Source organism: Momordica charantia (assembly GCF_013281855.1).
Source record: "Momordica charantia cultivar OHB3-1 chromosome 5 unlocalized genomic scaffold, Mcharantia_2.0 BLBB01000005.1, whole genome shotgun sequence".
Taxonomy (NCBI): domain Eukaryota; kingdom Viridiplantae; phylum Streptophyta; class Magnoliopsida; order Cucurbitales; family Cucurbitaceae; genus Momordica; species Momordica charantia.
The window spans coordinates 1,123,891-1,235,924 of record NW_028275163.1 but is presented as its reverse complement, the minus strand read 5'-3'; the positions used below and the strand labels follow the sequence as shown (position 1 = coordinate 1,235,924).

General features: G+C 34.4%; 14 protein-coding genes, 1 long non-coding RNA gene, 4 other non-coding genes and 3 pseudogenes across 29 annotated transcripts; 12 read left to right on the top strand and 10 right to left on the bottom strand.

The window, feature by feature from the left end:
• Nucleotides 1–364: 364 nt before the first annotated feature.
• Nucleotides 365–2,712, bottom strand: LOC111016133 (cyclin-dependent kinase inhibitor 3). Its single transcript, XM_022291433.2, has 3 exons — nucleotides 2,011–2,712; nucleotides 997–1,194; nucleotides 365–858 (listed from the first exon to the last, which is right to left on the bottom strand). Exons 1-3 carry the CDS (start codon nucleotides 2,511–2,513, stop codon nucleotides 789–791), a joined length of 771 nt encoding a protein of 256 aa, XP_022147125.2. The 5' UTR covers nucleotides 2,514–2,712; the 3' UTR covers nucleotides 365–788.
• A 6,937-nt stretch (nucleotides 2,713–9,649) lies between these two features.
• Nucleotides 9,650–19,688, bottom strand: LUH (LEUNIG-like protein). 3 transcript variants are annotated; one of them, XM_088124478.1, is made up of 19 exons: nucleotides 19,530–19,688; nucleotides 19,155–19,426; nucleotides 18,945–19,042; nucleotides 18,544–18,653; nucleotides 18,140–18,420; nucleotides 17,980–18,049; nucleotides 17,777–17,891; nucleotides 17,011–17,060; nucleotides 16,654–16,926; nucleotides 16,462–16,533; nucleotides 16,040–16,264; nucleotides 15,417–15,558; nucleotides 15,214–15,323; nucleotides 14,443–14,592; nucleotides 14,115–14,270; nucleotides 13,887–14,003; nucleotides 11,572–11,769; nucleotides 10,965–11,136; nucleotides 9,650–9,947 (listed from the first exon to the last, which is right to left on the bottom strand). In XM_088124478.1, exons 2-18 carry the CDS (start codon nucleotides 19,184–19,186, stop codon nucleotides 10,993–10,995), a joined length of 2,343 nt encoding a protein of 780 aa, XP_087980604.1. In that variant the 5' UTR covers nucleotides 19,187–19,426; nucleotides 19,530–19,688; the 3' UTR covers nucleotides 9,650–9,947; nucleotides 10,965–10,992. The 3 variants fall into 3 exon arrangements, with proteins under 3 accessions (XP_087980604.1, XP_022146957.1, XP_022146956.1); XM_022291265.2 differs by having other exon boundaries at nucleotides 9,650–9,930; XM_022291264.2 differs by lacking the exon at nucleotides 9,650–9,947 and having other exon boundaries at nucleotides 10,578–11,136.
• Nucleotides 19,689–25,146: 5,458 nt separating this feature from the next.
• LOC111016147 (uncharacterized) lies at nucleotides 25,147–27,022 on the top strand. Its single transcript, XM_022291456.2, has 2 exons — nucleotides 25,147–26,312; nucleotides 26,806–27,022. The coding sequence occupies exon 1, from the start codon at nucleotides 25,299–25,301 to the stop codon at nucleotides 26,211–26,213; it is 915 nt and encodes a 304-aa protein (XP_022147148.2). The 5' UTR covers nucleotides 25,147–25,298; the 3' UTR covers nucleotides 26,214–26,312; nucleotides 26,806–27,022.
• A 2,101-nt stretch (nucleotides 27,023–29,123) lies between these two features.
• PMP (putative type 1 membrane protein) lies at nucleotides 29,124–33,281 on the top strand. The gene is made up of 11 exons (XM_022291372.2): nucleotides 29,124–29,333; nucleotides 29,464–29,547; nucleotides 30,179–30,274; nucleotides 30,375–30,450; nucleotides 30,550–30,645; nucleotides 30,727–30,800; nucleotides 30,875–30,982; nucleotides 31,070–31,207; nucleotides 31,621–31,726; nucleotides 31,968–32,173; nucleotides 32,800–33,281. The coding sequence occupies exons 1-11, from the start codon at nucleotides 29,274–29,276 to the stop codon at nucleotides 32,866–32,868; spliced, it is 1,113 nt and encodes a 370-aa protein (XP_022147064.1). The 5' UTR covers nucleotides 29,124–29,273; the 3' UTR covers nucleotides 32,869–33,281.
• A 1,291-nt stretch (nucleotides 33,282–34,572) lies between these two features.
• On the top strand, nucleotides 34,573–37,820 carry PTAC5 (plastid transcriptionally active 5). Its single transcript, XM_022291236.2, has 6 exons — nucleotides 34,573–35,316; nucleotides 35,935–36,030; nucleotides 36,158–36,292; nucleotides 36,555–36,801; nucleotides 37,497–37,534; nucleotides 37,617–37,820. Exons 1-6 carry the CDS (start codon nucleotides 34,720–34,722, stop codon nucleotides 37,710–37,712), a joined length of 1,209 nt encoding a protein of 402 aa, XP_022146928.1. The 5' UTR covers nucleotides 34,573–34,719; the 3' UTR covers nucleotides 37,713–37,820.
• Nucleotides 37,821–38,864: 1,044 nt separating this feature from the next.
• Nucleotides 38,865–47,985, bottom strand: LOC111016013 (glutathione-disulfide reductase). Of its 2 annotated transcripts, none has more exons than XM_022291238.2 (17): nucleotides 47,829–47,985; nucleotides 47,092–47,257; nucleotides 46,811–46,875; nucleotides 46,634–46,703; nucleotides 46,317–46,388; nucleotides 45,240–45,443; nucleotides 44,181–44,254; nucleotides 44,019–44,102; nucleotides 43,572–43,659; nucleotides 43,386–43,467; nucleotides 42,283–42,356; nucleotides 41,286–41,393; nucleotides 41,095–41,159; nucleotides 40,577–40,690; nucleotides 39,848–39,947; nucleotides 39,679–39,732; nucleotides 38,865–39,316 (listed from the first exon to the last, which is right to left on the bottom strand). In XM_022291238.2, the coding sequence occupies exons 2-17, from the start codon at nucleotides 47,230–47,232 to the stop codon at nucleotides 39,221–39,223; spliced, it is 1,491 nt and encodes a 496-aa protein (XP_022146930.1). In that variant the 5' UTR covers nucleotides 47,233–47,257; nucleotides 47,829–47,985; the 3' UTR covers nucleotides 38,865–39,220. The 2 variants fall into 2 exon arrangements, with proteins under 2 accessions (XP_022146930.1, XP_022146929.1); XM_022291237.2 differs by lacking the exon at nucleotides 47,829–47,985 and adding an exon at nucleotides 47,633–47,650.
• A 2,554-nt stretch (nucleotides 47,986–50,539) lies between these two features.
• TRNAM-CAU (transfer RNA methionine (anticodon CAU)) lies at nucleotides 50,540–50,625 on the bottom strand. Its single transcript is given in 2 exon segments — nucleotides 50,540–50,575; nucleotides 50,588–50,625. It is a non-coding gene; the product is annotated as a tRNA-Met (tRNA).
• A 556-nt stretch (nucleotides 50,626–51,181) lies between these two features.
• On the top strand, nucleotides 51,182–52,214 carry LOC111016148 (F-box protein PP2-B13-like; annotated as a pseudogene).
• Nucleotides 52,215–53,163: 949 nt separating this feature from the next.
• TRNAM-CAU (transfer RNA methionine (anticodon CAU)) lies at nucleotides 53,164–53,247 on the bottom strand. The gene is given in 2 exon segments: nucleotides 53,164–53,199; nucleotides 53,210–53,247. It is a non-coding gene; the product is annotated as a tRNA-Met (tRNA).
• A 984-nt stretch (nucleotides 53,248–54,231) lies between these two features.
• On the top strand, nucleotides 54,232–56,215 carry LOC111015997 (putative F-box protein PP2-B12). The gene is made up of 3 exons (XM_088123651.1): nucleotides 54,232–54,610; nucleotides 54,696–54,814; nucleotides 55,555–56,215. Exons 1-3 carry the CDS (start codon nucleotides 54,248–54,250, stop codon nucleotides 55,958–55,960), a joined length of 888 nt encoding a protein of 295 aa, XP_087979777.1. The 5' UTR covers nucleotides 54,232–54,247; the 3' UTR covers nucleotides 55,961–56,215.
• Nucleotides 56,216–57,297: 1,082 nt separating this feature from the next.
• Nucleotides 57,298–57,381, bottom strand: TRNAM-CAU (transfer RNA methionine (anticodon CAU)). The gene is given in 2 exon segments: nucleotides 57,298–57,333; nucleotides 57,344–57,381. It is a non-coding gene; the product is annotated as a tRNA-Met (tRNA).
• A 1,315-nt stretch (nucleotides 57,382–58,696) lies between these two features.
• On the top strand, nucleotides 58,697–62,509 carry LOC111016123 (uncharacterized). 5 transcript variants are annotated; one of them, XM_022291414.2, is made up of 8 exons: nucleotides 58,697–58,935; nucleotides 60,143–60,399; nucleotides 60,519–60,601; nucleotides 60,771–60,857; nucleotides 61,058–61,206; nucleotides 61,332–61,463; nucleotides 61,553–61,770; nucleotides 62,169–62,509. In XM_022291414.2, exons 2-7 carry the CDS (start codon nucleotides 60,240–60,242, stop codon nucleotides 61,740–61,742), a joined length of 801 nt encoding a protein of 266 aa, XP_022147106.1. In that variant the 5' UTR covers nucleotides 58,697–58,935; nucleotides 60,143–60,239; the 3' UTR covers nucleotides 61,743–61,770; nucleotides 62,169–62,509. The 5 variants fall into 5 exon arrangements, with proteins under 5 accessions (XP_022147106.1, XP_022147105.1, XP_022147104.1 ...); XM_022291413.2 differs by having other exon boundaries at nucleotides 62,165–62,509; XM_022291412.2 differs by lacking the exon at nucleotides 62,169–62,509 and adding an exon at nucleotides 59,128–59,182 and having other exon boundaries at nucleotides 61,553–62,002.
• On the top strand, nucleotides 59,516–59,605 carry LOC148211126 (small nucleolar RNA SNORD96 family). Its single transcript, XR_015791140.1, has one exon. It is a non-coding gene; the product is annotated as a small nucleolar RNA SNORD96 family (small nucleolar RNA).
• A 1,330-nt stretch (nucleotides 62,510–63,839) lies between the features above and the next one.
• LOC111016083 (uncharacterized) lies at nucleotides 63,840–65,315 on the top strand (annotated as a pseudogene).
• A 524-nt stretch (nucleotides 65,316–65,839) lies between these two features.
• LOC111016149 (patatin-like protein 2) lies at nucleotides 65,840–67,771 on the bottom strand (annotated as a pseudogene). The gene is made up of 5 exons (XR_015790794.1): nucleotides 67,676–67,771; nucleotides 67,394–67,576; nucleotides 67,151–67,318; nucleotides 66,540–66,701; nucleotides 65,840–66,444 (listed from the first exon to the last, which is right to left on the bottom strand). The product of XR_015790794.1 is annotated as a patatin-like protein 2 (transcript).
• An 804-nt stretch (nucleotides 67,772–68,575) lies between these two features.
• On the top strand, nucleotides 68,576–74,595 carry CSLD1 (cellulose synthase-like D1). The gene is made up of 6 exons (XM_088124622.1): nucleotides 68,576–69,317; nucleotides 70,483–70,912; nucleotides 71,068–71,448; nucleotides 71,974–72,349; nucleotides 72,632–73,034; nucleotides 73,139–74,595. Exons 1-6 carry the CDS (start codon nucleotides 68,704–68,706, stop codon nucleotides 74,085–74,087), a joined length of 3,153 nt encoding a protein of 1,050 aa, XP_087980748.1. The 5' UTR covers nucleotides 68,576–68,703; the 3' UTR covers nucleotides 74,088–74,595.
• A 163-nt stretch (nucleotides 74,596–74,758) lies between these two features.
• Nucleotides 74,759–84,966, bottom strand: CTF18 (P-loop containing nucleoside triphosphate hydrolases superfamily protein). Its single transcript, XM_022291294.2, has 23 exons — nucleotides 84,306–84,966; nucleotides 84,054–84,115; nucleotides 83,482–83,619; nucleotides 83,071–83,346; nucleotides 82,201–82,287; nucleotides 81,750–81,851; nucleotides 81,574–81,639; nucleotides 80,744–80,842; nucleotides 80,603–80,664; nucleotides 79,625–79,669; nucleotides 79,249–79,322; nucleotides 79,036–79,103; nucleotides 78,874–78,942; nucleotides 78,675–78,775; nucleotides 78,512–78,593; nucleotides 78,349–78,427; nucleotides 78,148–78,235; nucleotides 77,913–78,066; nucleotides 76,973–77,164; nucleotides 76,825–76,884; nucleotides 76,346–76,650; nucleotides 75,702–75,807; nucleotides 74,759–75,000 (listed from the first exon to the last, which is right to left on the bottom strand). Exons 1-23 carry the CDS (start codon nucleotides 84,856–84,858, stop codon nucleotides 74,947–74,949), a joined length of 2,922 nt encoding a protein of 973 aa, XP_022146986.1. The 5' UTR covers nucleotides 84,859–84,966; the 3' UTR covers nucleotides 74,759–74,946.
• A 2,696-nt stretch (nucleotides 84,967–87,662) lies between these two features.
• Nucleotides 87,663–91,299, top strand: VAMP726 (vesicle-associated membrane protein 726). The gene is made up of 6 exons (XM_022291197.2): nucleotides 87,663–87,817; nucleotides 88,015–88,217; nucleotides 89,130–89,271; nucleotides 89,554–89,674; nucleotides 90,246–90,308; nucleotides 90,792–91,299. The coding sequence occupies exons 2-6, from the start codon at nucleotides 88,028–88,030 to the stop codon at nucleotides 90,933–90,935; spliced, it is 660 nt and encodes a 219-aa protein (XP_022146889.1). The 5' UTR covers nucleotides 87,663–87,817; nucleotides 88,015–88,027; the 3' UTR covers nucleotides 90,936–91,299.
• A 769-nt stretch (nucleotides 91,300–92,068) lies between these two features.
• Nucleotides 92,069–95,231, bottom strand: LOC111015977 (Tetratricopeptide repeat (TPR)-like superfamily protein). The gene is made up of 4 exons (XM_022291191.2): nucleotides 94,937–95,231; nucleotides 94,014–94,226; nucleotides 93,338–93,493; nucleotides 92,069–92,877 (listed from the first exon to the last, which is right to left on the bottom strand). Exons 1-4 carry the CDS (start codon nucleotides 95,039–95,041, stop codon nucleotides 92,464–92,466), a joined length of 888 nt encoding a protein of 295 aa, XP_022146883.1. The 5' UTR covers nucleotides 95,042–95,231; the 3' UTR covers nucleotides 92,069–92,463.
• On the top strand, nucleotides 92,717–93,593 carry LOC148211125 (uncharacterized). Its single transcript, XR_015791083.1, has 2 exons — nucleotides 92,717–92,856; nucleotides 93,307–93,593. It is a non-coding gene; the product is annotated as an uncharacterized LOC148211125 (long non-coding RNA).
• Nucleotides 95,232–96,848: 1,617 nt separating the features above from the next.
• On the bottom strand, nucleotides 96,849–102,052 carry LOC111016040 (Ankyrin repeat family protein). Of its 3 annotated transcripts, none has more exons than XM_022291285.2 (3): nucleotides 101,901–102,051; nucleotides 99,303–101,414; nucleotides 96,849–97,621 (listed from the first exon to the last, which is right to left on the bottom strand). In XM_022291285.2, the coding sequence occupies exons 2-3, from the start codon at nucleotides 100,908–100,910 to the stop codon at nucleotides 97,274–97,276; spliced, it is 1,956 nt and encodes a 651-aa protein (XP_022146977.1). In that variant the 5' UTR covers nucleotides 100,911–101,414; nucleotides 101,901–102,051; the 3' UTR covers nucleotides 96,849–97,273. The 3 variants fall into 3 exon arrangements, with proteins under 3 accessions (XP_022146977.1, XP_087980291.1, XP_087980292.1); XM_088124166.1 differs by lacking the exon at nucleotides 96,849–97,621 and adding an exon at nucleotides 97,628–99,196 and having other exon boundaries at nucleotides 101,901–102,052; XM_088124165.1 differs by lacking the exon at nucleotides 101,901–102,051 and having other exon boundaries at nucleotides 99,303–101,884.
• Nucleotides 102,053–105,791: 3,739 nt separating this feature from the next.
• LOC111016052 (dehydratase family) lies at nucleotides 105,792–111,531 on the top strand. Its single transcript, XM_022291305.2, has 14 exons — nucleotides 105,792–106,473; nucleotides 107,091–107,162; nucleotides 107,689–107,736; nucleotides 108,148–108,302; nucleotides 108,399–108,593; nucleotides 108,681–108,792; nucleotides 108,947–109,016; nucleotides 109,105–109,163; nucleotides 109,313–109,436; nucleotides 109,887–109,957; nucleotides 110,390–110,491; nucleotides 110,591–110,671; nucleotides 110,943–111,101; nucleotides 111,193–111,531. The coding sequence occupies exons 1-14, from the start codon at nucleotides 105,907–105,909 to the stop codon at nucleotides 111,241–111,243; spliced, it is 1,866 nt and encodes a 621-aa protein (XP_022146997.1). The 5' UTR covers nucleotides 105,792–105,906; the 3' UTR covers nucleotides 111,244–111,531.
• The last annotated feature ends 503 nt before the right edge of the window (nucleotides 111,532–112,034 follow it).

Here is a 112,034-nt window from a genome sequence, read left to right as displayed (position 1 = left end):
CAGAAACAAACATTTGGAAGCAGGAAGTAATGATGGATTAGATAAGATTCTTTCCCATACGCCATTACAGAAAAAATAAAAGAAAAAGGGCCCCACCACAAGAAAGGAACGAAAACCACAAATGAGACTTACAGGGGTTGCGAAATAGTAGGCTCTGATTCTTCTGAACAGTGTCGCTTCAGCCCCCCTCCCCCTTAGAGATGAGCTCACAGTGATGCTTATCCTTAATTTAATGAAGTGTGGGTGTGGCGTGACTTGTCTTGCATGGACAGAGAGATCTGTGGGATGGGCCACCCTCTACTATGACCAGAACTGCAACACAAAGTTAATCAAGGAACTACAGACCAAAAACTGCAACAAGATATGGGAAAGAGATGGTTAATTTTTATTCCATCAGAGGGTTTTTTCACTGTTTCCATCGCTACAAGTATAGGGAGGAAAATACAGTACAAATGGGAAGGAAAAGAGGGAAAAAAAAAATTTCTAAGTAAATTTCTGTACCCCACGCATCCACCTAATTACCCAAAAGCCTAAATCCTACACCAACCCACACACCCCTCTTCCCTTCCCTTCCTTCCACCATGAGCATCTGTTAGACAGAAGGCTTCGAGTTCTATTTGCTGTGTAATTCAAATTCTTGTTATGTTACAGACCATTAGTACAGCCTACTTCTTTACAAGTAAAAGGGTGACAGAAACTAAGATCTGACTATCTACCAATTATAAGCACGACATAACCTGAGAACATTGAGAAGAATAGTTCCTGATAGATTGAATGAATGTCGTCTATTAATTGTCCAATTTCTCCCATTCGTATCGACCGGGAAGTGGCTTGTCTGTGATCGGGTCAAAGTTGTACCTGCAGTTAACCGGATAATGTAATACTTCTGATGTTATGTTAATGCTCACTGGCTCTGCTAATAATGCTTTCAGCAGAGCAACTTTAGAAAGGCTTGACAAGACTGCTGAATATGAAGATTATAATTGTATCGCTTACTTCTCAATGAATTTTCTCTGCTGCTCTCCTTCGGCGCAGTTGAAGAAATCATCCACTTCTCGTGCGGTTGGTACATCCGTTGCAGAGGAGTTCTGCAGCTGTATCCTATCATCAGTTGTACTGGACGCCTTCGTAGAAGAACTGGGTGTTCGTATGCTCTCGGGATTCCTTATCAAACTGCAAGGGGTGGATTCTCTACTGCTCCCCAGTAAAATAGAAGTAAAACAAACACTCATTAGAATTGGATTATAAACAAAAACTACAGACCAATTCGCATACTGTAAACAAGCAAGAGGATGGAGGCATTTCTGAGAAATAAATCACAATGTAGCATATCAATTCATTCAATACATCACATGGGAACAAAAGGATGTGCAGAATGAACAGATTCCAGTTCCTTCAATTTGAACAGTGCACAATCAAATGGTTAAGGTTAAAATTTTCAGAGGAATCTTCACGTGATTCAGTAGAGCCCCACGCTGGATTGGCCAAAAGATACAAAAAGATAGCAATTATGGAGTCAGATGAACGAAGAAACAGGAGAATAAAGGTAAAGCAATTCAAAAAGCACAGTTCTACTTCTACAAAAGTAGTCTTACAGCTAGAGATAGATAGTGAAACTTTCATACATAAAAAGACTATAGAAACCAATATTAAACGCGATTACAGAAATGTGATAAAGACAAAGGCCCTTCTCAATTAATGCACAAGACAAAAAGATTTGAAACTACTGATAAAAAGAAGAGAGAAAAAAGGAAATGAAGTATGGAATTTTCAGTTTTTCGTGCCAACGAGGATAATGGTACCAAGAAGAAAGAAATTGCACTTCAAATATGAACTCCCACTGTCAGAATAACCTAAAATTAAGCTTGGAAATACTCTCTGAATTTCCTTGGACCAGATTAATTTACTCGTAGGAGATTGCAGTGTGTTGTGGAATTGAAAAAGAGTTTTGAAATCTTGTCTTGAAATGTGATGATGAACAGAGAGGAAGCGAAGAAGAGAGAAGCCTACCTGATTCTGCTTTCAAATTCCAAAAGATTTTCCCCAAACGAAGCTTCTTCCTGAGTAGCAATGTCGTGAACAATTCCATTTTCATGAACCTCGCTCTGGTTGGCGACCATTTCCCTGGCCGGCTCCTCATTCAGTTCGCCGTCGACGGGGCGGCGAGAGACCGAGTCGATAGAACCGGCGGCGACGGAGCGAAGCCCCAACGTGGAGGTGGCTCTGGAATCGGCGTTGACTCTCCGGCGACGCGCATTGCCAGTCCTGTGCGCCAATTTCTGCTTCCTGGAGTCGCTCGCAAGGGCGATGCCGGGCGACTTGTGGAGGCGGCGGCTGCGGAGCTGGAGATAGGAGGTAGCGGGCGGCGGCGAAGGGGAATTGGAAATGCTGTGAAGGGTGTGCTGGAGGGCTAGGGTTTTGGCCCGAGTGCGAACGCCAATGTAGGAGGAGTGGGAGGAATCCATGAGAGTGATTTGGCGAGGGGAGTTGGATTTCCTGATGTACTTGCCCATGGGAAGCTCTACGTGAACAAGCTCTCTTTCATGGAGGACGACGCCACAGAAACAGAGTGGCAGAGGAGAGAGAAACAGAGAAAATGGAGGAGAGAGAAACACAAGAAGAAGAAGAAGAAGAAGAAGACGTAATTTATGCAGAGAGAGAGAGAGGGAGAAGAATAAAGAAAACAGGTAGGGTTGGGGTTTTCAGGGTCGCTGTACTTCCATTTTCCATTTTCTCTCTCTTTTTTTTCTTTTATAATTAAGAGTAAAATAATAATAATATAAAAATAAAAATAAAATTTCCTTTTTACTTTTATGAAATTTAAAATTTTAAGCTTTGTTTTATGTTTTCTATTAGAATTAAGCTCCTGAGCACTGCTTTGTCCTTTTTCTTGCCTTGATATCAATTTTTTAAAAATGTTTTCAGAGCCTAAGGTAAATTTTAAAAAATATATATTTTAAAAACTTATTTTTATTTTTAAAATTTGGTAAAGAATTCAAAGCTTGGTAAGAAAGATAGGTGAAGACATACCAAAGAAATTGCGAAAAAATATGTATAATTTTCTTAAAAAAAGAAAATTGAAAGCAAAATCGATATTAAATGGGACCTAAAATTTTTCATTCACCCGAAGCTTAATATAACTTTTGAAAGAGTTAGGTTATTTTAGCCAGAAATTTGGATACCGATTTTAGTTTATAACGGTAAAAAAATACTTTTAGGAGGAGTGTTGCTAGTAATTTCATAACTTTTTTTCTTCCAAAATCCAACCCAATATCAGCAAATTTGAAATTTGTTAAATTTAAAAAATTTATTTGGGGACTAACAAATGAATCATAAAAATTCTCGGAATGATCTCGAGATGGAAGCGGGAGCGGAGAGCCCAACTTGAAGGTCTTTGGTAGGCTTCCATTGGGTAAGTAATAATAAACCAGGACTAACTCAGTATCTTCACAGCTGGCCTTTCGCCTCTGAAAGCGTCCTTCCTTCTCAATGACACGTTCAGGGCCGATCCATTGTCAACCAGAACCATTGGCACCCCTTTCCCTGTAGTGATCTGAAGCACCCTGAGTAATAAAATCAAGATCGACCCCCTGCACCCAACCTAGTTTTGGGGCTCAAGTCGAGTCTCCTCGGAAGGGACGGGCCGGGTGCTTGTGGGCCCCCTCTGCAGCAAGTGCTTGTTGGACCCCCGTTTCCCGAAAGGGGGCCGGGCTGTGTTTCCCCAGCGGCCGGCCAGTGGCGGCAGAAAACGAACTCGGGTGGGCTCCGCGCGGTTCGCGTTTTCTTGTGTTGAGAGCTTCTCATTCTCTTATAGAAGCCCGCGTCCACGCCGGGGACGGGTAAAGCCCTCCGAAGCAGCAGGGAGCACTGAGCACTGTAGTTGAAAATGTTCAAACAGACAGACTACGAAATAACTTGAATCTAACTAGAAAATCCAAAAGTCAAAATAAAGTTTGGGTTCAAATCGATCTAAAAAATATTCAACTCAACTAACCAGATGATAAGAGGTTATCAATTCACCAACTGGTATCTTCTTACCAATAATTAGTCAACGTTTGTTGTATCATCAGATTTCACATCCTGATATCTCTTTTTCTGTTCATGGTCTTAGCTAGTTTCTTCAATACCCCTATATGGGTTATTTGGCTACTCCGCATAACTCACAATAAGGTACTCATGCTTCTTCACATTTTCAACTCAAAGCATTTGTTCTTGATTGGGGTGCTTGTCTAGACACTTATCATTCTGTTTCTGGATTTTGTGTTTTTTTTTTATGATTCCCTTGGTTTCTTGAAAGTCTTAGAAGCAGGCTATCATTTCTCGATCTTCTATGGAAGTCGAGTACTGTGCTCTTACTATTGTCTTGAGTGAATTGATTTGGATTGCTCATCTTCTTATTGATTTATATATTGACTCCCCCCTTCTTGCGTTGGTTTATTGCGATAATCAAGCTACAATGTTTATAGCTTCGAATCATACTTTTCACAAGTATACTAAAGATATCGAGGTCAATTTTCATTTTGTTCGTGATCATAGTACCGTGAGTTTTTTAAACTTCTTCCTATTTGATCTTCTTCACAGCTTACTGACATCTTTACAAAAGTTTTGAACTCTTTTTTGTGCAAGACGAGCGTTTGTAACTTACGCCTTCCATCTTGAGGGGAGTGTTTTTTTTAAGTACTTATTAGGTGTACTCAAGTGAAGTTAGTTTGACATTTGAGTTGGTATATTTCTTATTATTAATCAGTTTAGTTAGTTAGCTCATTTAGTTAAACTGCCCTCTTAATAAAAACCACTCTTCTCTCTCTCATGATGTAATAAATTTTATGATTTAATTGGATGAAATGTTTTAATATTAAAATTGATGTACTAAAGTTACTAAGTTTATATATATAAAGTTTTACTCTAGTTTTGTATACAATATATTCGTTCTATTTCAATTCTTATATCTACAATCGTTGCATATTAGATGCTCGATTGCATGAATTGAAGTTTTGTGCGAAAGATAAAAAAGGCAAGACACATGGTTAAAACGTTGACTCAAATATATGCTATGTGTTACAAGAATTCCAATTTATTTCATCCTAATAACCAAGATAAAATGTATTAATTGACATGATTTTAAAGTGCTTGCTGAGAAATAAAAGTTTTTTTTTTAAATAGTCATGTTTTATTAAAATTAAGAGTCATGTAATTTGTTTTGAATTGAAATATTTTAATAAAGAGAAGAGGTTCGAAATATTACCAAGATTAATGCACAACTTTCTCCAACTCGAGAGGAAAATAGCGAAGGTAAAAAATCATTTCGAAACTATAAGAAAATTTGTTGTGTTTTAGTTTTGAACTTTATTAAAAAAAAATTAAACTTTAATTTGGTAGTAGTGATCTTTCATATATATAACTTCAAACTCGTCTAATAAAATATTACCTAAAACTTATGTATGAATAAGTTATAGCTAAGTTGTTAAGACGTCACTTATTTATTTGAATTTGAAGTGGAAGCAAGAATATTGGTTAAATATACAGTAAATTAAAATAGAATTAATCTAAAATTTAGGTTTAAATACTATTTTAGTCTTTGTATTTTTGACTTTTGTTCATTTTGTCATCTGTACTTTCGGAACATCCATTTTAGTCTCTATACTTTCAATTTATTTATTTTAGTCACTGTAATTTCGAAATGTTCATTTTAGTTTATACTTTTTAAAAATGACAATTTTGATCTTTCATTTTCATTTTCATCTCATTTATTTCAATCCAAATAATAGGACACTTAACTCACTTTTTTTTTAATATAGTCATAAATTTGTATTAAATAATTTTTATGGTGTATAAAATTCATGTTCAAATTTTATAAATAGGATCCACATGGTCCTAAACCAAAACAGACATTTGAAAAAGAGTTGAAAGCATAGAAACTAAAATAAAAATAGAATAACCAAAATAGTATTTAGACCTAAAATTTACATAAAAATTTTTAATTAATACAAAAAAGTGTAAATTTCAATTACCAAAATAAAATAAAATTCATACCATTTATATAACAAACAATAGTATTTTGAAAACTAAATACCCAACTCTAAGCCTTTTTTTTTACGGTACCCTAGAATGGAAATGTCATCATGTGGACGGAAACTTAATACCCAACTCTAAGCAATATTTTAGATAGATAATGGTATAATATTTGAAAACTTTGATTTAACACTAAAAAAGGGTAAGTTATAGATATATTATCGTCTCTAGTTGAACCTTTTTCTAAAGAGGGCTATTCAACGTATAAATATGCTTCAAACTATCTTATAAGATCAAATCCACCCTTTCACATTTGAAATTCTGACCATATATTTGGCATGCTTAAGGAAAGATCATCAATAGTTGAATTGGTTAAAACTTAAAATAACTTCCGTAGAAGTTTGATTCTCCATCCCACCCATTGTTAATACTGAAAAACAAGATCATTGAATAACTCATTTTTAGAGTCATGCTTTAGAGATCATGATCAATTTGTAAATTAGACCCTCATTTGAATCTATCAACTAAATTGTGCATCACAAACACCAAAAGTTATGTCTCGGCTCATCGTTAATTACAATAATCTAAAACCCTTTTATCATCCGCCCTTGATTTGACACTCTAACCTCGATAAAACATCATATGATGTTAACTTGATTCTTTCACAACACTTTCTCCTAGGCAAATGAACTAAAGCTCAATTATAATGATACGATGCCTCAAACATTCATTAATGGTAATGTTTACACATATAATCTCAAAATGTGCATAAACAATTAATGATTTACCGTATAAATTTGAGCATAATTCATCAAAAACAATAATTTTTTTAGAAGTTCGAATATTCAAATCCTGACCCCAAATCTGTTATATTCTTAAAAATAATTACTATAAGATTCAAAATAGCATTAACAAGGGCGGAATCCGAAAAGTTCCATAGGGAGTGATATAGTTTTCAATTTTGAAAATTGAACTGGGCCACAAAATAAAGAGAGAACTTTTAAACATTTTTTAAAATATAAATTTCTCCCTAGCATTTAGAAAAGAAAAAGAAATAAAATAAAAATGAAGTTATATGTTGAAGTTTGGAGGTTTTTAATTTATTCGAATTGAAGACAAAGGGTTACGCTTTGCCAAACACATGATGGGACACCCGTGTCTTTTACCAAAAAGACACCCCCTTTCCCACTCTTTAAAAAAGTCTATTTTAAAGTATATTAATTAATTAATTAAAGTAAAAGGGAGAAGAAAATAGGGACTTTTCCGGTTTGGAGGAGGGCGGTGGTCCTTATTAAGGGCAGAGGCAGAAAGCTATGAAATGCCGTTGAAAACTCAGACCTTCTTTTTTTTTTTTTTTTTTTTTTTTTTTTTGCAAAAAATCACCATTTTTTAATTCATATTACCTCTCATTGAACTGAAATAAAATTTAAATTTTAGTTTTTGCTTTTAGAGATGGGAGAACAATGAAGCTAGATGAATTCTAGACTTTCATGGAGCAGTAATGTTACTATTCTTATATATCATACTTCAACTGGTTTTATATATTGATCAAAATGTTGTAAATTCAAATCTTCATTTACACACTTCATTTATTATTATTATTTTCATATTTTCGAGATTTTTTTAGTACATATTTACAAGATTTAAACATGTGTGCGTTTGATAATGATTTTTTGTTTTTTTTCTTATTTATTTCTAAGCGTCACTAGAATTGTATACCTTGTTTAAAAGCAGGAAGTTTTAGTCTCTTGTTTTTCCTTTCTAATTTTACGATTAAGCTTAGCTTTTTCAACATGTAAGATGAATAATATTTTGAAATTATCATTTTAAATACCGTATTAAAAAAATCTTTAGTAAAAGTGTACAAATTTTATTTTATTATGAAACTTAATAGAACGTTGAAAAGGATTTCTAAATGCATTTCTATTTCTTTATAAGAAAAATAACCAAAAAAAAAAAGAAGAGTTTACCAGACATATTTCCTACGTATATTTTCTAAGAAAACAGTAAATAAATATCTCCCCCTTCAATTTTGGTCAAGGTAAAGAATCAAATACTCCAAAATTAGTTAAAGAATTAAACAGCGACATTTTATTTAAATTTTTATTTTAAAAGGTATATTATATATATATATATATAATTTGGAAAAAATTAATTAAATTTGTTCCTAAAATTCCAAAAAAGTGTGAGAAATATTAACCCCCACCCTCCACGGTCTCTGTTTGTGCACCACGACAGACTTTTATCATAGAAAACCACTGCTTCCACTGCCTGTTCTGTTGTGATAAAACACAGAGAGAAAATTATAAAAAATAATAATAAAAATAAATAAATAAAAATACAGAGAGAGAGAGATAGAGAAATAAAAAGGAAGTGGATGTGGATTGTGGACGAGGATATGCCCTTTTTTATTCCAAAAATTAATTGAAAAAAAAAACTGTTTTTTATAATTGAAAATGAATCATGAATGAATGAGGAAGTGGGTTCAGAAAATTCTTGTTACTCTTCGCCATTGGCCATTCGGAAACCATAAAAAAAATTATTTATAAATTTAAAAGTTAACTTTCGAGATTAAATTTGACTTGTCAAGTTAAGAATTGGATTTAATTTCTCTAATTTTAATTAAAATTATCTAATTCCAAATTTATTAGGAAATCAAATAACTTACCCAGCAAAGGTATTATTGACAAAATTGGATATAATCTCGTTGATAACTATTTAGTTTTTTTTTTGAAATGTAAGCTTAAAAACATTATTTTTATCCATGTGTTTCTTTGTGTTGTTATCATTTCTAAAATTGTTGATGCAGAAATTTGGCATCTTGAAATCTCGCCAAACTCGTACCAATTTTCTATGAGATCGACGAGATCTGCAAAACAAAATAACACTAAAGACCGATGTAACTTTTGCTATATAGGCTCCGATGCTTAAGTCAGAATCGGAGGGTATTGTGAACATAGCAAAGAGTAGACTTGCCACAGAGGCTCCATTATGAGTATTTACTTCTATAAATCCTAGGGCCATCAAGGGATTTTCTCATCCATAACAAAAATTATTTTCAAAATTTAAGTCAAATTTTGAAAACTAAAAAAGAAACAGTAACTTTTAAAAAACTTGTTTTTTTTTATGAAATTTGGTTATATATGTTCAAAGAGAGTGAAAAACATGCTAAAGAAATCATATATAAATTTCTAAAATCATTAAAAAACAAAAAACAAAACAAAACAAAACGTATATTTCCACTCCATTGCAACTTGCAAGAGCATGAGCTACTTTGTTCTTGTATCTCTTGATGTAATTCTTCGCCACAATTCCCTTCTCTTCCGCGATTAGGTAAACTTTGCTTCTTCAACCGCCCAGACGATTTCATAAATATCACTACTAATTATTAATTATTTAAAATATAATTTTCATATATTTTAAACAAGATTGTCGAAATTTCGAATTATAAATATTTTGACGAAAGAATAAATGGAAAGTGGGAAGAGAACAAAGACAGAAGACAAGTAGATTCAGAGTATGCGACCATGCAACCTCCACATTATCCGCCAGTTTGCAGCTAATTTATTCAATTTGTACTTTTCTTCTATTTTTATTTCTTTCCTTTTTAATATTTAAAAAAACAGAGAGAGAGAGAGAGAGAGAAAAATAGAGGGCCCCACGCGCATTAACGTTCTCGGATCTGTCTTGCTTTGGTAGCAGTCAGCAAATTTTGAGAAATAAAAAGAAATTAAGAGGAGAAAAAACATTTACACCTTCTTTCTTCCTCCTCAATGATTTGCCTGACTACAATGATGGAGTCGTGTGTCAGAATTTGATTGGTCCACGTGGCACAGAACAGGAACCGCACATGCAACCGTATCGTCCCCTCCATGTGCGCGAAGATTGAGTGAAGGAATTTTTTATTGTTCCGTATTGCTGTCACGTATATTCGTCTACATCGTTAATTAATTTCTTTAATAAATTCAACATCAATATTGATTATTAATGGTATGATTAAATATATTAGCAATAATGATCTGAAAAAAAAATTGTTTACTTATTTGCCACCAAATTATTGCCGAGAAAACTGACTTGATAATCCAACTAAAATTGAGGTTTATATTAAATATTACGTCAATTCTCAAACTATTATACTTATTTCTATTATTTTCTTTTCATAAACTTTCAAACGGCCTCCTTAAATTTTGAAATATCTTGATTACCAATACATTTTAAATAAAGAATAATTTTAATACCAAAAGCAAACATAACTCGACGGTAATTGATATAACCGACGACTGACCTACTACTACATGAATGAACAAAGACGTTCCACGTTAAGTTTTGACTAAATAATTTATGAAAATTTAATTACAAGGATAAAGGAAATTGTATGTAAATATTCAGACAATAAAACAAAAACAATTACAAGTTTAGGGAGTAAAATAAAATAAATTTAAAGATCAATATAGTATTTAGACCCAAAATAGACCAATTTAAGAAAGAAAATAGAATCAAAGCATGGTAGTAATAATTTTTTTAATGAGTAATAACAACAACAAAATAGGGTTTAAGGAATCTAATAACAAAATTATTAACTTTAAATTAATAATAATGAGGTGGTAAATAGTTTTTAACAGTTCAAATTAAGCTCTGTATTAAAACGGCGTAGTTAAGAGAATGTTCAGTGTTTCTAATAACCTATAAGCCAACATGAGCCACACGGGAACTTTGACCACAACCATCACACAGCTTATTACCCACCAAGACTCTAAATAATGAAGAAAAATGGAAGGTAAATTTTAAATAACACAAAGAACTCTTCATCTTCATCTTCTTCTTCTTCTTTTTCCATTTTTTTTTCGACTTTTGTACTTTTTCTATTAAAATTCCATTTTCAGCCTTTTAGCTGCAGATTTGAGGAAAATGGAAAAAGGCCACTAGACTTGTGTAATCAGAATTTGACTCACCTAATAACGCCAGAGAAGTTGTGTGTTCTTATTTCCATATCTTGACAGATTTGTCGTGGCTCGCAGAGGCGACCATTCCTGTCACTGGTGATTGAGCCAACGATGAAATCATGCCCTCGTGAGCAGGCATTGTCATACACTTGTTCTCAGCCATGTTCCACAGCTCCAACGACTGCAATTTTTTAGATTGAATCGGGTTACAAACATGTATCTTTAAACAAATACAGCACCAATGTCGAAGGACTCCCGAAATCAACTTCAACATCGTTTACCAAAAAAGATAAAACATTATCCTAGTATTAATACAGAACTCACGCCATCAATCTGTTGTGTGGGAGCTACTTTTTGAACTAGAAAACTGCTTTTCAGAATAAAAACTTGTGAAAAACGTATTTGGTAATTATTTTTTAAAAGTTCTTCTCTTGTTTTCATCGGAACTGAAATGGTTCTTCCTACAAAAATCACAGGCTTGAAAATAAGAAGAACATTAATCTCCCAGGGAGATAGGCTCTTAACGCTGTGGTGGTATAATTGGAAATGAAGAACACAGTAGAGCTAAAGCTAAGGTAACGAGGAAATAATGCATAATTTTAAGGGAAAGTATAACCTGGTAGCCCCCGATAACCAAAAGTGAGGAATAGCTTGGGTGAAAAACGCAAGAATGGAACATATTTCCGCTGGAACTGAGCTCGTGAATCAATTCTCCCGAGGCGATCGACCATACTCGGACAGATTCCTGACTAACAGATGCTAAATAATCTCCATTTGTATCCCAACAAACAGAATGTACATCTGTTGAGTGACCCTGAAAAGTGATGAAAATTGTTCTCCCATCAGCCACCTGAATGTGCTTGTAATTAAGTGAGAACTTATCTATTACTAAAATCAATAAATTAGGAAAATTAACATTTTTCTAACTTTTTCGTATTTGTATTAAGATTCATAAATTGATGAGTAGCTCTAATTTCTTTGGGGAACTTGGTTTTTTTGTAATATAACTGTTATGACAATTTGAATAATTTAAACATTATAATGGTTCATTTCTACGGAACTATGGTCACAGTGTCCAATTAGCCATAATTAGAGTCAGTCGTCACCTGATTCACTCACTTATCAAAAAGATGGACCAAAGAAGCACAAAATCCAAGCGCCAAACAGGTACTAGGAAATGTAATCCTCCCTCTTTATCCCTTTTATTTTTTATGGCTGACTATCATGGTAGATTTCTTCAGAACCCGATTTGAGATCGTTTGAAGGTTACTTGGAAAAATTATTCAATTTGGCCATCACATTGCAGTTACACTGCTCTATTTCAAACTTGCCTACCTACTTATCCACTTTAGGAGTCCCAGCGAGATTGCTTCCTCCATGGAGAAATATATGAGGAACCTTTCATGGAGTAGCATGAAACCTAAAGTAGGATTCCACATTGGTTGCTTCTAGCTAGGTAAGACTAACCATCATCTCAAGGAGATCGGGTCTTGGGAACTTAGTAATAAGAATAAAGCCTCCTTACTAAGTGACTTCAACGATTTGCTAACAAAGAAGATTTCCTTCGAGAACGGTGACGGCAGCTAAGTTTGTTGTCCTTGAAAGGCGATTGGTGGTCTCTACCTAATACTACCGTGAAATCTAGAAGGTCGTGGAGAGACATTCTTAAGCTTAAAAATGTCTTGAAGTAGGTCCTTAGGCTAAACTTTGGGAGCAAAGATGGAAGGGAAATAGATCTCTTTCTCAACTACCTTCTTCCTAAGACTTTATGTTATATATCTAATAGCAAAAATGTATTAATTATTCAAGTTAGGTACCCCTTCAAATGCTTCTTGGGACATCATTAAACAGTGATTAAGAGACTTGACATTGGATTTATCTTGTGGATTCTCTCGTTGATTTTTCTTCCAACCACCAAGACAGTAGATGGGACTGGACTTGAGATAGTTCTAGGAATTTCAAAGTCAAATCCCTCCCAAGATATTAGCATATAAGTAACCTTACTAGATCCAAATTTATGCAAATAGGTTTGGGAATATAGACATCCCAAGAAAGTAAAAATCTACATTTGAACGCCTCCTGGGAAGCACTAATACACATGATAAAATTCAAATGATAACCCCCAACATTGCTCTCAATTCAAGCTACTTCTTAATGTACGAAAAAGAGAAAATCACAAACCATCCTTTCATCCATTGTACTATGGATTAGTTACCAGTTGCAACTCCATCTAACGAACTCTTTTGGATTGATTTCCCTGATTTATAGAGATATCTGAAACCTTATCCACTTCTTCCTTGGTGGTCACCCTTGTAAAAACAAAGCTAAACCTCTTGGAATGGTTTTTTTTTCCTTTCCTTGTGGCCTTTTTTGAACGAAAGAACCACTGATTTTTTGGAAGAAACTTCTCCCTTTGCTTTAAGGGATTTTATATTTTTTTGTGGCAGCCTCTTCGTGAAAACTTAGACCTTTTTATAATTATACTTTGACTACTCTCTGTACTAGTTGGCAATCCCTTTTATAATTTTTTTTAGGAAAGGACATTTTCTCTCTACTTATAATTTTCATTTTATTGATGAATATGCCTCCTATCCCACTAAAAATCTACCATAATATCTTTTGAATTTGAGATATTTTCAATTCATTATTTAGTGATAATTTTTACAAAATGAACTCTTTAAATATTTCTGATCATAATAACCAATCATAATTTCGAAACAGAAAGTTGACACATGAATGCATTTACTAACCAGTATTATACTTGCATAGTTGCATCAATTAAAAATCAAAAAGATTATTTCCTATTATATTAAAAATTTTATATGCTAATAGATAGACAAATATGCAGAACATAACTTAGAATTACAACCACAGAAAAAAGAACACTACACCACATCAATAATTTTTCTGGAAATTTGCTTGACTTTTTACCTTTAATGAGAGTGTTAGCCTGTCTGACTCGAAATCAAAGATCGAAACAATGTTCTCTGATGCTGCAGCCAGAAGTTGCCCTATTCTTGGCTGAAATCTTACCTGAGTTGAGCCACCCTGGTTCACAAAACGTACTTGGATTTAGACTAGAAAATTAACAAACAAAATAGCCCCAGTAGACTGGGAATTTGAAACAACGAAATAAATGAAAGGAGTCATAGGACTAGCCTTTGAGACATGGGTAGTAGAGCCCTGACTGACGTGCCAGTAGCGAATCTCATTGTTCGCATCGCAAGAGCAAAAAAGTTCACTCTTCTTAGGGTGGAAATCTAGAGATGCCACATGCGAGGTATGTCCAGCATATGCGTGTAAGCAATAAGTTGGCTGCAAGAATAGATCATATATATGGCTGTGATTTTCAATCTTTAGACCAACACAATCATTTATAATGAGCAAGGGAAAGGGACTCAATGATGGATCAATTCAAATAACAGAACCAAATAACTGATGACAAATGTTACATTTTGAGGTAGTGAAGTTAACAGAATAAACTTACTTGTGCCGCATCCCAAAGTCGAACAGTTGTATCAAAGGAAGATGTTGCTAGCTGAGTTGAATTGGGTCTGAAACGAACATCCGTAATGATAAGAGTGTGTTCCTCTGGTGTGCTTTCAGTTTGCAATGTCTCCATGTTCCAGATAACAACCTAATAAAATAATAATAATGAAAATAAATATCAACAAGCAGACATAACGAACATTTATTTGGTTTGATATAACAAATATTTATTTGTTCTAGCACACATATATGAACCTATTGCATGTGCTGATGACAGAATAATTTTCCCAGGTTTACTAGTACGCGATCCCAAATTGTGTACGTGGCTAAAAACGCCAATGAATCTAGAGTATCTAAATCTTACTTTTACAAGTAATTGACCCTTTGAAAGTCAATCTGAATTTATTTTTGCTAGTCTTTCTTTTTTCAAGGACTTTCTATTTGAATTGAAGTACAAGGAAACTACCTTCTGCATGCCTTAAAAGGAATTGACAGAGAATTGCACAGCACTACTATGAAAGATTTTAAGCATCACTATTGCTGTCTCTGTAAGATGATGCATAAACTTCACATAAATCAATGCCAGAAAGGCACACGGTCAGGAAAAATAAAGTGAAAGAGATGATCGCATTAAGCTAATAAAAAATGAAAACTTGGAGTTCACATCAACTCTTATAAAGAGGTAATTGTGAAGGAGTTCACATTTCTTTTAAGGAATCCAGAACAGCATCTGCAGTAAAGAACACGAAAGAAATACAATGATTGATACCCTTTTGTCATGACCGGCACTTGCCAATAACTTTCCATCCGAAGAGAAATGACAGCACACAACTTTGCTGTTGCTTTTACGCATGGAACCAACTTCATTAAAAGAAGAACCTAAAAATGGGGTGGGGACACAAAACCAATGGTATAGTCTATCAGAACCATGACGTCCATGACCACTGTTTGAATGAAGCAATCATGGATTACCCTTTGAATTTTCTGCAGCATGCTCAGAAGGGTTCCGCTTCAACGTGCCAAACAAATCCCTTCCATCCCCATCATCATGTGAGAGAAAGGATTCCACATTATCATCTAAGGAACCAATATCTCCAAGATGTTCCATGTCTTCCTGAAATGGGAAATAATAAAATATTATAGTAAACGGACTAATCAAGCATATTAACAGTAGCTATTGACAAAATAAAGGATATTTTATGTCAGGTTAGGAAGTTGTAGGCAAAAATGAAACAAGGAACATACAAGAATACTTGACCATTGCACCAGAAAAAACTTAACCATAGCTATCACACATGCATTTTTAATATGAAAGTTGGTGTTATTCATTGGAATCTAATTTCTGGAATCCAGACAACTGGAAAGAAAGAGAGCTAAACAAATTATGATCCAAGTATCAATCTGAAAATATATATGTATGTGTATACAGTAACTTCACTGGTCATCATGGATTTAACCAAGATTTTCTTGTTTGAGAAGTATTCTATACAAGACTGATGCACAAGTTATAGTATAAGCAAACTTTTAAACCACAGCACTGGTTATACCATCATCTCTTTGTTTATGCAGATATTATATTATTCAAGTTCCTTTACCAGCTGGTTTGTGGATGATGCAAGACCGCCTGTTCCATCCGTGCCATATATCATTAAACTACTCTTTGAGATGCTATTAACATTCTGCAGATTAGGGGCGATAACAGCTCCATCGCCAGGGGTGTGAGTTGATGGAGTTGATGGTTGAGAGTTAGGTCCAATGGTATTCCCTGTTCCAGTACTGTTAGCAGCTCCAGAAGATGAAGGCCCTTTCCTTTTTCGGTTCTGTGACCCACATTCAACAAACGATTATTAGCTTGCCAATACATAGAAAGAAAGTTTCTGGTTGGTGAAATCTTTTAAAGAATGCTGTTAACAGTACTCAGTTATGTTAGTAACTGTAAGATTCGGATTCAGTTCCTTGAACTTGTGGAGTGTAAGCAAAAGGAAATAAGTTGTAGTGACATAAGAATAAGCAAAACCTGTTGTACTTGCTGAGGATGTAAGCCATCCTGCTGTTGGGAAGAAGACTGTTGCATTTGTGGAATATTCATCTGCAAAGTGCGCCTTTTAACAGTTTAACTATCTTTGCTATAAAAGGTACCTCAGCATAACCCAAGAAAGAAAATATTCAGATCTGAGATGACCTGTGCACTTCCAGAAGGAAAACTTACCTTCGATGAAGTCGACTGCATGGGTGAGCCAATTGATCCATCATTCGTAATTGGTTGACCATCTTTTGCAGTTAAGTTATTCCTTGGTAATCCTCTAAATCTTTGAGGATCCATGTCATTGTACATAGGCGAACTACTAAGATTTCCTTGTGCTTGGACCTGGGCCAAAAGTTGCTGCTGCTGCTGCTGCGGTAAGAGCTGAAATTGACTTGCATTCTGAAGGAAAGGTTTCTGAACCTGTGCGCCTAAACCTGGCCTTATTTGCTCAAGACCCTACTCAGGAAAAGACCATAAATGAGAACTTCAAAGCATACTCGGATGCCCTTAATCTAAAGAAGGGGGAGAAAATTAACTTACAGCTAAAGGCCACCCCTTCAATGGGAGACCGTTGACTCCAGGGTTCAAGCCTGGAAAATGAACACAAGTTTTTCAAGATATGGAGAATGGACCTCAAAAACAAAACGGTTGAAAGCATTCCAAGTAAATAGTCTCCATTAACTAAGTGAAGTAAATGGAACGACACTGTTCACGCTGAGTATCTAATTTTAAGCCAACTCTTAATGCATTAAAACAGGCAGGTAGTTTCAGCAGGAGCTATTAAACACTAATTAACCAAACAGAGCAAAAAAAAAAAATCAAATAAAACAATGTAAAATCATACTCTTTTAATGTAATTAAAAACAAAAGCAACAGGTCAGAGCAAATTGTGACACACTTCCCCAATTTATTAAATAATGAAAAATTACAATCGCAAGGAAAAACATATGTTATCAGAAATATCGCAAGGAAAAACATATGTTATCATAAATATTCTATATTAAATCAAATTAGAGGGAATAGAACTGCTACAAACATCAGATTACTCTGATTGTACCGAATTTTTTGAGAAGTTTCTAGATCTTCAAATATTCTTCCTACAGGTCTTCACCATGAATGATTTCTTGAGAGTTGAGATATATTTTTCTAGGAGTTCACTTGAGAGTTGAGATAATTTAAGTCAAGATTCAATAACTAGTTAAGTGTCAATGCCGACATAAAGAATGTTGGTGTCTTAAATAGTTGAATTTATAGAAGCCATGATGGCGGAAAAAACTGTAGCATTTTATTTAGGAAGGATACAAACCTGCGTTTCCTAATCCACCAGGTTTTGATTGCATTAACCCTGGCCCATAAACTGAAGATGGATCCATAGGCAAGGACCTTTGAGTACCACCAATATTGACCTCTGATTTGATATCCTACAAATATGAGATTTTAGATAAACCCTGCAGCTATATGCAAAGAAAGAATCAAATAGGAGTAAAAGATGCTAAGAAAACCAATTACCGTGGGCTGCTGACCTCGTGCCTGGATCTGCTGCAATGCTGCATTCACGCTTCCAGAGTTTCCTAGCTGTCTGTGTGATTAGTGGAACCAAGAAGGATGCATTATCTTCTTATTACGTTAAAGAAAACGAACATAAAAAATAGAATAAAAAGAAACTTACCCTGGATGATTTGCATTTGGTTTGATAAGGGCCACCCTTGCATCAAGAAGTGGTTGGGACGTCTCTGAATCTATTGCATTAGGGTTTTTCATGCGTTCCTCGTACATTCTTGCTGCCAGTGCACTAGCTGTTGGTTGCCCGAGCATTCCTTCAGAATTAACGGCATTCAGTGAACCACCAAGCGAAGGGTGACTAGCATCCCTCCTTTGTAACTGTGCTTGACGCATAAGTTGCAGTTGTTGCATCTGCAGCTGTTGTTCCTTCGTTTTAATTTGTTGTGCCTGCACAAAATGACATGGGCAACAAAGGATGGAGACCAATTCAACTTATCATCTGTTCAGTTCACTAGACTATTTCTTCCAATTATAGTTCTAAACAATAATAAGTTGAAAAAAAAAAATCACCTCTATATATGCTGCAGCGGCTTCAGAATGTTTCTCGTTCGTCCTTGCTATAAATATGTCCCAGAATACAGACCACCATTCGAACAAAAATCCTCCAGGAGCATCAATTGCTGCACATCATCATATGCAAGGACTAATATCGTCAATGCATCATTTTCTACACAATCGCTACGCAGACTGTGAATAACATAATCCGGTAATCTAAGTCCAATATGAAGACTCTCATTTACACTCAACTCAAGTCTATCTAGTAATCTTCTTGATCACGCTTAAAGCACTAGAACGTATGATGAAATATAAGCATTCTAAAAAGATGAAATAAAATCTGAGTGGAACCAGACAGATTCCTATTCTACAAGAAATTTATTGAATAAGAATTGACAGATCATTTGAAGTATTACCTACTGGATCCGGGGCAACCTTTCCTTCGTTCATGAAGGACTTAGCCGTGGCATGTAATTTTTTCTTCACCAAGTAATCATAAATGTACACATCGAGCCTGGAAAATCAACAACAATTTATGACAAGTGTGATTAAAGGAAATTCTAACAAGAGATTGTAACCGAAGCATCCAATGATGAATGAAAGGAAATTTCAAGAGAAATATCTACATCTTATCTGCTTCCCAGTTACTCTGCGCCATCTTCTTGCTCGAAACCAAACGTACTGCTTAAGAAACCGACAGAAATCCTAAAATACACCGTAATTATAACCTAATCTGCACAATTAAGACAAGATACTCTGCAGCCTGTTGAATTTGGCTCTGCACTGACACGAATCAGCCTCGTAAAACACCAAAGAGACGGATCAACGCCCGCATTACCAGTCTTCGAAATCCTGGAAGTAGGATCTTTCTTGATCAAATCTTTCGTCCTCAATTTCACTACCACGTAGGAAAAGATTCAATTCAACAAGCGCGAAACTTTTTCACTGTCTGAAACGAAGCCTTACATGATTCAATCACTCAAAACAGTTGAAATTCTCACCTAAATTCGAGGAATTTGTAATTCAGCGTCGATTAACGAGCTTTAGGGCTAGTGATCAGAGATTTTACCAGGTTCGAACTGCTCGAAGTTGAACAAACATTACGCTAGTTGTTTGAGCCTTCGAGGACTTCAAAAGCTGAGTTCAGGTTCCGAACCTCACTCCGTTCCTGAGCCTCCGACCCGAACTTGAACTGCTCCGTTCATACACGTAGTTATCTTTTTGCCCTTTTGGCCTGTAAACCGGCACGGAAAGTTAGTGTTCTTGTGTTGGGAGAATCAGGGCTGTTGGATTGTACACGTGGATTTTGATGATGAAGTAGGAGTTGACCAGGTCGTGAATCAGAAGAAAAGAGGGTCGCCAAGTCCACCAAATAAAAGAGACATTACAATGGGATATTTGATAAGTGGTTTTAATTAATCCCAAAATTTTAGATATTTCCATTTCCTACTGTCCTCCTTGGAAATCCTTAAGGCTCGTTTGTAATAATTTTATTTTTAAATTTTTAAAAATTATGTTTATTTGCAAACAACTTAGAGGTATGTTTTAAAACTTTTTTAAAATGCATTTGAAGTTGAATTTTAAAAATAAAATTAAGTCGTTGAAAAATGTTTTATTAATTTAATAATATTTTAAAGGTGAGTGTACTTCATCTTCTTCCTTCTTCCTCTTTCCTTCGTCTTTCTCCTTCTTTTCTTCCCTTCTTTGACGCCTCCTCATTTTCATCGCTCGCCAACCACCTCCTCGTCGCCGCTTGCTTGTTGGTTCACCTCCATGCCCACCGTTTGATATCTAAAAACTTCATCTTCAATGGGAGGGAACCTGAGAAGCAAACTTTCTCTTCTACGAGAGACTTTCCTCTAAAAGGAAGTCTTAGATTTGGAAGGATGAATGGTAGCAGAGGGCGAGGGGCAGCAAAAAGCGGTCGGCAAGCGAGCAATGACGACGAGTGAGTTGCAACGAGGTGTGGCCGACCGTCAAAATTTGTCAGAGAAAGAGTAAATAAAGAGAACAAGGGAGTAGATTACGTGGATCGAAATCACAACAATTTGATTGGAGGTACATGTTAATTACCGTTCAGCTATCTCGCTTTAACAGATAATAAAGAAGTAGATGAAGTTTAATGATTGCCGTTAGAAACATATATATTATTTAAGTTAATAAAATTTACCAAATCAATCATTACGTAAGCAACTTGACAACCAAATTATCTTAAAGTTAGTCAATTTAAAAGTCAAAACATTTTACAACGATTTTTGGTCAAATAAGTGACCAATTGAGTTAAGTTCAGGTTGGCAATCTGATCCTAACTTAGTAACCAAAACACACATCATTTCTCTGATATTGAAGATTCATATCACCTAGTAACTTATCAAGTTACTACAATTAAACATAATTTGAACTTAATATAATTGATGACGTGACATTCTAAATGAATCAACTGCAAATGAAAATTGTGTAGATAAATCATTTTGATACACTATAAAAAAGAACAGAAAAGTTTGCCATTATTGCATTTAAAAAGAACGAGGATCTATATAAACCATCACTGTTTTATTAAATTGACTTCATAAAATGAACAACAATGAGCAATCTTTCTCAAAATCATATCCTCACTCATATTTATTTTTAATTGAGATATCGTAACAGTACTCTAACTAAAATTAAAAAATATATATTTCATTTATAAATAGATACATTGACAATAGAATGATAGAATATCTCTAGAATATCTCTAAGAGTATATTTTAGTCTCATGCATTTTATAATATTGTAAATGGATTAGTTGAATACAACCTAAACATAATTTTCAAAAAGTCGTTTGATTCGAATTCTCACATCTACATATTTAATAATTAATAAAAAAAAAAATTCAACCATTTAACATAATGCATTATAAAAATTTGATACCACCACGAGTCCATATAAGAAAACGTGTTAAAAAAAATCACCTCAATTTTAATTTTCAAGAAAACAGACCAACTACAAATGGACCAAAATCAAAATATTATTATATCATTTGTTAAAGGGAGAAATTTGACACTACACATCCACTTGAGATTTAGACTAAATATTTTGATTAACAAGAGAATGTGGTCAATTTAATAAGATGCTTATTTTCACCTCAAACATTGTTCATGTTCGTCAATGCATTTTGTAACTAAGCAAAAATAAGAGAAATTAAAGAAAATAAAATTTTTGATTGGATGTGCTACCAATTGATTTGGCACAGATTAAAAAATAAAATAAAAAATTAGAAAAGTGATTTGGCAAATGGAGGAAATTTGCCGACGTGAAATGATCAAGGTGGTGGGATCCGTGTGGGTTGGGAAATCGGTTCGGATACAGAGCAAGAGGTACGGGTAAACTCAGAACCGTTGGATATTCGGCGAAGACGGGAAGAATGCCCTATGACTCGGTATCCGAAATGTATGCCACGTGCCTGCATCTTTCCTTATATTAATATTAACAATAAATATACTTCAACTTGGTTTCTAGTTTTTTTCTTTTCTTTTCTTCATTTTTTTTTGTTGTACAACTGGTTTTTAGTTTTTTAAAACCATAATCTTTGTCATTGATATATAAATTTAATTGTTCTTTGGTATTTAGAGTTTCAAAAACATATTTAGTTGCCGTTTGAGCTTAGTTTTTAATTGGGTATAAAATTTTGAATTTAATTTCTAAGAACTGTTTCATAATTGTTAATTTCCTCATTTCTCATTTTCTAAAATTTTTTTGTTGTTCGTGTTTTCATTATTTTTATATAAAAACATTATTTTATTATTTTTAACTTATAAGAAAATTTGGAATGCGTATTAATTTTCATAAAAACTTTTACTTATTTTTTTAAATTTTAGAGAGGACAAAAATAGTAAAAATTAAATGAGAACCAAAAAATAAATTATAGATATAAGAGCCCGTGCTAACATTTCCATTAATTTTTTTGTTTTTAGTTTTATTAAGACACCTAAGCATTTAGCAACTATGTATGTTGTATGCTTCTTATTTCTTAAATAATCATGATACAGTGAGTACAATATGTAGGGGTGGGAATAGAACTTACAACTTTTTGGTTAAACATATATATCAATTATGAGCTATGCTTGTTTTGGTTCTTAGTATATACATACAACTAAAAGAGAATCCAGCTTTGTTTAATTGAATATCCGGTCTAATAATAGAGGGGATGTCCATATCTTTTAGTTCAAATATATTATTTTATTCTTAGGGTGTGTTTAAGAGTGATGGTAGAATGAATGATTTTGGAAAAAGAGATTTAAGAACCATTGATTTTCGATCAATTTCAAGTGATTTTATGTTTTCCTAAAATTATCTTTTTAATTTGCTAAAATTTGGACAATTTTGCTATTCTAATACCCACCTCATCTATCGATTGTAGCTCTAATGGGAAAATTCTCTCGTAATATGAAAATTTCCAATCTAATGTGTGCCAGTGTGTAAAGTATAACTATTATTATATAAATAAAAAGATACATATTGTAACGCCTCAGAATTCGGATTCTGAATCCTAGTCCAAATTCTAGATCTATAGTATTACAAATGGTATAAGAATGACCTCTCTCGGTACAATGTGGTTTGAGGACGAACTAAGCGGAAGCTAATGAGCATGTGACGTCCGAGTATAGAGGAGTACTTAGATGAACTGATACCACGTACGAATGTGAAGGATACTAAGATCATGGAAAATATGGTTAAGAAATGTTTAAAAGAATTGATAATTACTATGATCTATACTAATAATGTGCACATTATTTTTGGCGGCTTAATCGTAAGAACTGACTTGAACAATCTAGTGGTTCAATTGTAAGCAATATTGGGTTGGGTAACCCCTAGTTGATTTATTAAGAAACAGGTGCGATGTAAGGGAATGCCGGAGAAATCTAAAATTATATATTCTCTCATTTCTAATGGTTCATTTCTTATGTGAATTCCAATGGTTTATTCTCTCTTATTGATTACTTTTCTTTTCCTTTGTGAAATATCTCTCGTACTAATTACTAAATGCTACTATTTAATTTTTTTTCCCTCCACTTATATGTGAACTTACCTACAAAATTGTCAAAGAAAATGTCGAGATTTAAATTTCATATAAACATTGATAAATTTCATAAACTAAAATAGTATTTAAACTTAATAAAAAAAAATACCATAAATTTTGGAAAAATGGTGTGGAGGAGGGAGAGAAGGCGTGGGGAATGTAAAGGGAAGGATGAGTAGTAGTTTTAACTGCAAAGTTGTAAGATGGTGGGAGGACAGTGTTTGGTTGCGCCATTAATAGCAAACCCAACAGCCTCCCTATTAAATGATATCACATTATAAGCCTTATTAGCCACTAGAAGTGCTTTTTTTCAATTGCAGCTTTTTCTTTAACCACTTTTGCCCAATTCAAAAACCCAGCTACCTGAAGCTCGAAAGGCTACCTTTTTTTCTCCCGCTTTCTCTCTCGATACGTGAAATTAATTAATTAATAATTGCTTAACAGACCCAAAAGTCAAAACCCTAATTGATGGTAAAACACATTGGGAAACAACTATAATGGCTTCATTTTTTTTTTGTGGCTTAATATTTTATTAATAAACTAACAAATTAAGCCCATGCTTGCCGGAAGGATATGAATTATCATTCATTTAAATTATCAAAATGTAGGAATGAAATTAAAGGAGGGACCTAGTCAAATTTGATAATTTCATTTCAATCTCATTCCTCCACGTCCTTATCAATCTCATTCCTATTACGGTTCTACATATTTATCGTAACTTCTAACCTTTCTTATTAACGAGACCCATAATTCTTTTAATTAATTATTTTATATTTTTATTTATTTCATTTTCATTTATACTACTAATAATTTTTTCTAATAAAAAATTATATCAATTTTATTGGTTGGTGTGATATTATTATTAGTTTTTTAATTTTGTTATGTTATTATTAATTAATATCAATAAACTTTTTAAAATATAATAATATTTTATATTAAATGATAGTTGTTTACTAAAAAGCATCTTAGTTGATGCAGTTTCATTTTAATTATTAATTAATATTAAATAAATTGTTATATAAAATTATTTACATATAAAATAAAATTTATTATTATTTCAATTAACAAAAATTAGAATACAATAATGTATTTGCAATTAGCAAGAAATAAAAAAAATGGTATACTAGTAATTTTTATACATCTTATTTCAGTTCTGATTTAATAAACAACGTCAAAGAAATTATTATTTTTAATTTCAATTCTGAAAAAATGTATGGTTAAAATATAGTATTCTCATTCCAATTATTTTATTATGATTTGAAATAGTCGGATTACATTTACCGAACTAAAAAAAAATACACACATATATAAATTTTGCCTTTTCTATTGTTGGTCGCCCCATGTTATTTTATTACTTTGAAAATTTTCCTACCTTATTATTATTTGGAACGTGCATAGAAATTTGGAGACAGCCACATTGAAATTTTTTTGGTTTTGATTGGCTAGTGTTTTTATTCCTTAAGGGCGATTGGCCCCGGGACGGTTGAGAGAATAAATTGCTTTTGCCAGTGGTAGTTGAGTCGCATTAACTCGCGCCCAAAAGCTTTGGATGATGATCCACTCAGATTGTGGACCTCCTTTAATTTAATTTACCTCTCATGTTTTTTTATTTTTAAAAAAATATTTTGTTCTCAATATAAATCACATTCCCCTCTGATCTGCTTTCGTTGCGCTGCGTGATCCTGATCAAAGAGATCTCAGATAGCTACCAATGGCGCATTTTTCTCTGCGTGCGGTGGCTTTTCCATTCTGTGTGCTGCTTATTGCCACTGCCGCCGCCGCCGGCTTGGCCGGAGCTGACAATGTAGTGGAAGACGACAAGCATTTGTTTCATCGCCCACTTGGTTTGTTTAAGGGTAAAGGGTTTCGCGGAGGGGGTATCGGCGGCGGCATTGGCGGTGGCGGGGGTCTTGGAGGTGGTGCTGGTGGAGGGTTTGGCGGCGGCGGAGGTGGTGGTTTGGGTGGCGGCGGAGGGCTCGGAGGAGGAGGTGGTTTGGGTGGCGGCGGAGGGCTCGGCGGAGGCGGTGGTTTGGGTGGCGGCGGAGGGCTCGGCGGAGGCGGTGGTTTGGGCGGTGGAGGAGGCTTAGGGCATGGAATCTATAAAAGGGGTTTTAAGCATGGAAGATTAGGAGGAGGTGGTCTTGGAGGAGGAATTGGTGGCGGCGGCGGATTGGGTGGTGGTGGAGGACTTGGAGGAGGAGGTGGTTTAGGCGGCGGGGGAGGCTTAGGGCATGATATTTACAAGAGGGGTTTTAAGCACGGGAGATTTGGCGGCGGTGGAGGTCTTGGAGGAGGAGGTGGTCTTGGTGGCGGCGGAGGTCTTGGCGGAGGTGTCGGACTTGGAGGCGGTGGCGGACTCGGAGGCGGTAGCGGAGGCGGTCTAGGTGGAGGAGCTGGCGGTGGACTTGGCGGAGGGGCTGGCGGCGGGTACGGAGGAGGAGCCGGGGGAGGCTTCGGTGGCGGTGGTGGTGCAGGTGGAGGCGGTGGATTTGGCGGTGGAATTGGAGGAGGAGGAGGTGCCGGAGGAGGATTTGGAGCCGGTGGAGGTGGCGGTGGAGGCTTTGGTGGGGGTGGAGGATTTGGCGGCGGTGCCGGAATTGGAGGCGGCGGCGGCGGCCACCATTAAATGCAATTTTCAAATATATATTAACGTCCGATCTGAATTCTGAAATCTAATATATGTCTATCCAACTATGTACTGTTTATTACTATTTCATGTGGGAGAGTGAAATCTGTGGTATCTAATAAGTTTTTCTACTCAACTTCGTTCAATTGGTTTTCTATCTTTTCCATCCCACCCTATATTTATCTATATTTATTTAATTTTAAAATTTGAATTTTTTTTGCCATGAAAATTTCATTTCACTTGATTATTTAGACGAATTAACTAGGTACAGCATTGATAGCCTCTACTCGTGTCCTAGCTCGTCTGAGAGCTAGATTTGCCTCGATTATTTGTCTCTTGCTCTGAGCTTTCCTCACTAGCTTCCGCTATTTCAAGAGTTTGCTGAGCTTATTGTGGATCAATGTCACTAGCCTTCTCCGCATCATTTACTAAAATAGTGACCTCATTATTGCCTATTCTAGCAAAACCACCCATCAGAGTCATCGTTAACCATTCGTCATTAACAGTAAGCGTATTCTAAAAATACCTATATCTAAACCTGTGGCAATAGGTGCGTGATTTGGTAATACACCAATTTGTCCACTATTCGTAGCTAAAATTTTAAATTATGTCATTTCAAATGTAATTTGGAAAATTAAATGGTGATCGGAAAATTGCTCGGAGAATGGCCGTTTATCTTTGTCCGTCAGAGAGCGTATGGTGCGTTTTGGTGAGGTAACAAATCTCGACCGAGTCTTCTTCATGCATGCAGAGTGCGTCGCCAGTTCTGTAAAGTGTCGTTATTAATTATTAATATTATTGCTACGTGATATCTCTTACTCTCTTTTTTACGTCATTAATTTAAATTATCCTGTATTTTTTTTTCTTGTATTGCGTCGTTTGGTAGTCGTTTTACTTTACCTGTCTACGAAGCTAAACGAAATAATTTCTATTTTGTGTCAATATTTGAGATGAGGATTTGAATTCACAAAATCAATTGTAGGGATGAATGGTGAAAAAAAAAACAATAAACATTGAAGCTATAAAAATAGAATTTAAATGAAAATGTTAACATGAGACTAGTTTAATTGGTTACTTACCTTTTCAAATTAAAAATTGAAGTTGGAAATTTTCTATCGTCTTTTTTTATACCAACATAAATTTAAAAAGAGAGATATGGAATACTGGACGAGGGAGAAAAGTTGGAGGAACAAACTATTTTATTAGTATTTTTTTAAATGAATATTTCGTTGTTGATGAGTCGGAAATATTTATATAAATTACTCGATTTTAGAATTTGTATTAAAAAGTATATAAATTTTAAAGCTATTACATTATCATACTTTTAATTGTGTGTCTAATAGTTATTGATTTATTCAATACTTTTTAAAATCTACGAATCTATTAGACACACAGATTAATTGAATGTTTATGTTCTATTAGACACAATTTTATTTTCATGTCTAATAGATTTATTAATTTAAAAAAAATGTTGAATGAATTTGAGATTTGTAACACCCTATACTTATTAGGCACAAAGTTAAAAAGTATAAGAATTTGTTATACACAAATCTTAATGTTCGAGGATTAAACTTACAGTTTAACTTCTACATGTTGCTAATTTGGATGCATAGGATGGATCAATTCATTGCATATTACATCAAATAAGGTAGATTTTTCATTTTCAATTCAACCATGGTAGGGGTGACTAGTGAGGATCAAATCACCAACCTTCAAAATCGTCCAATTTTATTTAGGTTGTTTTTTTTAATAATAATAACAAAATTCATGTTTATAATTAAATTGGATTTTTTTTTTTTTATTTTAGTTAATGGAGATGTGAATTTGAAGATCTCTCAACTAATGGATATTTGCTGATGTTGAGATAAGTTTAATTTCAACTTATTGTTATTGCAATATAATTTTACAAAATAATAACCACCGCTCATTGATTAAATATATATATGTTTTCTTTTAATTTATAAATGCTGTAAATGAGAAGGATCATTGATGTAAACAGAATTTAAAAATGTAAAAGCATGCTTTAATTTATCTATTTATACAAAATGGAAGAAGAACAAAGTGAGCAGTGTATATCAAGGCTATAGAGTCTCAAAAATAAAAAGTAAAAAAAAAAATAAAAAATCAAGCCTATAGAATATTGAAAGTTGGACGCTTTTTTCCTTTGTAGAATATTTAAAAATTCCAAAGTGAAACACACCTCAATTGTGATAGTTACGGAATAAAAGAATCGAGTCGTAGGTAGTTTCATATTGTTATATATAGCGGTATTATTTTCTTTCTATGCAAATCTCGACTAATCTTACTGATGAAATACATCGCTTTAATTATCTTAACCCTTTAGACCAATAATCTATTTATGATAATTGTGGTAATAGGTATTTTGGACAATTTTTTTTGTATATATAGTTAAAAAAATCTATTTAACCAAAATTTAGCAAAGTGTATTAATCATACTCACCATTGTTTTGCAATCTTCACACTTCTCATGCCTATCAAATTGAATGATAAAACATATATATTTGGTACGAAATTGATATAATTTTAGGCAAAAAGAATAATAAGATTTTTTTATGGGTAAATTTTAGCAGAATTATTTAATGATTAATGGGGTAGATTAATTAATTTAATTTTCATTAAATTAGTGAATTTTTTAGGTAAATTAACACGAGAATAAAAACTATAACTATTATCTAAGTTTAACGCAAACTGGCCTTATAAAAAAAACGTTGCTGAAATCAAAAGTTTAGACCCAACAGATTAATATTTTATTTAAAAAAGGACAAAGATAGTAAAAAGTAATTAGCCAAAAATGATTTTATTATGCTTTATTAACTAATAAACTTTTTTTTTTTTTGGAGAAATTTAATAAACAAGTTACAAGATGGAATTTGGGCTGATTCATTCGATGATTGTTTCGTGAAGTTAGAACGACCCCGAGAGAATCCAAGCCCACGACTCGGCCCGACGCAACCCACGATCGTTCAGGTGTAGACTTCGCTCGGCGATTGCTGATTCCTCTTGTTCTCCGAAGGCTGCAGGGTTCAGAATCTCTCCAAGATGGAATTTCGCAGTTCCTACATATTCTTCAGCCTGTTAATCATCCTGCCTCTGGCTAGGGTTCGTTCTATCTGTTAATTTCAATGTTTCTGTTTGATTCTAAATCCAAGGGGATTAATACTGCGTTGTTGCCGCGGGATCTGAAAATTATTCAATTTGACATGTTTTACCTCTTTCTGCTTTGATCCAGTGCGAGGATACTGGTACGGTACTGTTCGTTGATAGCTCGTCGCATCAATATCTTCGATCTCATTCGCCCGATGATGGCTTCGAGGTAATTTAGTTTCTTCTGTATTTTCCTTGCCCCGGCTTGATCGGTTCGGTCAATTGTCTGTGAATAGGCTCGATTTGTGAGCTCGAATTATTTTGATTTTGATTTTTTTTTAAATGTCTGTGTTTGTGCATTTCGTATTCTGGCGGATTGAAGAAATTGAATCTGGAACTACTTATTTTTTAACTTAGTTGAGTTGGTCTTTCTTAAATCTTAACAATATATTCTGGAATTCACGGGCCCATTTCTCTAATAAGTTGCATTAGCTAGCATCTATTTATATTTGAGATATAACTGTTAACGGATTGAAGAAAACCTATGCGTCAACATTTCGTGATGTTGAAATTGAAAAGGACCTTGAAGGGTTTTTTTACGGCAATGGTCTGACGACATTGTTAACTCTTCTAATTTCAACCTATCGAGTTATCGACCATTGTTGAGCAATTTTAAATATTTGGTCATGTTGTATTACTATGTTATGCCGGTTTCTAGTTACCTATATTCTGAGCGGGAAATATTAATGTAATTGTAAGTGCATGGGAATTTATCATTAGTGCTTACATAATCTGTTATTTTTAGTGTATAAATATTGTACAATCTTTTCATATTATGCCTGTATATTTGATTTCCACAGCTTAGTTCAATGTCACTACCAGAAATTGGTGCTGCTATATCAGTCTTGCTTGGTTTTGTGCCACCTTCAACACTTTCAGCTTCTGGTTCATCTAAGGTTCTTAGTTGTTTGATAAGTTCTGCAAAAGTTTTCCTCGTAAATTTGACATATCTCTGAGGCCTAAAAGTTTTGATCATGTTATTTATGTTTTTTGCAGCTGAATGGCATTTTGATGCCAAATCCGCTTGATAGGCCTCGTGCAGTTTTAATGCTTGAAATTAAAGGAGAATATGGTATCTGCAGTACTTTTGAAAATAAAATTGAAAATATTATTCTTGTTTGCATGTTTTCTAAAGGTGTAAACATTATTTTTTCCCTTCTGATACATGTAGGTCCTGAAATTGTAAATCTAAAAAGTGGCATATCCAGCAATGTCCTTACGAGCAAGGTTCATGTAGGTTCTGAGAGTGCTGACATCCAACTTCCTGGTACATTTTTCTTCCAAAATCATTACTGGGTTAATATTTTCAGCTTCCCATTAGTCCCTTTCTAATGCTAGTTATTAGCAGATGAAGATGAAGTCTCTGTTGTTCCTTTGAATGAACCATTGACAGATTATACCGATGAAGATATTAGAGAATTTGTAAGTCATGATATTTATTGTATGCTTATGCCTATATTTTTAACAATTTCTAATTTGTTTAAATATCTATCTAGGCATCTTTTATTGGTGGATCATACATTGCCGATGAATCAAAAACCTTGAACGGAGAGTTGACTGTGCCCTTGACTGATGCCATTAAGATAAATCTTTATTTGTCTAAGGTTTTCTCCCTCTGTTCAGAATATTACTTGGTTATTTTTATACTTGTCCTATTCATGTGTTCATTGGTGCATTATGCACGATTGCAGATAGAGGACAGAGAATTTATAGGTAATCTTTTGTGTCTCTTTCACAATAGTAGAAGGGCTGTACACATTCATGAGGATTTGTCACAAAATGTGCGAAGTCCAGCTGAACTCATCAGTGGTTCTTTCAATAGCATCAAGGTACGCTGTTTTTCTTGATTTTGATGTTTTTTTCCCATGACATTATTCAATTTACATTCCTAACTTGCAATATTCATTTAGCCTCGTTTTAGTTGTACTGTGCAGTTAAAAACTTAAATATTAGTATATTTGTAGAGACCTGACGAGGTTATTAGTACTAATGTACTATGGTTTCTAGTGCTACCAACTATAGTACTTATGGATCATAGGTGGTGTGGGCTTGAGAGCCTGAAACCGTGTGATTCTGCCGCCTTATTTAGAAATAAATTTTTGCAGCAAAATAACATATATTGAATGTGGTTATGTGTTTTGATTTTCCTATTCCCCAATGCTATCACTTTTTTTTTTTGTTTCTTTTCTTAAAAAATATAGATTTCATTTAGTTTAATCAATATTTACCAATGGGTTAGCAGGCATTGAAAGATCAAGATGATTCTGAAGGAGATGCTGATCACAGATCAAGACTATTTATTGTTACTTTGTCCAAGATATTCCACCTACTCCAAGAAGCATATGATGGTAAGTGGTTGGTTGCTTTGGTTTGAGGAGTGCATCACTTGTTCATGATTAAGCTCCCAGTTTTTGTCCTGGAGAGTGACAAATTTTATGTAACCAGTAACCTGATATATAAATGTATCACCTTTATGACATTCTTGCTCAAAATTATTGTCAATTACAACACCCCCTTTTATTTTGGAACAAGTGATTTAGGTTTTTTGGAAATTAGTGTTTACATAAACACCTGTAATTTAATTTGCAGGTCAAATTGTTGGAGTCATTCTCTTTTCTGAATCATCACCACAAAAGGCAGAGAAAGGATTAAATGTGGTGTTTACCCCTCGGCTAGCTCCACGTTGGTTGGTGGAAGACGTCAAACTTAACACGACTATTCAAGAAGTAATATTGGTTAGGACAACCCTTGCCTGGATCACAGGAATCATCCTTTTGATTGCTACTCTCATGGGGGTAAAAATTTTCACCTCTATTCTATTTTGCTGCTCTAGTTTAGTCTTTAAAATAAACATCTTATGCTGACTCGTTATTTTATGCTTTTTTTCTATAATAGATTCCTGTTTTGTGGCCTTAGAAATATGACTGACTGGTTATTAGGGTTATTGAACTCAATTAAATAGCAGTTGGTATTGATTTTTTTGGTGCTTTTGAAGAGTAATCCATATCAATATTTGGGAAACCTGTGGAAAATACTCATTACTGAGGAAGTAATGTAATGGATTTTTGCCGCCAAAAAAAAATGTAATGGATTTTTGAGCCAAGGACTTGAGTAAAAACAAAATTTAACAAGCTGGGCCAAACTCGCCACCTTGCCACTTTTTTGTGCATAAATGAGTAATGACATTATACATAATGAAGCATCTTTCTCTTATGGAAGTGTGCTGTTGACATTCATCGTTTCCGTTGTGTACTCTGAATCTTATTTTGGCTAATTTTTTGTTCTAAAAAAATATTTTCACCTACTGTTCATAAAATGTGAGTCTGTGACAACATAAGAATATTGATGGTTGCTACATTTTGTTTCATGGTAATATTATCGACCCCTCAATTAACGTTGACGTTCTGTCCTTCCACTGCAGTCGTGCTGCCTTCTAAGGATGCCACTCACAAGGGACACCCTCCTCTATTCTAACGTGAAATTGGACTAAGATTGATTGAAGCATCCAACTGCATAGACGCGCGAAACGACTTGTGTCCTTCGTCGAAGCATTTCGGCACGAGATTTGTGTAAGTGCCCTTTCAACAATGTTCTTGTCTACATTTTGGTGTAGAAAACCTTGGTATTATTAATGGTAGCAATGGTATTGTATGCGCCCTACAGGATAATGATGGATATATATTGGATGCATAACAAGATGGGTTGTTGTATAATAAAGTTATTTTTGAAATGAGATTAATTTTATGTATATTATCAAAAGTCACCACTCACAGGGGTCGATACGCATCTGTTGACGACGTGGAAGATTGCGAGAGGTGGTGATGCAATTATTCAACTTTGTTGTACTTTATTTTTGGTGAACATGAGTTTTCCCAAGGTTCAAAATAAATTCCATTTTTAGAATCTTTGATCTAGTTGAATTCCATAAACTTGGTTGTTCTACTTATGTTCAAAAGATTGAGTTTCTGCAATATTGATCTGAAGTTGGTGGCATTTTTCTGGTGGAGATAGTTTTCTGCGTTAAAATCTTCTGCTACAATCTATTGTCACTATTTGGCGTTTCGTGAGAATGTGGTTTTAGGTTCAACATAGGGCAGAGCCAAGCAAGGACCAAGGGAGGAATTGGCCCTCTTGGTTTGTCTTAGATTACAAAAGCTAGATGTTTGAATATTGTTTTGGTCCTGACGTATTTTAAAAATGTATATTTTCGTCATTGCACTTCAATTCTAGTTCACCTTAATCTCTATATTTTTTAAACGTTTGCTTTGATTTTTATACTTATAAATAAGGGATATTCTAATGGATATTCTAGTCCTTATTTGCAAAAGTTTAACAAAATTTTTATATATAATTAAAGCTTTTTTACAAATTTATGGTTACATTTTATGAAATTTAGCGAGTAAAGTGTCATTTTAAAAGTGAGTCAACAAGAATGAAAATTTAGAAAATACATTGACCAAACAAAATAAATAAAATATACTTATTCAAAAGTATTATGACTAAAATAGTATTCAAATCAAATATATTCAATAAAATGTAAAATGTTGAACTTTTCTTTTGATGTGCCTCTCTAAAATATTATATATACGTAAAATTAAATAGAAAGGACTCGTAATTTTAATTGATTGTACTTTTGATTTGTATGTCCGAACAATTAAAATTGAGCTAAAAGTAAAACCACACGAGAATTTAAAGTTTTAAGCTGATGCACTAGCATAGCTTCATAAAAAATCTATACTTAATTGTTACATTGTACCTAATTTACTTTTTGCTCATACAACTCGATGGAGTAGGACAAAGGACCTTCGAAATATGAAAATATATGAAAATTGTTAATTTAAACTTAGTTCAATTAATTAAGACATCTATTTCCGATTAAAAAGATCAAGAGTTCAAGTATCCACCCCACATGTACCGTATTAAAAAGATATAAAAAAAAAATTCACAATCTCTGGATTAAAAATATATATCAATTACTACTTAACTATGTTTTGAATAAAATATTCTATGTTTTGTTTAATTAAATACAAGGTCATATCAAGCATCTTATTACACCTGGAAATAATTTGTTCGTTCAGCTTTTACCGAATTAAAAAAAAAAAAGAAAAAAGAAAAAAAGCCGCAGAGCGGAGGGATCGTGTGCTGGGCCTATGACTTTGCCAGGGTCGGGTGATGTTGGATTTCCCGCCACCTGCTTCACGCAAAACGTGTGGTTTTAAATTCTCAGCCTGAAATTTTGCATATCGGAAAATATCTTCTCTCTCTCTTCTACCAATTCGCCGTTCCTCCGTTTCTCCCCACTCGTCGATGTTGTTATCTTCAATTTCTCTGCCGTTCTTCAATGTCTTCCTCCATTACTCTTCCTCTCAATCCTTCTCTTCATCTCAGATCACAGCCGCTCTTCCCCTTCACTCTCCAAATCTTCCCCTCTCCCAAGATTTCATCTCGTTCTTTTGCCAATTCCGTCGCCTGTCACTCTCTCAATCCTGCTGGCAACGACCGCGAGGAGGTGCGATGGCTTCGGGAGGAGCAGCGGTGGCTTCGCGAAGAGGAACGGTGGATCCGAGAAGAGCAGCGCTGGACCAGAGAACGCGAGTCGCTTCTGCAGGGAATTGCTGAGCTTAAGCTGCAAATTCAAGCGCTAGAACGCCGAAACTCCATACAAGGAGGAGCGGTTTCGGTGTCGGAGACTATAGCGAATATCGCCGGTCTGTTACAGGCGTTGAAGGACAAGAATCTGATCGCCGAGAGCGGGCCGACCGCGAGTCACATATTGTTGGACGAGAGCAGTCGGGAAGAAGACGTGGAGATAGAGAAGAAGGAAATTGTTGAAGAAGTTGCTAGGTTTTCCGATGGAATTAAAGCAGAGAAAGAGGTGAAGAGTGAGAGGAAGTCTTTGAGAAATGGATCGGAAGGAGCGGAGGTCCTAGCGATGCAGGTCTGCTCGCCATACGCATTTCTTCTATCAAATATTAGAAGGCGAGTTTTAAGTTCATGCTGCTTTTGTTTTCCTATAATTTTGTGCCTTGGATAGAATTGGATCGAATTTTATAACCTTATGCCAGCGGTGTGGTAGATCAAACTGATTATGCACAACGCTGAGCAATTGAAGCCTACTGCCCTAGAAGAATAGTTTTAAGATAAAGAATAAAATAGAATGAAGCCAATGAATAGTATTGGCTTATTAAATATATTCTGGATTCAACTCTGTGATTGATGTTGACTGTCGAGATTTGTGTTTAGTTTTGTGAAATCCAGTTTAAATGAATCTCTATCTTCTTCACTTTTTTGGTATGCGAGTCTCGCTTTTAGCTAGTTGAGATTGGCTTATGAAATATATTCTGGATTCAACTCTGTGATTGATGTTGACTGTCGAGATTTGTGTTTAGTTTTGTGAAATCCAGTTTAAATGAATCTCTATCTTCTTCACTTTTTTGGTATGCGAGTCTCGTTTTCCTGCTTTTAGCTAGTTGAGATTCTTTAATTTCTTTTATTATGAAGATCATTGAACATCATGCTTCCGGATGGTTTTGTTTTGTCTCTACCAAAATGTCAGGAAGCATTGCTAAGGTTAGGATTTTACTCTGGTGAGGAAGACATGGAATTTTCAAGTTTCTCCAGTGGAACTGAACGTGCCGTTAAAACTTGGCAAGTAAGATTATTCTGGCGTTGGCAGTAGTATATCATTCTTTACTAATTGGATGACATTAATATAGATTGAGTACATATTGTTTCAATCGGTGATACTGTATTGTATGGTGCATATTTTTATTTGGTAGGCCGCCTCAGGTTTTCCTGAAGATGGTATAATGACTGCAGAGCTCCTTGAGATTTTATTCAAGGGGAAATTAACTGAGAGTACTGGATCAGATGCCAAAACAGATCAACAAGGGAATATCCCAACAGATCAGAAAGTAAGTGTGTTTAGAAATTAATTTCAAACTGCAAATTTTTATGTCTTTCTGGATAGACGTATTCGGTGTTCTACTGTCCTCTATTTACTTAATGGCAAAATCTTTTGTGGGATTTATATGAAGAATGCATTTGAGACTTGAGAGCTACGGTCATAGAACTTCTTATTTCTGAATAGTTGGATGTCAGCATTATGAATTATGTTCTTCTAATTCTTCACATTTCATAGATGTTTAGAGATGAGTGATTTTCCCCTCTTTTCAGGAAGCTGAGAATGGAGCTATTGTTAATTCAAAAACTGAAATTTCAGAGATTCAGAAGACAGTAGTAAAAGAAGGCGGCGGCGCAAATTTAGAGTTGTCCCAACAGCGAGTTTTTCTCATTGGTGAGAACCGATGGGAGGATCCCTCTCGACTTCGTAGTTCAAATGGAAAAGCTTCTGATGGGAAGACTAAAGGCGTACTTAACAAGTGTCGTACTTGCCGTGGGGAGGGTCGTCTGTTATGCACAGGTACATGATTATCATTCATAGTCAAAAAGCAACACTGCATTTTTCTCGAACTCGTTTGATAACTATTTTGTCTTTCATTTTTCTATTTTGTAAAAATCTAAGGTTAGAATTATTTTTTCACCTACATGCTCCTTCGTTTATCATATGTTTTCATAGAAATTTTCAAAATCTAAATCAAACTTTAAAACCAAGAAAAAAGTAGTTTTTTTTTTCTATATTTTTTAAATTTAGCAAAGAATTCAAATATGTTTTGGAAACGAGTGGAGAAGTTATTAATGACATAGTGCAAAAATAAACGTAATTAAAAAAAAAAAAAGCGCCTAAAACCGGTACTTGAGTTATCCAATACCATGATTCGTAGTTTAAGAATGTCTTTGGAACTACCTCCAAATTAATCCTATTTGAACTTTTTTATTCTTATAACCACCGATCAGGGCGCATCTAAAAGCTATTATAAGAATTATATACTATTGACAAATTCCATAGTTAACTTACCCAAAACGGTATATAATTTTTTTTGCTGAATCTTACATCGGTTCATAAGTTTTTTTTCTTGCACGTATATACATGGTGTTGTTAATGGTTATATGTGTGTATTTATATCCCATGATTGCTCTTAAAGATCTACTACTACAACCTTAGTTCAATATAATATAAATGTCGCCAATACCTTATGATTGTTTTTAATTTCTCAGAATGCGATGGAAGTGGTGAGCCGAATATCGAACCACAGGTAAACCATTACTCATTAACCAGTCTTTATTTCCTTCAGATTTTGAGAAGGTGAGACTCGATTGTATTTGAATGTTTTGCAGTTCCTTGAATGGGTAGATGAAGGAACAAAATGCCCATATTGCGAAGGCCTTGGTTATACAATATGCGACGTATGTGAAGGGAAGACAGTGACATAGGTATGCCTACTCATCCGTTGTAAATAATGGCTATTAATTGTTCACCTATTAATATCTTATCCAGATTTGTTATACCTCTAAATAAGGTGATGGTTAATATTTTTTTCATTCTCCACCATAGCATGATGTTTGGGCAAAATCGTTGGAAATTAGATAATTTAATTAACTTTAAAATCTCTAATGAAGACTACGTCAAGATTTGTCTGAAATCACCTTCTACGTAGACTAGTAGAAATATGTGGTTTAGTTCTTAATCTGAAGACTTATTTTTTATTCTCGTTTCCTCTTTTTTCATTAAAAAAATAATAAAAAAACTATATTGATAACTCTTTCTTAGTTTTTTGAAGTTTTGAATTAGTTTTTTTTTTTACTCAAAAGTTTTGTGTTATATTTATTATATCTTTTATGAGAGAAAAGAGACAGAATAGTTACCAATACCCTTTTCTTTTTCTAAATTGAAAAAAAAAAACAAGAAGAATAAACGAGCACTAAATTTTTCATTACTTAACCACGAAGGTTTTCTTGAAACGATCATAAAGGATTACTTGAAGAATTGTTAGATCATGTATTTGTATTTGTCTACACGCCAAGTAAAATACATTTCAATTCCCATTGGTGTATAGTATAATAACATTAATCAAAATCTAAAAAGGTCAATAACAATTGCCTTTTTTATTAATAATTTTTAAAACTTATACATCATTTCTCTCAATTTCTTTGAAATAAGTTTCAGCTTTCTTAAGAAAATTTGTATTCTTAAGTTCTTAACCAAATTTCAAATAGAAAACAATTATTTAAAAACTACCCTTTTCAGTTTTACAAAATTTAGCCTGATTTTTAAAACGTCTTTAAAATACGTTAATAAGCTAATTTTCATAAATAGAAAAAAAAAATTAGTATGAAGGCCTAAATAAATTGTGAAATAACTTTATTTTTCATAAAGAAAAATTTAAGGAATAAAAAAAACAAGTCATTAAGATCTTTAGCAAAAATCTATTAAATGGCCTATAAATTTTTTGGAGAAAAAATCTAAGTTTTTGGAAAAGGAACCAAGCAAGATCAAATCCTAGACAAACAGACTGACCAAAAACTTTTTTTTTTATTTTAAAAATTACACGAAACAAATAAACAAACAAAATTAGATCAAACCAATTAGCGGGAAAAAAAAAATTCTTAGACACTCAATAAAAATAGAAGGAATCCAGTAGAAATTACAGAATAATCGCATGATATTACCCAACTCATATTCAGTAAGCCCACATCATGAATAATGCACATCCCCGCAAACATTGAATTGAAACCTATTGGCTATAGCACTCCTTATTCCAACAAAAAAAAAAAGTAATGATAATAATTATTAAAAAGAAAAAAAAAACATTTTGTTTCATTTATACCCCGTAACCTTTGATGCATAGTAACAAAACCAAATTCATATCCTTACCATGGAGATGAGATGCCATCTTCCAAAGTTACAAGGCCCCTCCTGATGTAAAAAAAGTGCTTGGGTTTTACAGATTTGTTTTCAATATACTACCCACTTCAATTCGCCTGGTTACAGTTCGCATCGTTACGAACTCCTCTGCAGCAGATGGGTGTATTCCGACCTGTTTAAGTACCAACCGCTTCCATTAAACATAATGTGAGTTTGATACGACTATGGAAGGAATCAAAACGCTTTTTAAAATTTTATTGTTTGTTTGGTGATTCTAAGAGTTATAAAAGTACTTTAAGAATTATTTGAGGTGCTTAATGCCAAGTGCTTGAAAAAAAAGTACGTCACTCTAATGTATTTTTCGCAATAGTCATCCCAAAGGGACCCAAAACTCGGTATGAAGCTCTCTTCCAAAACTCATAACGAGCGTATGTTAAATTTCTCCCTAACTACTACTTTGACTCTGTGTATCCGCAAATAAGGCGAAGTTTGTATCCTATAAGGCAAAGGTGATGGATGAAAGTTAAAACTTACAGTGCTGTCAAATTGTTCCTTGGTTGCTCCACATTTTAGGGCGACAGCGATCCCCTGAAATGGACCAGTCATATAAATGTTGCAAATCAAGTTCTTTTTTTAGACAACTTCCATGAGTTCATAATAGACTGTCTTTTCTAAATTTATATAATTATAAAGCAAAACATACCTGCATAATTTCAGGAGCATCGGGTCCACACATGGATGCGCCGAGGACCTTGTGTGTGTCAGCATCCACCACAAGTTTCATCACCGTCTTCTCTTGTCGCCTATAATATAATCAAAGTTGCATATTGCATGTGAGTTGAAACCAGGTTGAGGTGAGGGCACCAAACAGTCAATTTTTTTCCTTCCTATTTTGGGAGGGTATTTGGCTTGAGAGAAATAGGCTAATAGCAACATTTTTAGGGAGATTGTGAGGCCTTAAGAAAATGTTTGGAAATTATTACATTTAATTCCTCTATGAGGGTGTCGTTAGGCGTTTATTCTATTGTGAAGGTCCCTACTTATAGGTCGATCACATTTTGTCAGGCTTTTTTTTGTTTTGTATGCCTTTGTAATTCTTTCATTTTATCTCAGTGAAAGCATGGTTTCATATTATAAAAAAACAAAAACCAACAAAAAATTATTTACATTAATAATTTGGTATCATTTTAATTCCACTGCCTATTCTAATCTATATTTTCCAGAATAAATGAAATCTTGAGGTAATTGTACAGGCCTTGAAATACATTTTTTCGGCTATAGTATATATCAAGAAATCAAAAAGAATGATCAAAATGGAGGCTGGCTCTCCAGTATTAGTCATGAGCAAATGACACATTAAATCATCAGAAATTATCGATGCATGGTAACATTATTAATTAATTCAAGCTTAATCTGAATCTGTCATACGTACCCAGAGATTGTATTCTTCATTGGATTGAACGAAGATGTATAGACCAGAATATCACCCTTTGCTTGCTCTACAGCTTGTTCTTCACTTAGGCCCACAACAGAGAGAGGAGGTATGCTGAAAGTTTACCAGAATGAATTAGATACTACACCATTACCTATACCTATTAATGGATAAGTGATGTCCTTACAAGAGAATATTCTCTGCAAACTACTGTAGAAGAAACACGTGCAATAGAATAATGCATACTTGCAGATCTAATAGTAGATCAGCCTAGTTTCTCGCTTTGTATAACTCGTATAGGTAAAACGTTGTTTTTTATGACCCTCGAGAACGAGAGAGAACACTATCATTTGCAAAGATGAACAGATTATATTCTTCAATCAAGTGGCCTCTTCGTCGCATTAAATTTAGTGTTACAAACATACTATTTTTCTTAAATGGGTGCATAAATAGGCATAATCTGAACTTTTAATCAAAATACATAACGAAAATTCAACTAAAAGAGAACAATTTGTTACCAGAATACAGCATAGGGTACATTATTGTAGTCTGGTTTGCTAGGCTCACCACCAAACACAGTTTGCTGCAGATAAATAAAAATAAATCTAAATACAATTTGCATCAAAATTAGCAGGACTATTGGAAATATTCATGGGAAAACAGAAGTGATTAATAGATTAATATAGAAAGAAAATAATATAATACATACTGCAAAGTACGATCCCTCCATTAAAGCCACGGGTGTAAGATTCATTCGATTAGTAACATCTCCAACAGCCCATATACTAGGTACACTTGTGCGTGAATGATCGTCAACCTGGATAAGCGGAGGAAGACATCTTTGTAACATCATTTCCCTCAGAAAAGATTGAAACAAGCCAAAGAAATCCCTTATAAGGGCACTGTAAGTGAGTACAAAATGTTAAATCCGCTCAATATCCAATGGAGAATTAAGCTAATGGCACTAAGTGAATGCAAAAGGGCAATCCTGCTTGGCATCGTTACACAGTCCATCCAATTGAGAACTAAGATTCCAGAAAGAGTAAGTGCTTTTTTTAATACATAATGTTTAGTCAAGATTATGATATATTTATACATTTATTTTACTCTTAAAAAAGAAACTGATCCCCATGTTTTCTCCTCATATACACATCCTGTAAAACCATCTACTCAAATATTGACCTCTAGGTGCTTGTGAAATGTGGTTTGATTCATTAAATACCATTTACATTTTGATAGAGATAGTCTAGATGGGTTGCATAGAAACTTTCCTTCGTTTTTTTTCCTTTTTGGATTAAGAAACAATAGAAACTCTCCTTTGTTGGAACCATAAAAACTGAATAAAGCAGCTTGGTCTGCAACTCAGCTGAAAGTAGCTAGTTCCAATTTTTTCCCCCTAAAAGTCTTTATCTGCACAAACTAATGGTGGGTTTGGCAGCATATTTAGCAGATATCACAACTCATATTGCACTTTCCTTACTTTCTATAGTTACGACTTTTTCCCCAAAATATTTCTAGGTCAATAGCTCAGGTAAGTGATAACTTATGAGTGAAAGGCTAGCTGCCCCACATAAAGAGTTTAGAGTAGGATCAACAGATTAAGATCTTTAAAAGTAACTATTAGATGCAACATGAGGTAGATGTAATCTTTTAAAAAGAATTCAAAATACAATATGTATTGATAAAAAGGCAAGATAGATAATTACCTTCACAGCACCATGTTTATCAACTTCCACACCCGCTGCTTTCAAATTTAATCTTTTCGAATTAGGAGCGCGACCTGTAACAAACATGTCACTTATCAACTTATCATGTAAATAACAAAGACATAATTGAAAACCAATATGGTTGGAACCTAAAAGCACAAAGGTTCTTGGGTTCACAACTCGACTATTTAACAACTAGATCAACCCATCATTGTTAAAAACAAGTATCATTTATCAAACACATTGTATTTGTCTCATAAGTTATTGTAAATCTAAAAACTCAAGAAGTTTTTTTAATAAGAAACAGCTTTCATTTACTATGAAATAATACAGCTGAGAGGATAAAACCTATTTTATTTTATTGCTAAAATTTAAATTTATCAGTTTTATACTTAATTGCATATCATCGATAGGTGACAAGTTATAATTAGTATATCTTTTACATATACAAGATGCATTGTAGCCAAATATAATTCTATCCAAAAACAACTTACATTCTAAATTATGAAATTATGTAATTTTAGTTTCAATGTCTAATAAATGAAGAAAATAACTCCAAATACATATATTAAATAGTTTTGACCTCTTATCACTCTATCTTTCCATCCAAAATAGCTTTTAATGCATTGCAATATAGCTCAGCTAAAAGACTAATCTTCTAGAGTATTACTCAAAGATGAATGCAATATACTCACTCCCCATCCCTAAAAGCACCTTACTCTTTCAATTATCCCCATTCATTAGTCCCAATGACCGCCAACCCATGGTGGTTCATCAGTCCAAGATTTGAACAAGCATCATCTCATTACTGCCAGTGAATTTTTTACCCAAGCTTATGAAGACAGACTTTTCTCATTGTCTCAATTTAACTTTAAGTAATCTATCTAGTGAATCATTTGGCACATTTTATATGGAATTCATGGTTGCATGATACATTTTAAGACATTTAAAAGTAAAGCCTACATTTGGTATATTCTTTCCCTTCATCTTTCTACACAAACCGCATACTTCCTTGCAAAATTGACATTTTTCACTACCTAATAGCAAAACAAATAAGTGCAGTAACTTTTTCAAGAGGTTATTAAGTGCAAAGTGATGATTACCAGTTGCAAACAACACAGCATCAGCAACCAACTCCTCACCATGATCTGTGATAACTTTTATGCCGCTCTCTGTTTTAATCAACTGAGTTTATAGAAAATTGGGACTAGTATTATCAAAAAGGTTAAATACAACATACAAAGGAAACCTTAAAATAGGATAAAAGAGGGAGAAATAACGAAAAGTACTTCTTTCAGATTTGTTCTTGGATGCAAATTAATTCCTCTGCCTTCCAGGTTCCTTGCAACCACTGCTCTCATTTCATCGTCAAAACCTCTGAAATACAACTTTTTAGATACACTCCAAAAAAAAGTTACAGCATCCAAGAGCACTAGGATAACAGAAAAAGAGACACCAGCATGTAACGATTGATGATACCAGGATCACATGCATACACACTGAGTCATAATATATTTTAATCTCTTTCTCTATCCTATTGTTTTTTGATTTGGGCGCATGAATTGAACATCTTCATCATTAAGTGGTGCAGAACTGTAAAGGATCAACGGCTATAAGAAGATATAAGCAACCATAACACCACATCATCGGTTTCTGTAATCTGTATCGAAGTATCAGGCAGTTCGATCCTTCAAAAATAAACGAGCTAAAAAAACGTAGAATAAAACATATCATACCTTAACGGAAGTTCCCTTCTGTAACATAGGTCAACTTTAGCACCCATCCCATTCCAGATTGAAGCAAATTCAACAGCAATGTACCTAATAACAGAAAAGGAGTAATGATCCTCAATCATAAAAGCATGAAGCAGATGAACTTATAAAAAAGTGAGAGCGCACCCTCCTCCAAGCACCACAACACGCTTAGGGAACTCCTCCAAACTCAACGCCTCATCAGATGTTATCCCCAACTCCTAGAATTTGGAAAATGTAAAGTAAGAGGAGAATGATAAAACCAATGATTTGGCTCTAGAATTGCATGCGATGTGCCAAAACTTTTCCAATAGTAAGCCAAACAAATTTTACCAGACAAAAAAAGTGTTTCAAGCGCTCAGATACTGGACATGGTAAAGAAATTACAACCATCATTCATGTAAATAAAATGTTCATACAATAATCTAACTCCACAAAACTACACAAAGGAAAATTTTAGTTATAAAAAAATGAAGCTAAAAACATGATGAATGAATGACAAAGAAAAGGAACAAATTAAATTGCATATCCATATGCAAGGCTCGCACTAAATGATAGCACAGAGGTACTCTGCATCTATATTTAGCTGAGCCATTCTTTTAGGGGAAATTTTTTAGAACTTCAAGTCATACCATAACTTAAAGACAAAAATTCAGCAAGAAGACTATCAAAAGTGGCACAAACTTTCTCAATGAGCATTATGAATCCATGTTCATGAACAACTGGGTACACTGATAGCATAAGTCATAGCCTAGAACCACAATCAGTGTTTATGCGTGCAACTCTCTAACTTATAATCAGCTTGACCACATAACTTCTCGAGACCCCTAAAACTTTGTGCGTAATGTGCATGAGAATACAAGGACTGCAAAGCCCTATCAGAACATAATTCACATCTTATATTCCTCTTCATTCTCCAATAGACACCATACAGAATTCATGTCTCCATTGGAGTTAACACTTCAAGTAACGACAATATTATTCTTTTTTTTTAAATGTAAGCAAAGAATTTAACTTACGCCTAAAAATACATCAAATTTAGGATATATAGCACGTAATTTCTTAAGAAGCGGTTAAAATACTAAAGGTTGGCAAACTTCTCAACAGAAACAGTGGATGCAATCAGATACTTATCATTCAAAGTTGCCATTAAGTAACTTCATTAGACAGAAAGAAAGAAAAAATTGTATTAAAAAAAAAAAGTACCTTCCCAGGAATATCAGGAACCACAGCTCTACTGCCAGTTGCAATCAGTATATGCTTTGCTGAATAGCATAATTTGGTACCATCAAGTTGTGTCACCTCAACTTCATGTGGACCAACGACCTTTCCCTCTCCTTCATACATTTTCACTCCCGCATTAGACAGTAAACGCTTGTAAATTCCATTTAATCGGACTATCTCATCTGTCTACAGTTCAAAAATTAACAAAGTATATGCCTCCATATTAGACAAGAAACACTAAAATCAAATAAAAATGAAAATTTTTGAAGGGACAATTCCTACTAATTCCTAGAAGTAATACTAGGGCGGGCAAAATGTGTGTCAGAAGAAATGAGAAACTGGTCATAACTAAGAATCTACTAAAAGTTCCATGCATCTGTAAATATAATTTCTCAAGTTCAGACTTCCCTCACTTACACGAACCCATTCCACCAGGTAAAACTCATAGCGAAGTCTAACTATTTCCACCATTTAATCTGAAAACTTGGATTGCTCATTTCATTTGGGGAAAATATGTCACCATCGTGCTTGCTCTATAAAAGTTACATTCTCAAAACATTTTAAATATGAAGATCAAATGCATGACTCATAGTTTCGCACGTAGGATTATTGACTCTTTTCAGTTCATCAACAAATAGGTTTCACATAAAATGATAACAAGGAAAATTCTAGAAAAAGACATAATGAAGGGGGTAAAACTAGAGGCAGGTAAGTTACATGAGGATCAAGTCAGGAGCTATAAGAGCTTTTGTTGCACTGGAGAGGATTACCTACCCATCTTCATCTATCAGTTAAATCATGGAAAGAACTTAAACTTTAGTTTAATTTATTTAGAAAGTCTCACTATCTCAGTGCAGGTTTACAGCATTCCTTGCCCTAAGAGTATGAGATAGAATTACCAGCAGGGTTATTGCAACCTTCTGAGAACCTCCTATTCTATTGACAACCCAGCTCTTTATATAAAATGAATCATGTACTTTACAGAAAAACAAGCTCTATAAAGATTGTTTTGAGATTGATAGAGGTTACATGCAAAACATGGAAGTATAAGAAACATACCTTCTTTTTTAAGAGTTTCTTCCAATCAAAATCCACTTTCTCACTCACTTCCCAACCAAAATTTCGAGCATCCTACACAAACAACACATGCTTTATTCACAATATCATGTCCACAAAGAAAAATTAGTATAACTTCAAAATGACTCTCCAAGGCACCATCACTCTGATAAATACTAAAGTTGGCATGTTTGTCAGAAGCAGAAGGTTCCAAATGTCAAATTCAACCATTCAGGTTAAAACTAATGGAGATCTAACAAAAACTGAAGAACTCTGTTGCATCTTCATATAAATAAAAGTTATAAAAATTACATTCTAACCTGAAGCTCAGGACCAAAAGATGCCCCATACACTAGAATCTTTTTGGGAACACAGCCACGAATGACACACCTAATTTGCCAAATGAGAGACAAAGCACGATAAAGAATGTTTAGTAACACATATATTAATTTTGTAAAAACAGTAAAAAGTTTTAAGAGCTTGGTAGGACAACTAACGTTCCACCGATTCCTCCAATGACTTCTGTGCTGATTGGATGAAATGGAAGTTCACAGATGCCAACCTTCCAGCATATTTTCAAACATAATGAGTCAAATATTTATCAACCAGTTCTTTTAAAAGATATACTAAGGAGAATAACGGTCGACAGAAAAAGCATACAAGATCTTAACAATATCAATAGTAATATTTGCACAAGTAACTAGAAATGAATGATCAATATACATATGAAACTAAAACAATTCATCCATCTGAAAATATTTAAGTCAATATGTGAAACCTTCGCTCCATGACTAGCTGAAAATCTACTCGCACGAACACCACCACTTCCTGCTCCAATAACGAACAAATCAAACTCGTAATGTTCCTTCGCTTCGGCCGGATGGCTCAGTTCCCCGTCTATGAGCATCTTCCTCGACATAGCTGGCGAATAGTTGGAGCTGAAACTGCGGTAAACAGAAAATCACTAAATAGACGAAAAACAGACAATTAATCGATAGAGCTGAATGCGTTTAGCCGCAAGGAACTCGCAAACGATGATTAAAAAAAAATGAATCGATTCGATATTTGAAACAGATGCCTTCAAATGGAGACCTATAAAGTTGTTTAACGAGAAACAAAAGTCAAATTGAAATTCCTAGCCGGCGGCCGCCACATAATCAAAAGTGGACTAGTAAAATCAACTGTCAACTTCGCGTATAAACATAAAATACAAGAACAAATGGACAGATTCACGAAACTCGTAGACAAACAAAAACTGGAACAGTCAAACAACGAATCAAACACTCGAGCTCCATAATCAAATAGCCTAGCTCTCTTACCTCGAGCATAAAACCTTCGGTAAAGAAAAAAACAAATCACTCGCACTCACTTCTAAAGTTGAAACAAATAAGAGAGGGATATAGAGAGAGAAGCAGTGGAAAGATATATCGACATCTGTTTCTATCGTTTTCCATTTCCATTTCATCATTTTCTCGGCAACCAAACAACGACAAAAAATATAGGAATCGAATCTACCTTCGCGAAGTTGATGGCTGGCAGAGGAGGAATTCTAGGGCTTCGGTAGAGAAGAGAGGAATGACGATGTACTACGCTGTGATATCGATGGAGACTGCGAAGAGGACGAATCTGGCAGATGCTTTGTGGGTGCCCGGGAATGCCTCGGCGTTTTATTTCCATTTATTTTGCTTCTTTGGAAATTGGATGATTACGTGGCGCCATTTGAACCCACGGTGAAACGCGCCATAATCCATTAATTATGTACACATCACACTTTGTAATTGATATAGCATAGTTAAACCGATTCAGGCAGCAAGCATGAAGCGTAATTAGCAGAAAATATCTGTTATGTATATAAAATAATAAAAAAAAAGTCCGTTAGATTTTAAAAAGTAATAATAATATTATCGAAAAGTTTTCATTTTCTTAAACAAGATATGCATGTATTATTATATAAGTTATGGTTTGATCCTCACTTTAATAAGTGTTAAACTAAACAAATTAGTTAGCTATTCTTAGTAAAATAGATTACATTATAGTGGGATCTTTTGCATTATAAATAAAAAGAATAAATAAAAGAAAGAAATAACAATAGTCTAATGGGTGAGTCATTCTTGTTATCTCATTTGTAATTAAATCTTACATTTTGAGTCTCAAATTTATCCTTCTTCCAACAGATTATGGACCACTGTGCAAATTTATTACTTACTCTAATCACGAAGACCGACATTGTTTATTGTAAAATAGCTTTTTCAGCCACTTTATATCACATATTAAATACAATAAAATTCGAAACATAATTACTATCCATTTAATAATTTCAATTTTTAAAGTATGAAAAATAAATAGCTATCAAATTTTTTCGTCACGTTTAGTAGAAATATGAATGCTTATTAGTTAGTGTGTTTTCATATGAGATTTTTTGTTTTTTATTTATTTATTGTTATTATTATCAACCTTGGATGGTATTGATCTATATTCTCATTCCTTCTTCTTCCATTGAGTCTCTTAAACTAGTTGGATATACTTTTGGACGCTTAATTTTGTGATACACACTTTCTTTTTTAAGCTCGTATCGTTAGTTTAGCCTTCAAACATCAATTTATTTTTTGAAGATCGAAAAAAAGGAGGAAATTAGAGTTTGATTGGCAACACTTTCGTCTATTGTTTCCAAATTTTTATAAACATAAGTATTTGGAAACTGTTTCGATTTCTCGTTTAAAAAAAAATGTTTTCAAAAGATAGTAAGTTTGAATACTCGTGTTGTATTAAAAAAAATTTATATGTAGGTTTTTTTTTTTTTTGTTCAACAATTAAAGATGTGGAACCAACTTGAACCTAGCTTAATATGTATCTAATTAAAAGATAGTACGTTGGAATCCCTATATGTAAAAAGAATAAAATTTGAAGATGTGGGAGATTGAACCATCTACCTTTGCAATTGTAATATGTGTCTTATTCAAAGTTACATTACAACCAGCAAATTATCTAAAATCATTTTAAATTGATTTTTAAGATATCACTCAATGATTTTAGAAAATCAATTATACTTAAATTTTTTTTTCAAAGTTATTAATTCTACCTTCATTTTCAAACACATCATACATTTGAAACCTCATGAATAAAAATTGACGTTTTAAAAGATAAAAGCAATATATAAATTCAAGAGTTCAGTGTTAGTGTTTTTTTTTTATTTTTTTGATAGATCATAAATTTGAATAATATCCATTTAACAAATTACAATAATACAATATTTAATTAATCACTTTGCTCATAATTGGATTCCGCTGTTGTCAACTGTCAGAAATGGTACAAATTAAGGGAGGGCGGTCAAATAGTGTGAAGTTTCGGAAACAAGTAAAGTTTTTTTGTCTTTTGGTTTTTTTATCAAGAAAATCGTGCAGAGAAGTTGATTTTCAGACTCACTTGAATTATTATTTCTGCTTTATATGTTGAATTACTTTTAATCTGTCTTCTTTATTTTGTTTGATCTGAAAGCATCAATGTCAATTCCTGTCTCCTAATCAAATAAATCTGTCATTTGGATAATAAACTTGAATCCTTTTTTCATCATTTTTTTTATTTAATTATGAAATATAAATTTATACTTTCGTGAGAATGGTGATTTGGTGAAAATATATCTAAAAAATTAGATTTTTTATTATTATAAATTTTCATAGTTTATCTTTGTACATAGTATCATATTGATACTCATTAAGACAATGAATAATGATTTCAAGTACATAATAATAGTTTAAAAATGTAAATCTAATATTTTTTTAATTTAGAGGGTCGGTTTTTTGAACTAACACGAAGTTAAAAACATATATGGTCATTATACTTTCGCTAAAATAATGATTTAGTCTCCAAATTTTAGTTTGTAACAATTTACTTTCTACCCTCAAGTGGATAACAATCCAGTCCTGAACAAAAAATTATTATCATATGAAAAACAAATATATTGTTTTTTGGAAAAATTGATTATAGGTTGTTAGATAATTATTATTATCAGAAGAAAAACAAAAGATTGTTTTAAGAATATCTGGCCAATTGTTATTAAAAAAAATATCTGGCCAAATAATCAGTAATTTTCGGTAACTGTTAATACCAGCAGTTGGAAGTTAAAAATATCATGGGCCTCGGCTACATGGCCATGGCCCATTAACACGTGGGCCGCAGCAGAGCCCATGAAGTAAACTCGTAAAAACAAAAAGAAAAGAAAAAAAGGATGGGGTGAGAGAGGCTCGAACTCTCGACCTCAGGATATCTCTTAAAGCTATGAGACCTACGCGCTAGCCAACTGCGCCACCACCCCATGGTATTATTTTTAAACAATGATAAACCAAAGATCAAATGTTGATTCTTCATTTTCAACTCCTCTAATTCAAAGCCGAACATGAAACTTTAATTTTATTTGGCAGTTCGGACCTTAAACGATTTAGCTTTAACTATGCTAATGATCCCAATTGTATTATAGTTAAAATTTTTTGGACAAATATGTTTAGAGTAGGCAATGAGAATTGAGAGCTTGTCACTAAGCATTTACATGGAAAAAGAGGTGAAATGTAAGGCATAGGCCGTTGTGGTTCCTCAAGTATTGCTAACATCAAACATATATAATCCACACGCTCCACTTATTTAAATTTTGATGTCTTGTTTTTTCGTTGTGTGTTTGTGATTCATTTTTTGACATTAGACCTACGCATTAAAATCTCGACAAATAGATCTTAAAATTTAAAAAGTGTTTATAGCTTCCAAATTTTCAATTTTGTGTGAATAAAGATCCTTAAATAAACCATCATGGGATGGCTCAAGTGGTCAACGAAGATCAATGTAAATAGCAAATGACTTAGAGGAAATGAGTTTAAAACATGGTGGGAGATTGGTCCGTTATTAGTCGAGGTGCGCGCAAGCTGGCTCAGACACACGGATTTAAAAAAAAAAAAGAAGGAAAAAAAAGCTCTTCAGTTATGTCAAAAATTTAAAATGGCCCGTGAGCACCAAATTTTCAATTTTTGCTTTTGTATTTCTCTCTTTTTTTGTTGACATATCGTATTTATCTCTTAATTATCAAACATTATTCTTTTAACAAAAATTGGACATAAAATTGAAATTTCAAGGATCTAATAAATACAAAATTCTATTTTATGTGTAACAAATTCATAATTTTAAAAACTTATTATACACGTGAGTGAAAGTTCATAGATACTTTTTAGATCTTCATTGGGCATAAATTTAAAAGTTTAAGGGTTTTTTTAGTACAACATGTGGGATTATAGATAAAACTCACAAGTATGGTTGAAGATATATGTCAATTATCGTTGAACTATTGTTCACTTTTGACAAGAAAAAAACTTATTTTTTTTTAAATTGTTGTTAATTATTACATTCAGAGACGTATCATACCATTTGTAATTAAATTTTTCTTAAAATTAAAGTAATTATAAATTTGAACCAGATTTTAATCTTCTTCTAAGTTTTCAAACTCTAACCGTACAGGTTTTCAGAAGTGGCCAAGCTGGACCATGTGTGGTGGCTTGATATCAAAGGGAAGATAGAGTCTAGAAAGTTAAGTCCCAAAACCAACTATGCAGCTCATCTTGTGTTCAAGCTCGCAGAAAACGGTCGCCATTGGCATGGACTTCGCCGGAGGCCAGTTCTGTTACGTGTTTATTTCGAAGGGGCCGAGGTCGAGGAGGGGAACATGGTGGTGCTGGACCCTCCCGAAGGAGCTCCTACAGATTTTCATGAGAGAGCCGATGGGTGGATGGAGATTAAGATGGGGGAAATCTTAACGAATTCGGAGATGATGGCTCCATTATTTTCAGTCTTAATGAGGTCGATAACTATAGCGTCAAAGGTGGATTAATTGTGGCAGGAATTGAGATTAGGCCTAAACCTTAATTATTAATGCATGAAAGATTTATAATTGATATACAGGAAAGAGATATTGAATTTTTTGCTTTCTAACATTTGTATCTTAGTAGGTTGAATAGTTTTTCGTTGAGATGTATACTAAGTTTTCTAAGTTTGAGGTTTGAGTGGGTAAATGATTATGAGAAAAATGTTTTTAAAAACTTTGGTTTGTCTTTTTCAGTCCAAAGGAAGCTCCCATAAAACATACAGAGGGGATGAGTGGTTTATCATCGTGATTGGCGGGGCAGTTCTTGACAATTGTTTTCAACCAGAGGTTTGATTCTCTACTTAACTACTGCAAATTTTTTGAATTAAAAAAAAAGTTAAAAACACATTTGGGATTTAGTTTATAACCATTTAGTCTTGGATTTAGTTTATAACGATTTAGTTCATATACTTTCCAATTGATAATAATTTTAGTCTTTGTATAAAATTTATAACCTTTAATCCATAACATGAAAAATCCTATTAAGATGAAGAGTCGATTTTTATTATGTAACGATTGTCTTTGTGATTTATAAATACATTTGTCTTTCATTCGTTGAAAAACAACGCACCGAAAATCGAATCAAAACAATCTGATGGATCATAGCACAATGCTGGGGAGGGAATTTGAACTCATGACCTCTTAGTTGACTAATGCCTACCAAAGTTATTTATGCCAGTAGGGGTAATATTATAACAAATCAATAAATCTGTAATTTAATTTTTTCTTAAAATTAAGTATTCTTCAAGTTTTCAGACTATAACAGTAACCACAGATTTTCTGAAGTGGCTGACCCGGACCGGCTTGACATCAAAGGAAAGATGGAGGCTAGAAAGTCAAAGTCCCAAAACCAACTACATGGCCCATTAACATGTGGGCCGCAACAGGGCCCATTTAAGTAAATTATTGGTGGCGAACATGACAACGAAAAAAAAGGAAGGAAAAATAATTTGGGGTGAGAGAGGCTCGAACTCTCGACCTCAGGATAACTCTAAGCTATGAGACCTACGCGCTAGCCAACTGCGCCACCACCCCTCGCTGATTTCTTAGTGAAGAATACATTACCAGTTTTTTATTCAGAAAACGGAATAGTTATTTTCAAAGTCAATTAAATGATCTTCAGCAAAAGACTTGAATATTATGCTAAATATTATTCTTTCTGTAAGTACTTTCAAAACTACCATTCTCTTTAATATATATGTTTTAACAAAAAATAAATAAAAATCAATCAAAGCATTAAATCTCCAATAACACTCGAAGATGATGGACGACCCTGTTAGCGCTCTGAAGCCCTTGTAAGTATAGGATTCGAGAGAGTAAAATCTCAATTTGAAATGTTTGTATACTTTATTCTTCTTTCTATTGAGTATTTATTTGAAAGGGGAAGACGATCGTAGACAACCCCAACTTGATTTTAGACATAAGACATGTTATGAGGCGGAAATACAGTTGGATGGTTACCAGTAGTTCGATAACCTTGATGCAGAGTTCAAGTTTAGAGGTTCGCCATTCATTATTTCCGAACTTGTTTTATTAGAGACATGCGCAAAGTCAAGTCGTTGACCGAATGATGACATATCTTCCTATTAAAATTGACCTTTGTCAATATTTATATCAAAACTACTCTCAAACCAAGATGTTGTGAGTTCAATCTTCCTCCCCACATGTTGTACTAATTGCAGATATAATAAAAATATTTAGTAAAATTAGTAAAATAGCAAACATATTTAGTTTTTTCAAATATAACATTTAAAAAAATGATATGAGTATTTGATATATTACTGTTATAGTATATAATATAATATTAATGTAAGTGAAAATTTTTGTTATATTTAAAAATTTAGAAAAGAAGTGATATATTTTGAAATAATTTTTGTTACCCACAGCAATTTTTCCTTAAAAAAAAAAAAAGGAAGGCACTATTCTCACACGATCCCTTTATTTCCTGTATATTTAACGAGGTGGGGCCATGAAAATAATTATATATAAATTGAAAATGATCGCTAAGTATTTAATAGGCATTTATTAAAGTCAAATGGAGAGGTCGCTAGAGTGGAACGATTTGCGGTCAAAAAACGTCGGCCGGCTGTGTTTGGGATCTGGAGGAGAGAGCAAAATCAAATTAACCAAAAAATCGGACACAATGGAAATCGCCCTGCTCCCGGTGGAGTGCCTCTATTCCATTTTCGCCTTCACGTCGCCGAAGGACGTCTGCAGATTCGCCGCCGTCTCGCCGGCGTTCAGATCCGCCGCCGATTCCGACGCTCTCTGGAACACTTTTCTGCCGGCGGATTACTCGGCCATCATTTCTCAGTCCTCGTCTCTGAATTCCTTATCCAAGAAGGCTCTCTACTTCCATCTCTGCGACAATCCTCTTCTCATCGCCACTGGAAATTCGGTAATTTCAAAACTATATCAATTATTATATCCTCTAAATTTCAATTTCGGAAACTGAGTAGAAAAAACTTTTTGCTGCGAATCAGAGCTTTGTGTTGGAGAAAGAGAGCGGGAGGAGATGTTATATGATAGGAGCAAGAGATTTGGACATTATTTGGGGGAATTCGACAGAATATTGGACTTGGAAATCCCTCCCTGAATCAAGGTGCTCAGTTATTATTATTTTTTCTCCTTTCCACCACTTTGTAACTTCAATCGTATTTCCATTAATTAATTAATTATTTATTTATCTATTACTTCCGTTATCTCATATATATATATAGTACAATAGGATGGAGATTCAAACTCTTGATCGGAGATAAATACTTTAATTAAGAGTATGCTAAGTCTTTGTCTTATGATTTTTTTAACTAATAGAAACGAGCATAAACTTCATGACCCGAACGCTAATTGTATTAGATGTTGTTTGGCTCATTGTAAAGTATAGCTCACATTCTAATGATTTTTCAAGTAAATCTTGATGTCTTATTTTTCTTTTACATGCTTGTGATTTATTTTTGGTATTAGACTACAGTTAAAATCTCAACTTTAAGAATGTCTTGAGTCCCTGTATATTAAACATTTTTTAAAATTAGAAATTTATTAAATATAAAATTGAATAAATTTTAATATCTTATAAGTACAAAAATTTAATTGTGTGTGATAAATTTATGAATTTTAAATACAAATGTGAAAGTTTAGATCTATGTTCAAAATTTAAGAATAACAGAACTTGTAATTTAATTAATTTAATTTTTGAAATTATCAAAAGAACTACAGTAGATATGTTAAGGAACCCACGTTAAAAAGAGGAGGGATCTTATAATACACATGGATGAGTCCTGTCATTGCCAATTATAATTTTGAACAAATTTTTTTATTTCTTCAATTTCTCTAAAACCACAGGTTTTCCCAAGTGGCTGAACTGAACTTTGTGTGGTGGCTTGAGATCAAAGGGAAGATAGAGGGTAGAGAGTTAAGTCCCAAAACCAAGTACGCAGCTTATCTTGTGTTCAAGTTTGTAGAAAACAGTGACCTTCGATATGGATTTCGAAGGAGACCAGTTCTATTACGAGTTTATTTTGAAGGGGCCGAGGTCGAGGAGGGGAAAATGGTGCTGTTGGACCCTCCTGAAGGAACTCCTACAGAATTTCATGAGAGAGCCGATGGGTGGATGGAGATTGAGATGGGCGAATTCTTTAACGAATTAGGAGATGACGGCTCCATTGTTTTCAATCTGAAGGAGGTTGACACCTATAACATCAAAGGTGGATTAATTGTCGAAGGAATTGAGATTAGGCCTAAATATTGATTATTAATGCAAGAAAGATTTATAATTGAGATACATGAAAGAGATCAGATTGAATTTTATGCTTTCAAACGTTGTATCTTAGTAGGTTCAATAATTTTTCATTGAGATGCATGCTAAGTTTGAGGTTTGAGTGGGTAAATGTTCGTGAGAAAAATGTTTGTAAAACTTTGGTTTGTATTTTTCATACCAAAGGAATCTCCTCGGAAATGCATAGACGAGATGAGTGGTGTGCAAATCGAGTGTGGTTTTTTTATATCTACGAGTGTTAGAATCATGGAAACGCAGGATTCTAAATTACGACAGAAAGAATTTAAATATCTCCCCTAGATATTCATCCTTTAGAGGTTTTTTTTTTCTTGACCTAATGACTAGCATTTTTTTTTATGTATATATTTTGTCCCTGAATTCAGGGTGGGAGGTGATCGAACTTTCAACCTCAACCTCAAGATAATTTTTTATGTTATGAGACCTATACGCTAGCCAACTGTGCACCACCATCGGTTAAGTTGATAGTCCAATGATTTTGCAACTTTCATAAGTTCATAAAATTGTTTTCTCTTTAATTTCTAACGAGTTTGCAACTTTAAAAGTTTATGGTGCGGTATATAGGCCATCAAGATATGAGCCATAAATGTACCAATTGGACTAAACTAATGACGTTGAACGCAAGGAAAAAGAAAAGTTGGGGCGATAGGGGCTTGAACTCTCTACCTCATGCCAAAAATGAACAATAACATATACCTTAATTAGTTGGGAAAGATAAATTGGGTACAAAAATAGTTTAAAATATTTATGAATTATTAACCTTCATCAATTATAACTTTATTGAATTCAATTTAAAGGCCTCTATCACTATTAAAAGACTTAAATTATACGAGATAATTACGTTATGTTTAGATTTGGTAATCAAGAGTTGGTCGAGAATGGTCAGTTTTTTTATTTTACCACTCCATTGGTATATATTGGTGGACTTTTTTTTAGAATAATACAACGTACATTTTTCCTCCACTACATTCTATACAATATTTCATTCTTTTTTTAATTAAAAAATTATATATATATATCAACTTTAACCAAAACAAGTGAATATGATCCATAGCAGATGTTGGCATGTTGCTGAAATGGCAGTCTGACTGGCGATAGTTAAATTTTCTAACCACTGCCAGAGTTGGGAATTTCAGTTTCCTTTCTTTTTTAATGTTTTATTGCTGTCAAAAAAAAAAAAAAGCATCATGGGCCTAGAGCTAAATGGCCCAAAATATACGGGCCCGCAACACAGCCCATTGGGTAAACTACACACCACGGCATGGAAACGAAAAAAATAGGAGAGGAAAAAATGGGGTGAGAGAGGTTCGAACTCTCGACCTCAGGATAACTCTAAGCTATGAGACCTACGCGCTAGCCAACTGCGCCACCACCCCTTTGAAATTTCATGATGAAAATTATATTAAAGATTCATATTATTTTACAAAATGGAATAGGATTTTTTTTTTTGGGATAAAAAAACGAATGACATAGATAAAGTAAAATCTGTATAAACTTTTAAATATTCATTTTTGACAAGGACGACTAGCATTAATAGTTTCATCGTTGGAGTTGGATGTTATTTTTCTTTTGATATGTGGGTTATACTTACATTTACTTATAAATATGTAAAAAAAAACAAATTTATATTTAAATCACTGCAGGTTTCTTTTAATGATTAACCATGACCTTTGTTCATAAAATTATATTTTACAGTTTAAATTAATTAAATTAAGTTAGAGTTTAATCTCTCCATTTTCTAACATTGTATTTAATAAATATTGATAGAGATGTTAAAAAATTTTGAGGACACCACCAATCTGATAATCCAATCCAAATGGCAAAATTGAAAATATAGTTTCAGCCGTAGCTTGGGAGCGTTTCGGTCAGTTTAAATCGAATCGAACCAAATGCTTTGTTCGTATTCGAGACCTCATTGAACCAAATATATATAAACTATTTAGGATTTGTTCTTGTATCTCCTCAGTTGCCTCGCTCGTATTCTTCTTGCTCTGTCTCTCATGCTGGTAGAATTTGAAATTTTGTTATTGTGTTAAGTAGATAGTGCAGCACTAAATTTCAACCAACCTTGAAAAACTCCCTCTATCATGTGAATGCGATTATCAAATTGCATTTTTGAAAAAGTTCAGGGTCTTTTATTGCGAAGATACAATTTTTATTTTTGTCTTTGACACGAAGCAGAGACACTTCATTGTAGACATAGCATTGTGTCGACACACACATTTAGGCACGTGTCCCACACGTCATTTTAAGTGTTCTCATTATCTTTTTAATTTTCAGACACAACTAAAAATTACCACAAAAATTATGGTATTAAATATCTGATGACATGTCAACATTTCTATCAACATTTTTATGTAGACACAACTAAAAAATTACCACAAAAATTATGGTATTAAATATCTGATGACATGTCAACATTTCTATCAACATTTTTATGTATCACTGAGTTCGATATCGACATGAGGGGTAAATTAACATTTCCATCCTATTCAAAAAGTATCAACCAAATATGAACAATGTCAACAAAATGTCAATTAAGTACAAAATATTAATATTAATAATTTTGTTCTTATTTATAAATAGAAAAATATTTATTTATTAACTTAATTTTAGTTTCTATAATTTTTACACACCAATTTTTAAAATTTTGCTTAAAACAAAATTCCACCGGACATCAACACATTTGAGAAGTCCATACCTAAAAAAAAAAAAAAAAATAAAAAACTCTACAGTACAGTTACTGTTTTCTGCCTCTCTCAGAAAGAAACGCCCGATAACGAGAAGGGAAGAACGAAACCCACGCTGCGCCAGCTGCGTTCGCCGCCACCGCCACAGCCACTTCGGTCCGCCTTCGCCGCTGCCACCGTCGTTGCAGAGACCTCTGTAACTCTGTTCGTGTTCGGCTGTTCGCTTTCCCCAATTTTGTTGTTAGTATTTCTAATTCTATTTTACCTTATTTTTCTTTTCTCAACTTCGTATGAATTAAACTAAATTACAAGCATTTTCAACTAATTTAGGATGGCATATTCAACCCGATCATCAAATTCAAATCCTTCTTTAGACTCCGCCTCTTCTAATATTGAATATGATTCAAAATCCCTATGGCAATATGTGACTAGGTTTCAAAAATTGAGTGATGGAGGTGGAGATTGTTCTTGGCTGCCATAAAGAAAGGTTCCATATTCTCAGCCCGACTCTTTGAATTTGTCTGTTAGAAGAAACCTCAAAGACCTTTAGATCTATGTATTCTGTTCTTTTATGCTTCTTATTCATGATGCCCATCTCTCCATATTTGTAGATTAAAAACTTAAGGATCCCAATTATTCATGAAAATTTTCCTCTTCAATGCATTATCTTAAAAATTGGCATGTTGCTGTGTCCGTGTTCGTGCATCTTACACCCATATTCCATCACCTTGTGGAGCAGCGTTGCTGCTCTGACTTCTTGGGACTGGCCATGAGACGCACATTTTTGTTCAAACTTTTATATGATTTTATCTTTATGCCAATGCCGATGATGATATTGCTAAACAAAATACCATCTTTCGGGACTGAATGGCTTTTCAAGCCTTGTTGTCATTCTGCAATTGTGAGGCATTTCTTTTCTAGACGATGTTTGCTGTTCTGTTCTTTACCAAACGTTCATTATTACAGGCATTATTGTTGCTGAATTTTACCATCTTAAGTTAAGGTGTATATATATGTATACTGAGTAGAAATCGAGTGCCATGGGTGGCGAGTGTAGTTCGTAGGAGCAGGTGATGGACAAACTTTTTATAACAGCATGTGAGTATCGAAAAGCAAGATAGCCAAACAGTTTCACCTAAATCTTATAATTAGACATCATCATAGAATGATTGGGATTGCAAGATTTTAGTTGCTTGTATTTCCATTTCTTGATCTTATTAAGAAAAATATCAAAACTCCCACCAACTTCTATTGAATGTAAAGATTCTCTGAAATTTGCTGTTGTTGTCGAGGAGGTGATTCTTATCTAATATATTACTTTTGGGGTAGAGTTCAAAGTTACTCTTAGTTTTAGATGCATTCTATGATTATAAGTGTACGATTCCTAGTCTCGTGATCTATGTTTTCTGGTTCCGTCTAATGTTGCCATTGGGTTTTCTGGATGTAGGATTCTGGACAGACTTGGGGGGCGACGGAATTTTGACTGAAAATTTTGGGCTTGAAGCTTGAACTTTTGAAGCCTATCGGCCATACAAGTTGGAGAAATGGAAGGAACAGAACAGTGGAAGGTTCAGGCGGAACAAGTGAAGGTCCAGATGGAGCAATGGCTACAACTAGGCTTGGAGTTTGTTCACCAAATACCCCCAATTCAGCTCTACGTCGGGGTTGGCGTGTTGCTATTAACTACACTACTTCTCTTATTGAGTGAGTCTCCTCTTTATCTGATCAGTTTTTTTTCGTTCTTCAGTCCTGTAGTTGAATATCGCTTTCTGCAAGGTGAAACATTTTGAAATTTGAATTTGACTCTCCTCCTTCCTCGCCAGCTCGCTTGTTCAAGCGCAGAAAATCGAATACCATTGTTCTTGGTGGGCTAAGTGGAAGTGGGAAAACTGTTCTCTTCTATCAAGTAAGCATCTGCATTGCTGGTTTCTTCCCTTTTTTATACGACTGCTGGATAAAACACTTGAACCTGGTATTTTAGTTTTTCTAGAGTTTGATAACTGAATTGGTTGGCCTAAGATATTTGATATATTCGTATTACTGCTGTGATTTATGATGTTTTTATGCCTTTGCAGCTTCGTGATGGTTCTTCTCATCAGGGTACTGTTACATCAATGGAACCTAATGAAGGCACGTTTGTGCTTCATTCTGAAATATCAAAGGTAGCTCATGTTTTCTAGTACTGCTGCTCAGGAAGTGAGAATGCTTCTTTCTCTGATCCATTACGGCTTTAGAAATCAGTACTATACTAACAATGCTGTGCGGTTTTCGTTTCCAACATTCTCAACTTTTTTCTTTCATTATTTGATCAAAGATTCAAACTTAAACTAACAGGTATTTTATTTCGTCATTTTCTTGGTAGAAGGACAAACTGAAGCCTGTTCATCTTGTGGATGTCCCTGGCCATTCTCGCCTTCGAGCCAAACTAGATGAGTTTTTGCCTCAAGCAGCTGGTGTAGTCTTTGTGGTGGATGCTCTGGATTTTTTACCCAACTGTCGTGCAGCTTCAGAGTAATTGATTAATCACCCCATCTTTATGTTTATATCTGATGCAATTCATGTTCAAGTACACAAAAAGAAGTGCAGAAATAAACGTCTTGTGTCGTTAGTTTAATTTACTTAAATTTCTACTGAAGGTACCTCTATGATATCCTGACTAATGCGAGTGTTGTGAAGAAGAAAATCCCTGTCTTGATACTATGCAATAAAACAGACAAGGTTACAGCCCACACAAAGGAGTTTATCAATAGGCAGATGGAGAAGGAAATGTATGGCTTCTTTCTTTAGTATTTGGTATTTGGTGTCATTATCTGCCATACATTGTTATTTCGACCTTACGTTTTCTATTATTGTGCAGTGACAAGCTACGAGTGTCGAGAAGCGCAATTTCGGCAGCTGATATTGCAAATGACTTCACACTAGGGGTACCTGGTAAAGCATTTTCGTTCTCGCAGTGCCATAACAAAGTTGCAGTTGGTGAAGCCTCTGGATTGATGGGTCAAGTAACCGAGGTGGAGCAATTTATAAGGGAAAATGTGAAGCCGTAGCTGTATATTCTGTTCTACATGTTGACTGGTGCGTTTTCCCCCCTTCATTTGAATATAAACTACAATGTGTTTGAAATGACAGTTTTTAGAATTCTGAATTGCATCCCCATTTGTAGATGGAAAGGAGAAACATATGTTTTGACTCTCTCTTCAACTTGGTTTAGTCAGTGCTTTTATAAGTACTGTTCCAATGTATAACTAGTTTCTTCAATTTGTCATACAAGAATAAGAAATATAAGAATAAGAAATATATCGGCCAACATGAGTTTAGCTCTGCAGTAATTGACACCCATCTCTTACCAAGAGGTCATGAGTTCAAATTTTCCCATCCCACTTGTTGTAATTAAAAAAAAAAAGAAAATATACCAACCAAAGAGACCATGTCCAACACATTTCTCTTATATCTATCTCTTTTTTTTAAGGTAGAAGTCTCATCTCAGCTACATTCGAATCAATTATGCTTTGTTGGGATCGTATCATGCTTTGTTGCCATTCTACAATGGCTTATAACTTCGCAATCTGACTCGTCTCTAAATCTTTGAGTACTTGGTTCATTTCGAGTAGATGATGGTTTTGGTCGCTAACCAAGGCCCTTTACACGCTCAGGTTGTTTACCTAGTACTCGGTTCACATATTTCTTTCTCTGGTAGAAGTTCACCACCTTTTAATGTAGTATTTTTTAGTGCAATCATTTCATCTTATAACATATTATGTAACAGTATTAACACTTTGTGAAAAGAAAAATGAAATAACAGTTTTTACTTGCATGTTTTCTCTGTCTCCTCATCCACCACCCATTCTGTGCACCATTTTTGTGGGCAAGTTCCAATATTTCAATATGATCTAACTCTCGACCCTCTTGGTCTTCTATACATATTATTAATCAAAGTTATGACATCCTGTAAATGTTTATTTAGATAAAAAAAAAAAAAGGAAAAAGAGAGACATACCTTATGGCATAAAAATGTGATACTTCATGCTCTATGATTTGTATAGGAGAGCTGCTCTAGATCTAGGGTTTGTTTCAGATACTTTTTTAAAGTGTATATCGTAGGACAAGTAAAAATATTTATAAGTATCATATAAATATGTGTAATATATACCTTAGACTTCTTTGATTTCCACCAAAGCGATTTCAATCTCGTGCCAATTCTTTATCTCGCTTATTTCATGTTTATATGGGAGAATGTTAATTTCTTATATTTTTTGTGTAATTTATAACGAAAATTCTTATGCAAAAAATTCATCTCATGAACTATATAATGATGTACAATGGGATCATCGAGATCGAGAATGAACCACAAAAAATATCATATTAATGATAATTACAAAATAAAAGAGATTCATAAAAATGACACTAAAGTAATTCTTTCTATGATATCTAGTAAACTTACAAATTCCAAATTCTTTCTATGATATCTTTCTTTACGTCTGCTCAATGCACACGCTCACAAGTACTTAGATATGTCTTGTAACATTATAAAATTTGCAATAAATTACCAAACACATAAGTTAAAAAAATTAAATATATAAGAAAAATAAATATAAACTCAAAAACAGACAACATGAAAAAGAAGTAAAAATAAATAAAAACATTTTTGCAGAAGGTTAATTAATATACCAAGGGCTAAAAATGAGAAAGAAAACACATAATTTAAAAAAATTAATGTATAAGAAAAATAAATATGAACTCAAAAACAAACAAAATGTAAAAGAAGAAAACAAACAAAATGTAAAAGAAGTAAAAATAAATAAACATTTTAGCGGAAGTTTAATTAATATACAAAGCGCTAAAAATGAGAAAGAAAAAGGGAAAAAAATGTTTTGGGGTGAGAGAGGCTCGAACTCTCGACCTCAGGATAACTCTTAGCTATGAGACCTACGCTCTAGCCAACTGCGCCACCACCCCAGCTGTGATATTTATAATTTATATATAATATATCTTTTAAAATATTGGATTTGGTTTTATTTTTTACTTTTATAATTTCATAATGTATTTCAGTTTCTAAAATTTAAAATAATAACTATTTTTTGTCTTATTATTAGCTTGCTATTAATTTATTTAAATCGACTAATAATATGTGAATCAATATGTTGTCATGTATATGTATTAGAGCCATATAAATTGGCAGAAACGTATATTAGGTGAGAAAATATTGAGTGTGGATCAGACAATTTTTTGAGGAATCGTGATTATTATTATTTTTAAATCAAAGATTGAACTCATAACCTTTTGGTTAGAGATGGTCAATTATCTCTAAACTTAATTCAAGTTAGCTTAAATTAAATTAAGTTAAAAAGTTATTATCTAAATTAAAAAAATTAAGTGAAAAAGTTTTCTCAATTTTAAGAGTATTTGACAAGTCCACCTTATTAGGAGGCCATTCCACTTTCTTTCGTCTACGGCAGTTAGCAAAAGCAAAAAATAAAACCTAGATCAAGCCTCCTCCTCCCTCACGCGCCTCCGCCTTTGTTGCGCCGCCGTCGCCTCCCTCCGACAAGGTAATAATCTTTCAAGAAGTTTCTACTTTCCAGTACAGCCTAGTAATGCTCAATCCGGTGGAGATCATCGATTCTGATTTCATTCCTTCAAAATCGAATCGGTGCAAGAATCGAGAAAATCGAACCGATTTTCATCCTTGGACACTCTATGTTTATGATCTCAGCAACATTTTCAATTTCTTTACAAACTTCACATCTCAACATCAATTTCATTAAAACGTTATCTTCTGCAGCAATCACATAATCTCGCAAATACATCATTTAATCCCACAGGAATGAGCAAATCACAAGTGCCTTCAACTTCATCACACAAAGGAAAAAGACAAGACTCGATCAGTAGATCAGGAGCCTTACCTCGCAAGAAAAAGTGCTCCACGACCTAATTTGCAGCAAGCAGAGCGCGGGGATTTGTACATTCGACATGAAAAGAGAGACAAATTTGACCGAAAGCGTGGTAACCAAATCGCTCAAGTCACTCCAAGCGAAAGGCCTAATAAAATTAGTCCAACACCATCAGAACAGAGGGAAGAAATTGTACCTGTCGAAAGATTTCGAAGCGGCAAAGGCATTAACCGGCGGCGAATGGTACCGCGACGGGAAGCTGGATCGAGAATACATCGAAACTCTTAAAGGAGTGTGTGGAGAATGATTTCGAAGAGGAAGGTGATTACGATGGAAGGAATTGTGGAGTATTTCAAGAGGAGTGGAGCTTCGAAAGTGGAGCAAATTGAAGAGATTGTGAATTCATTGGTGCTGGACCATGAAGTGATGGAGGTGAGGAGCAGTGGATCTGGAGAATTTGATTTTGTTCCTGTAGGGAAGATTTGTTACAAATGCTGTGCCAAAGGAGACCCAAAATGGGAGCAATAGCTTCTGTTCCTTGTGGAGTCTGTCCACGGATTAAACGGCGTCGTTTCGCCTCGGACTTGTGTCTACTACGCCAAGTGGCTAGATTTTTAAGCTTTTTTTTAATGTATTTTTAATTTTTAATTTTTTTTAAACCATGGTTAGATTTTTAAGTTTTTTAACTATGATATTATATTGTGAATGAGATGCGGAGAACTTCGAAAACTCAGATGCCTAACTATTCGAACTCATGCCGCAACTTTTACAAAAAATTTTGGTTAAAAATACTCTATTTTTTAATTTGATGAAACTCATCTATAAAATAAAAATCTTATTCATTTCATCTCACTTCCACGTTGTAGGTAACTTATTTAATTTGAAATTGCTCATTATTTTAAAGTACTGCTAACAATTGACATTTTCATAAAAGTTACAAATTTTAAATTCATATATCATCGTTTTTTCAAATACCTAATGATCCTAAAAACTACATAATCGAAGCTTTTACATGATTAAGGATAAAATGAGAGAAGATGTAAAATGTTATTGCGGATCATGGAGATGGTGAGGAGTTTTATGGCAGATGTAAAATGTCATAAATTCTATTTAAAATTGTGCTGATTCAAAAGATATATAGGTTACTTGAAAATAAATTGAGAAAATAAAATACTTTATAAGCTTGGGTTAAAAAATCCACTTGACAGTAAATCTAAAAATTGTCATGTTAGCAACTAATTAAAGTACTTAGCTATGAAATTAAACTATTATATCATCTAACAAATGGAGCAGCAGTTAATTAATTTATTTACATAAGTAAGATGAAGATTAATTATCCTAATTAATTAAGTACCATGGCCACGATCGTGATCACGAGTCTTATTCTCTTGAGAAAGCAATTTGGCAAACTTGACGAGAGCTTCTAGGTTGGTTTCTGAAGCACCATAATCCTCACGTACACCTGTTTCTAAATTCACTCTCGAAACTGCTTTCTTCAACAGTCTTTCACCAACTTCTACGAGATGATTCAGATTCTCTTTCGTAGCCATGTCGACCGACCAAACGACGTCGTTCAAGGTATCATCTTGAATGCGAAGATAATTATTCTCAGAGTGGAGTGCTTGAAGAAGAACGTAAAGATAGAGATCCACCATGTCTAGACTTGCAAAAGAAAACGCACGACAATTGGGGTTAACCATTGCAACAAACCCCACTTGGCCGCTTCCTTGGCCGTGTATTTAACTTCGTCTTTGGGCGAGCCAGTCCCCAAAGATATCACAAGGAATCTAAAGGAAGAAAAATGAGAGATTCTTCGTTCCAGCACATCTTTCATCACTTCGCTTATCGCCAACCATGTCTGTAATTAATTAAATCAAACTATATATTATAAATAACTCATCAACAATAATATCTAAAAAAAATTGATAAAAGTGGTTTGGTCTTAATAATTACCGGATTATTTGCAGCAATACCACCATCGACAAGATTAAACTCTCTCGTTCTGTCAGCGGCAACTTCAGTTTTGAAGTGATGGGCGGGAAGATAAGTAGGTGCAGCTGAAGTTGAAATACATATGTCGGACACAAGAGCATCCAATGATGTATTTTTCTTGAGCTAAAAAAAGAATAATAAAACCAAATGAAATTATGAACGTGTATTTTTCTATACCTTCACGAATACACAACACGCCTTATGTAGATAATAAACGGAGGAAAATTCTACAACTAGCAATTATGGGAAATTTGACAACGTTTATGTGTTTTGATTTTTATTTATTGTTTTCAATTTTATAGAAATATAAGTATTTTGTAACAATTTATCTTTCTCCTTTATCATTTTTAAGAAATATTTTCAAAATTGTAAAAAAAAAAAAAGAACCAAATTTCTTGTTATTGTTTCTGTTTTTTCTTAAACATAAATAAAAATATTATTTTATATCCTTGACTTAAAAAATTAAATAAAATAAAAAGAATTAAGAATTGGTTTTCACATAAAACTTTTACTTTAAAAAAAATTAAAATTATATGAAAGCTTAGAATAAAAAAGACAGTCACAAAACTAACCTTGTAAGTGGAGAAGATGGCCGGCTGAAGAAGTTTAATGTCAAAGGTTGGAATAACACATTAGTAAGCATTTGGTGCAACTTTGTTTTTCCAAGTTTTTCCTCCACGATCTTATGGAGATATTGACCATCATATTTTGGACCCAACAGGGTCTTAAGTGGTAGCCATCTACCATGAAATTAACAGCAATACTATCACAAAATTGAAACACATTAAGAAATTTGAAGTAATTTGAGGACGTACCCTTTTTGAGGGAAGATTTTGTGGCAATGATTGAGATAAAAATCTTTAATATCCTTGGCCGAAAACAATGGTCTATTGTTTTCATCCGGTGCTGTCAACAATTGCTGTCACCAATCCACCATCACTCGTTCCAGCGATCACATCAAAGTAATCTGCAATTCTTGTCTCCTTGCCATCAAATTTCTACATCAAAAAATAAAGTAATTGCAAGGGAGAAAAAGGAATGAGACAAGTCAAAAAGAAAAGGGAGATAATTATTTATAAACAACACAACAATTTCACCTGAAGTTCTGATTCGAGGAAGTTGAGAATGGTGGCCGGAATGAGACCTCGAATTCCGCCGCCATCGATGCTCAAAATAGTAATGAGCTTTGCTGAAGATGATGAATAAGTTGTATCCATATGGTTGAAGCAGAAGTTAACTTTGGATAATGTTTGAAATAAAAGTGAATGCTAATAACGCTTGATCCGTGGACATATATATAAAAAGTATTGAATTTAACAACTAAATATTTTTCTATTTCTAAATTAGTTAAAAAAAAGATTAATATTAATATTAGGTATATATTAGCGACATTTTGTTTTTATGTTTCATATTTGGTCGATTTTTTGTATTATGATGGAAAGGTCGACTTACTGTTCATGTTGATATCGAATCAATATATATATTCAATATGATGATTAGATCTAGCCTTAATATTTAGTAAATGTATGATATTGTCTATTGTAAATCCACTCTCCTTTAATTTTGGATAAAACTGATCTATATACTAAATCCGAATCAAATTCGAATATCAATAATGGTTAAATTGGTCATTTAAGCATTGATGTATTTATCTAAAAAAAACATTCATGTATTGATCAAATTATCAGTACGGTTACAAAATTTTGGAAAAGAAAGGATGAAATTGAAACGAAAGTAAGATTAGTGTAAATTTAAATATAAAAAAAAAGTGAATTACATCTAAAAAAAATATATATTCTAAAAGCAATAGAATATTTGTAGGATGATAAAATTGTGAAATTAATGAGGCGAGGCTTGAAATAAGGGAGAGGCAAAGGGGAAGCTAAAAATAGGGAAAAATGTTTCATTACCATTCAATTAATTATCAAACTCGTCCGCTTTCTTCCACAGTTCAACCAGAATATTTGACGTCAATTTCCGATCACCGATATTCGTGCTGCCTGTAATTACTTTTTTAGAAACAATCGGAAATGGAAAATTTCTTGTTGCGTTGCCATTGAACGCGAGAATGCGTTTCTGAAGAGAAATCGTACGGAGTTAAAAAGAGGAACGAAGCGGTACATTGATGGCGACTTCTTCGACCTCGAAGAAGACGCTTACGAACTCTTCCTCTTCCTCCGGCCGACCGCCTCAGGCGGTGAAATTTTCTCGCCGAACCTCGACTGGCAGAGTCGTAAGTTTGTCTCGCGACGACGATTTGGACATGTCCGGCGACTACAACGCCCAATCCGATTACATAAACTACACCGTTATGATGCCTCCGACGCCTGATAACCAGCCCGGCGGAGGAACCTCCTCCGATTCTAAATCGGACGGTAACGCGACGACTCGATTCGGATCGGAGGCTCGAGGATTGATCCGGCGAGCAGGAGATACAGAGGCCAACGGCGGAGGCGGCGGAGATGGAGATGCGGCGAAGATGGATCGGAGAATGTCGGTGATGCAATCGTCGAACAATAAATCGATGCTGTTGCGGAGCCAGACTTCGGATTTCGATCACAATCGGTGGTTGTTCGAATCGAAAGGAAAGTACGGCATCGGAAACGCGTACTGGCAGGATGAAGATCAAGAACAGGGATACGGTACGGAGGGGATGAGTATGTCAGATTTCATGGACAAGCCATGGAGGCCGCTCACGCGTAAAGTTAAAGTTCCACCTGGAGTTCTCAGTCCCTACAGGTACCAACAGCATTTCTGTGATCTGCGTCAATTCTGTTTCTCAGTAACTTTTATTTTTCCTTTCTCAAAAAAAAAAAAATAATAATAATAACTTTTATTTTCCGTTTTAACAATTTATCTCAATTAGATTTTTAAAATACACCATAAGCAAATTTAGAAATTAATATATTGAACTTTTGAAAACTAATTATTAGTTTAATTTATCTGGCTTTTTGTTGGGAAAACTCTGGTAACAATGCCGTGTCGGAAGGAAACTTCCAGTGGAGAAATTTTTTTTTTTAAGTATTTTTATGACGAGAAAAACTCAATTTTTTCTTCGAAAATTTGTCACATGGCAAAATTTATTACGTATTTCAAAACGTGTTGCGACTTTTTTTTTTCTTCTTTTCAAACATGCTATTGTTACTTTAATATATTACACATTTTAATTATGCCATTTTTGTAAAATTTTAAATTTTCTACTATATATAGATACATACGTATTTAAATTCTTTTATCTATGGAAAGATAAATCATGTTGGAATGCAAATAAAATTTTTTTACTTACTACTATGATAGAGCAAAGTTTTCTTTCTTTTTCGTCCTTATATGATTTATATGTAAAATTTTAAAAGTTGAGGTAGATGGATTTTGAAAAAACATAAAATAATTTAGATGAATATATAAGCATTTCATCACTTTTAAATTATTTATTTACAAAATTTTCAAGGTCGATGTAGATAAAAATGTCATGTATGTCGAAATATCCAAAAATATTTAAATTAACATTTAGGCATTTCACCAATCTCAGTACTTTAAATAAGTTAAAAATTGCTTATTAATATTATGTTTACATTAATGATATTTTGTTGATAAATTTTTTATTTGTAATATAATGAAAATGTCGATGAAAATTGCTATATCTTCGCAATAACTTATCTTAAAAAAGAACTTACGCTCTCTAAAAGAAGAACAAAACAAAATGTCTTGATTGCTAAGCTAAGTTACGAGAATTTTGAAATTATTTTTTTAATAGTGAAACTAATTATATAATGTAAGCTCATTCATGTCATGGGTGGGCACTCTTCAAGTGAATGTCCAAGAGGATAATCTATCTAGCTTCGGATCTCATTCGTTTGTTTATAATTTTAATATTACGATTTATAAAAAAAAAAAAAAAAAACAGGCTCCTAGTGTTTATTCGAATGGTAGTATTGGCTTTCTTCCTTGGTTGGCGAGTCCGAAATCCAAATCAAGATGCATTGTGGCTATGGGGAATGTCTATTGTTTGTGAGATATGGTTTGCTTTCTCATGGCTGTTGGATATACTTCCGAAGCTCAACCCTATAAACCGAGCCACGGATCTCGCCGCGCTTCGGGAAAAGTTCGATCAAGCCTCTCCGAACAACCCGACCGGCCGATCCGACCTCCCCGGAGTTGATGTCTTTGTATCCACGGCCGACCCGGAGAAGGAACCGCCCCTCGTCACGGCCAACACCATTCTCTCCATCCTTGCCGTAGATTACCCTGTCGAAAAGCTCTCATGCTACATTTCAGATGATGGTGGCGCCATACTCTCGTTTGAAGCCATGGCAGAGGCTGTTAAGTTTGCAGAGGTACACTTCTGTTTCCTATATCCAATTTTGCATTCAAGAGAATAATGTCATGTGTTAGTGTTAAAAGCTCAAATAGATATATTAAGCGCGGTTTGATAACTATTTTATTTTTAAAAATTAAGTTCGTAAACATTACTTTCACCTCTGTGTCTTAGGTATGGGTACCGTTTTGTCGGAAACACAACATCGAACCGAGAAATCCAGACAGCTACTTCAGCATAAAAAGGGATCCGACGAAGAACAAGAAACGGCCGGATTTTGTGAAGGACCGCCGGTGGATAAAGAGGGAGTACGACGAATTTAAGGTGAGGATCAATGGCCTTCCGGAGGCCATTAGGAAGAGGAGTGAGAACTACAACGCCAGGGAGGAGGCCAAGGAGAAGAAGCTGGCTCGAGACAAGAATGGCGGCGACACACCGGCTGAACCGGTCAAGGTCACCATGGCCACGTGGATGGCTGACGGCACCCACTGGCCTGGAACTTGGCTCCAACCAACCGCTGACCACTCCAAGGGTGACCACGCTGGCATTTTACAGGTAATTGGTAATTCCCATTCCCTCCCCTCACTTCAATTTTTTTTCTCCAATCATTTTATACATACACGCTCTTTTAAATGGTTAAATTTAGTTTCTATGCTTTATAATAATCTTTAAAAACGGTCTTCGTGTATAGTTTGATGTTAATTAATTTTTGGAAAAAAAAAATATTTAATTCATAGATTAAGTAATTTCCGAATAATTTCACTCCATAGTCAACTAAGTATAACTTAACAGGGTTAAACCATACCTATTTCTTCTAAGAAGTCGTAGATTTGAATTCTGCCATGTGATTGTGATGTAATATTCTTAAAAAAAAAATCTAGCATAAGCATGATTTTTAGTGTCTTTCAAGCTAATGAGAGCTTTATCAACTGAGTTGTATCCCTGGTCAAGCGGGACCTACACAAAGGAGTTAGATATTTCTTTTATTCCTTTATCATTTTCCTTAAAATTTTAAACATTGTACAAGCTACATATTTATATATATATATATATATATATATTTGGCTTAAAAATTGACAGGTAATGACAAAGGTACCAGAAAACGATGTAATTACGGGGAAACCAGACGAGAACAGGTTGGATTTCACAGGGGTTGACATTAGAATTCCGATGTTCGCATACGTGTCACGTGAGAAACGACCTGGTTATGACCACAACAAGAAGGCAGGAGCCATGAACGCCATGGTTCGAGCTTCGGCAGTTCTCTCAAATGGCCCGTTTATTCTCAATTTGGACTGTGACCATTATTTCTACAACTGCCAAGCAATAAGAGAGGGAATGTGCTTCATGATGGATCGTGGTGGAGACAGAATTTGCTATATTCAGTTCCCTCAGAGATTTGAAGGAATCGACCCTTCTGATCGTTATGCCAACCATAACACTGTCTTCTTTGATGGTAAATCCTTTATCTATTTTTCTTTTATTTGCCTCCATGCGATACCCAATCATTTTATTCCCTCTTAGGTTTTTGCTTGAATTTTGAGTTCATCTCTATATAATTTTTAAAGGTTTTTCAACTTTAGTTCCTACAGTTGGATTAAATCTCTCAAAATCTCTTAAACAACAAAGATAAAGTTGAAGCTTTTAAAATCATAAAGACCGAACCGAAAGGAAATACGAACTACCTGGACTAAATTAGTGAGTTTACCTTAATGATGCTTCGATGATTGTGGAACAGGGAACATGAGGGCATTGGATGGTCTTCAAGGGCCAGTTTATGTGGGAACAGGGTGCATGTTTAGGCGATATGCACTGTATGGGTTCAGCCCACCAAGAGCAAACGAATACACAGGCATGTTTGGGCAAGTCAAATCCGTAGCCAGAACCAATTACCATCCCCAGTCTGAGGAAGATGATTCTGATTCTCAGCCTTTGACATCCCACCCTGACTTGGACCTCCCCAAGAAGTTTGGAAGCTCCGCCATTTTTGCCGACTCCATCTCTGTCGCTGAGTTTCAAGGTCGCCCCCTCGCAGACCACATCTCCGTCAAGAACGGTCGACCTCCCGGTGCCCTCTTGGCGGCACGCCCACCACTTGATGCACAAACTGTTGCTGAGGCTGTCGTCGTCATCTCATGTTGGTAAGCTTTTGGACTAAGTGGTAGTTTAAGAAGTTCATAGTTTAGAAAATAAGCCTCTTAACAAATGAAGAATGATGCAACCGAGATGTTGTTTTGAAGTGCAGGTACGAGGACAAGACGGAATGGGGTGACAGAATCGGGTGGATTTACGGGTCAGTGACAGAGGATGTGGTGACCGGTTACCGGATGCACAACCGTGGGTGGCGGTCGGTTTACTGCATCACAAAGCGCGACGCTTTCCGTGGCACAGCACCAATCAACCTGACGGATCGGCTCCACCAGGTGCTCCGGTGGGCCACCGGGTCAGTGGAAATCTTCTTCTCAAAAAACAATGCATTTCTAGGAAGCAAACGCCTGAAATTCCTACAACGTGTGGCGTATCTGAACGTAGGAATTTACCCCTTCACTTCCATTTTCTTGGTGGTATACTGTTTCCTCCCAGCCCTCTGCCTCTTCACAGGACACTTCATTGTAAAAAGCTTAAACATTGCTTTTCTCGTCTACCTTCTCATCATCACCATTTGCCTCTGCCTTCTCTCCCTTCTTGAGGTCAAATGGTCAGGCATTGCCTTGGAAGAATGGTGGAGAAATGAGCAATTTTGGGTCATTGGTGGAACCAGTGCCCATCTTGCTGCAGTCATTCAGGGCCTTCTCAAAGTCATTGCCGGGATCGAAATCTCCTTCACTCTCACCTCCAAGTCTGCTGGAGAAGATGAGGACGACATCTACGCCGATCTTTACTTGGTCAAGTGGACGAGTCTCTTCATAATGCCGCTGACGATCATGATCGTTAACATTATTGCAGCTGTGATCGGATTCTCGAGGACTGTGTACAGTGTGATTCCTCAATGGAGCAAGCTTGGGGGAGGTTTGTTCTTTAGCTTTTGGGTGCTGGCTCATATGTACCCATTTGCTAAGGGGTTGATGGGCAGAAGAGGAAGGCTTCCAACTATTGTTTATGTATGGTCAGGCCTGCTCTCAATCACTGTGTCTTTGCTGTGGATATCCATCAATCCACCTGATAGTACTCCTGATGGAAATATTCAGGTATGATCTTCATTTTTCTTGTAACCAAGGCGTCCAAAGCCCCACCTCTTACATTATACTCATGGCCAACCCTTGTGTCTAGAACTCGACTTTTACATTATACTCCCCGCCTCTTACATTATGCTCACGACCCACCCTGACACTCCGCCCTTTACATCATACTCGTGACCCACCCCACGAAGAAACTAGTAGCCTTTACTCCAGAAAACAACCAAGATTTTTTTATGTTATTAAGTTTTCACAGTAGAAGTGTGTCATTTGATTTGTTTGTTTCTATCTTTTTACTATTATCCAGTAATTCTGCAAGAGAAATGGTGATTTATGCTTGGGACTATGATGTAACAGTATTATGTATATTAGTATCGGGTCTAGTTGGTTCTTTGTAGTGATAGATGATTTTATTTATGATGTAAATTTTTTAAGGATGTGTTCAGATATCCATACATGTGACAATTACTACTCAAATGTACTCAGAGTAATATTCTCAAGTAATATTAGTCCCTTCTCTTATGGATTTTGGGTTTGAATCCCCCCTCCCCCAGTTTGTAATATTGTAAAAGGAACAAGCAAAATTTTATTGTCATTATGAATTTTTTTTCTCCTCAAGTAAACTATCAGATCCAAAAAGGAATAAAACGATCAGTTGAAGTTACTATTAACCTTGCCAATAGTAAGACTAAGAGCAAAGGAGGTGCTAACATCCAAGCTTTATATATATACATATGTTCTTCTTTTTCTAGTTGTATTGTAAAATTGACTAGGAAACCAGCAGGATATAACTATTGACAAAAATAAACAATTCGGACAAATATATAAACTGCTATCAGAAAATAGCCCCTCTCAAATAAGCTAAGCAAGTTATTTATCAAAGCAGAAAATCACGAACCCGAACCGGTCTCTTTATTGCATTTGTGAAACCCTACACATGAAACATTTTAATGAAAACCTCATGGTGACAGTGGAAGATAGAATGATAATTTGAAAAGCTTACAAGCAGAATTATTGATTTGCTTCGACTTCTTTGAGACCTCTAAAAAATCTCCAGGAGATAAATGAGTGCTCTCAACTTGAGATGAATGACCAAATTTCTATATGCATTTGGAGCCAAGGGGCCAATGATATAAATTTAAGGTGAAACTATAAGTTTGGTCAACTTTAAAAGTTGTATCCATTTAATCTCCAAATTTAATCTCCGTACTCAAGTATTAAATAGATTCTTAAATTTTTAAGGGTGTGTCTATTTAATCTCTATATTTTTAAAGTTTCTAATAGATTCTTAAACTTTCAATTTCATATTTAATTAATCCGGGTCATTTACTTTGTCAGTTTAAAGCTTACGTGATCAGCTGTGCAGCCGCCTATCAAAACAATTGAAATTTTAAAATTCTATTAGAATCTTTTTAAAATATAGGCACTAAATATATATCATCGCAAATGTTCAAGGATTGACTGGAAACTTTGAAAAGCACACGAACTAGATGGATATAACCCTAAAAGTTCAAAGTAAAGTCATAGTTTAACCTAAATGTAAATCACCCTTGTTATAATTGCCACAATGTACCATTGAATTGAGCTCAGGAAGGAGTATTGTATTGTCAGATTCAAGCAAGGAATTGTTACCTCATTAAATTTAAACAGCAACGGGCGTTGATCTCTCTCCAGCGTAATTTCTTTCTTATCGATGGAATCGGTATTTTGAGAGCCTTTGCCACTCGATTTTCGAAACCTAGTTTCAAAAAGCCAAATAGGTTAAGATCTTGATAGAAAATTTACATCATAAACCCCACATTACTAGCTATTAGAAGAAACTTTCCATCATTTTCTTTACCAAAGATACCCAGACTTGGAGGAACTGATAAAAGAAAATAGAAAACTACGACATGAATCTAAAATAGAAATTTAACTCTGGTTTGATAACCATTTCATTTTTAGTTTTCTGTTGTTAAAAATTATGATAGTTTCGTAACAATTTCTTTAGCATGTTTTCATCTTTTTCAAAAATACGTTTATAACTCTTAGATAATTTTTAAATTTTAGCTTAGATTTTAAAAATATTTTCAAAAACATAGGAAAAACAAGAAATACATTGGTTAAAATAATATTTACAAGTTTAATTTTCAAAAACAGAAAACTAAAAACAAAATAGTTATAAAAGGCGACCTAAATTTTCTATACGATTTGCAATACGTTTCTTTTCTGGGACTATATGACTTAAAAAGGACTAAAGAAAACAATAATGCTAAAAGAAGAAGACAACAATATACCTATCAAAAAAATTTGAGGAACCCATAGAGGTATTTTTCCGAATTCCCGAAGACTTTAAACTAACACCTGGAGCAGAATTCCCATTGGAAACTGAAGGTGATGAAGTTGAGTTACTCGGATGATGCTGCGCCGAATATGATTTTCGGTCTTCTATGTTGTCTTTAGCGGATAAAGCTACACAATCGGTTTTCACAAGTCCACCTTTGTAAGTTTTAGCCTGCAAAACTTGATGGTTTACCTTCATGGCATCTGATAGATGCTCTGTTTTGCCATTGCTTGCTAGCAAGATTCTTTGGTTCTCAACCTATGCGTAACATAGATCAGTTTCAGAATTTTTATTATCAAAATTTGATGATCAAATATTTGGTAATCTAATATTATAAACAATTTAATTTAAGTTAGTAAACGTGAGGGAGAAAGTCAAAGATATAAAAATTATCAGTAAGCAGTTCTGAATACGTAGAATAAATTATCTTACCTCATGAGCCAATAATTGCTTCATAGCTAATGCAAGTACATTGTGACAGTTTTCATAGCCCTGAATGATTGGGAAAATCAGAAACTTTGACCAAACACCATAAAGTAACAACAAAACAAGCCACCAAGAGCATGACAATAATTCGAACCTTAAAGCAAACAAAGTCATCAATGGGGGGATCGAAAGCAAGAACTGGACCATCTAAAGTTGCTTCATGCCTCAAGCTACTCGGATGAGGATCTGGTTTCATTTGCTTATACGAGATGGCATAAGACACCATGATGCGAACTAGCTTAGTTAAATCATCCTTCTCTTTCGCTGATAGCAGGTGCATTGCCACCTGTAAAAGTGGGCCACGTGTTGCCAAGTCATAGCAACAATACAAAGAAAAACATAAAAGTACTATCAAAAGATGAAGATGTAATTGTTGTCTACTTTTAAGACAATAAACGTATATAATAACAACAAAATCCAAACAGGCCAAGGAGACTAAGAACAATAACCCTGGTAAAGGCTACAGATATCTTAACAAAAAATAAAAAGAAAAAAAGTTCCAATCTGTCAACATAAAATCATTGGAGTGTTTTGTTCAATAAGTAATATAATCATGAAGTTCTATAAAATTCACAATTAGTACAGCCCACGATGCCACAAGATGAATATGGTTCCAAAACTCTCACGTCCCTCCTCTTGTTAACATTATTCAATCCTCTCCTTCCATATTTCCCAACACTATGATTGTAACCAAAGAAAGCTACATGGGACCCCTTGTCCTTTTTAAATATGGAATATGTGGTTACATCAGGATATGTTTGGAGAAGGGTTAAGATTGGTGGGATTGATTTAAAAAATCCAACCCAACGTTTGTGGCAGGGTTTATGGCAGTTGATAATAGGTTTTCGATTTAATTGGATGGTATACAATTTCCCCTCTCCCTTCACTTTCATAAAATTCTCACAAATTCTCTAGACAAGTAAAAGCAAAAGCATCACAAAAAGAAATGAAACGCCAATGTTGAGACAAAGAATAGATACATGGTTGTGCAGAAAGAAAGAATACAGAAACTAAAATCAAATGTCAGCAATTACCGGTCTAAGAGTTCGAGGTGATAGAATATGCAATAAAGGAGAAACCAAGTCTTCCACAAATGTCCTAGGGTTTATATGTCTTGAAATAAGTGGAGTAACTTTGGAATGCCAAGACCTCAAAATTTCCATCTTTTCCAATGACAGTGCCCGACATCTGCAAGCACAAAAAGCACCAGTATTTTTGAAAAATAAAATAGTTTCTTGTATTTTAATCATCATTTGGTAGACTCAATACCTTAGATAAGATTTTGGCCATTCAATATTGGGTCTTTGAACTTGGGCCACCAGCCGATGTACGGTGATTATACAAGGAGGCTGATAAACTACAATGATTAAACAAAAATGGAAAGAAGCAAAGATAAATAATTTAAACAGCTCAAATTATGCAATGCATTAAAGACTAATAGAAAATTGATAGATACTGAAAAATTTTCACCATTAAGGACCATTTGCTGTGTCCGCATAATATACTGGTTCCTAAGATCTGATACTCCAAGCATTTCAAGGCATTTGACCTTAGAGGAAAGTAGAAGGAGCGTAAAAAAAATGGAAAAATAAGAAGAATAAGAGATAAATTGTACAGAATTCCTTTAACTTACAGTCTTTTCCATCACTGGATCATGATAATTGAGCTGCAAAATATTTTCATGAATCCCATCTAAAATCAACTCATAGTCACCACTGCATATTCAGGGTCCAAAAGTTGGATCTTTTTTTAAACATGATACCAAACTAATAGGATGAAATAATTTCAATACTCACCGACTAGATAAAAGGGAGTACAAATGTCCAATTTTATCACATGGGTTCCTGGATTTACCATCTGATCTACTCTGAAGCTTAACTTTTCTCGTATGAAAAATCTAACAAGCATAAATAATGTCAAGTACAAACGTGGTGAAAATGAAATTAAAGTGACCATTGCCCAAAACATAATATGTGATCAACTGATGGCCATTACCTCTTTCCAAATGTCGAAGACATTTCTAGACACATCCTTTTGTCCAATCACTTGTGAACCAATCTCCAACTGATGGCCAGAAAGAAATAAAAAGGACAAACTATTAGAATAAAAACCATAAATTCATCACAAACCATAAGGATAATACATATAAAATCTTACTGCAGAAAGGGTTTCTTTTTTCTTGTTGAGAAACTGAAGAGTATTCAGGCAAGACCGGATGTCACATTCTGAAGGGAAAAAAATCGTGTAAGATGAATAAAATGGTCGGAATTCTGATTTATTTCTTTAATGCAGAAATAGCCACGCCAATGGAAGCAGCACATAGGTGCAGGACAAAAAAAGAATACACACCAAAAACAAAATATAATTCACCTGTGTATTGTGCAAGAGCAGATAACGCCGCAGAACTTGTTCTCATTCCCTCTTGGTTACATATGTACTTGAGTCTAAACAACAAATTTTAACAATTGAACAAAAATTTACAAATAAGACTAAAATCTTAAAATTTGTACTGGCCAACTATAATAAGAATCTTTCCATAATAGAAGGATGATATATATTTGGAATTTTAAAAATTAATAACTACTTAAAATAATCATTAATAAATAAATAAGTAGATATGGTAGAAGTTTATTCACTCTAGATAACAAAATTTCGAATTTGATACTATATTTTAATCCAAAAATTGTTGTTATAATTATGAGGGAATTACATCTAACAATATAGAATAATAAGAGAATTATTATACCTGTTCACTATACGACTAACTGTGGGTTGAACAAATACATGAACCCTGAAATAAGGCAGCGGTTAATCCATTAATATATTTGTTAAAATGCATACAACCGACGGAAAAAAAGAATAAATAAATAAAGGTAGAATAACCATCTGCAATCACATATGAGCTATGGTACTATTCTTCCTCTTTTTTTCTAATAAGGTAATTTCAATCACCAATTTATTAGAGCCTAAATGTATGTGGTAATAATTCTCACTTTCCAACGTTCTTGTAAATACCAGCTGTCTCCACTAGATATACAAGTAAAAGAAATAAATAGAGGGTTTCTGAATTTCAGTCTCACTAATCCAAGCATGTATGACGAGAAAAGTTAAAGTTCTAGTTTCTCAAGCACTAACCACTGTAAACTTGGACGCTTTATACAAAGACACTACTTCTGAACATTATCAAGATGATTTCTTACTAAGACATTTTGCACAGGAGGAAAAAATTCCTCATTTTTGTCATTTCTATCTTCAATAAGTAAATCAAATGTGAATATTAAGTAACATAAAACATTGAATTTTCACAGATAGGTTACCTATCTTAATCGGGTCACACATACGATCATTCCAGCCAACAAATAAATAGGTACATACTGTTTGCATGTTCAAATTAAGTCAAGGGGCAAACATAACTACTCCGTACAAGTATTATTAGTAAACATATAGATATAGATGCCTTTTTTTATTTTCTATTTTATATCCATGAGTGTCCATACTAGCTTGAACGCATTGACTAATTTCATGAGACACTTATTTAATCCTACTACATTTTGGTTGCCAGGAAGCCTCGCATGATTTTAAATCCTACATAGGTGGGCCACTCTAGTTTGAACTTGTTCCCAAGGTTCGTTTATTTTTTTAATGGCCCAAAAACCACTGGGTCAGTTCATGGTGATTATATAGATGCCTTTTGATGTTATAAAGTTACATGTGAAGGACTTACTTTGCCATCAGACGCAATGATCTCAAAGCGGGAGCATAAAGGTCATTACATATACATATCACCTGCATATTGAGTATGATTAGAAAGAGTTACATGGTTGGATGGAGGGAAGGGTCAATGAAAAGGACTACTTTTACTCACAGGTCTAGATAAAGAAACACTTCTTTCCCCCTTTTTTGATCTCTTGCCTGACTGGTCTTTAGAACCATTTTCCTTTTCAGCCTTTTTATCAGCGTTGATCTGTATAAAAATACATGTAACAATGATAATATAAGATTATCCACTCAAAACCACTCGAGAAAATTCAGTGCCTTTATGAAAACCACTCGAGAAAATTCAGTGCCTTTATGAAAACCACTCGAGAAAATTCAGTGCCTTTATGATTGTGAGTATGTTCATTGCATAAAAGGTTAGTACACAAAACCTCCATGCTCGGAAAATGGAATTAAAAAAAAAGCTCTAGTTCTCAAGCAATTTAGGTTCAAAGATATTATAGTGACTTACCTTAATTAGGATCAAAAGAATTCATCAAATCATTCATACAACTTAGGGTACAAGTTTATTTATAAGAGTACAGTTGGACGATAGAAAGGGAAACCCGTGATCAATTTCCAAGAAATTAATTAACCAAGTGTAATATTAAAAAATAACCCAAAATTGTCTTACCCTAAACGAAGAAACATTTTGTCTTTTAACAATTTTATGAAAGATATTTTTTTCTATGACAACCAATTTCACAGATAGTACAAAATTACCCCCAAAGAAAGTTAAAACAAACTCTTCCAAATGGCAAAAAGATAACTTAAATTATGAGTATTGAAGGGGGCATAAAATTACACTAAGTACAAGCTACAAAAGTGACAGTCCGTAAAACACCCAAGGAACTTTTCTTTATTGTTGGAGGCATTATCGTTTCTCTCAAGCCACAAAAACCAAAAGGAAGCTCTCATTTTTAAAAAAAAAATTATTACCATCTTTAGAATAACATCCACCGCACCCTTGCCATCACTGAGTGCTCCATCAATTTCATCAATAACCTGCATCAATTGAATTGATTATTAGCAACTTCTAATAGAAAAATAAGCAAACATTATCTTTTCCTTCTCTGATTTCACCTTCAAAATTAGTGTTAGACACTAAAACTAACCAGACAATTTGGCTTGGCATCACCGAAGACAGAGTTCATCTGAATGGCATCAAGAATTTTGGATTCAATTGTTGATGAAGACCGATCATCACTAGCATTGATCTACATAAAAAGTTTGCACTTGTTTAATACTAGCACAAGTGATAGACAAAAACTAGATGAAGAAAGAAATGTCATATATCCAAATATGAAATTACGGAAAAGAGTACAAACAAGATGAGGTAACACAAGTACATTGGATCCAAGACTAAAATGATAAATCTAAGAAAACATGTGTATTGTTCTCATGTTTCTTTGTGATGATAACATGATATACGGATGATATAAAGTTTTAAAAACTAACATATACATCAACAAGTTAACCCTCTTAACTAACCAGAAGATAATGCATTTGCATGACAGGCTAAATAATAACAGTTTTGAGCCTAAAATATGAAAAGGAACAACAAACCTCCACCACATGATAGCCACAGTGTTTGGCAGCTACGTGAGCAAGTGTAGTTTTTCCAAGTCCTGGAGGACCACAGAGTAAAAGGATCTGCAGTTATAACAAGATATGTTCTCCCAATTATAACATAGTAAAATGGCAAAATGATCCATCCCCCAAAAATGAGAATGAACCAATAAAAAATTCTTCGCAAAATCTTAACTTGTACAGGAAGATAAAAATTACAATGGCAGAGATCTGTAACAAACGAGGAAATTAAAGCCTAAAGGTGTAAACTACATAAGGAACCAATTTCATATTGAAAAGTGTCATCGAGCTTACTAGAGATGCTTGAAAGTGAATTAACTTTACCTATTTCTCTACCAAAAGTGGTTGCATATTTTAATGTGTTTCCCTCGCTAAAACATAATGTGTTCCAAGCATCTAATTAGAGAAGAAAGAGGAGGCAGGGACAGGAGCAGCAATGAAGTAGAAAAATAAGGAGAGAGAAACAAACTTAAAAATAGATTGAGATATTAAGAAAGCAAAGCTAGCAACGAATAAGAAACGTAGCCATCAATTAATAAAGCTGAAAACAAGTAAATCTTCCTTAATGGTTTCTGTTTTATGAAAGTTATTCCTTCTTAGTTAGCACGCTTATAGTCTTTAAGAAATAGTGACAAGTTATACAAGTTGGTTTTCAATAATAATAATAAATGAACTCCACTTATCGGGAATCTTAAATATCATCAAGTAGTAGCTTAAAATCATAGCAGAAACGAAGGACATTAATGTTTGCTGGTAAAGGAATCCAACCTTGGAAAGTCCAAACCGAAACAATGGTATAATTTTCAACAATGTTTCAATTATCAATTTTATTTAAAATGTGGATACCTTGTGTTCTGGTGGACTTGAAAGCCTTGTCTTCTTGCTCCATATGTCCTTAATGCTATTCGTAGCTCCATTATGGTGGTCCGAGAAAGTATAATCTTGAAAATTACTAGTTCTGCGTACTGGAAATTTATTCTTCCTAGTAAAGCTAAAGCTAGAAAGCTTATGGTGCTGAGCAATGGAAGAGTGTCGCCTTAAAGAAGATAAAACCTCATCTGATGTAGTCCTAATTTCAGATCCAAAAACATGAGAATCCCATTGTTTTAGCCATAGAAGAACCTGTAGCAAAAGACCATATATAAATATATAATTCGAAAAAAGCAAATCATACTAAAAAACATGTAAATTTCAAATAGATGCAATGGAGAAACAAGAATTTAAAAGCTCAAAGGTGTATTGAGATCAAATATGTGCCTCGCGATTTGTCTGTTCATCGCTAAGAAGCTCAGTGAAAGAACTTGGAGCATATTTATCCACCCAAAGTCGTTCATGCATCACTGGTGCTTGAGGGAGCGTCGCATCGATCTGCATATCATAACTAGCCTCCAAGATCTATAATACAAAGAGTGACTCATCAGACATTAATGAAATAAGCTAGAGTAAATATGGTAAAAAAATTTAGGGAAGGTGGGATTGTTACTAGTGTCTAACAGTCCCATAGGCTCAACTTTACTCTTGAACTAACTCCCATGAGGTTTATACAAGTCAAATTAATCAAAAAAGAGATGTGATGCACATAGGTACAATACTTAAGACTTCAACTACCTTTTCACAGTGTAAAAGTTACAAAGAGCACAAGAAAATCTCAACTAATATAAAGCAACAACTAAACCCATTTAACTATTAAATTGCCATTGAGCAACTTAAATCTCATGGTTACTTGTACAATATTTTCACTGAACAGCAACGTAGGGCTACTGATACTACATGGATGAAATTAGTACATGATGGTTACTTATGGTGAGCAAAATATTAACTTTTCATACCTTGGTCAGAGTCTCCTTCTCCGCTCTTTCCAGTAAAACATTGATATTTTCTTGCATTAAACCTGGAAAGTAGACAGATAAATGATTGAAGGACCGAGAATTATTGCATTGCACCTACGATAATGAACTAATGCTGCCCAGATACCAACAAACCTTGGTCTTACTAGCACTCCAATGATGAATAAATCTCATTTAAAGTCCAATTGTGACTAAAATACTTTAAATTACCAATAAAAGATTAAACAAAAGTACCTCCATGAAACTCTTTCAAGTCCAATTTCTTGGACTTCTCCTTGTCCACAGGTCGACCTAACTTCGCATAGACCCTCTCGTCACTATCTGGTGCCGTAATCGGAATAAAATCGCCATCGATCTCTGAAACGTACCTGAAGACCGTCTTTTCCTCCGCTACCAAACTCGCTCCCTCTTCCACCATAGAGTTCTTCTCGCTGGGTGGTGAATATCGAAGCCAATCCTCCTCGTTCTCGACCACTTGCTTGTCAGTCCTGCATTTCTTCCCTCCGGAAGGCTCCGCATCATCCGAAACCACATCCATCGGTGCGTCCGCATCGTCCGATCTCAGACGCTTGAGGCCATTGACTGGAGAAGATTCGGTGCCTAAGTGCAATTCGACAGTGGAGGGATTGGGCGAGTTCAATTGCGGAATCGGTCCATCGGACGACTCGTTTTCCAGCTCTTCTTCCTCGTCGATTTCGGCCAGTTCAGGGTCCAAATAATCTTCGTAGAGATGAAAATCTGCTTCGAGAAGTTCAAGCTCGTCGGGGAGAGGAATGTCCATATCCATTATACCGGACTTCGGCGGCAGTGATGAAGCACCCACCGGTGACTGGCGGACGAGCTCTCTGCTTCCACGCCGGCGGAATATTGAGTGAAAACTGGAATCTCATCAATTTATGGCGGGAACTGCTTTAAACATGGCGGGATTATCGTCCCGGGTCGGGTCGGTTATCCGTTTTCCGTCCCGACAATTTTTTTTCTTTCTTTTTCTTTTTACTGGGTACTTTTAATTGTTCAATTATAATTTTGGTCTAATTATTTGAGAATAATTCAATTTGATTCTTTAAATTTCGTTTTATAGGTTTCGTTTAATTTTAATTTGCTTCTATAGTTTTAAAATATTCAATATAATCTGGTATGGTTTGATTTAACTTCTCAAATTGTGTATTAAGTATCTTTTATTTACTCGAAACAGTATATTTCGTTATTTTTTTTAGTATAACATATATTTCATTATTTCTTATCTTGTCTTTAAATCTCAATACAACTAACTAATATAGTTGTCAAATATAAAAAATGTCATTTTATTGTCATATACAAATAATGTGTCGATATAGTGTCAACACATAAATAATTCAACAATAATTAACATCTACTATTTCTCTTGAAGTCGAGAGATTCAAACTTATGTACCTCTAATTTGTTGTTTTTTGTGTCAATATAGTAATGTCGTTATTTGACTAAAGGTAGTTTCTTTACCCTTCCACAGTGGTAGGTTTGTCCATTGGTTTATTTTTTTAACATACAAAATGCTTTAATTTATTACATATGTATACTAATTAATTATACGATAAATATATAATTGTTAGATTTTAATTAAATATTTGTTATTAATTATTCAATTGACCATTGTGTTAAATCGCTCGGTGCAACTAGAGTTTGAAATTTATATGACTTATACTTAATATATTTTGGTATAAATTAATCAATTGAAATTGATTACTAAATAAAAAGATCAATATATTGATTTTAAATCAATTAACTACAATAACTTCACTTAATTAATTTAGTAATTTAACTTAAATAATGTAAATTAATTTACATTTAATTAATAAAAACTAAATAAAAAATTTATGAATCAACCAGGTTGAATTGCATGAACTTAAATTATATATTAAAAATTCAATAAGATATATATTGTCGATATAAAATAACATTTTTATAATGTTAATGTAAAATAATTTAATTTATATTATTTATTTTAATTATAATCTATGGTTTATTAATCAATATTTACCATGACCATAAAAAATCATATTCACATGGTAATCACACAAAATAAATATATATACCATTTATTTTCATTCAAAATTGATGATTTTCCTATCCACAATAAAATTATGTTACTTCTGGATCTTAAACATTTTATTTCTAGATATATGTTACCCTGACTACTTTTTGAAACCCTTAATATATATTAAACTATATGGTAGCATATTTAACCTTATTCAATATGCCATATGCACATATTTTATTTTTAAGATTGGTTTTCTTTTTCTTTTTATTCTTATTTTTAAAAAGTTGTGTGGATTGGTTTTCAGTAGCTTGATTTTTTTTATTTTTTTTATTTTTTTGAACATGTAGCTCGCAATTAAATAAGTGCACTGAGTTGTATTTATACTAGTTTAAACTTTACTTTATAATGCATTATCATTTGATGAATGTATATTGATTTTTAATGTGGACTAAAACCATCAATGTTCCACGAAAATAAACCATCAATGAATGGGGTCATATTTATGAACGAATGATACTCTTTTATTCGATATGCAATATTATTTAAATAATTGTCAATGATACAAGATTTATAAAATACATGAATTTTAATTTAAAAAAATATGAATTACTCATTTAATTATCGATTGATTTTGAGGTACGTAGAATCCTGTAGTATTTATCTGGATATTTAATAGATTAACTTGTAATCATAACATTACCCCTAACAAATAGAGTTCAATGATACTCATCCAAGTATTTATCAAACTAACTTCAAAACTTGTATCTCAAAACTGGCTGTACGTTTGGGCGAAAATATGATGGGAATTGACACCTCAATTCATAATTATAAAGGATAAATGTTATCCTCATAAGATTAATGCCATTAGAGGGAGCCTTGCAGTAATGATCGAACTAGGTTTATTTTATCTCGAGATTGAATATGATTCCAGCAAAACTATTTCCACGTTTATCGAAAAACGAACTGACCATACATATTGAATTGCAATATTTACATGTACAAATGCATTTAGCGTTGACAGAGGAATTAAAACATATACCCACATGGTCTTAAAAAAAACGATATTATATCATATGTAATCAACTGAATTTCAAGATATTATTCGAACAAATCATACACTTTATTGAGATAGGTAAATCAAGAAATTCCCTGTATATGAGAATTTCGTCCGGTACAACTTAAATAAAAACACCCAAATATCTCTAATAACATATTTGTGTACTAAAAATTTATAATGAAGCATGGTTGTATTTTGATCATTTTACACATATAAATATATAAATATAAATATATATATATATCAAAAGTAGGTTTTTCAAATATTCCACTAGTCAAACCCACACATCACGCCCAAAATAATTAAAATAGAAAATTTAAAACTTCAGGGAAAAGTTGGAAGAAGGAGAAGAAAAAAAAAATAAAAGAAAAATAAAAGAGATGGCAGAAATTGAGAGAATCAAGATTCAAAAAAAGAAGCGCGAGTAATTTTGGATTTATTTGAAAAACAATATTATTATATTATATATATTTGTTTTGTTTCATACGGTCCCACCGATGTCCGTAACGCTCCGCTCCCTCATTTCAGTTCCTAACTGTAAACTACATTTAAAGGCAAATGTGAATTTTTGGAAAACTCCTCCTTATGCTCCAAAACTCAGAGCCCCCCAATTTCCTGTCTCGCTCTATATACGCGCGCACTCGGAGAAAATTTTAGTAACAGCAATTATCGGTAATCAATTTTCACGTCCTCCTCCACCGGCAAATCTAGATTGTTCATTCTCCGATCTAATTTTCTCTATCGCTTTGAAGATCTCTCTGTTTTTCCTTTTTCTTTTTTTCGTTTTCATTTTTGTGTGTTTTTCGTTTCTCTGGCGTTGCATTACACCAATCTACCTGAATCTTGATCGGTGATTGTTGTTGAGGTAGGTTTCTTTCGGAAATGGGGCAACAGTCGCTGATCTACAGCTTTGTGGCTCGAGGAACGGTGATCCTCGTCGAGTACACGGAGTTCACCGGTAATTTCACTAGCATCGCCTCTCAATGCCTTCAGAAGCTCCCCGCTTCTAACAACAAGTTCACATACAATTGCGATGGCCACACCTTCAATTATCTCGTCGAGAACGGATTCAGTACGTTTCATTTATCCGAATTTTATGCAATATGTTTTGTTTTTGTTTTTTGAATGATCCAGATCTCGTCGTTGATTCATTAGCTCTATATGTCGAGTTTTCCTCTGTGAGATCCATTCGGTTTTTACAATGTCCTATGGTAATTGTTACGGATCCGTCGATTTTTATCTTCCGAAGGTTTGGTCATTACTGCGTTGGTTCAGAGCTCATGATTTCTCTTCAATCACACAGGATTTGTCATTGTTTCTCTTCGATTGGTGGATATTTTCTTTTAGTTCAACTAGAATTGACGTATGTCTATAAACATTATTCGCCAGTCGGAAATAAAACTACTAAACGGTCCGATAATTTTTTTTTTCAAAATGTCTTCGTGTTTTTTTGTTTCTTTGGAGAGATAGAAAGGAGCACGAGATCGTGCAATTGATGCAGAGGCAGTACCTCTTGTGCAATCCGAAGCAATATGCACCGTTTAGGATTCAGGCTGATCTAACCTTTTTTTTGGTCTGTCTGAACGAAAATACTGAATTGGAAATCGGATGTATCCAGCTACCACTGTGAAGAGCTCTGCATTTTCGTAAATTTATGAATTCCTTCCAGTTTTCCTGTTGTGAATTGGTTTGAGTGTCTACATTTTACAATTCTATGGTTGTTGATGGTAGGTTGTAATTGGTGGAGTGCAAATTCTCCTTATATAATCTTTTACGAGACTATCATCTGATATTTATGATGCATTGATCATCAATTCCAACCATTAAATTCTCTCTTCGATTCAATTTACATCCAACTTTCTGTCTCATGCTCTTTGCCCGGATATTGGATTTGTTTTTCTTAAATGCGTACTTGATATCTTGTAATGTAATAGTTTGTGTGCGATCATGATTTAACCAGTCCAATTCAAATGTGGATCTGCAGCTTATTGCGTAGTTGCTGCTGAAGCTGCCGGTAGACAACTTCCTATTGCTTTTCTTGAGCGAGTTAAGGAAGATTTCAACAAGAGATATGGTGGTGGGAAAGCTGCAACTGCTGCTGCCAAAAGTCTGAACAAAGAATTTGGGTACTATTTTTGATTTCCTGTTCTTAAATATAAATTTAGAAATATATCTTCTTAAGATAATTAAATGGTCAGGGAGGAAGATAAGAACTTCCATCTTACAGGATGAAACTTCCATCTTCAAACTAAACTAGGAAAAGATAAATTTGTATCTAGAGACTTTCATTCTTAGTATCAAGAGTCGAAGTTACAGTTTCCCCATGGCTTTCCAATAGCATTGATAACTGACCATGTTCTTGTTTGGTGATACAATCTTTAAAAAACATTGGTAAATTAATTTCATAGGTCGAAATTGAAGGAGCATATGAAATATTGTGTGGATCACCCTGAGGAGATCAACAAGCTTGCTAAAGTTAAGGCTCAGGTTTCTGAAGTCAAGGGTGTTATGATGGAAAACATCGAGAAGGTAAAGAGCTGCTTCCAATTATACTAACCTCCAAGGGTTCAATATTATTTCAATGAGTCTGTTAGAATGAAGGATTATTTTCAATAATGGTGTACTCTTCTGTTGTAAATTCTTAACGTAGGTATGATACTCCTAAAGCTCTAAAGCTTAAACAGTTCCATCCAATTGATTTTTTCTTTTAGTTTCTTATAACAATAAGGCATAAGCTTCATGAGTTTTGAACTGGCAATATTACCAGAAACTTCCCGTCACACAAATAATATTTTATTGCACTGCTTAGGCTGCTATCTGGTTCAAAAGCCATTTCTTTGAATGATGTGCTAATAGAACTTCTCATATCATGTACACACCCATGTGTGTGTGTTTCAATAATTTAAATGCTTGATTTAGTGGTATGTCAGCCCAGGTTATGGGTGCTTGCTTGCGTCTGAGTAATTAGGATACTGTGAAATGAACTGTTGGATTTATTTGAAGTCAACTGGGCAATTTTTTGTAACCAAACCTTTAAAACAGCCTTATTTTTTTATGATATTTTAATCATGAAAGATCTATTTTTATATTTGATTGGCAGGTTCTTGACCGTGGTGAGAAAATTGAGTTGCTAGTGGATAAAACTGAGAATCTCCGTTCACAGGTTGGTTGAATAAACTTTCATTAAACTTTGAAGTTAACCATGTAAAATTCATGCCGCTTAATCATTAGTTTCCATCCCCATTGCACCACTTCCAGTACCATGTCTAGAGCTACCTTAGAGTTTAGGTTCCTCAACCTTCCCTTTTGAACATGATCTTTTAGATTTTCATGGAAACAACTTTGTCAGGGAACGATCCTTACTGATACAGGCTTCCATCGCACCTATTTATTTGTCATCTTCAAATGCATTGGTTTAAGAATCAAGGGAGAAAAGTAACTCATTTATAAATAATCGAAGATGCATTTGACCCCTTGTTTCAAGGGGTGTCCAGATCTGGAAGCAACTGGATATGTTTCAGCACATTTAGATTCTAGATGTTTTTCCATACCCGGATAAAATGTTCGCCTCACATGCATGTTCTTACGTTGTCATTTTTGCGGCTGTAGCTTATAAGTTGATGGATTCAATTCCTTCCTATTTCAGGCACAGGATTTCAGGACGCAGGGAACTAAAATCAAAAGGAAGATGTGGATTGAGAACATGAAGATGAAATTGATCGTTGCTGGTATTTTCGTTGCCTTGATTCTCATCATTATTTTGTCAGTCTGCCATGGCTTTCAATGTTAAGTTCCATCTCGATTTCCCCTCGACACTGTAAACTGCCTTGCTGCATTGGAATGGTCTCGGTAGATAGATTCGCGTACCCAAGTTGCAGATCTTTGATTTTGGTGTCGTCTTCGATTCGTTCTTAGGCTGTACCCAATTCCCATCCCCCTTCTACTAGCTAGACTAGCCTTTTAAGATTGGGTGATGAAGGTCTGTATTTTGGATTGATGTATAGATATATGCAATGCCCTGATCTTCAGGTAGACCTCTAAGTGGTCCATGCTGTGGATCCTCTGAGATGTAATAGATGAAAACTTGAATTTCCTTTCAAATGTTCTTTCTTTGGTAAGTTCTATATAATCTGATTTTTTTGTTTCTTTTTTCATCATCGCTCTTTGTTATGCACATGGGTAGTGAGAGAAGATAGAACTTCATCAATGGAGTGATTCTGCTAAGTCTGATTGAATATTTTTCCAATTAGCTTGATCTTTATTCTGCCTTTGCAAGATATCAGTCCTTCATTATGATTCCTCGTGATTAGGAACACTAACCTCACTAAGATTCTTTACCATGAACTCATAGAATAGCGAAAACCTTGACTTATTGGTCGAGAATATATTTTTCACCATATGAGCTATATACTAAAGTGAGCAGGTTTTTTCCAAAAGTGTGATGAATTAGGTTCTTAACAAAACCATATCTCTAAATTTTTATTTTCATTTATCACGTCTGAATTGTTTCAATTTTTCCTTTTGAGTATAATAAGGTCTCAATCGAAGTCCTTAATCTTGTCGTTGAAATGGAGGTTGGTTGGATGTGAGATGAATATTTAACTTTGTTTTTCATGCAAATGTAAAGAGAAAAAACTATAATTCAAATGTGAAATTATATATATATATATATATTTTATTCCATTTCAATGATACTATTGAATTGGGATTTGGAAAGAAATAAAAAACTTTTAAAAGAAAAAGCAAAAACCTCTTCCAAACATCAAAGATGAAATTGAAAAATGATGGAAGACCAGATGATGTCTTTTTTTGTTTTTTGTTCTTTTAATAATAATTTATTTATAAATTATAGTGTCATAATTTTATTATTTAGAAAAGAGACGATTCAAAAGTTAAATCGAAACATTTTTACTGGAAGTCATCAATATGAACAGTAACATTGCAATTATTGAAACCATCAGGCAAACAAATGGGTTCTCTCCCATTATACAATACACAACGCAAAAAGACTAAACTATAAAACTGAACCCAACCTTTTCAAACGCCCCCTTTACAAGCTCCTTTCGTCACCGTGCTCTAGAGTCAATAAAACACACCTATAAAGACCCCAAAGGAAAAGAAAAAAAAAAATCCAACTTCTAAAAAAATCAAGAACAATTCTTGGTTACAAAACCCGACACCTATTTTTAGTTGACGATCATTTAATTTTCGACAAATATAAGGAGAAAAAAAAAGACAGAAAATAAGATATTTTTCTATTTTTCAAAAAAAAAAAAAAAGAACTGTCAAATTTTTTAGATGGATGCTGACCCGTGGAATCAACAGGCGAGTTGATCTCTAAATTGGGAAATTTCTTCAAAAATGGGAAGCCTTCTAGATCTCAAGGGCGACCATTGGTTCATCATAGAGTGATCGAGTCCCTCAATGATGGAGGCATCTTCTATTCTCTCATTGGCAGCCAAAAACTGGGTGGATCGGGGCTGGGATTGTTCGAGCTGTGCCATGAGCTCTTGTGCTCGTTTTGTTGACTTGGGGTCGTCGGATCCTACAAGCTTGGCGTTTAAGACTTGTTGAAGGACCAGCCTTGCTTCGGAATGGCGAGATTGGTTCATGAGGCAGAGGCTGAGGTTGCAGGCCTTGTTGGCGTCTGGGTCTATCATCTGGGCTTTCCGGTACACCGCCTCCGCCGCCTTGTGGTTCTGCTGCTGCATGTAAGCCCATCCCAAGTTCCCCTGATACCAAACAAAACCAACCCTACAATTTCAGATTCAACCTTTGCTTGATTCTCAACAACACCACACAATTCTGCGCTAAGTTCTTTAGTAGTTTTCTTTTGTTTTAAATCCTTTTTAGAGTGCGTTAGGAAGTAATTTTAGCACGATCGAAATCATTTTTTTGTCACCCTCGCTCTCAAACGCAGTTTTAGTTTGCTCTTTTTTTTTTAAGTACAACATGTGGGGGTGGAGATTCAAACTCATAATCTTTTGGTCGGTCAGAAATAGATGTCTTAACCATTTGAATTATACTCGGCTTGGCTTTCCAAATTCATGCTTATTAACTAACACTTATTTTTCTGCATTTTAATATACTTTTTAAGATGTTTTTGAAATATTGGTTAAATTTTTTTAAAAAAATTTGTTGCTAAAACGCTGTTGTGGCAGGGGAAGGAATTGATGGAGGTCAGCAACGTACCAGTATCCTTGAAGTCTCTTGCCTGATGGTGACCTGAAACTTCTTTCCATGAGAGCGAGCTGTCTTGGTGGCCTTTCCATTGAAAGCCTCTCCTTCATTAATCATCCGAAGTTTCTGCTTCAACAGCTCTATCTGCTCCTCAACTCTTCCACATTTCTGCCAAACTTGTTAACATTAGAACACTATCTATTTTTATTCATAAGTGCTTTCTTTAAAAAAAAAAATAATAAATGGTTAGTTTTGATTTGATATTAAATGCACTTGCTTTCGTTAGAACTGAAAAGGCATACCCGACAACAAAAGGAACATTGAGTATTTTTTTATACCAAAAACTGATCCAACTCCCCTACCCCTTCGTTAAGCTCTCTAACTAGATACATACTGATACTGAAATTTTTGGTTATACAAAAAAAAAAAAAAGGGTTGAGGATTTCTTTTATATTTTTTGTTTTCTAAATTATTTTTAAAATCACGATAGGATATGAACAATGGAAGTTAATGTTATTGTATGTATTGAAATCTTCATTCACACCCTTGTGATTTTGGAAAGAATTAGTCTCAGCCCTTTGTGAAATTGGTGATCTAAAGGAATTTTGAATTTTGCATAACTTTTGTGGTGCTATATAACATCCAAAAGCACAGAGACAAGATAAGTTTAGACCTTTATTCTCGTTACCTTGTACAAGTCAATGAGAACGTTGTCTAGTGACTCCTGAGCTTGTTTGGAGCAACGATCCCTGAAAGACCTTATGGCTTCAATGGCTTCTTCTGCTCTGTCTTGTTGTTTCATGACAACTGCCATGTCTTTCAGAGCACTATCTACTCTATCTCCCGCATTTATTGCCTTCCAGAATAGAACTATGGCTGCTTCTGGATCCTTCTGAACAAGCTGAATTTGCAGGAAGGAAAAACAATTCAATGGAAGAAGCAGGAGTCAAATTAAGAAACGTAAAGAAGCATAATCAGCATCGCGTTCTATGTTCATTGGCTCTACAGAGCAATCTTCTGAAGATGGGATGAAGACCATTCGTGAAAGAAATGGCGATGCCAAGATTGGAAAGTGTGTGCGTGTGTGTTCTGATTGGTTATTATTTTTAATTTCCCGTCCACTATTGTTGTGTTTTAATGAGAACAGCCGCCCCAACCAATACAACTCAGGCTTTATGATTTCCTAAAATAAACTCTCATTTGAAGTTCAACTGTATTGAAGACAACGAGAGTTACAGCAAAGAACCGTGTGCAATTTTCCAAATGTGATAGCAGAACTTAACACATTACGCCTGACAATCGATTGATAAATTTCCGATACATTTTCCTTTTCTGGAAAATCCGGTTCCCTACTGACGAACAAGTTAATCAGCATTCAAAACGGATCTTATTCATACTTCTGAGAAAGTAATTAAACTATCACCAAAACCGACCGAAACTCAGTCCAAACAATAAATCTAATCCAAACACGGAATCGCAATTGAACGGAACGAAACATCGAATTTAAAAAACAAAAAGAAAAAAAGAAAAAACAGAGAATTATAACGATCCTCAAACTTCGTTATGAGCTTGACGAATTCTAAGTTGAATATTCTCATCTCACCAAAATACCTGGACGTGTTTCGCTCGAACATAGGGACTATCACCGGCAGGAAGCTTGTGAACCACGTGGAATGGAGCTTCCGAGTTTTGATCTCCTTTCTTCCCGTCGCTCATCCTTTTTCCGATCACAACGAACAACACAAGCGCGAAATTCTCTCTCAATCTCTCCAAAAATAGAAAGATTAACACTCACTTTCTCGTTCTAGAAGCATGAAGCACTCGCTGGTGTCTGTAAAAAGGCGAGAGAATTTACAGGTCTGGATAAGAATCAATGGAGGACGCAACAATGGAGGTCTTGGAGTTCGTATCGACGTTTTGCGCGTTTTTGTAAGGGAATGAAAGTAGACGACATATCGTCCATGTTCGTTATTCGGTTGTACGTTCCTAACGCGAATCAGAATTCGCCACGTGGCTCCAACCCTTTCCTCATTCGTGACACTATAATTAATCCCTTTTAGTTGAAAAATATTTTTCTAACTATTATTAATAGATTCAAAAGCTGTCAGATTTTTTAATTTTTATTACTGGTGGACTGTTCTTTTTAATTCTTATTTTTATATAAATTTGGCAAAAAATAATTATATATTTTTCTCTTATTTTTGCTTTACGAATATTGGGAGTTGAAACTTGAAAGTGGACTTTGAGTGCCAAATATTTTATTTTATAACAAAATAAATTAAATTGATTTTTTTAGTTTCAAATTTGTTTGGAGTATTTTTAAGAAAAATACTTCAATCATAACAAATCATTTGACACCTAATTCTAAATGTTTTTCGTCAACCACAATCATGTTGCAAATATTTTTATCACAAAACATTTGAGAAACTCCCAACTTTATTTTTTATTTTTCAAAATACTTTATATTACTTTTAATTGAAAAAGAATACTTTTTAGACATAGTTCCCCACAAACCTGAATCAAATGTAGGTGACAACTGAATCAAATGTAGGTGACAACTAATGATATAATAAGAATTTAAAAGTAAGATTTAAACATCCTTTTAGTCTGGTTTCATTCATTTTAGATCACATACTGTTACAAACATCGTACTTTGAAGGAGTGATACTTTTCGTAATTTCATTTTTATTTTTATCTCATTTAATTCGATAAAATGTTATATAATATTTTACTCTCTAAATTTTTTTAAATGCAATCATAAATCTGTATTAAATCATTTTTATTCGGTATAAAATTTTACCAATAAAGATTAAAATAGTCTCTTATAAATTTTTATAAAGACTAAAATCAACGTTTTTAAAAATACCTAAAATAAAATTAATAAAAGTTAAAAGTATTAAAAAATGTTTTTGCCTTAGACGAATACATTGCGCCACGTAAAAGAAAACGACAGTAACCTCGTGTCGGCGATATTGGCCGACAGTCCAAACTTAGAATCGACAGGCCGACATAAGCAAACCAAACAGGAAAAAGCCTTAGCCGAGGGTTCGATTAGACATCAAGATGATTTCTCTTTTACAAAATTTAAATAATTATTTGTTCTTCTTCGATTTTACTGTCTCGTCCAAGCCCCAAAAATCATAAAGAAAAAGTATGATGTAAATATTTGCCTATAACTCGTAATTAGATTGTACAAAAGATAGGAAATAAAGATATATATCCTATATGCTATAAAAACTTAAAATAGATTTCATAATGTATACTACTACATAAATATTTGATATAAGTGAATTTTTTTACTTTTTATTCAAATAAAAAATAAGTGAGATGTTTTGAAATATATAGATTTTGCTACCCACAACCATTTTCATAATAATTTTGAATATTTATTTTATAAATTAATTTTAAAGAACAAAAAAACAAAAAATAATTATCAAATTATTTCATTCGTTTCTATTTATTAATAAAAAGGAAGCGAGGGGAAAAGAAAAAGAAAAGAAAAAGAAAAGAACAACGTGAGAGATAAACGAATACACATATTAAATATAAATCTGGCTTCTTAAATACATGATACACAAATCTAACTAATGAGCCTAAATGACAAATTCCATAATTTTACCCCTATGATCATGTTAGAACATTTTGTAAGAGAACAATGTAAGAAGTGAAACTAAATGAAATGGTGTAAAAAATCCACGACAATGTTATTCTTTCCGTCGCCCCCACAATGATTTACTAGAATTTCCTAAAGAGCATCAAAGGGTCAATAAAAGCTTCTACACAAACATGACCACACCAACCATTTCCTTTTCCTTTCTTCATCTTCCAAACACAAATTTATGATTTTAACATGAGTAACTATTTTCTACCTCGTATCTGTTCTTCTAATTTGTTGTCAACGAGCTCGACCTGCTTCGGCTATGAGAGATCAAACTTACGACATTGGATTTAATCACGGCGATTTCTTCCTTTCCTTGTTCTGTTCTTTTCCTGAATCTTTTTCTTCTTTGCTTCTGCGGTAACCCAGGTGTAATCCTGGGGGATGGTGAATGGATCTTCAAGAATTTCTATCCTGCTGCTGGAAACCGTGGACGATGAACTCGGTCGTTGATACGGGGCTTTTATCCACTGAAACCAAGATGAACTTGAGGACGATTGTGCCCCGGAAGGGCTCTCCCTGCCTGCTGCAGCTGTTGGGCTTGATGGGGGCGTTGCAAACTCGTCCACGGGTTGTAATTCTTCATACTTTGTGAAGGTGACAATCACCCTGATGGTTGGAACCACAGGGATGGCAACCTGTGTAAAAAAATGTAGCCTAAATAACCAATTTAACTGAAGAAATAGCATTACCCTACTTACTGCCTTGGTTCGGAACGCACTGCTTTCTATTAAAAAGAACAAGAACTTCCCCATGTTTAAGCTAACAGTCACGAATAGAAGAAAATGAACATACAGCAATTGAGTGACATAACCAAGTGGATAAGATATTAGCAACTTAGTCGGTTCTCAGAACCGAAAAAGGCAATCGAAAGACTGATCACCCTATCAACTGCATGATGTAGTGCGATTCAATTTTTTGTACTTATTTCGTGAAATATAATCATTCTCCAAATGGGCAATTATCTACTTGGTTTGTGCTTACTCTAATAATATGGGGTTCGCTTAGATTAGGGGCACAATGACCAACCATGATTTTCAATAACTTACTCATAAGAGAAGAAATAGCATAATTGGCTGATTGATAGTGATTCAGTTCTTATTTTAAAAATAAAATAAAAAATAAAAAATCATTGGATAGCAAAGAATCATCGGTTCCTAATCATCATTTTACCATTCAAAGCAAGAATATAGTAAAAGATTAGTAAAATAAGCTCAATTAATAAATATTTAACATACCATATATTCATAGAACTAAAGAAGTGAAAATGAAAATGATGCCAGTACTTCATAACCCAAAGCCCAGGCTGTTCTCATAAGAAACCATACTCCAGTTGCTTTTTTTTTTTTTTTTTTTAAATAACTGGTAGTTGGGAGCTTGCTCCTATACCTTGGAGACATCAAGGATTTTTTTTCCTTTTTGTATAAACTCATCCGAAGGTTCGAACTTAAACCTCTCATCCGGTTTGACGCTTTGTAACGGTCCAAACACTTGTGCCAACTTTTCTTTTTCTCTAAAATAAGAACACTTCTGCCAACTTTGATTACTTGAGAATTGAATGAATTAAGAATGGATTCTTCCACGTGCACACCACTATTACTTTGGGTCTAGCTTTTTGTGTTGCTTATTACTCGGCCTGTCCTTGGTGTTTTGGTGTGTCTTTGTAAGTTTTCACATATCAATAAAAAGCTGAAGAAAAAGCTGATTTCTTCACATGCTTGGGGTAATGAAATTGTAAAGCTGCTATAATTTCAAAGTTCTGTTGAGTCAAGTAATTCTCAAAACATCCATTCATGTGTGAAGTGTGAACTAATTTTCAACATCCATGAATGAATCATTTCCTAGAAACATGAAGAAGAAGAAGGGAAAGAGAGAAAGTCTGAACTCATAGCAGAGTTTAGTTAGCAAGGCCTAACATGTACCACATGTTATAGACAATGTTGAAAGTTGAGGTCTTTTAGTTTTACTTGCGTCAAAGGCCATAAGATTTGAGATATTGAAACCAGCAGGTACAACACTGGATTAAACTCATAAAAGCTAGGGGTAAGAACAAAGTTCTTATATCAGGTTTTGAATTGTAAGAACTAAGACGCACCACATCCATGGGGAGATAAGTGGTAAAGAGCAGGCTTGTGGACGTAAAATCTAAAATATTTCGATCGATCTTATGCTAGCAAACTTCTGCCATGGTTGAGGGATTTCTTCCAGTTCCTCTTCATTAAATAAAAATTAAGAGAAAAGAATAAGAAAAGTTTATCTTCCAGTTCCTCTTCATTAAATAAAAATTTCAGCTAAACAGAATAAGAATCAGAATCATACCTTGACCGGAAAGGTTCCCATTGGAAGTTTTGTGGTGAGCAGTTCTCTCAAACGACGGACTGCCTTGACCTTGTTAGCTAAAATATCCAGCAATGGCAATAGTTCATCAGTTTGTAGAGGAAAGTTTGGAGAAAGCCAAAGAACGGGTCTCAACCCTTTCTTATATTCATTTTCATGACTCCCATCCTTGTGACGATTTTTGCTATCAGATGCCGAAGTGGTAGCTCTGGTTTCCCTTCCTCTTCGGTGCTCGGAAACTATCTCTACCGAATGTCTTCCAGGTCTGCTGCTATGATTTTCAGGAGGACAATCCCCTAGAAGATCGCCTACCTTATCATCCATAGAAAGGGAACTTCTTGGAGGTGTAATCTTCTTCTGTCCTTCATGTTTGCTATCCCGTTTCCTCCATCCCCCGAACCATCCTTTCTTTTCCTGCTTAATCTCTCCATTCCTACATCCATTTACATCCTCGACAGGAACTTCCCTTTGCTCGAAACAGCTATGGCGATGCCCAACAATTGCATCACCATTTTCAGAAGCCAATTCCGATGAATCTAATTTAAGTGCATTCTCAAGTTGCTTCCTTTCATCCTCGGTTAAAATGTCGTCAAGCTCCTCACTCTCAGTTTCATTTTCATTACAAGATGAGAAGAACTCATCATCTGTCATAGCCCCAGGGACCCTCCTAGATTTGATACTTACAACCACATTATGCATGTCATATACTTTAGCTCTCCAGGCACCCACCATTTCGGTTTTCTCCTGGCGCCTCCAAGTCAACTGGGGTAAAAGAACGGCCTGCGTGACGTCAATTCCAGGTCTAAATATATTAGTCTGAGACATTGCAGTCACTTCTTGTCTAATCTCCTCTTCAGTAGCCTGAGCACCAGCACCGTCCAAAGCATTCATTACCTCCTTCTCCTTGTGCGAGACCATACAAAGTGAACCAGGAGGTACTTTCCCGTCCTCTGTCCCATCGCCAAGAAAAAGAACACTCTGGTCAGCACGTTGGATCCTAAACCCATCAAAACCAGCCAGTGTCATATCTGCCCTCAAGTTAGCACCTCTTTTCCAGATCTTGTAAGTATCTGAAGGAGCAATCCTAGAAATGAAAGGAATCACCGAACTCTCGAAGTGGAATGTGATTTCCATGTAGAAATCCCTCATTCTTCTCGTGGTCTCGATCAAGCGAGGCAATCTCCGACACCATTTTGCCCAAGCCAATGGCTGGTAATGCCTGACTATTATCATAGCAATCCCTTCTTGTCTACTGCAAATCGCTTCCTGAAGAGCACTCCAACCATGCTCATTCTGCAAGCTCCAATCTGCCCCTGCGACCATAAGCATTTCGGTAGCAGTCTCATCCCCGAGCTTTACAGCCAAGTGCAGCGGAGTGTCCCGATTTGGGACATCTCGGCGATCAACCATGGCAGAAATAGCATCCGCCTTGCTTTCCTCAGCTAATGAAGCAGCCTCGGTGCGGATCTCAGACGGATTACAGAGCCGAGGAAGACTCGCAAGGATTCTCTTGAGATTGGTATAATCCCTGGTGGCCACAGCCTTGTGTACAGGGCTATGCGCATACTTCGAAACATCAATACCAGCCATGGCTTAAGAGTACTCCAAATCAAGAGTCATTCAACTCAACAACTCCAGAAAGACGGAGGAAGTAAGTCCACTGTTTGGAGATGAAACTCAATAAACACAGTGGAGCACACGAGCGAGGACATAATGATTAAGGAGACGTAAATTCAACCCAGGAAGAACCAAAAAGCCCAGATCATAATTAGCCAACAAAAAGAGAAGAAATTCTTGAATCCTTCCCGGAGTTCCAGCAGAATCAATTGACTAAACCCGGGCCGTCACGAGAAGACAGGCGACAGCCCAGTAGAGAAACGTTGACACCAATATCAAACAAAGAAGAAAAGTATCTCAAAGTGGGCCACCGCTAATATCCTTCAAGTCAAGAAATCTCACCTCCTCCTCCTCCTCCTGTTTGCTTCTTCCACGACCCCTCCAGATACCAAGATTGCAGGAAAAGAGACTCAACCCCACCCCCTCCAACCTCTCTCTCTCTCTTTCTTTCTCTCTTTCCCTTCTCTTTTTCTCTCTCTGCAAGTAGAAAAAGAACAAAAGATCCTTGTGATCCAATCCAGATCAGACAAACCCAAAAACATGCATGTGGGTGCGTGAAGCACGAATTATAAATTGAGAGGGGGAAATAAATATATAATCAACAGCAGTAGAATCCGTAAAGAAATGGATAAAAATATGTAAAGGAATCAAGAAAGGAATACAAGAAGAAAAAAGCAGCAAAACCCCACCATCCAAACAAAAGGGCAAACCCCAACAAATAATGTTTGTATCAAAAAGAGGAACCAGAGAAAAAGGCTCCCGTAAGCATTTGGTAGGCAGACAAACAAAAATTGAAACAGCGATCTACAGGAGAGAATTGAATTGGAGAAACGAGTAATTGCAGGGATTTTGGGGGTTTGTCCAAGAGAGGACGCGTTTCAAAATCAAAATCAAAATCAAAAATCAAAAGCATAGAAGAAAGATAAAGAAATTGAAGTGGGATTTTATGTAATTGTGTTTTACCTTTTGGAACTGAGAGTTTATCAGATAAGAACACACAGGACGGTAAAACGAAGTCAGAAGAAGACAGATGGTCCGAAATGGAAAGTCGCCATGTGAGCCAGAAAAGGAGGAACTTGCTCTTTCTTCCTCTCCTCGTTTCCCCATTTAATTTCTAATTAATTACCCAAAAAGTAACATCCCAAAAATATAAGAATAAGAAGCTAATTGGATTTTTTTTAGATAGTTTTTTATTTTACATACTAAATTTTTAACTTAATTTATTTTATATTTAAAAAAATATATGAAAAATACTCAGTGAACCATTGAACATTCACTAACTCACTGTTATTTTAAAAAATTATATATTTATACATTTATCTCTCTTAATTGTCACATTTAATGGGTGAGGAGGACAATTATTTTATAAACATTATTTAGGAAAATACTTTTATCGTTTTAAAAATAGGTGCTTTGACTAGTTAAGCTATGGTCAAGTTGACTTTGTTGTTTTTTATTTTACATATTTATTTTTAAAAATATAATGTTTTAGAAGGAATTAGTTCAAATTTTAATATTTTTTTTAAACTTTCTTAACAACTAAATGTAATAAGGGTCAGAAGGTCAAAGTGCGTGTAAACTAGCTTGAACACTCACGGATATAATAAAATAATATATATTTTACAATTGTATTGTAATTTTTATAAAAATTATATGTTATTTGTGCCCACGGATGTTACATGACAAATATAGCATTTAATTGTCATTGAATAATTTAAATATTGTATCATTCATAACGTGAAATTTGACTTGATTCCTCTAAAATTAATTTCTACCTTTTTACTCGTCTTAATAATTTAAAATAACATATTATTACAAATAAATGCGTAATTCAAAGTAAAATATATTGTTTATATTTTATATAATTTTATCAAATGAAACATAGTTCAGCGATAATTTACATATATATCCAATCAAGAGGTCGTGAACCACTACTAAATAAATTTTCTACATAAAAAACTACGTTTAAACTTAGATTTCTAAACATAATAACATTAAAATCATCCTTTACACTGGTTTTCTAACATTAATTCATCATGAGCAATGCATATATTTATTTTCATATATTTTTCTATTTCTTATTGTAATTAACTATGTTATTATTTTTAGTATTTTGTTTTCTAACAAGAATTCGTGAATTCGATGTTCGTGCTAAAAACAAAAATGGATTGTTTAAATATTATTTAAATGATGCTGTCTTAATTATTATTATTTTTTAAATTAAAACGCGTGACCTTTGGGGGAAAAACGGAAAAATAAAAAGCTAGTGACCGGACCGGATCGGCCCGCTCTAAAAAATAAAATTTGGATTGACTTATTAAAAGAATATTTATTTTTTAATTTTGAATTTGGACTTGCTGCCTATTGGAATCAATCAACTTCGCCACCTGATTTTCCTACGTGATTTAAAAAGCTACATTGGTTGTTACGGCTATTTATGAATTATTAAATACAAATTCAAAACTACCAAATTTGAAATAAATCTCACATTAATTATTGGGTTACTTTTAAATTAAAGTAATTTTATAAATATAATAAGTTCTATTTTTTTAATACAGTGTGTGGAATGCAAAGCTTTTCATTTTACGACTCTTTTTTTAGTTGAATCGTAATTTCGTAGCTCAAGTACTGACAAATGAGTTCACACTTGGATATAGAATATATGATATTTATCCATAGATTTCAAATAACATTGTTTTCTCGCATGTTAGGATGAATTTCGACGTATTTGCTCACAAACTTGCAAACTAAGCTGTTTAGTTCTGCCCATTGGTTATAGTTGCATGTATTTCCTTTGAGTTGTTGAGTGAAGTTAAAAGAGGATTTAGTGCATGTAGCCAAGTGGCATTTGTGGTTTTTAATTTAAAGTTGTATTGCAAAACAAAAGTTCCAATGACTTTTTTGTCAACTTTTCTTTTTAATAATGGTTGTTTGGTCCATTTTAATATACATCAAACGAAGTGGAGGTGAGAATTTGAACTTACAGTCTTTTTGGTTTGAGATGTATTGATCAAACTAGTTGAGCTGTGTTTTAATTGGCAAAAATATATATATATATATATGTATGTATTTCGATGGTTACTTTTATCTTAATATTAGCAAATCAATAACAACTTCGAATATGTATATGTATTATTGTGAATCTGTGTATCCAAACCATATAGGTTGGAGATAATTAATTGGGTTATCGAATTGTAAGTGATCAAGTAATACAACAAGGACCAAAAAGATCTCTCTCTCTTTTTTTTAAGTTTTGTCCTTAAAAATAAAGATTAATGTACTCGGATAGATTAATTATTTAAAAGTTCATGAACTAAATTTGAGATTTTAAAATTTCATGCATGAAGATGTAAAACCAAAATATCATTCAACCCTAAGAGAAAAAAAATCAAACCATGACTATAAGCCTGTTAATGCACTTGTATTTTCTCATAATAATCCTTTCACATTTGTATTAAAAAAAAATAAAAAATTTAATATTTCCAACCGTTCAAATTTAAAACACAAGCAACAAACTTAAAAAACAATACCTATTCGACTATGTTGCTTGAAAAACAATACATATTCGACTATTTCATATTAGATAATGTTTAACAAAAATGTATCAATCGAACATAGTTCAGCTAATTGATATATCTATGTTTGATCAAAAAACCGTCTTAAGTTCGAATCTCCACTCCCACACATTGTTATAGAAAAACCAAAACATATTTGTATGAATTCACATAAATCATATAATTTGCTAAAAAAGAAAAAAAAAAGATCTTCCATCTTTTTTGTTAGTCGATAATCAATATCCCCTCAGTCGATTGTCAGTACGTATTTTTTCAATTGATCACGAAAATAATTTATGGTTGAAGATGAACGTGAATACTACATTGGGAAGGAAGTTAAAATTTCAAGGTACATTTACTCACAGGAAAATAAATCATAATTTGATTGAGAAATGCTATATCAAAAGGTTTTTAATAATGTTTTCATTCATAATTTTTGAAAAACACATGCGCTTAGACTAAGGGTATTAGTGGGTAATTCCATAAAAAATGTTATCCTTAAATATATTTAGAATACTAGTTAACACATTAAATCAAATCTTTGTACCAATAAAATTGGACTCACCAATCAATAAAATTCATCCCTTTCAAATGGCGTGATCCAAGTGACACGTCCACGTCCTCATGATTAAATAGGTTAACAAAATAAAAAGAGAACTATAAAAATAGCACAATGATAATAGATTAAAATTAAGAAATTTAAAAGACTTTCGATAGAATATATAAGATCGCGGACCGTATAATATATTTAGACTATTTTTAATATATGAAAATATTATAATAAACTTATTCAGTTTTTGTCAATTTAGTATGTATACTAAAATATATATCGTTAAAGTCAAAGTAAACATAGTTCAGTGGTAATTGATATTTTGATGTGGCGCCAATGTGATTTGGTTGACCTCCCACTCTATAGCGCTTCTTTCACTTGGTCTAACATGAGGAAAGGGAAGGAAATGGAAATCCGATGCAGACTAGATCTTTTCCTAATCGACTCGAATTGGGAAGACCATCTGCAGGACACTATTCAAAAAGTGGGGACGTCGACGAGTCGTCTTTTGAAGAGACGATCTGTTACCTATTCATATGTCGTTACCGTCTATTTTTCAAACATTATTTTTTAAAATAGTTTGGAATAAGTTTTAAAATAACATTATTAAAAAAAAAAAAAAAGTAAAAAACCCCACCAGCCTCCCGTCGTTTCACCATTTCGAGAGCTTGTGGGCGATAACAAATATTATTTTTCCTTTAAAAAGGAACTCTCTCGTACAGAAACTGTAAACAGTATAAAAGTAACTAATACTCCGATCTCAACTTGTCGTCTACCAAATTTCACTTTCCAATTTCTGCTCTTCTCCTCACTCACTCCCCATCCTTAAACCCTGCTTCCGCCGCCGTCTCTCTCCGGCGCCAGAATGCAATCGGCGATCATTTCACCGGCTCCACGCGCCACCACCTTCATCCCCATTTCACCGCCTGTCTCCACCAATGTGCTCCGGCGGAGCCGTCCCCTCTTTCTCAGAGCCTCGATTTCCAATGTCACCACGCAACCTCCGCCGCCCTCGGTGACCGTAGACTCCCCCCCGCCCAGCTCCTCCGCCGCGCAGAAGCTTAACAAGTATAGCTCGCGCGTCACCGAGCCGAAGTCTCAGGGCGGGTCTCAGGCGATTCTCCACGGCGTCGGCCTCTCCGACGACGATCTCACCAAGCCTCAGATTGGAATTTCGTCGGTATGGTACGAGGGCAATACCTGTAACATGCACTTGTTGAAGCTCTCGGAGGCTGTTAAAGAAGGGGTTAAAGAGGCCGGCATGGTGGGTTTTAGGTTCAATACTATCGGCGTCAGTGACGCCATTTCCATGGGAACCAGAGGCATGTGCTATAGCTTGCAGTCGAGGGATTTGATTGCTGATAGCATTGAGACTGTCATGAGTGCTCAGTGGTACGACGGGAACATCTCCATCCCGGGCTGTGATAAGAATGTGAGCTTTCTCTTAGCTTTTCCCCATTGCTGGGTGTTTCTAGAATTGTATTGAACCTGAGTTCTTTTAGACGGGGCTTTCATTTCTCTGTTTTACTTTCTCTTGTATTTTACAGTACTGCATTTTCATCCCCAACTTACTAGATTCTGCTTGTTAACGCATTTGTTCTCAGGGTTTCTGAAGCTTGTGAAAACTACTGATGCTTGTGTTTCTTTATTAGGTTTTGCTCTTTTGAAATCTTAGTCAAATTTTAAGAACAAGTCTACTTTACTGAACTGGATGTGATAATTTGTGGGTAATAACTTCATTTTTTAGTCTTTCACACTTTCACTTGCATGGTATCACTGCGTAGTTATAATTAGTATTTCTCCATCAAAGCATATGCACTCTGTTCTCTTTAAATCTACAATATTTTGATTGAAAGTTTCGTCTAATACTGCCACACTAATGGTTTTCTGTGAGTCAACAATAGTAATATATATATATATTTTTGGAAAAGGAAACGGAAATATTTTATTATGAAAAGTTACAAAGTTACAAAAGAATCCCGTTAAGAGTTCTACTTGTTTTTTTTTTCCCTCATTACAACTGCGTGCTGATAACTAGCTATTCTACAGATGCCCGGTACAATAATGGCGATGGGTAGGCTGAATCGACCTAGTATTATGGTTTACGGTGGAACGATCAAGGTTTGGGACCTAGATTTTACCCATTTCCATGACTTGAATATAATATTTCAATCGAATCATGTTTGTTAAGAGGCTGGTGTCGTGTTTTCTATCCAAAACCCTGCTAAAAATTATCCTCTTGTAAATGATTTGTATGGAATTTAACACAGAGGAGATGTGTCAATTAATTTCTTGATTCGTTCTGTTTGTATTTGAAAATTTGTAACTTAAAATTTATTTACATGACCATCTTTATCAGAATAGAACTACAGAAGATGATCAATATGAAAGCCTTCACATTTTAGTGAAGTGTGTAACTGAGTTTGTTGCTTTTAGATTTATATGCATTCACTACATGTTGTAGGCATGCCAGTGTGCGTTTATCATGCCCATAATCGTGAGCTATACTCAATCACTCAACTTCCTACCTTCTATAGTTAACCATCAGACACTAGATTTTTGTCCTCATTTGAATGCTATTTAATTAGTGAAACTTTTTGAAGTTGTTTGTAATTTTATCTCTCTTCTGTTGTCTTTTCTTCCGCAGCCTGGTCACTTTCAAGGCCACACATACGACATAGTGTCTGCATTTCAGGTACCTGTGTACTGTGTATTAATGCCAAAAAGTAAGCAAATTTCATTTTCTAAACTTTTGATGTCATTTAAAATTCTCAATATTCATTATTTTAACATATAAAGTTAGTTATGCATTAAAATCTCATTATGTATATGTAAAATTCCTGAATACTTTTTTTGGGGATGATCTCTCTGTGTCTACTTAAACATGTAACTCTGGGAATTAGTAGTACCATAGAAAAATTTGCAGACATTTGATGACCAAAAAAGTTTGGAGTGTGGTCATGTTACATCCTTAAGAAATTCAAGAAAACAAAAAGTAGATCATCTGAAATTGTTTACTCATGATATTGGGTTGTATATGTTCGTTGCTGTGTTTTTTCAAGATTGAAACTTCATCTATTTTAAACTCTTTTATTATTGCGGTTAGGTGTATGGAGAATATGTAAGTGGCTCGATAAGTGACGAACAAAGGAGGAATGTCGTCCGCAACTCCTGTCCTGGGGCTGGGGCTTGTGGTGGAATGTACACAGCTAATACAATGGCCTCTGCTATTGAGGCTATGGGTATGTCTCTTCCTTACAGGTAAGATATGTCCCCAGTCCACAACATTAGTTTGACGTGTAGTTGTGAGGAAAACAGGATTTATCTTATTTCTCATTTGAATCATGTTTCCTGAAGCTCATCAACACCTGCTGAGGATCCATTGAAGTTGGATGAATGCCGTTTAGCTGGAAAATATCTTCTAGAATTATTAAAAATGGATTTAAAACCACGGGATATTATTACAGAAAAATCACTACGAAATGCGATGGTTGTTGTCATGGCTTTGGGTGGCTCTACTAATGCAGTGCTACACTTGATTGCTATAGCAAGGTGAGGAGAGCTTGATGCCAAAATATTCCTTAATTTCTTTCCCCTTTCTGTAGACATCACTATGGCTAATGGCAAGATTCTTGGCAGGTCTGTTGGTTTGGATTTAACCCTTGATGATTTTCAGAAGGTTAGTGATCAGGTTCCTTTCCTTGCTGATCTTAAGCCTAGTGGAAAATATGTCATGGAGGACGTTCACAAGGTACGTATTTTATTTTCATCTTATTTACAGTCATGTAAAATGCTACCACTGGGTGCTTATAGTCTACTGTAGTATGTACCTGTACTATATATATATATATATGTCCATCCGTCCACCCGTGCTTCTTGATAAGTATCAAGATTTGTTTTGATAGATTGGAGGAACCCCTGGAGTCATTCGCTATTTGTTGGAGAAAGGACTTTTAGATGGAGATTGTATGACTGGTATGTTTTGGTTTTGTACTTCGATGGCGTTTCCAGTTTAACTTCTGTGGTTTCAATTGGTGATGTTCTTTTCCATTTTCTTTTTTAGTCACGGGAAAGACACTCGCGGAAAATGCTAAAATTTTCCTAACTTTATCTGAAGGGCAGGTATGACGGCTTTGATATTATTACATCCAATTTCAAAGTTCAGATTAAAGAAAAGAAAAGGAATCCCCTCCAAAAGTTAACAAGAAACACAACATTAGAGGTGAAAATCTGAAAGAACACTTTATACTTACCTCTTGTACTTTATGCAGGATATTATTAGGCCGTTGGAGAATCCCATTAAGAAAACAGGGCATATTCAAATATTATATGGAAATCTTGCTCCTGAGGGTTCAGTAGCTAAAATTACTGGAAAGGAGGGACTATATTTCTCGGGTTCGTTTTCATGTTCTCAATGAGCTTTCAAGATGCTTGAACAGAAATGTCGTTTACAATTAGATTTTGATATAAAAAGTCGAGTATTCCTCCCCCCTTTTTTAAAAAGAGGAAACAGCTAACTTTTCATTAAACAACTGCGTTGGCCTTGCCTCTTGTAGTGGGAAAATTGACCGTATTACCATTCTGAACCTTATCGTTTATCACAACATACATCCACTGTCCATGTGCCTCTGCATCAGTTCCTACTTCCTTTGCCTGTGGTTGGTAGAGAGTGGATGCTCAAATGAATCAAGAATTCTACTCAAATTCTTGAAGACATTGTCCATAAATCTAGAAAATTTCATCCCTATTTCTGATTTAGAACCAGATTCTTAAAAGAATTTGCAAAGAATGAAAATAAATTTCTATGTAAATACATTATTCTACTTAAAAAAATTTGTTTTGCAGGCCCTGCTCTTGTTTTTGAAGGAGAAGAATCTATGATTGCAGCTATAACAGAGGACCCTTCAAGTTTTAAGGTACTTGATTACATTGGCTAGTTCCTAACTTTTATCTTTGCTAAACTTTTCGTCTTATATTGCTGTTTTGGCCTATCTTTTAGGCCTATAATCTCATCTGATATCTGGATGAAATTATTAGTAACGTGTGTGGATATTTTATGTTAGTTACTAACATTTACAAACAGTAAACTCACTAATTAAACACGGGTATTTATATAACCCAATTATTTACGATATCTATAAATTTAGGCTTCTCATCTCAAAGTTTCATAAATTCAGATTAAAAACTGTAAGCCAAACCCCTTAAAATTTACAGAAACAACCAAAATTTGAAGGGTGCATATGCAGTTGTGTAAGCACGTTTGCATTCACACATATATTCTTTCTGTAGCTTCTAAGACACTCACTTATATTAAGAAAAAGTTGACATGGATAACTTCATTATTTCAGGGTAAAGTAGTGATAATTAGAGGCGAAGGCCCTAAGGGGGGACCGGGAATGCCTGAAATGTTAACACCGACCAGTGCGATAATGGGGGCAGGTCTCGGAAAGGTACGATCGAGTTTAATCAGATTTTCTCTCTGAACCCAGATTACAAAAGTCCCTCTGAAGTAGTTAACCCCATCTTTTGACTGCCATTGACATCCACAGGAAGTGGCATTGCTGACTGATGGTAGGTTCTCTGGAGGTTCACATGGCTTTGTTGTTGGTCACGTATGCCCTGAAGCACAGGTCTGTTTTTGTTCTTGTTTCTCATTTTCATTTCGAAATAGTGCAAGCTTAGAATGATATTGCTGTTCTAGTCCTAGAAATCACTTAAAAAAATTTATAAAATGTTGTTGTAGAAATATAATCTGTATTGCTAGAAACTGTTACGACCGTCCTTTCAACGTACACAAGAAATTTAGAGTTTCGCATGGTTAAGACTGATATCTCTCTATCTCCCTATATACCCACCTCTATGATCAAATAAAGTTCGAGTGCTTTTGTAACCATTTTCCAGGAAGGCGGTCCAATCGGGTTGATTCAAAATGGCGATGTCATCACTGTTGATGTTCAGAATCGGAGAATCGACGTCCAACTATCCGATCAAGAGATGGAAGAACGAAGAAATAACTGGATTCCACCTGCATACAAGGCTACTAGAGGCATCCTCTACAAGGTTTGCCATACCATCTCTATGATTACATATTTGGTTTTTATTTTTCATAAATCGCGTTACTGAAACTACCCACCCTGTTCATCATCCTCAGTACATCAAGAATGTGCAATCGGCATCGAGAGGGTGCGTGACAGACGAGTAGACGAGAGCCTGCAGTTAGAGACCCTTCCTCTAGTTCACATCTTGAGTCAGACAACAAATCCAGTTTCTAAGACACATCCACTCCCTTTCTTGCTTGCTTCACCATTGCTTCACCATTTTGATTCCGAGTCTTTTTCTCCCTTTCCTTTTAGGAAGAAATTTGGCTGTAATTATTGAAGTGGATGAATATTCTATTGTTGTAGTCATTTAAGATGAAGTCTCAATAAAGAGACCATGGAAGAGTCACATAAATTAAAATAAAATTAATGTTCAATTTCTTTTCCCTCCATTTATGTGTTTTATTATTCTTAATTTTAGATTTGGGCTATTAACATGAATAAACCTTTTAAATATAATTCATAAGAAAAAAGGTCACAAATGTAATCTATAGTCTACTATTTGTTGAAGAAAGAAAATTTTGAACTATCCTCACAAATCCCAAATTTACTCCTTAATATATTCTATTAAATAATGAAATTTATTACATTTCATTATAATTTTTGGCCAAATTTCAATACTATAGTCATTATACCATACACTTATATGAAGATGTAACATATATCTGACTATAAAGTATATACGACTATATCCCTCTACAATTAACAAATAAAGCAAATAACCTACAAACCTTTTGATCGGCGACTAGACAATGGTCGGGATAAACGGAGGGCTCGAATGGTCGACGGGCAGCCGACGACAAAAAAGAAACATCGGGATAAACAGACGGAGTGGCCCAAGACGAAGGAATGCAGACGACGGTCGGAGACGAAGGAATGTACGAAAACAGAACTA

Excerpts from the sequence above, each read along its gene's own strand:
- LUH (XM_088124478.1), bottom strand. The coding sequence starts at position 19,186 with ATGGCGCAGAGTAACTGGGAAGCAGATAAGAT. Across the intron at positions 18,421-18,543 it reads CCGCTGCAGCATATATAGAG|GCACAACAAATTAAAACGAA; the intron begins GTGATTTTTTTT and ends CATTTTGTGCAG. Across the intron at positions 14,004-14,114 it reads CTACTACCCATGTCTCAAAG|GGTGGCTCAACTCAGGTAAG; the intron begins GCTAGTCCTATG and ends TTTGTGAACCAG.
- LOC111015977 (XM_022291191.2), bottom strand. The coding sequence starts at position 95,041 with ATGAGCGACGGGAAGAAAGGAGATCAAAACTCGGAAGCTCCATTCCAC. Across the intron at positions 93,494-94,013 it reads TTCTCATTGACTTGTACAAG|AAATGTGGAAGAGTTGAGGA; the intron begins GTAACGAGAATA and ends CAAGTTTGGCAG. Across the intron at positions 92,878-93,337 it reads AAGAGACTTCAAGGATACTG|GGGAACTTGGGATGGGCTTA; the intron begins GTACGTTGCTGA and ends GTTTGGTATCAG.
- PMP (XM_022291372.2), top strand. The coding sequence starts at position 29,274 with ATGGAATTTCGCAGTTCCTACATATTCTTCAGCCTGTTAATCATCCTG. Across the intron at positions 30,801-30,874 it reads ATGAAGATATTAGAGAATTT|GCATCTTTTATTGGTGGATC; the intron begins GTAAGTCATGAT and ends ATATCTATCTAG. Across the intron at positions 32,174-32,799 it reads TGATTGCTACTCTCATGGGG|TCGTGCTGCCTTCTAAGGAT; the intron begins GTAAAAATTTTC and ends CTTCCACTGCAG.
- LOC111016133 (XM_022291433.2), bottom strand. The coding sequence starts at position 2,513 with ATGGGCAAGTACATCAGGAAATCCAACTCCCCTCGCCAAATCACTCTC. Across the intron at positions 1,195-2,010 it reads GAATTTGAAAGCAGAATCAG|TAGAGAATCCACCCCTTGCA; the intron begins GTAGGCTTCTCT and ends ACTGGGGAGCAG. Across the intron at positions 859-996 it reads CAGAGAAAATTCATTGAGAA|GTACAACTTTGACCCGATCA; the intron begins GTAAGCGATACA and ends GGTTAACTGCAG.
- CTF18 (XM_022291294.2), bottom strand. The coding sequence starts at position 84,858 with ATGGATATGGACATTCCTCTCCCCGACGAGCTTGAACTTCTCGAAGCA. Across the intron at positions 82,288-83,070 it reads CAAGTCCACCAGAACACAAG|ATCCTTTTACTCTGTGGTCC; the intron begins GTATCCACATTT and ends TTATAACTGCAG. Across the intron at positions 77,165-77,912 it reads CACCTCGAACTCTTAGACCG|GTGGCAATGCACCTGCTATC; the intron begins GTAATTGCTGAC and ends CCACTTTTACAG.
- CSLD1 (XM_088124622.1), top strand. The coding sequence starts at position 68,704 with ATGGCGACTTCTTCGACCTCGAAGAAGACGCTTACGAACTCTTCCTCT. Across the intron at positions 69,318-70,482 it reads GGAGTTCTCAGTCCCTACAG|GCTCCTAGTGTTTATTCGAA; the intron begins GTACCAACAGCA and ends AAAAAAAAACAG. Across the intron at positions 70,913-71,067 it reads AGGCTGTTAAGTTTGCAGAG|GTATGGGTACCGTTTTGTCG; the intron begins GTACACTTCTGT and ends TCTGTGTCTTAG.
- LOC111016147 (XM_022291456.2), top strand. The coding sequence starts at position 25,299 with ATGGCGCATTTTTCTCTGCGTGCGGTGGCTTTTCCATTCTGTGTGCTG.
- LOC111016052 (XM_022291305.2), top strand. The coding sequence starts at position 105,907 with ATGCAATCGGCGATCATTTCACCGGCTCCACGCGCCACCACCTTCATC. Across the intron at positions 108,793-108,946 it reads TCATGGAGGACGTTCACAAG|ATTGGAGGAACCCCTGGAGT; the intron begins GTACGTATTTTA and ends TTGTTTTGATAG. Across the intron at positions 110,492-110,590 it reads TGGGGGCAGGTCTCGGAAAG|GAAGTGGCATTGCTGACTGA; the intron begins GTACGATCGAGT and ends TGACATCCACAG.
- LOC111016040 (XM_022291285.2), bottom strand. The coding sequence starts at position 100,910 with ATGGCTGGTATTGATGTTTCGAAGTATGCGCATAGCCCTGTACACAAG. Across the intron at positions 97,622-99,302 it reads TGGGAACCTTTCCGGTCAAG|GTTGCCATCCCTGTGGTTCC; the intron begins GTATGATTCTGA and ends TTTTTTACACAG.
- LOC111016013 (XM_022291238.2), bottom strand. The coding sequence starts at position 47,232 with ATGTCGAGGAAGATGCTCATAGACGGGGAACTGAGCCATCCGGCCGAA. Across the intron at positions 46,389-46,633 it reads CTTTTGGTCCTGAGCTTCAG|GATGCTCGAAATTTTGGTTG; the intron begins GTTAGAATGTAA and ends TTGTTTGTGTAG. Across the intron at positions 39,733-39,847 it reads ATGCTCCTGAAATTATGCAG|GGGATCGCTGTCGCCCTAAA; the intron begins GTATGTTTTGCT and ends GGTCCATTTCAG.
- VAMP726 (XM_022291197.2), top strand. The coding sequence starts at position 88,028 with ATGGGGCAACAGTCGCTGATCTACAGCTTTGTGGCTCGAGGAACGGTG. Across the intron at positions 89,272-89,553 it reads AGTCTGAACAAAGAATTTGG|GTCGAAATTGAAGGAGCATA; the intron begins GTACTATTTTTG and ends TTAATTTCATAG. Across the intron at positions 89,675-90,245 it reads TGATGGAAAACATCGAGAAG|GTTCTTGACCGTGGTGAGAA; the intron begins GTAAAGAGCTGC and ends TTTGATTGGCAG.
- LOC111016123 (XM_022291414.2), top strand. The coding sequence starts at position 60,240 with ATGGAAGGAACAGAACAGTGGAAGGTTCAGGCGGAACAAGTGAAGGTC. Across the intron at positions 60,400-60,518 it reads TACACTACTTCTCTTATTGA|CTCGCTTGTTCAAGCGCAGA; the intron begins GTGAGTCTCCTC and ends CTTCCTCGCCAG. Across the intron at positions 60,858-61,057 it reads TTCATTCTGAAATATCAAAG|AAGGACAAACTGAAGCCTGT; the intron begins GTAGCTCATGTT and ends TTTTCTTGGTAG.
- PTAC5 (XM_022291236.2), top strand. The coding sequence starts at position 34,720 with ATGTCTTCCTCCATTACTCTTCCTCTCAATCCTTCTCTTCATCTCAGA. Across the intron at positions 35,317-35,934 it reads CGGAGGTCCTAGCGATGCAG|GAAGCATTGCTAAGGTTAGG; the intron begins GTCTGCTCGCCA and ends CCAAAATGTCAG. Across the intron at positions 36,802-37,496 it reads GGGTCGTCTGTTATGCACAG|AATGCGATGGAAGTGGTGAG; the intron begins GTACATGATTAT and ends TTAATTTCTCAG.
- LOC111015997 (XM_088123651.1), top strand. The coding sequence starts at position 54,248 with ATGGAGAGGTCGCTAGAGTGGAACGATTTGCGGTCAAAAAACGTCGGC. Across the intron at positions 54,611-54,695 it reads TCATCGCCACTGGAAATTCG|AGCTTTGTGTTGGAGAAAGA; the intron begins GTAATTTCAAAA and ends GCTGCGAATCAG. Across the intron at positions 54,815-55,554 it reads AAATCCCTCCCTGAATCAAG|GTTTTCCCAAGTGGCTGAAC; the intron begins GTGCTCAGTTAT and ends CTAAAACCACAG.